Here is a 108,889-nt window from a genome sequence, read left to right on the forward strand (position 1 = left end):
TATTTCAAGTGTTTTACTGTAATCTTATAATAAGTAATACTATAGAAAATAGACTATATTCAAGATATATTTAATTGCCAAGATGTCATTTTTTTGCAGCGTCCCAGACCAGATTTTCTTTAGTAGAATTGTTCGAGACGCTTTAAAGGGACAAAACGATGATTCAGTCTCATATTTATGCATTTAATATTGGGCTCCGATGCCATTCCATAGTTTTCAGAGTGCATTTACAGCCCAAAACATACATTTCCGTTTACATGCTGTACATGCGCTGGACTTAATACTGCTCCTTTCTCAGGCTGATATTACACAAGAAATGCTCACTATGCTTGATTACAGTAACTCAAGTGTGAATACATGATGTTTCTGTCGCTGATGTTTTTTTTAAAATCATGGCTAAATAGCCTGTGAATCACATGAGAGAGAGGACAAACTACATCTGATAAATATAGTACGTTTATTTGACCGGATACCTCAACAAATTTCCGACATCAGAAAATTAAATCGGATGTTTAGTGTGAGCAATCAATAGTTACAGTGCAATATGCACATTAGACACCCGTTTGTGATCATTGCTGTCATCAGTGTGGCAAACTAAGCAAACTGAGTGCTGTCTGCTTGTCAGCATTTTCAGACTGAAGTGACTAGCGGCATCATTAGCCCTGAACTTTGGATGGTTGTGCACTTTGAGCATCTGCAGCATGAGGTATCGTACAGTGGGAGCACTTTGTAAAGCAATTTATGCTGTTATGTCAAAAGATCGAGTCATGTTGTGTGAGCAGTAGACAGATTAGTGTTCCCTTTTGAGTCTGGTTCCTCTCAAGGTTTCTTCATGTCATCTCAGGGAGTTTTTCCTTGACACTGTCGCCTCTGGCTTGCACGTTAGTGATCTAAACATAAATCTACAGATGTACGGATTTCTCAAAAGCTGCTTTGTGACACTTGTATCTAGTGTTAAAGGTGCTATACAAATAAAATTGAATTGAATTGAATCTACCTCTCTTGTAGAGAGCTTAACTCCTGTTTCGCACTGTAACGATTGAAGCTTTCTACAATAGCTGAGACTCTATGCTCTAATAGTCTGTTTCTATTACAGAGACTGTGTTCACGTTCATTTAAAGTTGAGATGAATGAGGGCAAATAAAAGTGTTCATAGATATTGTCTTTGTAGAGGAGCTGGGATGTGGCGAGGTGGAAAACCACTTTGGACACACCTCAAGCCACAAGTTACTGATGTCAATATGAAACCCCTTCAGAACCACCCTTAGGAAATGAGCAGTGACTTTGGTACCTATGTGTCCATCAAGATTATTGATTTTGATCAGCGCTGAGATAAAGAGAAGACAGATTGGGGAGTTTAAATATTAAAATCAATTGACTTGCAATAAAATCTAAAGAGGTGCCTTTAGCAACGGACCATGGGACAGAACTCTACTAAGTAGTGCACACTACAGGACGGGTAAATGAACGGTGCCTGCTATGTTGTCGGTGTGAATGGAGCTGAACTGAGGCTGAGGCTGTGGCGAATGTGTAGAGTTGTTGGGTATTTGGATAATTTGCATCCTTACATAAGCTACACAGTCATAGCAGCCATGATCTGTTTTGCATCCAGTTCACTCAGGAGCAACCAACAGCTTGCACTCACACACATACACACACCACAAAGCACAATTATACAGTATTGTGTCTGTGTGTGTGTGTGTGTGTGTGTGTGCGTGTGTGTTTTGATCCAACAAGACAAAGAGAGAGACACAGAGAGAGAAAAATAGCGAGAGAGAGACAGGGAGAGACGAAAAGAGGGAGACCTGCTGTCCTCCTGTCACAAATCCCCTCAGCATATGGCGGGTTTCCCAGCACAACATGCACTGTTCATTCTTTTATTGTGACGTGTTTTTGTTTTGGCTTCGTTTCTGTCTTCAGCCCTGTCTTACCATTGGTTTATTTCCTGATTGGGTTCTCTGTTTAGATCCTGAATAGTTTGGCTATTTATCCTCTCCTAACCTCTGTCTCGTTGCGAAGTCTTGTCGATTGTATCGCACGATTTTAAGCCTTGTTTTCTTTTCCTTATATGTATCTGATTATGGATTATCCTGTAACGAAGTTGCCTTCTTGTTTGTGATTATGATGATGATTATTGGTCTCACCCTCAATAAAGAAGCCACAGAGTTTACCCGCTTGTATCCTGCCTCTAATCAACGCATGTTACAACCTCATGGGAAAGATGTCCTAGTTCTGCATGGAGCATGGAGTTTAAGTTAAAGTTGATCAGTCACACATGTGACAATCATGTGACATCACCATTAGCCTTTCAGTCACAGGATGTGGAGTTTTGCATGAGATAGTAGTTTACATATTGGCTTATCAGCATTAGTTAAACTGGCCAGCTACCTGAACACAGTGCTGTGCAAATTGTTATCTTAGCTTATATAACCAATAGCTTTCTCATGTCATGTTGCTAGCCAAGTTTTCAATCAAGCTAGCTAAAGTGAGGCTGACTGCTAAACTGTATGTTATGCATGTCAAGGTTACTCCCTTTTACATTGCAGTTCTCATAGTGATGACTGTCCAGCGCTTTTGTTTGTTTTGCTATGTGGCTTTGTTTTGGTTTTGGTCCTGTCTCTGCCTCTGTCATGTTATTGGTCTGTTACCCATTGTGTTCACCTGTTTTACACTAGCCCCTGGTTAGATTGTCTATTTATATACCCTGTTGTGTCTTTGTTCCTTGTGAAGTCTCATCATGTATACATGTATTTAAGTCTACGCCATAATTCCCTAGTGCTTTATTTCTAGTTCTTTGTTTCTTGCTTCTGACCCTCTTTTGTTATTCCGAGCACACTGAGCACTGTGACTGATAGAACACTGATCATGGTGACTGACAGACCACTGAGCACTGTGACTGACAGACCACTGAGCACAGTGACTGACAGAATGCTGAGCACTGTGACTGACAGACCACTGAGCACAGTGACTGACAGAATGCTGAGCACTGTGACTGACAGACCACTGAGCACAGTGACTGACAGAATGCTGAGCACTGTGACTGACAGACCACTGAGCACAGTGACTGACAGAATACTGAGCACTGTGACTGATAGACCACTGAGCACAGTGACTCATAGAACACTAAGCATGGTGACTGACTATTTTTCAAGTCATCCAGGCAGGATATTGGGTAAAGTTTCCAACCAGCAATGATCATGCCTCAGACTAACTGACAATATTGCCTCTCCGATAGAACACTGAGCACTGTGAATGACTGGACACTGAGCACTGTGACTGACTGGACACTGAGCACTGTGACGGACAGACCACTGAGCACAGTGACAGATAGAATGCATAACACTGTGATGGATAGACCACTGAGCACAGTGACAGATAGAATGCATAGCACTGTGATGGATAGACCACTGAGCACAGTGACAGATAGAATGCATAGCACTGTGATGGATAGACCACTGAGCACTGTGACTGATAGAACACTGATCATGATGACTGATAGACCACTGAGCACTGTGACTGATAGAACACTGATCACGGTGACTGATAGACCACTGAGCACTGTGACTGATAGAACACTGATCATGATGACTGATAGACCACTGAGCACTGTGACTGATAGAACACTGATCATGATGACTGATAGACCACTGAGCACTGTGACTGATAGAACACTGATCATGATGACTGATAGACCACTGAGCACAGTGACTGACAGAATGCTGTTCATGATGACTGATAGACCACTGAGCACAGTGACAGACTGGACACCGAGCACCATGACTCATAGTCAAGTTATCCAGGCAGGATATTGGGTAAAGTTTCCAACCATCAATGATCGCGCCTCGGACTAACCGACGAAATTGCCTCTGCGCTAGAACACTGAGCACTGTGACTGACAGAACACTACGCATGATGAGTGAAACCACTGCCACTATTGAAACCACTATTGCAACTAACAAAACCGTGAGCATGGTGAATGAGAACACATTGAGCACGGTGATGATACTCTGAGAATCAGAGAGTGAGACGGGTGTAATGTGCGAGATGTGATGTTGAGAGTCATTTGTTCTCAGAGAGCGAGAGAGAATAGAAAAATGAGTGCTGTTTGATTTTGCCCTTTAATGCCGGTGGTAATGGTCGTTATGCAAGTAAGGAGAGGCTGCCTACGCAGTGCGAATAAATATAGCAGAATACGCACTGAGCAGAGAGAGGGGTCAGAGAGTCAGCGCCAATACACAGCTGTTCTGAATTCACACCCATGCATGCACATACACTCACACATACACTCATACACTGTGCTTTAGCAGTGCCTACAGCTAAGCACACTTCAGGTGTCCTACGCTTGCACGCTGTACACTAACATGAACTTTATATACTTCATCAGCTAACTGTGTGAGACATTAGACACAAACGGAATATTCTATTTATGTAATCGATGATCTGATAAGTGAAAGATCCCTTTAAAGCGGTTCATCTAAAAAGTGTCAGCTCTGAGAAGTCGGAGGCCACGCCCTCTTTACTGGAAATGACCGGCACAGAGACCATGTCGTTTTCGTCAACACTGAGACCAGTACACTGATTCCAATTGATAAAATAATCTCAAAAATGTGGCGATCAAAGACACTAATATAACAGACCTGAAAAAGAAACACATTCTTATCTTTTGATCATAGTATATATAAGGAATAAAAACATGACAGGATGTGCTGTTGTAAGGAAATACTCAACAACGTGGTGGTGTGATGCATTATCACCTTGAAGTGGATTATTTTCCTATAACAGCATGTCCCCGAGTGTTTTATTCCTCTTATACCACAGCAATTTACCAGCAAGTACAATTTTAATATATTAATAAACGACGTCATGCATTTTTATAGTTTCATTTAATGGTGTGAAACGTCCACAAGACAAATTAGCTCCTGTTATCACCAACAGCTATAAACAGTCATTCGGCTCTCGTTCTTGTCTTTCTTGAATTTTAATAAGACAAAATACGCAGATGGTGGCATTACATAGAAACCACAAAGAACTCTTACTGAACATTACAAAGCGTTGACACTGGAGACTCCTTCCATAAATGTGAAATAAAAATCTCCATACTGAAAATATCACAATTATACAACACATTTTATACATCAGTTCATAATTAGCATTATGTAGATCTTTCACCATCCAAGTTCCTGTGAATGATTTGTTACTATAGAAACAATAATGTATTACAACAAGGGCATTTATCTACCGTTTATCTACCATATATCTATCATATGAATCTATCACTAGCAACACCTTCTGACCAATCAGAATCAAGAATTCAACAGTGACATGGTATAAAGTTCATTATTTGTACTATTTTTGTGTTCTTGTTTGTACTCGTCATTTTCAGCATACAATATTTATTTGTCTTCATACATATACAGTATATGCGCATTATGCATCTCTCCATCTTGTCCCTGTCTCTCTGTTTTCCTCTCTCTTTCTATTCCTGCCTGTCTTTCATCTCTCTTTCTGTCTGGGTCTGTCTCTTTATATGCACTGTATAAATTATGTACGGTGAATGTCAGAGTTGCAGTCTGTATGGAAACGACCAGAAACACTGATGCCGTAGGTGAAATTCTCCTATGTGTGTATGTGTGTGTGTGAGTGTGTGAGTGTGTGTGTGTAGCAGCTCTACAGCAGCGAGAAGATGAAGCTTTTTCTCTCCAAGACCTTTGGCCATACCTGACCACCCACACACACTCACACACATACACACATAAGCACATACATACACACAAATATAAAAACACACAAAAACACACACAAACACACACACACACACACACACACACACATAGTGCAGGACTAAGGAAGGTGTGAAAGAGCAGAGAAAGGAAAAGTGAGAGAAAGAGACAGAAAATGGAACAGTGAACAAGACTAAGTGACAAAAATAGAAAATAAATATGGCAAATAAAATAAGTGCAGACGGAAGAGAGAGAGAGAAAGAGACAGAATTGGACACACAGAAGAATACATTTCACTGGACTTCCTCTTTCTGTCTGTGTTTGTCTCTCTCTCTCTCTCTCTTTCCTTGCCTTTTCTTTCTATCTGTTTCTGGTAATGTTATAGTCACTAATGAACACTGGTGTGTATACTGAGTTTTTATATTGTAAAAACCTATTTTAAATAATAATAAAATCAACTAATACACTTTTCTACTGTCTTTATTAAAAGTCTGAGATTTTCTCTCTTTCTCTCGCTCTCTCTCTCTCTCTCTCTTTCTGTCTGTATGTGTGTGTGTGTGTGTGTGTGTCCCTGTCCTGAGGGTAGAAGCCAAATCCAGAACAGTGATCACAATGCACACTGAAACAGAGAGAGCGCCGTCTCACTTCAAAAGAGAGAGAGAAACAAAAAGACGACAGACAGACAGACAGGGACAGAGCCAGACGAACAGAGAGAAAGACAGAGAGAGAGAGATACAGAGAGAGATACAGACAGACAGGCAGACTGAGACAAATACAGCAAGAGAGAGTGATTATGAAGGAGAGAGATAGGGAGACTGTGCTGATGAACGCGTGGGTGTGTTTGAGACAGAGAAAGCAAGATTAATAGAAATAGAGAGAGACAGACAGAGAGAGAGAGAGAGTGAGTGCAAGAGTGAAAGTGCCCATCACTCCATCTATCTTGTTACCTAGCAACTGAAGCAGCCAGGTGCATTATGAGTTAAATACAGTGCACACCTTGACTGACACAACCACACCTTCATTAGGACATACACACCTTCACCAACACACACACACACCTTCATCAACACAGCTACACCTACACCTTCACCAATACACCCACACCTTCAACACAGCTACACCTACACCTTCACCAACACACACACACCTTCAACACAGCTACACCTACACCTTCACCAATACACCCACACCTTCAACACAGCTACACCTACACCTTCACCAACACACACACACCTTCAACACAGCTACACCTACACCTTCACCAACACACACACACCTTCAACACAGCTACACCTACACCTTCACCAATACACCCACACCTTCAACACAGCTACACCTACACCTTCACTAATACACCCACACCTTCAACACAGCTACACCTACACCTTCACCAATACACCCACACCTTCAACACAGCTACACCTACACCTTCACCAACACACACACACCTTCAACACAGCTACACCTACACCTTCACCAACACACACACACCTTCAACACAGCTACACCTACACCAATACACCCACACCTTCAACACAGCTACACCTACACCTTCACCAATACACCCACACCTTCAACACAGCTACACCTACACCTTCACCAATACACCCACACCTTCAACACAGCTACACCTACACCTTCACCAATACACCCACACCTTCAACACAGCTACACCTACACCTTCACCAATACACCCACACCTTCAACACAGCTACACCTACACCTTCACCAATACACCCACACCTTCAACACAGCTACACCTACACCTTCACCAATACACCCACACCTTCAACACAGATACACCAACACCTTCACCAACACACACACACCTTCACCACAGCTACACCTACACCTTCACCAATACACCCACACCTTCAACACAGCTACACCTACACCTTCACCAACACACACACACCTTCAACACAGCTACACCTACACCTTCACCAATACACCCACACCTTCAACACAGCTACACCTACACCTTCACCAACACACACACACCTTCAACACAGCTACACCTACACCTTCACCAATACACACACACCTTCAACACAGCTACACCTACACCTTCACCAATACACCCACACCTTCAACACAGCTACACCTACACCTTCACTAATACACCCACACCTTCAACACAGCTACACCTACACCTTCACCAACACACACACACCTTCAACACAGCTACACCTACACCTTCACCAACACACACACACCTTCACCACAGCTACACCTACACCTTCACCAATACACCCACACCTTCAACACAGCTACACCTACACCTTCACCAATACACCCACACCTTCAACACAGCTACACCAACACCTTCACCAACACACACACACCTTCAACACAGCTACACCTACACCTTCACCAATACACCCACACCTTCAACACAGCTACACCTTCACCTTCACCAATACACCCACACCTTCAACACAGCTACACCTACACCTTCACCAATACACCCACACCTTCAACACAGCTACACCAACACCTTCACCAACACACACACACCTTCAACACAGCTACACCTACACCTTCACCAACACACACACACCTTCAACACAGCTACACCTACACCTTCACCAATACACCCACACCTTCAACACAGCTACACCTACACCATCACCAATACACCCACATCTTCGTCAACACAGCTACACCTACACCTTCACCAATACACCCACACCTTCATCAACACAGCTACACCTACACCTTCACTAATACAGCCACACCTTCATCAACACAGCTACACCTACACCTTCACTAATACAGCCACACCTTCAACACAGCTACAGCTACACCTTCACTAATACAGCTACACCTTCCTCAACACAGCTACACCTACACCTTCACTAATACAGCTACACCTTCCTCAACACAGCTACACCTACACCTTCACCAATACACCCACACCTTCAACACAGCTACACCTACACCTTCACCAATACACACACACCTTCACCAACACACACACACCTTCATCAACACAGCTACACCTACACCTTCACTAATACACACACACTTTCATCAACACAGCGACACCTTCAGCAATACACCCACACCTTCAACACAGCTACAGCTACACCTTCACCAATACACCCACACCTTCCTCAACACAGCTACACCTACAGCTTCACTAATACACCCACACCTTCATCAACACAGCTACACCTACACCTTCACTAATACACTCACACTGTCATCAACACACCTACACCTTCACCAATACATCCACACCTTCCTCAACACAGATACACCTACACCTTCACTACTACACTCACACTGTCATCAACACACCTACACCTTCACCAATACATCCACACCTTCCTCAACACAGATACACCTACACCTTCACCGATACACCCATACCTTCATCAACACAGCTACACCTACACCTTCACTAATACTCCCACACCTTCATCACAACTACATCTACACTTTTCACCGATACACCCATACCTCCATCAACACAGCTACACCTACACCTTAATACACCCACACCTTCATTAACATGTCACACCTTCACCAGCACACCCACACCTTCACCAGCACACACACACCTTCACCAGCACACCCACACCTTCACCAACACCCACACCTCAATCAACACACCCACACAGGTTTATCTGTAATATAGATAACTACAGTCCTCGTAACCCTTTCTGCAAAAGTATATCAAGTTCATATCACGGAAAAAATACTCTTCCATTTTAACCAGCATTTAAATTCACACTAATGTGATAGAGACTTTGGAAGTCTGTTAAAATTTAACTGATGAGAAAAAAATGTACGGTAGCTCATTAGAAGGAAAAAGAAATGAAAAAAAAAAAAATCCCACAGGCTACTCAAACTGATCATTATAATGACAGCTACAGCTGGGATAAAGCCTCACTTTATGTTTACATATGCCACAATATCATGAACCAATAATGCCATATACCCAGGAGGGGTACAAATATCTGGGTTTGAAGAAAAACAAGTTTATTTTTAGTCATCATGATATGAGAGTTTATAGTTTCCTAGAAGTCCCACAAATAAGTGATATTTTAAAGTGTTTGGATCAGTTTCTGCCATGGGCTTTTATTGAAAAAATTTATTAAAAAAAACCGTTAAAGAGCTACTTTTTAAAAAGTGGTGGGGACATTTTCTCACTAGTCCCATCATTAGTTACACTCATGAATTTACAGTACTAGCTTATTTTATGGAACTACAAGCTAGCTGTACAGTATATAGGTGAGTAACATACTCCAGTGATAGGCTCTTGTTGTAACTAGAGAGCTAATTTATAAGAGTTTTCACAGAGTTTTCTTCAATGTACCATACTGGACCTGAAAGGGAACCTGCTGCAAATGACCTCAGAGCTTTTGGTGCTCACAATATACAGTAAGTGGAATCAAAAGGGGACTTTCTGGATATTTTTCCATTCACGAGACCACTTGTCTGATCTACTAGACCTACAGCAAATTATATATAATGTAATTCAAGGTGCTCGCTTTATATGATGCTATCATTTTGGATGGGAGAACGCAAAAAGAATTGAAATGCCAGAAGGTTCTTGGAAAAAAAAGCAATGAAGAGAGGGAATTTTGTTGAAGAAGCATCAAATTCAAGTCATGCTCCATGCCATAGGCCTACATGTGACTCTCATGTATACAGGCATATGTATTAAAGAATTAATATATAGTAAGACTGCTTACTTTGTCCTGGGACCACGCGACCCCTTGGGCGGCCATTAGGCTATTTTTGTTTTACTTCGATATTATCTGAAACTATGTATGGACAGCAAGTATCAAGCTACAAAGCAAAACGTGACATAGTCCACTATGTTTTCACAAGACGTATGTAAAGTAGACCACAAAATGTCTAGAGGTGGACCGAGTATGGATTGCTTGTGACTCGTTTTGGTTCATTTGGGATTTCAAAAGCTGATTCATCAATCTGAGACCATTTCAAATGCTACAATGGACCACGTATGAAAATGGACCAAGTTATCATTTCTATAATCATTAAAAATATAATTCCAGCTAACTTTAGTCTGCCGCATAAGCATGATAACCATGCGATAGCGTGTGACCTATGTGTAAAGCAGCGTAGGTAACCATGTGGGTGGTTTTGGCAAATAGAACAGTATCTATGATGTCAGTAAGAAGCATTTTGGCAGGTATTTTTCTTTTTAGAATCAGTTTATCTAATCTACATATAATCTGTTATGACCCAAGTCTTTACATCGCTTCTTTCATGAGAAACATGTAACCTGGTCCAGTGTCAATCTGGTCCATACTGTGCGGAGACGTGGGAGACGCTGAGAGCCGTCCTATTTTATTAAAGTGAACTAAGTGAGTGAAGGAAAATCCCCATAGGAAAACGCAGACCGGCTGCGTCCCAATTCTCCTGCCCTCCTAACCTTCTTTTAATCCTCCGGCCTCCTGTCGCGCCCCGCATCAAATGCAGCAGATCAAACAGAGTGCACTAGATCGGCCACAGGTTTTTAAGGTCACTATTAATTCTAACGTGCTCACTTACAGCAGTGTTGCACAAATCAATTTAATACAAGATTCATCACTTAGACAAGTTACTACATATACATGCTTTTTTAGTTTTTTAAATAAACACACACACACACACACACACAAAATCATATGTAGTATTCCAAATAAAGCCGTCAGTGAATGTGTCTTTATACAGTTGTTGTAGTATATATACATATATAGTATTTTTCCAATCATCAGCTGTCCAGTTTTCCCTACTGTAGCCCACGATTCCTGTTCACGGCTGACAGAAGTGGAACCCAAAGTGGTCCCTACCGTTGTAGTCCATTCACCTCCATTTGCTGTGCATTCTGAAATGCTTTTCTGTTCACCACAGTTGCAACGAGTGTTTATTTGAGTTCGACTTCCTGTCAGCTCAGACCAGTCTGGCCACTATATATACTTGTATTAGTACTTGAGGACTTGTTAGGTTAGATATTGGACCTGAACAATTAAGACAGCGTAAAATAGTTTGAGCATCGTATGTTTCAGCAAATGAAGGTGCTCAAAGTAACAGATGGATGAAAAAAAGAATGAAGGAGGGAAGGAGAGACATTTGGACACACAGAAAGTGCTGACTTTTGGTGCAGTCATTTGTGAGTCCTTGGGGGTCCTTGTGTTTTGGGCATTTGGGACACATTGACCTCATTGATCTCATGGGACACATTGAGCTTATTGATCGCTTGAACTCGATGTGTCATTACCTACTCAAATGCTGATTTCCAGTGACACTTTTTTCATCAAGGTCACTTGTGTTGGATACTCTGGGCTCCTACTGATGAGATAAATTGCAGGAAACTTAGAAAATCAGGAAATTATGTATGATTTTAAACATGTTTGTCCATGTTTGTCCAAGAAACTAGGCCAAGCACATGAAGATTCATCATTAGAAACAATAATTTTTAGCATCACTCTATTTTTAGTCAAAATTTAAACTAGGTCTTTTTGACCTGAAAAGTACATGGGCTCATCACACACTCACACAGTTATTTAAACACACATAACCCAGAGCATAGTACATGCGATGGTCATGGGTACAAGTGACATGCCTCAACAACCATTAATGAACTTTCTCTGTGGGTGTTCAAAGAAACCACTAAAAATAATTAACCAAAGGAAGAAACACCATATGTGTCTGAGGACAAGAGAAAGCACATAGATACTACAGGTAGTCAGATTACGTTGTAGTGTATTAGCAAAGTGTAGCGGAATCTGTCCTGTAGGATGTAGTGTATGGTGTGTAGTGTTGTCTTGTGTTGTCGTGTTGGGTATAACCTACTATAGTATTAATCAAGTAACATTTTATTTTGCTCTTTTTTTCATAGTGGTCGTGAAAAATGTGTGAGTTCCTGCAGTTGGCTCGTGGTTTGTAACATGAGCTAGCTGAATTTTAAAAGTGTTTCTGTACAGCTGTAAACAAAATACGTTTTTGTTTTCATTGCATTGGAATCAGTCGCTGTCAATGACCTGTGGCTGATTATCAAAAACAACATACTGTGTAACAGCTGTTATTTTCACTCACCTAGCATTGTCTGTAGACATTTGTTTTTGCCTAGCCAGTGTTTATTGCAGAGTTTGTCGCTGCTACGTAAACTCCTCTTGCTAAGTTTTATATTAACAATGTTTTATCAGGTTACTTGTATTGTAGGAATAGGCTGTAGAGCACAGTGTGCAGTCTGCTTTGCTTTGCTGATAGTGGCATTATTAATCGCGAAATACATCCAGATCACTTTCATTTCATGCCATCTGTTTACTAGCGTGACAACGTACACTGGCCTTATATCACATAGTATCACATGAGCATGGTATCGGACGATACCCTATACTAGTATTTGTATCGATACATCCCTAGCCTATTAAGACCCATTCCACAGGTTCTGGATATTCAGATTTTACTTATTTATCTGGTTACAGAAACAACTGGACCAAATCCCAATTAATGCTTCATTAGTCTCATCTACACTCTCATCTCATATCCCATGTGTTAGGAACAAATGTCTTTTCCAATATGATTCTGCTTCCACCACCTAAAGTTATGTAGAAAGCGAAACAGCCACATGGGTTTCAAATACTGAACAGTTTTTTTATATAGGTCACACATGTCATGTCTAGTTTTAACCTGGCTTGATCCTAATAGCACAGTTTTATGGAGGCATACAGATGAGAATCTATTAATCTATTACTATTCCCATCTGGACTATTCCCGGTTGTTGGTCAATGACTTGTCCAGGTCGCAGTGGATTCAGAGCCTATCCCAGGAACTCTATGCACAAGGTGGGAATACACCCTGGATGGGATGCCAGTTCATCTCAGGGCACCATTCCTACACTCAGTCACAATTAAGGGCAATGTAGAGTTGTGAATTCACCTACTGGCATATTTTGGGGGGGTGGAAGCAAACCGGAGAACATGGAGGAAACCCACACAGACACGGAGAGAACAGAAAGCTCTGCACAGACAGTAACCCAAGCTCAGAATCAAACCACGGACCTGCTGTGAGGTGAAAATGCTACCCACTGTGTACACCAAAGTGTGACCTTGTATTTTAAATTATTATTTGATACTTTTTAAAATATAGACAAGACAAATGGATCCTATAACCCTCTAGTCACTGTTTTGTATTCACTATCCTCTGAAGCAACTATGATAAAAATGCATACAGGAAAACTGAGTTATGGCATGGCACAATGATGCATATCTGGATAAATAAAGAGCTATCTGCTTCAAATTGTACTCTACTGAAGGTTAAGTGCAGACACAGCAGGCACAATAAAATTAGTGCAGGGATGCTTACTGTGTCTGTGAATGCTAATGTGTAACCTCATGCTGTTTTTTCGGTTATTAAAATACATTCTGTAATAAACGCAATGCAAAGTATGATGTTATTTTGTTAACTGAAAAGTAGAATGAGATTTCATTAAACAGTTTAAATAATAAATGGCCAAAGACTGATAACTTTGGCCGGATTTTAAACATCTACCAATTGTGGTGCCTTGTAAGTGGTAATTTGCAAGTTGTAATAACGTTATTTCCCACCTCGGGACGTGGTGAACTTCAAAATTAATGCCAATTTTTGGACTGAAATTGCAGTACAGCAACAACAGCGGACAATAGCGAGTACATTAGTGAGAAGCTAGCCAGCTGACAATAACAAGCAGCTTAGCAACAACCTAGCTAGCAGACAATAGCAAGTAGCAGAGGCATCAAGCCGGTTAAAGTTAGTGATAACTCTGATGTTACTTTCTCAAAACAGTGATTAGTATGGTCAATATTATAGATTTAACCAATTACTATGCCTGTATGTTAACTGATCTAAAGCCAATCCTGTTATGAACTAATTTAAATCTAAAAAGTGGTACTTTACACTGTTCACAGTGTGTACAGCCATGTTGATTTGACGTCTCTGTGGAACGGGGAAGGAACTGGTAGTTGAGAAGACTACCCCAAGTTGACATTTCAAGTTCAGGGGATGTTTTCCATGGTTTTTACTAGTCAGGTAGGCAGTAAAAAAATCATGGAAAGGGAATTATAAGTTGCAACTTCACCGTGAACGCAGCATTACTGGTGAACCACGGAAAGGGAATTACAAGTTGCAAGATCACCTTGAACGCAGCATTATTGGTGAACCAATTGCTTCAACTTATTGAAAAGAGACAGTATTTCTATTACTACTTTAGAGTATTTGCTACATTCAGTACACCACCCAACACAGGAGGGTGCCTTAATGTCTTTTATACCATGTGTAGAGGAAGAAAAATCCAAACATGGTATATGCATTTTTTTAACCTCCTCACAAAAGCCCCTTAATCATTTCCTCAGTAGATTGCAAAAAAGTCCACATTTAGTCAGATATATTGGAAGACAATGGTAGATTGATAGAGAATGGTAGCCTCTCAAGATGCTTGGGATCCAAAATTGATTCTCTAATTTCAAATATGTGGCTGGCCCCTGGTGCTGTCCAGCAGGCTTGAAATCAGGTTGCTGTTTGGGATAATATGAATATTACCCTTGGGGTTTCCCTGAACACCAAGAAAGCCTCATCTAACTTATCCTTTCCACAAACTGTGGCTCATTTGCATGCATATATTAAACTTGTCCTGGTGCTGACAGATTTTGGAGTTTGATGTAGTCATCTTAGTCTGCCTTGTTTAAAAAAAAGACAGAATGATATTCTAACTGCAGCAAAGAAAACGTTTACTGTGCACTCCACACCCTCTCATTCAGTTGTCAGAATCCTTCCTTGATATAATACTAATGGAAATGTTAACTAAACAACATAATTTTTATTTAACTACGTCGCTGCTTCTTGCTTCTAAAGGGTGGGCTGGCAGAGAAATGTTTACTGGGGGGATGAGATGTAGCTTCATAAAAAAAGATAACGATCAGATTATAAGCGTTCATCTAAACACAGTCAGTGTTTCAGAAGTGTATACAGGGAGCCATGCTGGGCCAGTGAAGACTCATTCCCTACCTTGACACTGAAATCCTTGTTTCCCGAAACCCCTGAAACAAAGAGAAACAGTCCATACTCAGAACACTGCACTGTACTTTCATTCATACTTCAGAAGAATGCACACTTAAAATCCTGAACCGTACTTTTATAACATTTCAAAATGTGTGCACTTTCTTTCTTTCTTTTGTTTCCTTTTTTAGTGCACATTAAAAGTACTGTATTTCGTTTTACCTATAAACTTATAAAAATGATACACACTCCAAATAGTACATGTACTTTTAACATAGCACATACAGTAAATTACATTATTCATACTTTAGAAATGGTGCATTCTCAATATACTACATGCACTTTTATTCATACTTTAGAAACTGCACTTATACTTACTATTTTACACTCAGCTGCTACATAATTATTATTATTATTATTTAACTTTAGATATGGTGTACACTCAAAATTTATCCGTATTTAAGCGCATACTCAAAATACGAGCCTACACTGACTTTATCGTACTTTAGAAACAGTGCATGTTCAAAATGCTACATGTCCTTATATTATAGAAATGGCATGTGCCCAGATTTGAATCAGAACTTATGTTCATGCTCAATCAATTTCATGTGCTTTTATTCATACCTAAGAAATGCTGCTAACCTTTACAGTATATTTATACTTTAGAGATGGAGCATCCTCATAATTTCACCTAGGTGCATTTATTCTTACTTATTATACTTCTTCTTCTTATTATTATTATTCATACTTCAGATACAGTACATAGTCAAACTATCTGTGCATTTATTCACACTTAATATGTCATGCACATTTGAAGTTACATACTTTTGGGTTTATATATATATACTTCCGATAACCTAAAAGTATGTAACTTCATATATATATATATATATATATATATATATATTTTTTTTTCTTTAAATATGCTGAATGAAAGTATTGCATTATTGCATTTACATTTATTTAAAATCCATCCATCCATTCTCTGTACCACTTATCCTACACAGGGTCACAGTGCCTGGAGCTTATCCCAGGGAACTCAGGGCACAAGGCAGGGGACACACTGGACGGGATGCCAGTCCATCGCAGGGCACAATCGCACACACTCACATACTACAGACAATTTGGAAATGCCAGTCAGCCTACAACGCATGTCTTTGGACTGGAGGAGGAAACCGGACTACCCGGAGGAAACCCCCTGAAGCACAGGAAGAGCATGCACACAGGGCGGAGGCGAGATTCGAACCCCATCTGCAGAGGTGCAAGGCAACACTCTGACCACTAAACCACCATGCCCCCCTTGTTTATTTAAAAATGATTAATTCATTAATTGATTAATTAATGAAATGACTTCATGGTGCCCTGTGACAGACTGAAGTTGCATCCAGGGTGTATTCCAGCCTCGCACCCAGTTTTCCCGGCATCCACCGCGACCCTGACCAAGATACTGAACATGAATGAATGAAAAATGTATTATTTCTGTGTTTAGTACCTATTTAGGCTATTGATTTTTTTTTTTTTTTTTATGTTCTTTCTCACCAGATGAAGTCGGTGCAGTGGCTGCAGAAGGTGGGCTGCTTGAAGAAACGCGGGATGAATTTGTGGTTCTTCACCTCGTGCACGTTCTTCTGGCGGAGCGCGCCCTGACGCGCGAACCCCCGGAGGCGCGCGCCCTTCTCCTCGCCGTCACTGCCACTGCCGCACGGAGCGCCGTCCGCCATGACCACCGCCGAACCGTTAACCGGGGAAAACTACAGCGAACACACTACCGACTTCCGATAAACGAGAGAGAGACAGAGAGAGTGAGAGAGAGAGAGAGAGAGAGAGAGTAATACAGGGCCCGAGCCGACACTAACGGAGTGTGAACGCGCACAGCTTCAGTTTCCGCTCCGCACGAGCCGCTTTCTCACCCAAACTGCCAGTACACTTTTGCGCCCAAACTCCTCCCTCATCACTCACTTTCTCTCACTCTCTCGCTTTCTCTCTCTCTCTCTCTTTCTCACTCTTTGCTCTCCCTCCCCTTTTCCTTCACTCAATCTATCGCTCCGCATCTCCCTCTCTCTCTTTCTCTCCTTATCTCTCTGTCAGTCATCCTTTTTTTTCTTTCATTATGACTCACTCAACCTGTCTTTCTCTGTCTATCCCGCTGTCATTTATCTATCTCCATACATACGTCCCCCTTTTGTCACTCTCTCTCTATCTATCTATCTATCTATCTATCTATCTATCTATCCCTTTACATACACACACACACTCACTTTCTGTCTCTCTCTCTTTCTGTTTTTATCTTTTTCCTGTATGATTTTTTATTACTCCCTCATCCCCATTTCTTTCTCTTTCTCTGCCTTTCTTATGTTGTGTCTTTCACTCTTTTTTTTCCCTAACCGTGGCTCTACATTTCTTTGTGTTGCACTTACTTGATTGTTATGTAATATCTCAGATGTCTGGTACATAATACATTCATTTAAATCTCTCTCTCTCTCTCTCTCTCTCTCTCTCTCTCTCTCACACACACACACACACACACACACACATGCACAACAGGACCACTAATGCATTGTCTCAAATGTTATATAAAGAAAGAATATGTAAAGATATGAAAACCTTGGAACTCTCTCTCTCTCTCTCTCTCTCTCTCACACACACACACACACACACACACACACACACTATACAGGAATGAGTAACTGCTGAATATGAGTCACTCCTTTAGCTCCTCCACTTTCTCCTTTAGGTCAGAACTAATCACCATGGCACAATTGATGGATTGATCAGTTTTTTGACTGCACACACTGCCACCTGCAGGACACACTGAATACTGTGAATACTATGAAACCTCCAGGTGACCTCCAGGGATAGTGTGAAGGTACGTTCACACATACAGTGACTCGCAAAGTTGAGAAAACTTGGTGCAGCGATTACCAATGGGAGTGAAGACTGTAGAGCACATGTGATCCATGGCTTTAAACGCGCTAAGCCATAAGTTAAGCTAAGCTAACTGGCGCTTGTGCTTTCGCCACAGATAGATGGCCACAATGGCGAAGCGCGCACACTGCTTCTCCTTCATCTCGTGTGATATGATGCATATATACACTGGTGAATTTTATATACAAATGCTGTTCCTGTGGTTTGTTGTCAAAACTGGAATGCTAGTTTGTGCCACCTACTGATAAATGTTACCATGGCAACCAGTAGTAGGCATGCCTACTGGCAGCTTCATAGTACAGCAACTGGCGACTTGCAGCGATAAAATCGCTGTATGTGTGAACGTGTTGTACCTTGAGACACCTGGATACCTCATGATGCATGATGCATGTGCACGCATGATGAGGCATTCCAACAAAGTCATGTAGTGACACATGATGTAGTGTTTTGAGATCATGTAGAGATCTTGGCCTGAAACCTTCTCACAAAGCTGGCACCTGTTCCAAATGACACGGAACCCTGACGATTATCCGAGGTTCAGGACTTACTTTAGGACTACCATTAAATGTGCTCAGAGATGACAAAATTAACTTTGAAGAATCTGGAAAAAAGTATATATTGACACCCAGATAGTAGCAGCACAGACTTCCTGAAGTGGCACAACTCTAAATAATATGTGGCATATCACAGTAGGGGTTGGATGTCCAGCGAGTCTATATGCTGTAGGTGATGTACACCACCCAGTGAGCCAGTCTGTGTTTAGACAATGGGGCCTGTGTCTTTGCCACATGGCAGATAAACTGTTGGTCTGAGGACTGGATGGTTGCAGTCTGATCTAAACAAATAAATAAATAGGGCACAGCTAATGTCTAGCAACTCCTGAAGAAATGTTTGTATCTTGGAAAGTCAGACAAAGCACCAGGTCCAGCCAGTAAGGTGAACACCATTCATGGAACTGATTCCACTTAAGGTCTTTCCAACCACAAGCAAGTCCCTGTGCCTTACTTGCAGAATTCTGTGCAATGGTGGACAAATTAATGGTAGACAAGGAAAAGCGTATAATAGCTGGTGAGGCCAAACCTGTTCCAGCATGACAATGCCCCTGTGCACAAAGCGAGATCCATAAACACATGCCTTTCCAAGGCTGATGTGGAAACATTGGAGTGGCTTGGACAGGGCTCTGATCTCAGCCCTACTGAACCCTGTGGAGATGATTTAGAAGTAGATGTCCACATACTTTGGCCATATAGTGTATCTTTCTAGCCAGCTATCTACCATTCTGCCTTCTATGAACAACCACATGACTTGAACACCAACACTGGGCGAGTAAATTTATAACAGATGGATAGAGAATATACTGAATATAGAGTGCATTGACTGTCAACAGGAATGTAACATGAACTGTATGAGCAAAGACACAAATGAAGCCTTTACTGCATTCTGAAACAGTGAAAGAAGTGACAGTTCATATGAAACCTGATCCAGGAAAAAAATTTGTTTGGCAAACAATTGAAGCATCATTGATGAGGATCATGTTCCATGTAGGTCTTTAATCTTCAGCGTTTCCTTAATGTTACGGTGTGGAGGGATTTTGCCCTTTATGAGGACCAGCTATTCATGTGATCCTTTCCAGTTGGGTAATGAGGTTGAGGTTGGCTACAATAATTTGTATTTCAGTTGAAGAATCCAACAAAGATAGCAGTACCAGTGGTGGGTGATGGTATAACTCCTGTATTTAGTTACAACATTGTTTTTCATGCCCTGTGTGTGCTGAGCATGGTGTGTTGGTGGTCAGAGGACATGTTTCCTCTGGTTCACACTTGAATGTGTGTGTGCATGGAGGAAGTAACAGTCAGGTCATGCTTCACACTGCACAATTACAAAGCAGCAGCCTCTCTATCTGTATTGTGTCTAGTGTGTGGAAGCAGCTTGTAGCAGCATTCACAAGACTGCAAGATGTTTTATAAGTGTGTGAAAGAGAGACATACAGAGACACAGCTTGCCAAAGAGTCAGAGACAATGAAAGATGGAAAGAGATAAAGGCAGAAACAAAAGTGAGAAAGTCGGGGGTGAGAGATGGAAGGAAAAGAAAGACTAAGATATACAGAGCCAGACAGAAAGAGATACAGACGAGTGCAAAAGTTTGCTTCCTCCATGGATTCTGGATAAATGTGGATGTATTTTGTAATCGGACAATAATCCAACGCATGGGGCAAATTTAACAAAAAAAATTTAAATTTTGGTGTGACGTTGAGTTTCCAAACCTGATCGCAAGTGCACAAATTAACCTCACACTCCCAGACACACACACACACACAGACCATGTGATTACAGTGGGAACCAGTGTAGTTCACCCCTGTTGATGCACCGCCAGCTGCTGGAGAACGTCAGGAAGCACTGCTCTGCACTCTCAATGAGACACACACTGTCACAGTTACAGAGATACAGTAGGTTGCAATCCTAATACTAGCATTTGGATTGCCATGATTAGTCCCATTGGGCTACAGCATTAGTCACACGGGTCCTACGTTACTCATTTGTACTTTTCTTTGTGGTTCCGTGCATTCTATGCTATTAGAGCCAGCTCTTTTTATAGCAAGTGTTTGATCTGGACTTTGTTGTGTGGTTTGTGTAATACCCTGGTGTGGGCTTAGTTATTGGTTATTATTCTGCAAGGAAATTTGTGTTCCTTTGTGGAGGTTTACTCAGTTAACTCAGTATGGAGATAGACTGGGATTATGAATATCACCTAATTTGGCTAACTCATTGAAACTGGGCAGTTAAAGATTGGAAAAGTTCAGGCGACATTTTTCCAATCTTCAGTTGTCTAGTGTCTGTGCCCACTGTAGCCTCAGTTTCTTGTTCTTGGCTGAGAGGAGTGGAACCCGGTATAGTCTCCTGCTGTTTCGTTTCACTGTGTACTAACTAGCTGTATATGGTTGAAATGACAATAAAACCACTTGACTTGTACACCATCCCCCTCTAGGTTGGATATGTTATGTGTTCGGAGATGCTTTTCTGTTCACCACAGTTGTAAAGAGTGGTTATTTGATTTACCATAGCCTTTCTGTCAGCTTGAACCAGTATGGCCATTCTGCTCTGACCTCTCTCACTAACAAAGCATATATATCTGCACTTGATTTTTGCCCTGCACCATTCCGTTTAAACTCTACAAACTGCTGCTCCTGAAAATCCAAAGAAATCAGCAGTTTCTGAAATACTCAAAGCAGGCTGTCTGTCACCAGCAAACCTCTTTATGGACTTTATGGACTATGGGAACCAGATATTTCATATGAGACTGCAGGAGACCATGATTTTTAGTGCTCCATGGAAGAACGCCTTTGGGAATTGAGGGTGTTTGAGATTTGGCAATTTGGAAATGACTATGATAGGAAAACATTACTACATTTCATATCTGCATTTACCCCAAGATAGTAATGCCTGAAACAGGAAGTTAAGACATATAAATCACTTTATTGGGTAATACATTGTAACAGTACAAAACGTTTGCATTTAATGAGAATATGTAGGCTAACAACCTAATGAGATTGGTGACGGTTTCACCTGCTCTTTATGGCAATATCCTGCCAAGATATGTAATCAGCTCAGTGAAAGAATATTAGGAAAATAAAAGAGGGAAGAAATTAGGCTACATAAACAGTCTACAGCTATAATTAAGGTTTCAAATTGAGAGAAAAACTCTGAATTTTAAGAGATGTGAGCATAGAGGGAGCAAAATTGAACTTTTTTCTTGACTTCACAAAGCCTGGCACTGGTTAAAATGGGAGATTTACTGTTCCTTAATGAAGTGAAGTTCTAATAATAAAACCAAGGTACTATTAGCTTGGGTCACACGTTCCTTTTGAATTATATATTACCTTTTAACTTGCGGTGCTAAAGGTCATACATAATTCAAGTTCTGTAGGCCTAATGCGGAAATGTGTGAGGAAGAATGTCTACATATCATCCGTTTTATTAAAGCAAATCTTAGAGAGGCGGTTTTAATTAGCCCCAAAGAAATCAATGAATGTTTTACAATTGGGTCGGGGGTATTACTATAGGACGAAGGGGTAAATAAAAAAATAAAAAAAAGAAAAGAAAAAAAGAAAAAGAAAAGTGGTGGTGTCCTCTAAGGGCTTTTGATTTCACTGTACGTCAAGGTTCAGAGGGTGTACACGCGCAGGAGTGTGGGGTTTGCTCAGTTACTGTGGGGCGGCAGGGGCTCTCTCTTCCGGTGCGGAGTCAGAGGGTGCGGACTCTGTGCTGTTTTCTCTCTCTAGAGGAGGATTACTGTCGCTTGCCCCCTCCTCTAACCCACTCTCTGCTTGCTCTGACTTCTCCACTGTGCGCTCCTCACACTCCTGCTGGCCCTCAGACACATCAGCACGAGCCTCATCTGCAGGACACATTCACATGTTACAGAGGAGCATGAATGCGATTGGCTGTGTTAGGCGTAGGTTAGGCGTAGGTGGAAAAAAGGGGCTACACTTGTATTTGGTATTTTGTACTCTGTCCTCACCTGTCTCCATTGGACTGGGTTTGTCCTGCTCTTTGCTGTCAGTGCTGGCGTTCTGCTCGCTGCTGTTTGGTCCGCTCGCTCCCTGCTGCTCTTCCTCCGTCGCTCTCTCCGTCTTCTCTGCCTCCGTCTCTCGCTCTTTCTCTCGCTCTCTCTCCTTCTCTCTCTCCCTTTCCCTCTCCTCCGCCCTCCGTTTCGCGGCTTCTTCCGCCGCCGCCATCTCCGCTGCCAGCTTCTCCATGTCCACCTCCACCTTCAGACTGCACAGCTACACATACGCACACGGTGATCAACTCAGGGACTAATCTCAACTAATCTAACATATCAAGCTCCCTTTTGTGAGTATTCTGAATTCTAATGCTGTATCCAAAAAAAGCACATTACTCTCCATTTCCTACACTCTTCAATCATTCGCTTTTTAATATATTAGTCCACTGGACAGAATGAGTGATGCTCACTAAAAGATTTAGATCACTACAGTTTATTCATCATTCTTTCACAAATATCACTATATATATATATATATATATATATATATATATATATATATATATATATATATATTCACTGAACTGGACAGTCTGCATTATGTACACGTTGCTAAGAGAGCAGCCTATTGCTCATCATGAAGTCCAAGAGCAGTGCATTGCTCTCAATAATCAATAATGTGTATAAAATATCTTCCCACACCGCTGTTAAACACCCAAATGACTGAAGAAAGTTTGTCTTACCCGTTTGAGCTCGTTGTTGAAGGAATCGGTGGACTCAAGGAACCGTCTCTTCTTCTCCTGATGCCTGTCCTCAATCTGCAGCAGCTCCGCTTCAAGTTTTCTCTGAATAAAACACATTTCTCACAATAAAACACATCCACATGACAAGACTGAAGAAATTCCCTTACTTCTTAAATGGAGCTACTGGGACTATTTGCGAGTAAGAACTACTAGCATATCCTAGTGCACTGATCTGATCATACCACAAGAGACAGGAGCCCATTTGTGTTTGTGTACCTGGTGCACCATGAGAGACTGGACCTGGCGTTTCAGCACTTGCATGCGCGCCGTAGTGACCACTGAGCGCACGTCAGGCACCACCACCTCACTCAGGATATCACTGATCAGACGGTGGTTCCTGTGGAATCGAGCTGCTGCTGTGTGCTTCATAGAGAACCCGTCATCGTAATCTATCCATACACACACACACACACACACGGAGGGACACATGAACTATGCACAAGATCAACTGAAAAACAGTAGCAGTAAAATAAGCCTAAATGTTAGAGAGTAAACACTTGAATATCAAAGTAAGGTGTGTCGTGTAACGGTCACGGCATGAATAAAAATGAGACAAGGGGGAAACAATAATGGAGTCAGCTACCAAACAATGCTGCACTTATCTGTGAATAAAAGACAAAAATAAGAAAACTAGACGGAAAGAATCTGTTCTGCAACAGGACCTGGTCATTTTTAATAATGCAAATAACCAGGAAGCCATTTAACATTACAGCTGGTGTTATACACTCCTGCAAGGTGATTTATCAAAGATCATGTTTTTTTTTTTTTTTAAAGCACCGATCATTTTTCATTAACTGTTAAAAAAAAAAAAAAAAAAATTACAGCTTGGGGCCATTGTGTTGCTGAACTCCTCACACTTACCAGGCAGTTTATGGTCTGATTTTCTTCAACTAATCATGCCGTATTGTAAAAGATTTTCTAAGGTAACCTGAGATGATATTTTAAAAAAACTCCTACTTAGTTCTGTAGTATGTGCGGTTCTGGGTGGCAGTAATCAGTTGTCATTTCCCAAATGCCATTAATGTCATTAGAATTCTAAATACTGCGGCAGCTAACGCTTTTTGCTAGATAGAAATGTTCCTCAGGTGCCATACTATTTTGACATGCTATTTAGTACAGCAGAGTGCCAGATGTTGTGTGATTCTCACCATCGGGATCTTCAGCTGGCTGGATGCTCATGTAAGGCTCTCCTTTATCCAGACGAGACTGTCTCTGCCTGCTCTCCTCCTCCAGAGCCGCTTCGGCACGGTTCTTAGCATTCACGTATGCTAGGTACGCCGGGGAGTTGTGGTAGGCCTTCAGGGAGTCATTATATTCGATCTGAGGACAAATGGAGGGAGAGCGGGATCAGACACATGTTAAGCTAACAGGTGCTGCTACGGAGACTGTGCTGTCATCCCTGATGTCCTCCTCACACAGTAACTCACAGTGATGAGCTAGCTAGGTATTTATGTTAAGCTAGCATTCTCACATGACAGGCCTGCTTATTTAACACCACGCTCGTACACGCTGGCCAGCATCAGCAAGCATTATCCAGATTTTTTTTATGAATTTTCCGATTCAAGTGACTATACTTGCCACGTGACCTTCACTCACTAATAGATAAATATATATAATGTCAGCGAAGAGCATCACTCCATTCACACTTCCAGTTTGCAAAAAGTGTGGTGACTGACCTTCTCAGCTTCATACTCGTTTAAGTAATCCTGCTTTTCCTCATCAGTGAGGTCCCTCCACATGCCCCCGATGATCTTCCCAATCTCCCATAGCTTCAGATCGGGGTTGGAGGCTTTCACCTGGTCCCAAACCTGTACAAGAGGACAAGCAGTTAATGCAAGTACCACAAAACACAGGTGTCCCGTTCAGAGCCCTTAGCTGGGTGAGCTTGCTCACCTTGTGCTTTGTTTGTAGAAATCATTTTATAGTGACCATCACTATAGAATGATTTCTAAAGTGACCATCACTCTGTCTACTAGACTTTGATAAATAAGGGCCATTGTATGCAGAGTGAGTGCAAGTTCAGTTTGTCATTAATCAATCTAATTAACAACTAGTCTAGTCTAGCCTTCATTACAAACAGAGAGAGAGAGAGAATTCATTTTTACAGCACTTCAGCGTCACACTTCCTGTTTGAGGTCTTCCAGGGAAGCAATGATGGACTGTACCATCTCCCGGTGGGAGGGGTGGTGAAAAATAAGCAGTAAAAGCAGACACCGTGGGTGTCTTACCTTCCTGCTTACCTTCCGGCTGTACCGCATGTAGGGCATCAGAGGCTTATCGGGAGGTTTGGGCGGCTTGGGAACCGTAATCCCAGAGGAATTCTGCCAGGAGGAAAAGGAAGAGAAAACATACGTCACGCAATCAGAAATCAGATATGAGATGCAACGGTATGATTGTGGGGGGCCACAGCAATGGAGCACTATGAGTAAGGAGAGCGAGTGCACGGCTGAAAATGGAGACGCGTTCTGAGAGGCAGCACAAACCAAAATGGTCATTTAAGTGCGCTTACTTAAACTGGCTATGTTCTGTAACACACCCATGCAGGGACAACAAAACAGCTATTGGGGTGCAGGTGACCTACAGGGTGTTTAGGTGGAGAGCGAGCGGCTAGACATGTGACGATTAGCAATATGTCACAAAAGCAATATTTAACACATATAATACTGTTAACATGAAGTAATCGCAGAGAAGCGTGCCTGAGTAGATCAATTCTCTCCTGTTCAGAAGGATATCCTACAATCCGTTTCTCCTGACGGTTAATTTACGTTACATAATCCGTGATCGAAATGTGATCATTTTATCGGCACATGCCTATAAGCGACCATTTGAAATGATTTAAACCTAGCCATCAGCACTCGCGACAAAATAAATGGCGTGATAAAATGACCAACATGAAAGAGGGTGGAGCACTTTTGAAAACCAATCTCTCAAACGAGAAGCCTGCAAGGCATGCTAGTAAAGAGAGACCGATTTCCAGAAGCATGAAAAACATGAAAGGATTTATGGAAGCAACTAGAACTATAGACAATCTACCCATAATTTTTTTTTTTTTTGAAAGCAAATCGACTGATTAAAAACAGATCCCGCCTCAGAGGCAAGATTAGCTGGTTTAGCTTTAACGTTAGCAGTATCCGGGGTTCTCTGTTTAGCATGGATCCTACCATTACCCTGTTGTTTCCGCCGGGGTTTCCTCCCAGCCTGTAGTTGTTGTAGGCCAGATGGCTGTATGGGTTGTACCCCACAAACCCAGGGGTGGTGGGCATTTGCTGATGGAGACAAATGAGACAAAACACGAATGAGAAATGACAACAAACAAGGGAGGAAGGGACCAAAAGAAAAAGAAAAATGAACAAATCTTGCTTTTTTTTTTTTTGGTTTGATTTTTTTTTTTTTTTGTTCATGATTTGCTTAAGACATGCAAAAAAAACAAAGCAGCAATCTCTGATAGCAGCACAAACTGGCATTTGTTCTACATCCATTTGTAGCAAAGCCACACACACTATGGGGGTGGAAGAGGCAAATTTGATGAGATGGTTTAAAAAAATGCTGCAAAAAAAAAAAAAAAAAAAAAACCCTCAGTTTGTAGTTTGCCTAACATGGAGATTGGATTTTTTTTTCCAAAATGATGTCTATAAGAGCATAAATTTCCTCGCCACCCCCATTGAAGGTGTCCATCACCGTCCCACAGTCGTGTCCACACACTCCTGAGTGCTTTAAGGTTGGGGTGATGGGGAGAGGGGGCGGGGCATTTGATTGGATGATTGGCATGTTGTGAAATACTTACTGTAGTGGGGGCTGGAGCAGGGGGCGGGGCGTAAGACGGCCGCTCTGTGTTGGGGGGGAAAGATTAATTGAATAACTGCTTTAATTATTCAACAGCACAAAAACCTACTTATCATATCTGCTTCAGATGAATCACTGTAAAGGTTTAATTACACGCATCCTCAAATAAATAACATTACTGCCATCATGTGTAATGTCACTCAACGCGAAACCATATGTCACAATTTAGTGACACTGTTGCTAGATTTGATGATTTAAGATATGTTTAGCTACTTTATTTAAAAAAAAAAAAAAAAAAAAAGAAGAAGAAGAGCCTAGCAACAAATCTAGCAAGTTTTTGAGCCAACATTAGAGACTATACTGAACTTGATATGGCTCTCCAGCTCACATCACAGCTGGATATATGAGGTTTTTTTTTTTTTAATCTGTTTTTAACTCTTGGTTATATTTCCAAGTAATAAATGCATGTTATTTCACCTGTAACCATTTCCTTTGTGCCTATTTCCCAGCTACTCACTACAGTTACTTCATTTTGTCTGTATTCTTGAGAGAAATTATAATAATGTCTAAATCTGATATGCCAATCAAGATGCAAATTAGTCTACGATGTCATCTGCAGACTTTTTTGAGCACACATGAACTACTTTCCCCTGAAAAGAGTTGGCAACACTGGCCACTACATAAAGACGGAACTAGTTTGATGAAATGAGTTCTTACTTGACATCTTGTTGGCAGGATTTGCCGATATCAGGCTAATTCCATCATTTGGTTCTGTAACAGGACAAATAAAATGCATGCTTTAAGTCAACACAATCCTTCACATCTGCAAGACTTCACCTTAGCTTTAGAAAAAGATTTAAATGTGAGTTAGGTAAGATTAATGGTTAAGTGCATGGGGTAGATGTTTGAATCCCCATTCCCACCCACGTTTAAGAAGCTTCATTACCAGGATCTACAGGGGCCCATAGTGTAGGCTCTATAAAATGATTGACAAGAGGGCCAACCAATCACAAACAAAGATTCCGGACCGGAAGTCAATTTTTCAAACGGGTTTTCTAAGCCACTCACTTGTACTGAGGCGATTACTTAAACCACTTTTTAAATATCCTACAATTTTATTGCACCTTTAATATAGCTAACAGTTAAATAAATAATTACAGAAAATATTTTATAAACGACGTGTAAATTCGCTCACACATGAAGCTAGTACAGCAAAATACACAATTATCCTTAGCTAAGCATTCGCGTGGGAACCAAATTAGCCAGCTAGCCAATTTCCCAAACTGAATAATTGTTTAAAAAAAAAACACACAACTAGTTGCTTTTTTCATTACTTACTTTTGTTTACAGAAAAAAAAGATATACCGCTTTAGTGTTGTATTGTGTACTTGCTGCACTCGAAGGACCCCACACAGGGCTGTCCTTTCCGCCTGAATTAAAATAATTAGCATTGTCCGTTCTGGCCATGACCATATTAATCCAAATACTTTAATTTCCTCATACCTTAAAAAAAAATCACACAGATGTTGCTGTTTCATAAGCATTGAACTATATATAAAGGAATAATTTAAATGGGATTTCGCTAAATGTGATTGAAACCCGGTTCGCTAGAAGTCAATGGAGGCGCAGTGACACGGCTAGCTAGCTAACGCTAGTGTCTACTTTCGTGTAAATTAGGATTTATAATCATATCTTATAATCTGTGGTGTTTTTTTGGATATTGCGCGCTAGAAAACATTCATCCTTAGTCATTACAAGTGAGAAATGTGAACTGTAAATAAGGTTTCATTGAAACATTATCCAGCAATTTACCTACAAAAAAGCTATCAAGTTAGCCTACAGCAGTGCGCGAAAACACGGGCTAATTTACTAACATTACTGAACAAAAACTACTATAATCGCGAGCTGATATTCTTAAAATACTATTTACAAATCAACTTAATGTTTATTTAAAAAATATTCATCATATTTAGGATTACAATACCACATTAACGATACTCACCCACACGCCTTTGTTCCCCTCCGTGTCTTTAACACGGCGCTCACTACTGCCCCCTAGTGTACAATCTGTTCACATTACACTCTCACTACTGCCCCCTAGTGTACAACCTGTTTACATTACACTCTCACTGCTTCCCCCTAGTGTACAACCTGTTTACATTACACTCTCACTACTGCCCCCTAGTGTACAATCTGTTCACATTACACTCTCACTACTGCCCCCTAGTGTACAACCTGTTTACATTACACTCTCACTGCTTCCCCCTAGTGTACAACCTGTTTACATTACACTCTCACTACTGCCCCCTAGTGTACAACCTGTTTACATTACACTCTCACTGCTTCCCCCTAGTGTACAACCTGTTTACATTACACTCTCACTACTGCCCCCTAGTGTACAATCTGTTCACATTACACTCTCACTACTGCCCCCTAGTGTACAACCTGTTTAAATTACACTCTCACTGCTGCCCCCTAGTGTACAATCTGTTCACATTACACTCTCACTACTGCCCCCTAGTGTACAACCTGTTTACATTACACTCTCACTACTGCCCCCTAGTGTACAACCTGTTTAAATTACACTCTCACTGCTGCCCCCTAGTGTACAACCTGTTTACATTACACTCTCACTACTGCCCCCTAGTGTACAACCTGTTCACATTACACTCTCACTACTGCCCCCTAGTGTACAACCTGTTCACATTACACTCTCACTGCTTCCCCCTAGTGTACAACCTGTTTACATTACACTCTCACTACTGCCCCCTAGTGTACAACCTGTTTACATTACACTCTCACTACTGCCCCCTAGTGTACAACCTGTTTACATTACACTCTCACTACTGCCCCCTAGTGTACAACCTGATTACATTACACTCTCACTGCTGCCCCCTAGTGTACAACCTAATCACATTACACTCTGTACAACCTAATAACACGTTACAGTCGTGTTACAGTTTGGGTGATCCTTTGCCCATGACAGCCTCAGATTCCCGTTCTTGGCTGGAAGGAGTGGAACCCAATGTGGTCTTCTGCTGTTGTAGCCCATCCACCTCAAGGCTTGATGTTTTGTGCATGCTGAGATGCTTTTCTGCTCACCACGGTTGTAAAGAGTGATTATTTGAGTTACTATATCCTTCCTGGCAGCTTGAACCAACCTGGCCATTTTCCCCTAACCTCTCATATCAACAAGGCTTTTCCACCCTACTGTTGTGTGTGAAAATCCCAGGAGATCAGCAGTTTCTGAAATATTCAAACCAGCCCATCTAGTACCAACAACCATGCCATGATTAAAGTCACTGAAATCACTTTTTTTCCCCCTATTCTGATGTTAACTGAAGCTCTTGACCTGTATCTGCATGATTTTATGCATTGCGCTGATGCCACATGACTGGTCTATTAGATAACTGCATGAATGTGCAGGTGTACAGGTGTCCTTAATAAAGTGGACGGTGTAGTGTAAATTATCATCACAACCATTTACATTTATGGCATTTATTTATGGCAGACGTCCTTATCCAGAGCTAATTACAGAAGTGCTTTAAAGTCTCCATCAATAAATACATCCTGATACTGGTTCACTAGGTCAGGGACTAAGAGTACTAAAAACCCTATTGGGGTATGGAAAGCACACACAAAGACAACATAAAGATTTAAAAAAAAAAAAAAATAGCAACATGCTAATATAAGTACTCTATTAAGATGTAAGTCTTTAGTCTTCATTTGAAGACAGCCATTGACTCAGCTGTTCAGACATCTAGGGGAAGTTCATTCCACCACCTAGGTACCAGAATAGAGAAGAGCTTTGATGCATGCCTTCCTTGTATCCTGAGAGATGGTAGGTCCAACCAAGCAGTGCTCGAGGTCTGGGAAGCATAGCTAGGGGGTCTATGATTTTTAAATTTGTCAAAGGAAATCACAATCCAGCATTTATGAAAGTTTTTTCTTTTTTAGTAACCAGTTTATCCTGATCATGGTTATGGTGGACCTGCAGCCTATCCCAGGAACACTGGGTACGAAGGGGGAATACACTCTGGATGGGATGCTATTCCATCACAAGGAACCATTTACACACATTCACACTTAGGAGGGATTTAGCTAGGGACTACTACAAGCCATTATATTTCCTTGACAACAGGTATTGCATCATCAACCATCATCAAGCATTTTGTTTGCCCAGCTGATAAAGATTTTTTGTCCAAAACATTTCATTTGTCTGGGAACTTTGTGTACTATGATTAAGTTTTACTATACAGTATAGTATACAGTTACATTACTGCACATCAGCACCATCCAGATACCTTGTGCACATTGAATACAACAGTCTACTAATTTAATTGGACAAGTGGCTTTCCAAGAGTGTTGATATTTAGTATTACAGCACTGTTACATTTCACTGTTTGTATCACTCTCCTTGTCTGTGTTTGGTACATAAAATTCCAGTTCTAGCAATAGTTCATTACATTGAAACCTTTGAAACTGTACTTACTACAGGCAGTTAATCAGTCTGTGCGTTGCATGACAACACGCACGGCTCCATCCAGCTGTAGCTTCTTTGGGGACTATTTTCATTGATGGAGCAAAAATAAACAAATTAACTGCAGACTTGTGCTTGTTGAACATCTCCTTCCAGATTTAGTCCCCCTTTGCTCTTTTAATAACCTTCACTCTTCTGGGGAGGCTTTCCACTAGATTTTGGAAAGTGGCTGTGGGGATTTGGCCATTCAGCCACAACAGGATTAGTGAGGTCAGGCACTGATGGCAGTTGAAGAGACCTGGGGTGCAGTTGGTGTTCCAGTTCATCCCAAAATTGTTCAATCGGGTTGAGGTCAGGGCTCTGTGAAGGACACTTGAGTTCTTCCACTCCAACCTTGGCAAACCATGTCCTTATAGATCTAGCTATCTGTGCACAGGAGCATTGTCACTGGCCCCTTAGTTTCAGTGAAAGGAAATCATAATGCCACAAAGTACAAAGACATCCTAGACAATTGTGTGCTTCCAACTTTGTGGCAATATTTTGGGGAAGGCTGATACATGGGTGTCATAGTCAGGTGTCCACATACTTTTGGCCATATAGTGTAGCTAGCCATAACCGTTTCCATTACCAGAGAACTGAGTGCCTAATATATATCCATATTACCTTCCCCTGAACAAGCGTAGAGACTGGGATGAATCCTAGAAGACACAGGAGTATGGTGTGACCACAACAAGCCAATGAAGAGTGTGAGATTGTAACATAAGTGCAATTGTATGTATGTCTTTAACTTTGCACATGCATACACAAATAAATTTTCTTCCTTGTTTTCATAGACAGCCATTCTATTTTTTATTATTATGTAAGCTCATTGTAATCAGCAGTGGTGGCTCAATGACTAAAGGCTTTGGGTGACTGATCAGAAGGTCAGGGGTTCAAGCACTGCCAAGCTGCCACTGTTGGGACCTTGAGCAGGTGTTTAACCCTATCTGCTCCAGTGATGAGGTATCATGGCTGACCCAATCTTTCTACCAAACTGGGGGGGAAAAAAAGAATTCCATTGTAATGTATGTGACAAATAATGGCTTTATGTCTTCTATGCATTGGGGAGTATAAGCCAGAACAGTGCACAGAATACCTTTATGCAGTGACAGTAAATGTCTATGTTAGTTTATTACCACAAATCCATTAAGCATAATAGGGCATGTCGTAAGAAGGCCTCACACTACATAATAGTGCACAATGATGCTGACTATATCTTGTGTCCTTTGTATAAAGTGGAGTTTATACACTGATTCAGACAGACACAGAGCATTCCCTCCCAAAGTGCCTTTATTTAATCATAATACACAGTAAAATAATATGTCTGTGTCTTTAGTCATCTCGCCTCTGTCTCTTTGCAGAAGACACACACACACCATTTTATCACAGGGGTTATTTCAGCAGCCACTCATTCACTGCAAAGAAAACACAAACAATTATAAAGATAGTGTTTAATGATATTAATATTGCAATGCGTACTGCAGTGGGTGTGTAACACATACCCCTGTAGTGTGTCCTGAGTGTATTAGCACACTGGTGTGTGTGAGTGTTGACGTTGATGTTGGTGTGTATGCAGCGCTGGTTTAGGCTCTGTTGTGGCCGATAGTTATCACTTAAACTGAGGAAGATCTGAGACACTGCATTTTGACTGAGGAGACGCAGAGACTGCAGCTACAAACATAGACACACATACACACATACACACACAAGTAAGAAGGCATACATAAGCATATTTAGAGAGCAGCAGTTGAAATGTCTTGGCAGTACATTATTATCAAATTCAAATGCAGGCTAGGATTGGAAAAGGTTTAAATCATGCAACAGGCTTGTGATAATGTCTGAAAATGTTAGGCCTTTTACATATTCTACACAAATGCACAAACGTGACTGCAAATGCACAAATTGATGCACTGCTAGAGTCAGAAACAGCTAACCTGCAAAGAGGCAGCAAAGTATAGGCAACTGCGGAAAAGAGATTTGAAATGGCTACTGTGGAGGAAAGTTAAATTTTGTACATTGCTTTGACTTTGCATATTTCCATGTTTGTATATAGCGACTCTATGGGCAAAGTGTGGAACAATGCGACACATTATTAAATAATGGACGCGTGCAAATTCTATGCGTGGCGCGTAGGTCAGGAACGCCGCTTGCATTGTTGCACATGTTGGTTTGTATAGTGTATGTAACAGGCCTTAGCCATTATGTCATCACTTTATGGTTCACCTCAATATGTGAAACATAGACAGGTTTATTCATCAGGATCCATGTGACCGTTTCAAGACATGGTGGCACCGTCAGCGAGCCTTCATATGTTATAAAGCGCCAAGTCTCAGGATACAATTCCTCCAGATCCAATCCCGCAAGTTCATATGCATCATCTGCAACGAGTTACAACAGCTTTTTAAAGACTCTGTTCTCATCATGTGGCTATTAACTGGTTTACTCTCACTCTTGCTCCACTACTCGGTCACTTTCCCCAATTATTTTTAACCTGATGGTAATTGGTCTCAGTGTAAACTGAATATTGCCAATGTATAAGCATATGTATTTGTCTGGGCTGTTTCTATGTGGAAGCATGGATGTGTTTAATAGTCCTCCTGTCCCAAGACTCAATCCCACCAAAACAACCATGGCTGATTTTAGCCCTTACTCCAGAATAGGTACTTTTTGCAAGACCACAAACAATGAGTTGTGGAACACTTCTAATCTACATAGTTCCTGGAGAAGTTTGTGGGTTTTTTTGGTTTCACTACACTGAAGGGACTGTGATCATTATGACAAAACAACTGAAGTTACCCAGCCTGCACAACATTAATTTCAGTATGCAACGAAAGCACAGTGACAGAGAGAACATCGAGGAAGCTTACTGTGTTGCCTTGTCACGCATAACATTGTTCAACCAGCTGCACATGACTAATACAATGTTTCTGACCTTTCAAGTGTTCTACTTTACTAGTTACTCGTTCTGCTTGTGATGTAAATTATGCTTTAGTAATCGCTCAATAGTTAATCATGTGTTTAAAAAAATAAGACAGTCAATCATTCTGTGATGCTTGCGTTTAGTCAGTGCCATTTAGTATGGCAAGTTCCACCCTAATGGGTTGAGGAGTGAAGTGTGCATCCACTGGATATATTTAATAATTAATGGAAATAAACAATAATCATGACCAGTTGGTGGAGCTATAGAAGGAGTCAACCAATCAGGAGCCAACCAGGGATGACTTCATAAAAAACATATCCAAGCAATCCAGAGTAAATAGAATATACTGTATATACATATACATATATATATATATATATATATATATATATATATATATATATATATATATATATATATATATATATATATATATATATATATACATACATAATAAAAATATTTTTATGTTTTTTTTGCACTCTTAGTGTGTTAAAGCTGCAGAAGTTTATGAACAAAATATTCTTACTTTTGTACGTTATTCTAGTGATAATTTCTCTGCTCAGCATCCGGAGGAGAAATGGATTAGTGGGCTCTGATATCTGAAAAAAACGAAACACAACCAGTTAGAACACTTTAATGCAGTGGCATCAAGTGTCATATTCATGTTAAATACATCAGTTTCAGAGAATTCGTTTTTCGTTATTAGTGCACTTCAGATGCAGTAGTGTAAGATTATGGTCACAGACTGAGAGCATAAGTACAGTCACTCTGTTTAAGGCAGACCATTTTAGACAATCCAGCATTCCGGCACTAAATAAAATAATGTTTCGATCGCTGACTCACGCCTGACTATGCCTTACTATATACCTTAACACGACTTAAAAATGTCATACATAATATTAGTCTAAATCATAGAAGCCAAAACATAAAATTGCATATACCATATGCAGTCCTGTGTATATATGAAGTAGGCTACCACATCAGCTGTTATATAACATGACAACTGGTATTTTAGACCAACTAATTCCATTGTCAGTCTCTTAAGAACAACACAAAAACTGTCGCTTTGACATCTGTACAGCACGAGACATTTTCTCTTGAGCGCTTGAAAAGGTGGACATGCTCGTACTTTTCAGAAAAGAATATTTAGTGTGACGGTTATATAGATATGTTATTCTTATTTAAAGCTGCAGTTTGTGTCTGGAGTGTCAGATTGGAAATAGTGGGAAATTTGTATGCATATGTCATTCACAAGCTCAGATATTTCAAATGTCATCACACCCAAAACATTAGGCACAAAACAAGTCTGGCTACACAATGACTGGCTGGAGCTGAAGACGATAAGGAGTATGAGGGAGTGAGAGTGTAAACATAAAGGAGTGAGAGGGTGAAAGAGTCCAGTACTACATTGTAAGAAGAAAAAGTTTTTTTTAGCTTTTTTTCCTCCTGAACAGGTAAGGCATTTATTTGTTCACTAATTTAGATGCTAATGAGTGATAGTCACCCGAATTATCCTCGTCAAAAAGTTACAGCAACAAGAGAAAATGTGAAATCTGTACCTAGTGTGCTGTCTACAGTTCATCCATGAATGTCAGAATGTCTCCCTATTGTTATACAGCATTTAATTCAATTCAATCTTATTTGTATAGTGCTTTTAACAATAGAAACTGTCACAAAGCAGCTGGATATAGACCCTAATGAGCAAGCTAGAGGTGACAGCGCAAGGAGAACCGCACTGACATGAAGACAACTTGAAGATGAAACCTTGAGAGGAACCAGACTCAAGAGGAAACCCATCCTCTTCTGGGTGACACATAACAAATCATAAGAGTATCCAGGTGTCGAATAGTAAAGTCTAAATCAGTACTAAATCTGTTGGAAGGATGTTCAGTATATGAGCAGTCTTTATGATTACAACAGCAGTTGTTAAACTATCTCCGTCGCACGAGAGATTCAGTTGTATAACCTCCTGTGATCAGCCCATTGACATGCAGCGCATGCATCTGAGTCACAGAAGAAACATTTAAATAACTCACTGTAATTGGCGCATGGTGAGCAATTAACACACAGCACAACAAAACAGGGTAATTCTCAAATTGTTTCTATAATCTTTCTGAGAAGAAAGCTACTCCTCTGTACAAAGTAACAGCTGGTAGTGCACTTTTTTTTTATTTTTACATACTATTTAGTATGCTAGTATGTGATTCAGGATGATACGCGTAGTTCAGAATAATGAGTCTGGAAAGGGGCCTGGGAAAAACAAGCCATTGATGCAAAGCGGAAAATAAATTCATTTATTCCTCCAATGCTAAACCTCCAATAACACCTGGATAAAGCTTGTATTTGGCATTTCCCTGACATTAATAAGAACAGCTCATTTCCATCAGGACAGCATTAAAACGCCTCAGTACGACTTTAGCTCTTGGTTTCATGACATTAATTAATGAATATTTATGCTTAGGTTTGGACAAAGCAACAGATTATAAATCTCATTTCAAAGAAGACATCTTCTTGTATTGACATGCAAAATTGGTTCTCCCTTTGTTTAGAAGGCTATTAGTAAGGTAATGAATATTAGGGAATGTTTTGCTTTACGAATATTAATGACTAGGATTAATGCTGGCAGGTCATCTTTGCTGTGCCACCACACTGATCCAGAATGCAGCTGCATGACTTGTTTTTATCTATTTATTTATTTTTAATCTTCCCAGGTTCTCCCTCATCACCCCATTGCTGCACTCTCACCACTAGCTCTCTGTAGCTGCACAAATCCAATTTAAAACACTGACTGCAAAGAGGAAAAAAAAAATGGTCCTGCCCAGAGCTACCAGAAGGCAGCTAACAAACGCCCAGCCGCATCATATTCCCTCCGAGCTACAAGCCAAGCTTGACCCTCAACATACAAGGAGAACTTGCATGAAGACTCTGTCCTGGTACCATGGTGGTATAACTTCCCCTGGCTGTTTAAACAGCTAAGAGCTTTGTCTTGCGTGTTGAAGTGCTTGACTGATTTACACAACAGCCAATTTCGTTCAGAATACAACACACCCCCGGGCAATCTGAACAAACCTGACAGTAGCTTAGCACATGGGTTAAATATGGAGAAGAGTGAACAGCTTTTTCAACTGTGGAGGATTTCTCCACGCCGCCTTTACCCACACCTGTCAACTTGACGAGACGGCGTGTGTTTTTGGAATTACATGTTAGAGCCAAAGTCGACTGTCGGTGGCACTTATGGTCACCGAGAGCCTCAGGGTCATCACTGGGAGGCATCTGATGCATTCGAATGCAGATTTATAGCAAAACAATTAGCATTATTTGTATATAGCTTTAACCATATTTTCCTCAACCAAGGGCTGGCTGGAAAAGGGAATAGTAAGTGGGAAGACAGAGCCAAAAACACACAGAGGAACCATGTTTGCTGCTAATGAGCTACTACTGCAGAGCGAAACCCACCCCTGCCATTATTAATGTTTGTGAAGGAGGGATATATACACTAGTATATTATAGAGGGCATTTAATTGGATCTACATGAGTACAGAATGAGTCATTAAAAATTTTAATCATTGTCCCAGAAGTGAGAACCTATTAAAAATTAAATGATCTTCAAAGCAATATTTTTGTATTTATTCTAGATATACTATCATATTTGTGTCTATAACACTAAGAGAGGTACAAAAAGCTCTAAAACACCTATTTCAACTTCAGGAGCAACTTAAGTAATAAATAATACATAAATAAATAAAATGCCTCAACTTGTAGGGTTAGTTTCATTGCTGTACAAATAGCTTTTAGCATCATTAGCACCTGATCTATGTTTTTTAAGTCACTCTGGATCAGGGAGTGTGTTAAATGCTGCAAATATAAATATAAATGTAAATGACTAGTGAGGAATGACAGGAAAAAAAACAGGTTTGTGCATCAGAAATTTCAGAAATGCATAACAATTTACTAAACATATATAGACATGATTGTCACTTGAGGTGTGTTTATGTTTAACAGACTTTGGAATATCACAGAAATGCCTAAAAATAATTCGATATAGGACTTGTAAATTATTACAGTATATAAATGAGTTATACTAGTGTGTTATGTAAATGCTGAACTGTGACCTTCATGAAGAGAGAGACAATGGCGACGCCATGCGGGCTCTTTTCTGCTTCGCTGTAGTTTAAATATAAATCCTGGTTATAGTGGATTAACTGCACCTGAGGAAACACACAGAACAACTTACGCTATATATGAGTGAAGATAGCATTACATGACAGTAATAATTATACCAGTAATAGTAATGGACTTAATAATGGGGTTAAAAAGCACAATGTGTTGTTTATTAATAAATTAAAAAAATTGTAATCATTGGGAAATTACTGTGGTCACTTGCTGCCCCCTGCTAGCATTATTATTATTATTATTATTTATAAGCAGCATCACATGCTGGATTGACAGCCTGACGTACATTAAAACTGAGAGTGTTAGATAATCCTTGCTTTAATTAAAGCCTAAAATAATGCTGATCTAATGCTGATGCAATGCGACTGTGTGTTGTCTTAATAAACATGCAGTGTTAAGAAGCTGAGTGTGAGTGCCTCCTCCGTGTTGTGGTTTGATGGATAGGTCTTGCTTACATTTGCGCGTGTAACTGCAGTGTAATCATTTCATAAACTCGGAGCAAATCCTCTTAATCCTGATCTCTTAAGCCTTATCGTCTCCTGCTGTTCTCAGTGTGTTCACTCTCCGCTTAAATTTTCAAGTTGTGTGCTGTGTATATTTTTATTTTTAAAAATAGAGACGCCACATATTTTCAGTAGCAGATGTGCTTTCACAGTGCATTATATGTAATACACATAGTCTCTCACACACTGAGCATGAAAAAAAAAATAATTACAATGATTTATCCCAGAAAAGATTCCATTCTCTGTGTTTTAAGACACATATCTAGTGCAGTTTCTGCCTCACCTCTCCAGGAAAGGCATTCCCGTTGATCAGGTGCTCTGAGCCGTGTGTGTCATCACTGCCGAAATGCAGTCTGATCTCCTGCAGTGTGTACGTGTAACTCAGGGGACCGCCAGACACACACACGCGCTTAGAGCCATCCACACGTAGAATCACATGACGCCCTGTATTATACAGCACACCACTGATCTGAGAAATAGAAAGATAGATAGATATACACAGCAGATATAAAAAGTTAAAACTGCTTTTGTTTTTTGTGATGTGAAAAATGAATCAGAGATAAATCACGTCAGGTATTTTTCCACCTTTAATGCGATATAGCAACCAAAAAAATTCAAGTGGAAAAACAAATAAGAACATTTTAGGGAAAAAAGAGCAAAAAACTTACAATAACCTGGTTGCACACTCCTTAAATATTACTTTGTTAAAGCATCTTTTGCTTAATACAGTCATTTTGGGTAAGCACAACTCAACATAGCACATCTTGATTTGGCAATTTTATTCCACTCTTCCTTGCAAAAATATTCCAGATCTATCAAATTGAGAGGGGATCAACCAGTGCACAGCCCTCTTCAAGCCTTTCCACAGGTTTTCGATAGGATTTAGATCTGGGTCCTTTCAAAACATTGATCTTCTTCTTCTTCTGAAGCCATCCCTTTATTGATTTGGATGTGTGCTTTAGGTTGTTATCATGCTGGAAGGTGAATTTTTTCTTCATCTGCAGTTGGCCTGCAGATTTTGTGCCAAAATAGACTGGTATTTAAAGCTATCTATGATTCCCTCAATCTAGCACTACTGTAGTAACCATTTCAAACTAGGAAGTGGAATTTTATTTGGCAAACGTAGTTAAGTGGAGTGAAATGTCTCAATGCAGTTATACTAAATATAAGCACTCGTGGCAGTGGACTTTAAATAACTGTTGTATAAAAATTGTCTTATAGATTTGAAGCATGCTGTAATATCCAGCCTGGACATTCCTCTTCTAGAGTGCCAGAGGGCACCCAACTCTGCATTTCGAATTTTTTTTTTTTTGTTGTCATTGTCATTGTCATTTTATGTGTAAGTTCTGTGCCTTGATTCTTTTGGACAGACTTTTGTGTACAACCCTTTTTTCCTTATCTCAATGCCTTTTTTTGCCTTTTGCCTAGCGCCTCTGGTTTGATGCTTTTTCTGATCCCTGAGCTGAAATTTCGACTTCTCTTTGGATCTTGTTTTTTTGGATTTCTCTGCCCTCTACTCTATCTAATTTTGATAATGACTCTGGACTGGATTTTTTTACTCAGGCTTTGCTTATTAAACATCTCTCATATGGATCCTTATTCTGTCCCAGAGAGCTCTTTGCTACAGAAGGCTTTGCTTGACAAAGTGGATCTAGCAGGACGCTGCAAACTTGAATCAGCTGTTCTATCTCAGGGTCAACTGTTGGGCAACCTTCTGCCTAGCGCCAGCCTCAATGCTAGTTCACGACAGAAACTTTATGGTGTATTCATGGTGAAACTCTCACAAGATCCATTCATGACCCTATAATCTCATGGAAACAAGGTGAACTCATCACCTGGAGTGAAGCTTGTTTTGATCATTGTTTGTCTCTGCCAAGTCTCTCTACCCATATAGGAAGTCCATCCCAGAACCCTACAAAGACCTTGCAGAGGTATTTAGCAAGTCACAAGCATCAATATTACCACCATCTCAACCTTGGGACTGTGCAATAGACCTCCTAGCAGGCACAATTCCTCCTAGTGGTCAGGCCTATTCCCTATCCCTTCCAGAAACCAAGGCCATGGAAGAATACATCTCTGAAGCCCTGGCGCAAGGCTACATAAATCCATCCACATCTCCTGCCACTGCAGACTTCTTTTTTGTGGAGAAGAATGATGGAGGACTCAGACCCTGTATTGATTACCAAAGCCTCAATGCTGTCACTGTCAAATATCGGAATCCATTGTCGTAGGTCCCATCTTCCATTGAGTAGGTAAGAGGGGCTAAGATTTACTAAGCTCGAACTATGGAATGCTTATAACCTGACATGTATCAGGGGAGGCGATGAGTGAATGTGAATTTCACAAACCCTCAGATGAGAATGTAGTGGAGATTCTCACAATCATTCTCACCATTATAGATCATTTCTCCAAAGCCTGTTGTCTCATTCCCCTTGCCAAGTGATCCACAGCAACGGAAACAGCCGAGGTATTATTTAAAGAGATGTTTAACTTGTATATTCTCCCCAAGGACATTGTTTCAGACTGTGGTGTTCAAATCTCTTCTTGTGTCTGGAAGCATTTTGCAAGAGGCTTACCATAAATGTCAGTCTGTCCTCAGGTACCACCCCAGTCAAATGGGCAAATGGAATGGCTCAACCAGGAGACTGGGAGGTTCCTCAGAGCATACTGCTTTAACAACCAGCAGGATTGGAGCAGGCAGAATATGCACAATATTTCTTGAGGCATTCATCCACCAACTTCACACCTTTCCTATGCATTCTGGGGTTCAAACCACCACTTGTCTTATTCACCCATGGTCTTATTCTGTCCCTGAGGGCTCTTTGTTACATACGCTTTCAGTGTATCTCAGGGAAGTTCAAATTCACATTTGTTTGTGCTGATTTGTGCTGTAAAAATGATTTGTGTGCAATTTTTAAAAACATGTAACATATATCAACATAAGTCAATGGGCAAGAGTGATGTCACAAAGAATTAAACTTGTCAAAGTATTTTTGTACAATACAAATCAGTCAACTTATCAGTTGTGGGGTGGCCACAGAGAATATCATTGGTCACTCTTTAACATCACACACAAGCTGCACTCGGAAGATGAATTACTTTTTGCTTAAACAGATTGGAAGGGAGTGACGTGCGCAACAAATCAATTTGTTTCTTTGTTTCTGTTATCTTTTTTTCGGAGCCATCAGAAATCTGGTGGGCCCCCAGGCTAAACCCACACACAAGAGGAAGCAATAAATTCAGCAAATTCACTTTGCATAATATTCTTTCGGTGGTAATCACTGTCACTTCGGATGAAATTGAATAAAGCTGCAGAGGGAACAGAACCCACTGCAGTGCTGATGTAATGAGTTGTGAGTTAATTCAGCTCTGAACTGACAGTGATTGTGATTTCACTTGACAGCAGAGAGAAACAACACTGACAGCCACGCTGGGATGAACTACACCAATGTTGATAAAATGGTGTCATAACTTTCATGCTGAAGATGAATATACACTTTATTTCCACTCACACACACAAATCTATCCACACACAACTGACTTACTGACATACTGGTGCTGGTAACTGTTCTTCACGCTGTACCGTGATATTCAACACACCATCAGAAAGGCTCTCATTGTGTTTCACTGGGCAGGAGGCAGCTTTGATAAACAAACGAGATACAATCTGTTCTAAAACAGTGTGCAGACCTTAAATCTACCAAGATCTGTTTAATCCATCATATTCCTTTGAGAGATTACAATAACGATGTTGATTAATACACAAAAGGGCTCCCAAGTGGCACAACAGAAAAGCGTTCGCCTTTTCATCAGCAGAAACAGGGTTTTGAAGGTGTTTGAATCCTGACAATTCCACAGTAATCTGGGATCCAAGGAAGCAAAATTGGCCATGCTCTCTGGGTGGGAGGGACGGCAAACTCTCTCCCCTGTCAATCACAGTGACTGTGTTACACTGCTGGCTGTGCCTGATGTGAAGTTGAGTATTTTCTTAAAACAGCACAAGTGACAGCATGAATTGTGCAACCTGAAATGTTTTCCTTCTTCCTTCTATACCACAGCTTTGGTCCAGCTATTAGAATTTTTTATTTATTAAAGCATGACATTTCATACTTTTTAGCAGTTTATAGTTACGTTTAACGTTGTGGAAATGTCCTCAAAAGCAGTTCCTGTGATAGTTTACATTATAGCAGCTGTAAACAGCTGTCCCCTCACCAGCCAGTCTTTTATCTTTATACTGACTAAGACAAAATAAATCCAGTTTCTCATGTTAACCAAATGAAAGCGCAAACTCCTCCGTCCTGAAGACTTTCCCGTGGTGGAAAACGTATTCACGTTTACAAAAGTGCTGACACTGGGGTCCCTGTGCATGAGCCGGAAGTGCTCACTAAAATGTAAGCGCATTAATATGAACCTATTGTTTACATTATTGTCAGATGCATCTGATTTAAGAAGTCAGTTAATTCTAATAAAAAGGTATTTTTTTTATTTTATAACAGAAGTATTTTTGAGATAATGAGAATAATTATTATTATCGATGCAAACTGGCTCTAACAGTAAAACAAACAAAAGGTTAATAGCTGAAGATGAGCAATGTGAATGTACTAAATAATTAACAACAACTACCATGACTAAGCAAAGAATTGTTTTAGTGGGTGTGTGCTGAGGTATCAGAAGTGTAAACAAAAGTTGTTTGTGTGTGTGTGTGTGTGTGTGTGGCTGGAGGGTGTACGTAGGTATGCTTATTTGCACTTGGGTTATGAATATGTATGACCATGTGGGCTATGTAGCTGCCTTTGCCGTAATATGAAAACAGATTTATATGATCCCACGCGACAATGATCAAGCGTTGAACAATGGGATAATTACTTGACTAACATTAATTGCAGCTTAGCATAATGGACATATTTTTGCTTAGGATATTAAATAGTGAATGGGCTGGTTGCTGCAAAAGACAAGAATATAATCACATATAAGCGAGACTCAGACAGATGCAGAAGAAATGCATAAGAAAGTCTTTTATCTGATCAGCTGAGCAACTTGAAGACGATGTCAATTTGTAGTCAAGTCAGGCAGACAGAAGTGCCGAAACTCACTTAAAAAAGATAAAACGTAGCCTCATCATCAATGCAGCTCATCATGAAGTCCGCTCAGATTGAGATGAAATCATTTGTTTTATTCGTGATATGTAGGATAACCACTCGTTATGCATTTCATGGGACAGTTCCAAAAATCAAAAGCTGGCCCAACATTTCACTGATCACAGAGATTAATCAGTAAAAACTTATTTTGTTAACTTTTATAATATGTCTTATACATATGCAATGTAAAATTATATAGAAAAATGTGTAGTTGCTATAGGTTTTGCTCCAGTGATCATACTTATTCTCTTATGCTCTTGGTGAAAAAAAATAGAAATAAATTGATCTAATGCATGGCTGTAAGTGTTGATGGAGTCTAATCATTCTAAGTGAAAGCTGAGAATATAAATAAAACCATTAAAGAGTGATTAAAGTTCCCCTCAGATATGTAATTAATTTAACATTTTTTCCACCCCAGAAGAAAGATTTCAAATACAACAAGAAGAATCTCGTGTGTTCAGCATGAAACTGCACACAGCTTGTTTATAGCCTATCATCATATTTTCAATCCGTCTCAATCCATTGGTTGATATTGCTCAAAGTCTTCAACACACATGTCTGATTGTAGCTGTACTAAGTAGGAATAAATAAATGCGTGTATAAAACTAACGAACACGTACGGAGCATTGTGGAAAGTCTTCTGATCACATGGTACTGACACCAGTTGCATTCCTATTCTATGCTGAAATCTATAAATCTATGAATCTGTAATTATTATAATCATTTTTAACCACAGCTTAATAGTGCCTCCTTGTGTATAATTGTCAGCTTGATAAACATGAGTGAGTTACTTACCAAGACACACACACACATTTGGTGGTCTTACTCTTTTACAGGATTACACACAGTTTGATGCATCGGACTTACCTTTCTTCCTCCTGTGATGCGTAGAGGGGTAAGGAAGGGGTCAAAAGTCAGACGGCGGGTCTCGATGTTCACCGGCGACTGTCTTTTCCCAACGGAGCAAAGCTTCCAAGCAGAGTTCACCAATCCCCAAAAAGAGGGAACTGTAACACACACACACACACACACACACAGTGTTTATATGTGGCCTGTATAGCACATAGCAGATTGTCTTTGAGATATGTCCACAGTGGATTGCTGATGATCAGGCATTTGTGATGATGTTTACGTGGCCTATGGTGTCCTGCCTCATCTAATTACATCATATGCGTTTATTAGATTCATTTTAATCAACTTTCATTTGCATATATAAACATGCTATTATATTTCATAATCACTGATTTAGATGCCAGTCATCAGTTTAGGAAAACACACTGTGCTGAAAGCAGAAATTTTTATTTTTTTTTAGGCTGTAGGTATTTTATTTCTTATATAGTACCATATGGTTCCATGGTTTCTTTGCTCGGCTGCTTTTCATGATTACTACATGCTTGCTTACATTTCCTGTTGCTGAATTTCTGAATATTGAATGAAAGATTTCTGCCCTCTTGCCACATATCATGCTTTAGTTTTTTAGTCTGCTAAAATTTGTGCCTTATAACAAAAAATAAAAAATAAATAAAAAATAGAAAATGGAACAAAAGTAGTAATTTAACAATTTCAAGGCACCAAAAAATGTATATCCTTGCTGCGAAAGCCTATTATTCATTCTTTCATTCATTCACCTCCAGTGTTTACCCAAAAGATCACAAAGCTGAAATTGTGTATATTCTGTGCTAAATTACTATTTTGTATCACACACTCAGTATCTCTTACAGATGTTTAAGCACATAAGTATGTGTTTGTGTTCAGTGACCTATATAAACTATGGCTTTCCCAGAATAGTGACAGTGCAGTGATTCCGCTTCTGTACATTTGAGATCCAATCACACAGATTAACACAGCGGATAACATTCCAGCATTGTTCGCTCTGTTTGATTTCACAACATCAAAGTCATGCAAACAGTAGTGCTGTATATAATCACTATCAAACCTTTACAATCCTTAACATTTCCTGTTTTCTCTAGCTACTTCTGACCAATATTTTTACTTTAGCCCAAAACTCTTATCATTATTCTGCTGTAGCCCTGTCCTAATCATTATTCTCACCTGTTCTGCGTCAGATCACTATTCTCACCTGTTCTGCCTCAGCCCTGACTCAGATCACTACTCTCACCTGTTCTGCCTCAGATCACTATTCTCACCTGTTCTGCCTCAGCCCTGACTCAGATCACTACTCTCACCTATTCTGCCTCAGATCACTATTCTCACCTTTTCTGCCTCAGATTACTATTCTCATCTGTTCTGCCTCAGATCTCTATTCTCACCTTTTCTGCCTCAGATTACTATTCTCACCTGTTCTGCCTCAGCCCTGTCTCAGATTACTACTCTCAACTGTTCTGCCTCAGCCCTGCCTCAGATCACTACTCTCAACTGTTCTGCCTCAGATCACTATTCTCACCTGTTCTGCCTCAGCCCTGCCTCAGATCACTATTCTCATGTTCTGCCTCAGATCACTATTCTCATGTTCTGCCTCAGATCACTATTCTCACCTGTTCTGCCTCAGCCCTGCCTCAGATCACTATTCTCATGTTCTGCCTCAGATTACTATTCTCAACTGTTCTGCCTCAGCCCTGCCTCAGATCACTACTCTCATCTGTTCTGCTTTTGCCACGCCCTAGGATTATTATTCTCACCTGATCTGCTTTAGCTCCACCCTAATCATAACTATCACCTCATCTGCTTTAGTCCCTCTCCAATCATTATCGTCACCTATTTTGCTTTAGCCCCACCCCCAATCATTATTCTCACCTGTTCTGTTTTAGCCCCACCCCCAATCATTATTCTCACCTGTTCTGTTTTAGCCCCACCCCCAATCATTATTCTCACCTGTTCTGTTTTAGCCCCACCCCCAATCACTATTCTCACCTGCTCTGCTTTAGCCCCACCCCCAATCATTATTCTCACCTGTTCTGGTTTAGCCCCATCTCCAATCATTATTCTCACCTGTTCTGCTTTAGCCCCACCCCCCATCATTATTCTCACCCGTTCCACTGTACACTTGCCCTGATCTTCAGGAGTGTGTATGTCACCTTTCAAGACCTATACTGCACATCTTAATGTAATAGATACATTGATGCTAAACTGGCATCTATAACATTTCTTTATATAAATTCTTAAATCTGCAAGAACCTAAAGAAGTATCCTACATTTTGTTTTGTTGACTAAATCAACTAAATTTGATACATGGATATTATGCAGACCAACAAGCCCGCATTTAATAGACCCAGTTCCTGAGTCTGGAGCCTTTTCACATAATGGACATTATGATAAAAAGTTATATAATATATATAATGCTTTTTGATGCTGCAACTGAACCGTAATTTAGATTTCTTATGTTCTTATGCTTTGGCGTGGATATTTACGCTGTGTTGGTTTTCTGTGGTTTTATGCTGTGTATGTCCTAGATTTATTAAACAGATTTCTGTGTCAGTGGGATTGACCTGTATAAACACAGTGTAAATGAAATAATCAGGTGTGTTTGTCATACATCACTGCATCTGCCATCTGCTCCAGATTGTGCTTTGAATCAGATGCTTTAACAAAAGCATCATGTTCTCTTAGGTGAGGCATGAGGTGTGAAACGGATAGTAACGGACAGATGATAAGAACACAGCTTAACACTGAATCGGGGTCCTATTACACACAGATTAAATTTCTAGATTAATTAAACAAAAATCTGTTTCTGAATAAAAGCGTGCAAAGCTGATTTATTCATCAGTATTCACTTATTCACACGATTTATATAACTGACGTCACAGCAAATCCATTCGAGCGCTGACCCAAATAAACACATGCTGTGTGAAAGCTCTTCTTTCTCCCTCTGTTTTGACACAGTTATATGGGTGAGAAGTCTAGTATTAGGCTTGTGTTCTTACCTGGAATAAAACTTCCTTCTATGACATCTTTATAAGCCCACCATCCATCATGAGGCATTGAGGATGCAGGCTGTGCTGCAAAAAAAAAAAAAAAAAAATGGAAAGAGTGGTGCAAATTCAAAGCATGATAACTGTTCAACCCGGGTATTACAGTTTATTTATTATGGGTGAGTGGCAGAAATCAGAAGCAGCTAGAAATGTCTATTTTCCAGTGATAAATAGCAGGAGATAGGAGGCAGCTTTCCCAACTGTCCCAGACGACTGCTATAGACAACTGTAAGAGACGAACACAACAGATGAGCTGTTATGCTTGTCTATAGCGCTTGTCTGTTATGTTCGTGTGGAGCATTCATCTGTGATGCTTGTCAGTAGCACTTCGTCTATAGCAATCATCTGTGACACATGTCCGTAGATTGCTTTAAGTCTACGCGGGAAGCCCGGCCTCCCTTAAAATTTCATTCAGTGGCAATGAAATGTTTCTATAGTAAATGGAGAAATGTGTCTATATTATTCATCCCGCTTGGTGAACTTTGTTATTTTAGCAAATAAAATCATCAAATATCTCACTTCAATATCGGGCTTGTTCGAATGTAACGCAAAGTGTTTTCGGTAGACATTGCAGCCTGCATGAAAATCTTCTTTGAAGCCCCGGAAACAGCGCCGACAGAAACCCAGTGAAGCATGGCTTCTATGGGCTTCTATAGGAGAATGAAGTACGCTATGTTTTAATGGGAGAAAAGATTAACGCCCAGTGGACGACTGAGACAATTCAATTCAATTCTACTTACATAGCACTTTTAACAATGGAAATTGTCACAAAGCAGCTTTACATACATCCAGATATGGATTTAGATTTAGATCCCAAATCTAAAGCCAGAGGCGACAATGGCAAGGAAAAACTCCCTGAGACGACATGAGGGAAAAAACCTTGCGAGGAACCAGAAGGGAATCCATATTCTTCTGGGTGACACTGGACACTGGGTACCTCACGGGCACACGGCTTCATTGTTTAGCATAGAAAAAAATTCTCTCAATGTTTATTGGACAGTGCGCTCATCGCTTGTCCTGCCCGGATGCACGGCTTCTCCATAAGATGTTTGAGAGAGGCACTCAGCTCTCTCAAAGGCGCTGAACCTCGTAACCAACTGTCAATCACTGAATCTGTAATGAACATGACTGACATCTCAAATATTAAACTTATCATCACTAGTCAGGCTCACAGCGTGCCTGGAAATGCAGCAGCCGCTTAGTAACCGAATCCATAACAGTTTTACACAACTAGCATAGCTTGTTTTTTTATCACTTTATTGTAATTGATGAATATTGATATGTTTGATTATTTGCATTAGTTTTTTTTATTTTTAAACTATTATTTGTGTCGACCTGATTTTGGTAGTCTTTTCATGCTCGTACTTATGAGGAAAGCTTGAGAATTAAACAGGAGGCCAAGCCAATAGACAAAACCAGATAAAACAGAATACACAATGATATGTACTTCAGTAAGAGACAGCTGTGCTTCCCTTATTCTAACCAAACCAATTTTACCAAAAACCACCAGCTGCCACTGGTCTGTAGCCCTCATCTGTTACATGTCTGTATTCTGTATTGCCAGTCTGTTACGCTTGTCTGTAGCGTTTGTCTGGAGGAATTACGTAGCACTGGTCTGGAATATTTTGTAGCCACAGCCTTCTCTGCTCATCTTCTATGATGTTTACTGGAACGTTCGTTTGTAATGATCACATATCTGTCTGTAACAGTTCTGTAATAACTCTAACTAGTCTGTAATAGTCTGTAATCAGGCCCAGTGTCACCTTTCTGCCTAGGGACTAAATCATTGTGCACTTAGCTGTCGTGGAATGTTTGGCAGGGGTCAGTTCTACAGTACTTAAAGCACAGGGTTCAAATGAGCAGCTGCTGAAGAGCAGACACTGTAACTCTGTCTAGCGGGATGAATGAACACCATCATCAACAACAACAACATCAATAATAATAATAATAATAATAATAATAATGATAATAATAATAATTTAAAAAATAAACAAATAAATAAATAAAAACATCACTAATAATAATAATAATAATAATAATAATTTAAAAAAAATAGATGAATAAATAAATAAATAAAAACAACATCGCTAATAATAATAATAATAATAATAATGAACAAGAACAACAATAACAACAATAATAATAAAAATAACAACATCAATAATAATAATAAGAAGAATGAACAAGAACAACAATAACAACAACAACAATAATAATAAAAACAACAACATCAATAATAATAATAATAATAATAATAATAATGTGTGCTGGAAAATATTAAAATTACACATTATGACATATAAACAAACAATATGTGAACAGAAATCATCAGGGCAGTACAGGTTTGACAATCAGACAACACTTTAGTGAAATTAGTTCAATAATTTGATCATTAAGAGTTAATAGAAGGACTGCAGATTATTTATTTATTTAATTAATTATTTTATTAAATAACTCTTTTACAGTACTAGGCACCTCACACTGGTCCTGGGCTTCTACAGGCTTAAGAAGCTCAAACAATCAAATAGAATTACTCATGAATATTCATCCATCTTCTACAGAACACACTGAGTCATCAGAGCCCAGGAGCAAGCTTTAGGTAAGAAAGTGCATGAGAATAAAGAGTGCAGATCGATCACATTGAACAGTCCTACCTTCGGAAACGATGACATTAATGTGTAAAATAATAATGAATTCCCAAGCGTGCTGCATTCTGGGTTTAGTCCATATTCACAGCGCTGCTCAGCTGCGGATGTGAAGTAGTGTCAAAGGATTTAGCGTTTGAAAAAAACAAAAAATAAATAAAAAGGAAAGCAAAAGCTCAGAGTAGGGAACTCCGGAAGCGTCTTTAGGATCAATAAGACGCTGGTGTGGTTTAAAAGCTGCCGCTGAGAAACCGAGAAGCCGCCGTGCTTGTGGACGCCAGAGGGCGCAGCTAGGCTAGGACGCGAACTGTTACTGCGCATGCGCACTACGCTGCTCGGAGTATGGGAATGCTGCAGGGTCAGGCTGGAGAAAGCCGTGGGCGGGACTTTTATTGCTTTTTAACCAATTACCTAACCGCCGGCTGTCAGTCAAGTTGTGGATTGGAAAGTAAACATGTATTATTTGGAGTTATAGTGGAGAACACAAATAATGATTATATTGTAAACTGCATATTAATTCTAAAATCTTTATACATGAAGCCAGATTTATCAAGACTCAACCTCTTTTCAAAAATTTTTTTAAGTGAACTGGAGTTATTTGTTAGTTCATTAAGAGTTATGGAACATAACAATACCATTAAGTTGAGTTTATTTGAAATTGCAGGAATAACCTAATTTTTTGGAAAGATTTTTTGGAAATTTTTTGGAAATATTTATTTATTTATTTAAATTTTATTTTTATTTTATATTCATCTTCTTTTCTATTATTTGATGTATGGAAATGTGTGTGTATGTGTATGTGTATATGTACATGTGGGTATATACTACATGCGCATTTGAGATTTTGTTGTATCAGTCTTACAATTTCATTTGTTTATTCATGTATACTCATGGTATATAAGCTCTGCTCAGTTCTGATGTACAAGTTTGTATCTTGTTTTGCTTCATTTGTTGTACATTGATACATTTTGGAAAAAAAATTGCATTGGCCAATCACAGGTTAAAACTGGCTGTCAATCATTTTCTGTCCCTGCCAATTTTGGGTAATGTTTCTACCCTAAAGCATATGGAGGATTTTTGTGCGTAAAAAAAAAAAATTATATTACCATAAAGGTTGGTAGAAAAACACTTTTTCTACTGCTAAAATAGCAAGCCATGCTGTAATAATAGCAAATTGAAATGGCTAATTGAAATAAATAACAGGACACTGTAATAGAAATTATGTAAAAAAAATTCTACATATACATACAATGCTACAATATGGAAAGACAAGCTCCTGTTGTCTGTATATCAGTATAACTTGTAACAAGGGTTTTTTCTCCTATTTTCTCCCTAACTTGGTCACCTGCAAATTCCTAACCACCATCCAGCTCTCATTTAATGTAGGACAACTATCAAATAGGGAGGGTGAAGGCCAACACTTGCTTCTTTCAAGACACATGAAGCCATGCAACTATATATTTTCAAACTGCTCTTTCCATCCCATGGCATTGTAACACAGTCAGAGGAAAGCGCTATCCACCCTCTTCTGCATACATGAGCTCACAGACTCCCATGATTGGCTAGTGTTGCTGTGATTGACAGGGCAGAGAAAGTAATGCCGTTACACAGCCAATTTTGCTTCCTTCACTCCGGGCCATGGATGGATGTGGCATCGCTGAGATTCAATCGTGTGATCTCCTGATGATAGGGAAAAGCTTTTCTACTGCATCATTCGGGAGCAGGAGCTTTGATCGTTACTGGGAGCTCATTTTTAAGAATGCATGTGTTGCATTCATTCATGGATTCATCTTCATTAACCTTCAGTTATTTTGATCAGGACTGCAATGGAGACAGAGCTGGGCACAAGGCAGGAGAATTTACACTGGATTGGATGCTAGTCCACTGTAGGCCACCACACACACACATTGACACATTCATTTACACCTACAGGTAATTTAGAGTAGCAAATCCACCTACTGGCATGTTTTTGGATAGTGGGAGAAAACTGGAGAACCTGCTGAAAACCCACATGAACACAGGTTGAACATAAAAACTCCACTCAGACTCCCAAGCTTAGGATGAAACCAGAGACCCTGGAACTGTGAGGTGGCAACACTAGCAGCTGCGTCACCATGTGACCCACGAGATTATGTCTTATTTCCATACAGTAGCCTACTTTTTCCCCATCTGTTTGCCCATCTGGTGTATGAGGACAACTTTCTGCAGATTTTTAGGAGGTTCCTAGCATGCTCACACACTTCAACCAAATCTGTTTTTGGGACTTTTTTTTGCCTCTCAATCAGGTCTCTCAATTATTCAGAAACGTACTACAGATTGATCAATATGGTCACGTTTATATTTGTTATTCCCTGTATATCATATTTTTGAAATATTAATGACACAAAAATTGCAGGGGAACAGCCAAACATTGCATCAGGACTATCCCTGCTGGCAATGTTCATTTATCAGATGCAGTAGCCTTCAAGTCAAAAAATTCGCAAAAGAAGATTCACAAAAAATCCTTCTAAACAGGTTTAAAAATCTGCTAAAAACTCTTTCCTTATTTTCCATAAACAACATAGTGCTACACCATACTGACCCTGGATGACACTGGTGTAAAGGCAGTCAAGTGTTTAAATATTGTCTGTTAGAAATGTTTGAAACTACTTGGAATATGGTCACATTTGTTTCCCTGAGATAGTGGCTAAATGTACAGCCATTTATTGCTAATTTTCAAGTAAGCTAGCATGATATGTTTGGCATGTACAGAAAGCTTACAATCACTGGCTTTGTTTGGTACCTCATTTTCTCTAGACAAAAGTTCACTACAGTCCAAAACATTATTACCAGAAATATTTTTCTCTCAGAGTAATAAAATACAATTATTACATGTTTTCAAAAAACTACCTGGAAAAGGTGTCAGTTATGGCACATCACAGAGATTTTTTTGGGCTTGCTGCATAAAGGATAAAATCTGGGCCTCGTTCCAATTTTGTTTTGATTGTGCCCTTGCCCACCAGCTGCTTAACACTCTACTTAGCACTCCACTTATTAAGCTGGCTACCTAGTATGCTATTCACTTCATAAACCAGCTGCTAGATATTCAGCATACCAGACACTTTGTACTCTAGCCTATTGGCAAATCAGTTAATTAACATACTAACATGTTAGTTTACCTTGCTCTTGGTTTTAATGTGTCTGTCATTCTGACAGTGAATGTTTTAAAAATCTAAATTCAATTCAAGTCAGTAAACTCAACACAGAAAACTATCCAAGACAGCAGGTCTGGCCTGCCTTGAGTACTAATGTTGCTTAGTACTGGTAGTGTGCAGATTTCAAAATAATCAAACCAGAAGTTTGCTATTACTAGCTAGCTAACTCAGTTGTGCAGCCAGTTGATGTTTTAGCAATATTATTTTTCATTCTTGCAAAATAAAAAAAGAAGTTTGCTTGATTATAAATCCAGCAACTGTCAGATTACATAGTGAACTAAATATACATCTGCTAATAAACATCTGGTGTCTCATTGGATAAGAGGATCCAGTGTTGTTCTGGTGGATATGTAGTTCAGAGAATAAGGTCTACAAAAACAACTACACGTTTATATCTTCACATCTTTCATTTTTAAAACTGTAGAAATATTTGATGTATTCATTTATACTGTTACACACAACTAAACAACAATAATAACAACCACATCAACAACAACAACAATAATAATAATAATAATAATAATAATAATAAAAGCTGCAAGCAGCATTTTAGGGGGCCAAGCACCCAGATTCGGTGAGTCACACATTCACAGAAACGCTCTAATTGTTGCCTAAACAATCACAGGAAAGGAGAGCCATAACTTTAGGCAGTGGAATGTAGAACTGTGAATTTAGCACAAATTCTTAAAATTTAATTAGTAAAATTATGGAAGTTGTCACAGTTTTTGTCCACAGGTGGCGCAGTCATTAACATTTTTGGGAACGTTAGGGTGAGGTCCTGAAGATCAAATCTCATGACAATAAGCAAATGTCTTACTGAGATACAGCCTATCATCCTATCATCCGTTATGGGAGAACATTTTTGAATATCAAAGTTCCTTTGATAATTTTTGTTTAGACAGGTCTCAAGATTATGTGATCCAAATTTGGTGAAGATTGGACAAAATTTGGAGCAAAAAAGGCACTTAGATGTAATTTCTAAGAATTTTAAGCATGTTATTGTAACTTTTGACCAGTAGGTGGCACTGGCATGAAACTTCTTGCATAGCCTCTGGTCATGGTCCTGAAGATGCCTACCAAGTTTTGTGTCACTGCACAAAGTCACTGCAGAGATACAGTCTCACTTCCTGTTTGGCAGCTTTGCTGTCGTGAGGTGGCCCATTACAGGCAAACTGTTGGAGTATCAAATTTCTTTTGACCTTTTGTGAGGCTTACTCTGAAGATGATGTGTGCCAAATTTGGTGATGATTGAACAAAATTTTTGACAAAATCCAAGATGGCAGAAAATCAAAGGGATGTCTCAAGGATCAAAAGTTATGACCATAAACGTACTTCCAAATTAGGTCCAACTTTGACCCGATGGTGGCGCTACAGCATTGGCAGCACTTGGCCCAAATTTGGTCAGAATGTTCCTAAGACCCTCCCCAATCATTGTGCCAAATTTCACAACTTTTTACCAGATGGTTGTATGGGCTGCCATAGACAACCTAGCCAGAAGAAGAAGAAAAAGAAGAAGAAGAAAAGGTAGAATAAAAATAGGGTGCCTACACACCTTCGGTGCTTGGCCCCCTAATAATAATAATATAGATTAATTCACTTTTAGAAATTTGTACAATACTGGATTTTAATGTCAACTATTCACAAAAAAGTGAAAGTAGAAAGATATTCAAATTAAGGCAATCATTAAAACTTCAAAAATGCAAAAAAAATAAAACAAATGTTTAAACTTTACCTATGTCATTTACAAAAGATCTTAAATACAAAAATAAATCATAATACAAAACACAGATTTTTTGTACTAAAGTCAAATAGAAAAGTGATTTGTTGATATAGGGATATTTAACAACATAGATCATAAAGTCCATCTTCACTGAAAAAAGGTAGTAGTTACAACATGATCATTGTGTTTTGGCAGTGAATATAGCACACAGACTGTATGAAATATTGATTTGTTATGTGTAACCTAACATGTTAATGCAGTTAGCATATAAAACAAGGGGCAAAGACATTTTAGATAAGACAAGTAGAGACACTACTGCAAGGTAATCCTACTGCAAGATAAAGGGTTAAAAGTTTTAGAACAATAAACTACCTGGAATATGGCACATCACAGATGTTTTTGGTCTTACTGCATAAAAGATAAAATCTGGGCGGTGTTCCAATATTTGCTTTTATTCGCCTTTGTCCACCAGCTAATTAACGCTCTAGCGTTTTAGCAAGCAAGCCACTTAGGAAGCTGGCTACCTCGCATAAAATTCACTTCACACACCAGCTGTTTAGAATGCTAGACACTCAGTAATTTAGTTAGCATGATGATGCATTTGTTTGCCTGTCTGATGCCAACCCAACCCCTACATTCATTACACCTTGGACTATTATTTATGGTAATCATACTAAGTAGCATGCTAGAACGCTAGCAAGCTGATAGGACGCTAGCAAACTGATGCTACTGTAGGAAGTGTAGTTGGTGGTTCAGCTACATTGTTCTCACCGTTCTCACTGGAGTGTGTTACCGTTAAACAATCCTACATTCATCGTCTTATTGCGACCCATGACAGGACGTCGACAAGGACACTTTCACAGCATTACTGTAACATTGTAAAGATGTGGCTGACACACAATTCTCAAATAAAACTCAAATAGAACAACTGAGGTAAGACAAAAAAACAAAACCTTATCATTCAAGAAGATGAACATTATAAATGAGGACTATTTCACACTCAAAGATAAGGAGATGGCACTGCTGTTTTTAAACACACATATACACACAAAGAAACTATGCAAAATAATCGAATTACAAGTTTATTATGTGCCATTTGGCAAGTATGGGCCATGTTCAGAGCTGAGACGCTCACAGTGAGGATTTAGTAGTGAAACTGTGCACATTGGCAGACTTAAAGACAGACTTAAATGCTATTCCGAAGTTACACCAGGGTTACTCATGCGGGGGCGGAGTTACGCACAATTCTAAAGTTCAGCGCCATTGTCTGACAGTTTGCTGTAATAACAATATGTCATGCTGAAATATATGTTTTGGGTTGTAAATCCCCTAAAAAAAAAAACAATGGAATGTCATTTGAGGCCAATATTAAATATAAATATGATATGATCCTATAAATTCATTAATAGTATCGTGTCTTTAAAGTGCATGCAAAGTTTTTTGCATAGAGGACATCGGTGACGTTGCTTAATTTGAGGACAACATTTTTATAGATTAAATTATGAATGACACAGAAAATGAGCTGTAAGCATAAACGCATTATTGTATTAATTTGACAACCCAAAATATCAAATTAAAAGTGTGGTAAAATAGATTACATCACACACATTATGAATTCATGACCTCAATTAAGTTTTTCATGGATTTCACGTATTTCAAGTATTTACTTGTGCACACAAGTAACTTTTGGCACACAATAGAAAACTAAAATGCAAAATAATAAGATATACTGGATCAAGTGCTAATTTATAAGCTTACGCATAACAATGGTGGAAGCCATATTGTTAAATTAATCCCAATTTGCAGTGATTAATGTGATAATTACAATTATCGGATGATTCACGCAGAAAAATACCAGATTTACTGCATGTAAATGCATCTTGTCATTCATATTATATTATATTAGTCTATTTTATTTTTTATTTTTATATAATCTCTTGCTTTTAAAAAAGAATACTATTTCTTTTCTTAGTCCGCATTTTCTATCCCTGGTTAAAGGCAAGTGCTTGTCTCGGGCGTATCTACACAGGAAAAATCTGGCAACCTCAGAAGCGTGGACTGCACGCTTTTGCATTATCTGAACAAGGAATCCAGAAAACAGACTTAAGCAGCTGCGTAAGCGAACTCTGAATACGCATAACTTTCCCCGCTTAAATATTGATGTAACTTTCGGACTTAAGTCGTCAACTCTGAATAGGGCCCTATGCTAACATAGAGCTCATATTGTCCAACGTTATTTTTTTCTCACACACACACACACACACACACGTCAACACTCATACAGTAACGCAGAACTCACATCAGCTGGGGTGTGAATACACAACCTCCCGAGTCACTGCACATTTATTCATATTAGACGCACTGAAGCTACAAGGAGAGCTTATAGCCACCAGTTCAGCATTTTGCAAACTGCATTCCTAAATAATCACAATAACATTTGATTTGCACAAAATATAAAATATATATCAAAATATACAAATAAAACTGGAATTATATTGACATCCAAAAATTTTTTTTAACCAATTCTGCCCTCAAATCTCCAGGTGATACCTCCAACCTGAGTCTAATGCTCGTGTGGAGTGACACCAACGTATGTGCTGAGGAAAGAAGTGATTTGGCTTGAAGATGGCTGCCACTATTATTTTTAGCTATGCATTACCCTTTTGTACATTTTGACAAATTTTATAGATACCAGTGTGTCATACCCTTTAATAAATCACATCTAAATAGTTTGTGATTAAACTAAACCAATCAACAAAGCCGATAAAATGGAGTGTGTAACTAGGGAATGTGTAGCTAGTCACGCAGTTTGCACAATGATAATATAAATAACGTGTTGGAGTTGTGCGTGGTCATTGCGCCTCTCACTGGACCAAGTAATACTGTGTGGATACCTCACCTCAGCTGTGTGTGCATGTGTGTGTGTGTGTGTGTATGGAGTCATTGCGGTGTGTCGGTCCAGTTTGTAATCCAGTGCTTTTTTTTGCTAGCATTGTCAATTAGGAAGCGCTGCTCCTTACACATCTTCACTCCATGGTATTTGGGCATGGTCCGGAAATAAAGCGCCCGCCTGAAGAACCCACACTACACACACACACACACACACACACACACAAACAGAAAGAGTGTTGAGTGCTTTAGATTCTAACCAAAGTTCAGTACAATCTGAAGGACGCTGCATGATTTGGACTAATTTATTTAAAAAAAAATTTTGTTCTAGAGCTGAACAGTGAAGGTTTCTAGAGGTAATGTCATGTGAGATGACATAAAGAAAGTGATTATCAGTGATAATATTTCACCCCATGTTTACACCAGAAGTGCTTTGCTGAGAAAAAGAGGCAAGCCCAGATGTTGTTCATTTTTTACTGAGAGTTAGAGATATGGCCATGGGCAAGGTCAAGGTCAAGCAGTGCTAGGCAATGCAATAAAATAGAGTTAATCCTCATGCAAATAAGAAAGTAAACAATGTGGTGATGACCAATGTGAGTGAGGAACCATGGGACTCATTCATCCCCTCCTGTGAAACAAATTTGAAAAAGGAAACACTTACTATAACCTGGCTGTATAAGAGTGCACCTTTTTATAATGGGTCATCAGTGAAGTTATTCTGATTTACACCACATAAAGATCAGGTGTTTCTGTAGGATTTTGCTGGAGCCATGGTCCATAAAGAGCTTACAAAGCATGTACGGGATCTCACTGTCAAAAGATATCGATCAGGAGAAGGGTACAAAAATTTCCAAAACATTAGTTGTACTATGGAACACCGTGAAGGCCATCATCAACAAGTGGACACCACAGTTACATCACCAAGAACAGGATGTCCCTCCAAAATAAATAAAAGGACAAGGAGAAAACTTATCAGAGAGGCTGACAAAAGACCTTTGGAAACATTAGGAGCTGCTGGAATATCTGCCCAGTACTGGTCACTCCCTGCATGTGAAAATTATCTCATATTCTTCACATCTGGGCTATGGGGTAGGGTGGCTAGTTGGAAGCCCTTTCTCACAAGAAAAAAAAACAATCAAGCCCACCTAAATCACCCCAAACCACATGGCAAAATGTGTTAAGGTCGGATGAGACCAAGGTAGAACATTTTGGGCATAATTCTAAAACAAATGTTTGGTGGAAAAACAAGATAGCTTATCACCCAATTGACCACCATAACCACAGTAAAGCATGGTGGTGGCAGCATCATGGTATAGCATTGCTTCTCTTCACCTGCGACTGGGGATCTTTTCAAGATAGAGGGAATCATTTATAGCTCCAAATACCAATCTATTTTGGCACAAAACCTGCAGACCTGTGCTAGACAGCTAAAGAGGAAGAAAAATTTCACCTTCCAGCATGCTAACAACCCAAAACACAAACCCAAGTCAACAAAGAAATGGCTTCAGAAGAAGACGTTTTGGCCAGATATAAATCCTATCGAAAACCTGTGGAATGACTTGAAGAAGACTGTGATAGATCTGGAGCATTTTTGCATGGAAGAGTGGAATAAAATTGCCAAATCAAGTTGGTAGACTCTTATCTGAAAGGACCAAGTGTTGTATTACAAGCAAAAGGTGCTTTTAACGAAGTATTATTTAAGGGGTGCACACTTACGCAACCAGGTTACTATAAGGGTTTTTCCCATCATGACATTTCTATTTGTTTTTCACCTGAATTTTGTTGGTTGTTATATTACATTAAAGGTGGAAAAGCGTCTGACATGATTAATCGTGACATGATATAAACTTAGATTTTTTTTTACATCACAAAAACCTGGAATTTTAACAGGGGTGTATAGACTTTTTCTATCCACTGTACCTTTATGACAGTTCCATTGAAAATGTTCCACTGAAAATGAATAAAATAAGATTCTAGTCTTAGTGGGAGATGATATTTTACCTTTTCAAACTAGATCTACACTTTTTTCTCCTTCTGAACTAGACCTCCGGTACTTCATCAGGTGTCCCCTAGGCTCAGAGTGTAGCTAGCTAGAAAATACACGATCCTGATTGGTTAATCACATTTATCACTATACCAGCTGATATCCAATTTAAAAAATGGTTAAAAAAAAGTAAGGGAAGTGTACGTTTGACATTTGGGATGGTTAAATATATAAGAATCGTAATGATAACCTTTTGGGAACATCTTTATAGCGTAATTATTGCGCAAAACAATGATATTTGAGACATATCTAATCACCTGTCCTGTATATGTGTTATGTTAACGACCTAAGAATAAATATTTAGAACTGTCATAAAATATTCAGGGTGGTCCAAATCCGAAATCCACCCAACTAGCTACATATACTGTAGCTTGATAGAATGTAAAATAAACATTGCTTGGAGAAACATTTCTCAGACTGCAGGGATTCTGACTGAGTGTAATTATGACATTAACAGCTTGCAGCCTGTTACAGACAGAAAAGGCTAGTTTGCACATCGCTGCCAAGTGCCTGTTCATTATAATTAAACCATTTTAATTTTTCCTAATGAATATTCACTGTGTTGACTGCATAAGGTTTCAAAATTGCTAAGCCAGTGTTAATTCTAACAGCTAATTTGAATTTAGTTTTAGTGGTAGTCATGTGACGAAAATACATTGTACATTAAGTCATATTTTAGTCATTTGTTGGCCTTGCTCATTCTTCTTAAATGTGCTATGGCTAAATATAAGTTCTACAGTATTGAAATTATTACACGACCAAGACAGAATCTCTAACATCTATAAGTGGATGTATTTAATAACATTGGTCTAATGAGCACATTTATTACACTGCATGCAGTAACTAAATTAATTTCAGTGACTTTTGTGGTGTCATCAGGTATTCTAGTTCCTATAACTATAACTATAACTATAACTGTTAACTAGTAATTATATTAACATTGAACATAATTATTACCAAAAAAAACCACAAAATAACCTCCTGTAGTTTAAGTACGTTATAACAGCTACTAAACACTATGCTACTGAACACATTAGGAATATGACTGCATCTTTCTCCAATCACAAAGCTTTACCATTAGCATACAAACGCGGAACAGAGATGGAAGGTCCAGAGGACGTTTAATATAATCTTCCCTTGTATAATCCACAAAGATGAGTGGGCTGGTTCTGACATATTTATCTGCCTTGTTTTCATTCCTTGAGTAAATTGGCATTACATTTCGTTATAATCAGTATTCTGAGTAAAACATTTAGCACTGTGTAACACGATAAGCACTGTGTAAAATGTTTCTAAGTATACATATGCCACACCAATTTGCCCAGAAAGACTGATTTTTTTTCAAAATTGCTTATCTCCTCAGCCCAGGACTCTATAAGATAAAACACTATGTACATAAAACTACAACAAATACAATAAGTAAACAACACTAAAATTTCAAAAGCACTAAAGCTGGAGGAAATCATTGCTGCCTGATGGAAAAACACATACTGTATCTCTGCTGTCTTTTCACAGTTTATTCATAGCAGGTGATATTATAATGACCAAATGATGCTGAAAAGCTGATAAATTTAACTACCACAAGTGTCAAAACTGTGTATTATCACCACTCCTCACTGTGTTCTCTGAGGACAAAACAAAGAGAGTCTATATATATATATATATATATATATATATATATATATATATGTATATATAGCCAAAAGTTTTGGGACACCCCTCCAAATCACTGAATTCAGGTGTTCCAATCACTTCCATGGCCACAGGTGTATAAAGTCAAGCACCTAGGCATGCAGACTGCTTCTACAAACATTTGTGAAAGACTGGGTCACTCTCAGGAGCTCAGTGAATTCAAGCGTGGTACCGTGATAGGTTGCCATCTGTGCAATAAGTCCATTCATGAAATTTCCTCACTACTAAATATTCCACGGTCAACTGTTAGTGGTATTATAACAAAGTGGAAGCAATTGGGAACAACAGCAACTCAGCCACAAAGTGGTGGACCACATAAAATCACAGAGCTGAGGAGCACAGTGCGCAGAAGTCGCCAACTTTCTGCAGAGTCAATAGCTATAGACCTCCAAACTTCGTGTGGCCTTCAGATTAGCTCAAGAACAATGTGTAGAGAGCTTCATGGAATGGGTTTCCAAGCCTTACATCACCAAGTGCAATGCAAAGCGTCGGATGCAGTGGTGGACCGCCACTGGACTCTAGAGCAGTGGAGACGTGTTCTCTGGAGTGACGAATCACGCTCCTCTGTCTGGCAATCCGATAGACGAGTCTGGGTTTGGCGGTTGCCAGGAGAACGGTACTTGCCTGACTGCATTGTGCCAAGTGTAAAGTTTGGTGGAGGGGGATTATGGTGTGGGGTTGTTTTTCAGGGGTTGGGCTTGGCCCCTTAGTTCCAGTGAAAGGAATACCAGCATACCAAGACATTTTGGACAATTTCATGCTCCCAACTTTGTGGGAACAGTTTGGGGATAGCCCCTTCCTGTTCCAACATGACTGCGCACCAGTGCACAAAGCAAGGTCCATAAAGACATGGATGAGCGAGTTTGGTGTGGAGGAACTTCACTGGCCTGCACAGAGCCCTGACCTCAACCCGACAGAACACCTTTGGGATGAATTAGAGCGGAGACTGAGAGCCAGGCCTTCTCATCCAACATCAGTGCCTGACCTCACAAATGCACTTCTAGAAGAATGGTCAACAATTCCCATAAACACACTCCTAAACCTTGTGGAAAGCCTTCCCAGAAGAGTTGAAGCCGTTATAGCTGCAAAGGGTGGGCCAACTCCATATTAAACCCTACGGGTTAAGAATGGGATGTCATTAAAGTTCATTAAATGTGCATGTAAAGGCAGATGTCCCAAAACTTTTGGCAATATAGTGTGTATATACATATATGTATATATATATATATATATATATATATATATATATATATATATATATATATATATATATATATCCTCATTATTGCTTCTGGGGAAGCACATCTCTTTACTTATACAGCTCAGGTTTGTTTGCATAAATGTGTCTTGGTTATCGAAGATGTTCATCACTAATGTGCTGTGCAAGTTCATTATTTGTACAGCCAGTGTTCTGACAAATTGTCCTGCCTCTAGAGATGTCCTACGAAAGCTCCTTGCACACACATACTTTGCTTCGGCATTCCATAAATTCATGCTTCTTTATATATGTTAATGCTGAAGGCTTTTTCTGATAAGGTCACAATAATAAAGTAGGCAAAGTAGCACAAAATAACTTGCTGTACTGTTTCACAAAATCTGACGTGACCAAACTTGGCAAAGTAGCAAACTACAATACAAATATTTCAGAGAAATTATGTTTACTCACAGGTATGTGACTTCCAGTTAAACGAAACCTACAGAGGAGGCGTCCACTCGCACGTTTCCATATGTCAATTAGGACAGTACAGCGATATCAATTTCAATATTTAAATACTTTTTTTTAATAGAAAAAAATAGCAATATTCTCTAGAAAATGGATTCATAATGGTTATGTTAACTGTGACTCATAGAAAACTGGTTATGCACATATTAGCTGCGTACAAACCATGTAAGCCCATTTCAAATCTGAAAATATACATTCCATACCTTATTTTTTAATTTCTAAGCTGAAATGTGTGTAAATTCTGTTATTTATGTTGTACTATACTCCCCCTGAAAAGGTTTTTTTTTTTCATTTTCCTGAAAAATGTTATTTTTGGAGATACATATTTTTTGAGTGTGCGATCTATGCAAATAGACAGAAGAAGAGTGAATGAAAAACTCTTTCCTCACATTATTCACAATACTTCATGGTATTAGTAGTTCATAGATATTAAGTGCATATTAAGTGCATATTCTTATTTGCCTGTTCTATTTTGAAACTTATAATTGTTATAATATCATTTTATTTATCATCAGCTGTTTGGTTCTGTTTAAAGCTCTATGTAAGATTTATCTATGGAGTTGAAGAGGGGGAGAGAGAGAGAGAGAGAGACTTCCAGAACTAAGGCCAGTGAAAAATAGGGAGGCGGTCACTGTTCAGCTCCACAACACATTCTCAGGATGGGCTAAAAGCTCATTTGCTTGTTGTACATTACATTCATTTCCATATTGATCACTTATTCCAGGATGATTACAATGTTTATGGACTGGTTCTTGGTTATTCGAAACATGCACAGAGAAAAAGCATGATATGTTAATTAGGAAAACAGATTCACTTATTAGGCAGTATGTAGAGGCAGCGTACAGAAGCAGTGAGTGATTTAGATTTAGATGACCAAGCGAGAGTCCTGGTGCAGCTTGAAAGTGACAAAAGGACAGACTGAAAACTGCAGTGAAGAGACAATGAAGTAAGCATAATTCACAACAGTGAATTATGAGACACACAGCTGTTATGACAGCATATGTAAGAAGTGGTGGGAGGTGGGGGGGGGGGGGGGGGGGGGGGGTTAGTTAGTAATTATTGTAACTTATGATGTCACAACAGCCATGAATGAGGTTGCTTTCCAAAACACACAATTCTGTTTGAAATGTATGATAATTAACAGTATTTACTACAGAAGTGAGATGTTTGGGACACAGTGTAAATGAAGGCATAGAGAAGTAAGGATGGCAGCACAGAGTTTGGAGTTGTAATGGTAACTAATAAATCTTCATTTTGGGCTGTATTCAGAGCTGAGTAGTGAATGGGTAAAACTGAAATTGTGCATTCATACCTCAGACATAACTAGAGGCTACTCAGAATTTGCATAAGAGTTATACACATGAGATGGAGTTTGCCTTAAACAGAGGTATGGCTCAGTTATGAATGATTATGGTCCTGGACTTAAGCCTATTTTCCTTGTGCGATATCAGCTCCTGCGAGAAGCACTATTAAGCACACTATTAATGTCTTAGTGCTCAGTCAGCTTATCCTTCACACCATGGGCATGTTTTCTTTACAGGAAAGCACACTGAGTTAACAAAAACACTGGTATTATTTTATCAATTTAACAACTCAAAATAGCAAATCAAAAGCATGACACATGGCCACATTAAGTCATGTGCACAGTTGCCTGTTGGTGCACAATGTTAAAAAAAAAATACAATGAAAAAATGTGCGATGTGCTGGATCAAGTGCTATTTTCTAAGCTGCTGAATAATCAAAGTGGAAGCCATATTGTTCAATTAAACCAAATTTGCCACATTTGTGGTTTGTGATTATATGTAGAACTATTCATGCTGCAATGTATTGTCAATATACTCGATTTTATTTAGCTTTTTGTTTGAATGCTTGGCATCTTGTCATTCGTATATCATCATAGTCTTTTTCATTTATAAACTGTTTCTTGCTTTTATGGTACATTGTATTGCATTTGACATGTAATAAAAAATCTCCTTCTTTAGTCTGTGTTTTCTATTCCTGATTGTTTTCAGGCTTAAAGGCAAGTGCTTGTGTTTAAAGGTGGTGCTTTGGACACTACTGAAAAACCCAGTCAAGGATGTTTCTAGTCAAGAAAAATCTGGCAACCATGGAGGACTGAACTACACACAACTTTTTGGATCATCTGAATGGATTGTCCAGAAAATTGACCAAAGAAGCTGTGCAACCTGACTGAATACAAGTAACTTTTCCTACATAACATTTGGACTGAGGCATAACAGCTGTGTTGTGCATAAAGGGGGAGGGAAAAAGCATGTGTGGAATAAATGATGATGCTGTGAGTCAATCTGTCTTGTGGTTGTGCCCAAAGGCTAGTAACTATTACGTTCAATAGACCAGTAATATGGTGGTTTGACTCACAGCAACAGGCAGTGGCCAGTTGTTATGGTAACTAGGAAAGATGTACCACTTGCACTATTTTTTAAAATAGCATACTATTTAGCATAGTAGTATGGCCATTTGGGATGCAATCAATGCCTATGTGTCTTTGGCTGGAGCTCTTTTGATGTAATCTAGAAACACATTCATGGAAATTTAGAGGGAAATCCGATCAGGAGAGGCACGTCCTATGCTGCTGCATCCAAAGGAAAAAAAGAGTGTGAGAACTGAAAGAAAGCAGAAGGTTAGAGAAGTGTGCTTTATTCTGCAGGAGGAGGTCTTATTTTTTTACCCAGTAATACAGTAATCTAGTCTGCATGATCATCATTCCTCCTCTGTTAGTCTGTCTTTCTCAGACGGCTGTGTCCTCATCTCAGCCTTATGTGACTTCGCCTCATAAATCTCTCTAGTGTTCGCTCTCCGGAAAAACCCGCACTGAGGAAAGAAAGGGGTTAAATAACGTCAACAACAATCAAACACAGCTCCACAAAGTCAACACGATCATGAAGGGAACAGCATTAAGGAAGAAAGTTCAGCTTTCATCTGTCATAGTCTGGAAGGCTCTAGAATCTTCTGAGGAACTAAAGAGTTGCAGGACTCCAACTCCAGAGTTCGTGGGCAACAGGACATCAGGGCTGCGCTGCACAACAGTGATATCACTTTCAGGTGTGATAAAAGCAAAGAGTAAGGAGGCAATCAGTGACACTGAAGGTGTATTCTTCTTTACTGTGTTGCTTTCGGAATATTATGTTAATATTATTGACACTGTTTAGATTCGATTTCTGGCAAGTGCAATTTTATACTTTGAATCTTTTTTTGCCACAAGCCACAAGAAAAGTGTGCACTAGGGATGTAACCAAATATACATACATTATTCATATTAAACAGACAATGTGTTCTAAACTGTAGTGTGTTCAGGACTGGGATCCAATGGGAAGTGAGCAGGAGGTTTGCAGTGGTTTAAATTAGACTACCGGTTTGTTTATATTTTGGGAAATCTATCTATTTTGGGAAATCTATCTATCTATCTAGCTAGCTAGCACCAAAGATTGCAGACAGGTACAAACAAAAATAATAATTCAGTAAGCTAGATTTAAAAAATAGTCCAGCACACATCTCTAGTTGAAACCAATTATGAACTCGAGTGATGTAGCTGAGGTTGAGGAACTGTTTCATTATGCTGACATTGCTGCCATTTCTACCTGTTTTTTTCCCCCAGTGTTTCCATGGACATAGTGATAGGGTTCATATTTACTATAATAACAATAATAAAAACCCTTCTGGTTTAGGCCATAGCCACTTCAGGTTAAAATCCAAATATGTGTACAGATATGGATATTTGGAGCACAAAATACAGATACAAATAGTGTCACTGTGTTACATCCCTAGTGTGCACATACTCTCTGCATATTTCTCCCTCTCCACTCATATAAAAACAAAGGCAAAGGCATGAAGAAAATGTTCGCTGTTGTCAGTTATGCCAGGCCAATAAAACCACTAGGTCCCAGAAAAGTACCCACGCTGGAGCAGTAACTCAAATCAGCCCTGACTGCTCTGCTGAAAATGTGGCTAAAGTTCTTGAATTCCTAAAAACCTCCTGTAATGGAAATGCAAAAAAAACAATATGGTGTTGTAATTGCTGTTTATTAACTCCTAATAAGGCAGATTTGATTCTGGTCCCTCCAATTAATATTCAACTTCTCTTCAATAAACAGCAACCAGTAATCAAGTGTCACTATGAGGATTTTTTTAATATTTTCTGATTAGTGTACATACCTTCCACAGGAGCACGATGATGAGGGTGAGCAGAAGCACTCCGGATAGCACAGAGACAATAATGATCCACAGGGGAACTTTATACTCCACCTCATCCTGATCCGCAGGAGTCACCTCCACAGAGAACTGGACACATAAAGTGGGTAGGGTTTCAATTACACAACTGCTCGTATCAGTGTTACGGTCCACATGTCACTTATTTTCAGCGCTTAAATGAAAAAGAAGAGTTTTAAAAGGACACACCATCACGTTATTGGTTTTATTGTCCAGACGGATGGTTGTTCTATCTGTATTCAGTTTAAGTGTTGCCTCTCCACTAATGAAAATCGCTGAAGATTTCTTATAATCCTGCACACACACACACACACACACACACACACACAAAACACAGCTTAATTAATCATCAGTCAATGATTAATAGTAATGTAAGGTGTCAATATTTCCATCATGCCCTAAAACTCTTTATAAATAGTATAATATAGTATAGTATAATATAAAGAAGCATATTATAAACTAGCGTATGGCCTAATAAGCATTTCAGAGTATAACAGACTATTATACTGTAATAGAAGATTACAGAGAATCTTATGATACACCATAGTGTATTATAATTGTAGAGCGTAATGGAATATTATGGGGCTTCATCTAAAGTAGAGTTTATAATCGTATAATTTTAGAGTATTACAATATATAATATAGTATATTAAAAGTATCATAGTGAATAATAGTGTGTAAAATACAGTAAAATACTATAGCATAAAAAGTATTTGAGAGTGTTATGGAGTATAGTACAGTGAAGCAGTATGATAGAATACAGCAAAGAATTCTATAGATAGATGTACTATAAAAAAGTACATCAAGTAAACTAGATTATAATACAGCATTTCATTGTATAATAGAGTACAGTATAACATAATATAGGTGGTATTAGTACAGTATATTACAGTATGATAGAGTATAATCAAGTGAGTGTATATATATGTGTGTGTGTGGGTGTGTGTTTGAGAGAGAAAGACCTCCAACATGGTGCTGTTCCACAGTCGTGCCCGCACCGTCACCGTCGCCGTATTCGTCATGTTGTATAAGAAGCAGCTGAAGGATTTACATTTTGCAGTGCCTGACGTACAATTCTGCAGGGGGGACAAATAAAAACCACATCACACTCACATCAGCATCAGTCTCACATCACCATCAGATTTACATCACTCTTATATAGCCACCTCTCTCACACCATTATTCTCTCTTTCTGTATTTGTCATGGCTGCTGTTACGGTAATACAGAAAATGACATAAGCCCTCATAATGTTGCCTAGTAACTGCCCAATACAGGTGTTAGTTCTATGTGTGTGTGTGTGTGTGTGTGTGTGTGTGTGTGTGTGTGTTCTGACCAGATGGTCAGTTTTCCTTCGGGCACTCTTTGGATTCAGAGCAGACAGAGCTTCTATGTGAGCGACAGATTGTTCATCTCTCTTCCTCCGACTGCTCTTTCGCTCCAGCACCTAGCACACAATCACAACGAAGGACAGGAGATGATACTCAGTTATATGAAAACAAACAAAGAGACAGAGTGCCAAGAAAAATAAGAGATAAGAAAAATGTGTCATGCAAAATAAATACAAACTATTTCGAAAGTTTAATGACCTTTTGATTGTCTTGCCTCAAATTTAAAAGTAGTTTAGGGGTTAAAGGTCAAATCAATGTTTGCAACATAAAATATATTAATATTAATTAGCACAGATATTGGAAGAGTCTACAGCTCCTGGTTTCACTGTGCACAGGCCAGAGATAAAATTCCTGTCATGAAACAACGCATTATATTGTGGTGATATGTCCGGAATGCTTAGCAATCAAGAATGTGGCAAATGCAACAAACATGCAGTAGAGTTCCAGCACACAAAGTTGCGTAAGCACAACCAAAAAAATGCATAGTACTGCAAAAAGACGATGCATGCAGGGCAGAATTTGACCAATACTCATTAATCATACACACAACAAAAGGCAATCAAATTCTAGAAGCATCTACAGAACAAACCATTCAAAGAATCAAATCTATCTGTCATTGCAGTATGTGTCTATCATTACAGTTGTGGGTTGTGCTGTGTCCTTCTCTACTGCGTAGACTAATTTCACAGTCACGCGTTCCAAGTAACAGAGATTCAAAGAGAATTCAAGGCTGTGAGACGGAAAAACTCATGCAGTCATACCAAGAAAACTCAAAACACCACATTACACTATTCTTATCTCTTTAGCTAAAACAACATCACAACTGGGCAGTGATACAAATTCCACAATAAGGCTAAGTCAGATGACTAGCATTCACTAGCTTCCCCAACAAAATACTGAACTAATACATGCATTACCTGTTCAATGACAAAAAAAATACAATTCAATCACACCTGAATCGATCCTGATCATTCCTGATTGGCTGCTGGTTCTTGCCTGTCACTGCATAGTCAGACTTCTTTCATGCCTATAGTTGTTATAGTTGGGCTGTAATTATGTTTATTTTATCTGAGCTAGCATATGACGTACAAATTTCCTACCAATCCTGGCTTGAGACTTAAGTAAACAACTGAAATTGTCATGCCAAGAGAGGAACAATAACTGACCTGAATTGGATTGAAAGAGAGGTAAAAAAAGAAAAAAATGAAGAATGTAAAGCCCATTATGACATTATCGGCTGGCAGGTGGAATTCAAAGTGACTAAAATTCCATGAATGTATTTTGATGGGAAAATTGTTGATGTAAATGGAAATACTTTAACAAGTATAAAGTTCATAAAAAAAAATCTGTAGCACAGTTTAAATGGAGACTCCACATTAAGTTCTTTTAATCTGTGTACATTACAGAAAGGTGCCTCTTTCAGTATCAGGCATAATTTATATTCCATTTCTCACCTGGAAGTTTCGTGGGTTGACGATATCTCCTGGTGGAGTACACAAAGACCTCGAAGTTCCTGTCATTGTAATTTCCTCCACGTACAGGAGCCACTTTCCATTTGCCACCTCCATCGGCCAATTAAATTCCACGTAGAATACACTGGGACTCACGAGTGGCTTGTCTACAGACACCTGCACACAAAGGCAGACATTACCAAAAGGCAGAGTAAGACAGACCTTCTTACAAGTCTGATGTCCCACTTCCAAACTCACTTCCTTCCCTTAACAGCCAGTCACTTACTTGATTGGACGCACAATACGTATAATCTATTGAAAAAACAGAGCAGGATAACAGAGAGGTTCTGTCTTTCTCAGAGTCACGTAAATGTCCTGGCAGAGAATCCGAAATAACTTTGTGCCAGTCTGTCTATCCTGGTGTTCAAGGGATATGTGTTGTACAATGGGGTTGATTCCAGAGCCACAGGACCATGTATAGAATAAGTACTCATCATCTACTGTATAGCAGGGCTTCTTAAACATTTTGCAGCCAGACATGCCTTTAAATGTAAAATAAATTTCACAGATCCTCTCCAAACATAATCCATATATAATGGGATTGGGAGAATTGTGTCATTGATCTATTTCCTGTGGAACAGCATTTCCACACAGTTGTACTCCGTGAACACACAAGAGTAAAAAGTGCTAAAAGGTTACATGCAACCTTTCACATCTCCAGGGTTTTTCTTTAAGATGGGGGAAAAAGATAGACGCTTCCATTCTTACATCAATTACCATAGCTTTAAATCCAGTAACAGTTAAACACCATTACTCTTTGCTACTAATACCTGAAGGTTTCGAGCGCGTAAGGAGGAAGAAAATCTTCTTGAGTTGCATAGTACGCATAACTAAATTTGGATGTCAGACAAGGATAAACGGAAGGCAGCTTTCATAGCTACCTCAGGCTACGATGAATATCAGGTTATGCCCTATGGTCTGTTCAACGCCCCCTCTCTCTTCCAGTTGTTCGCAAATGAGGTCCTTAGAGATGTACCTAACCATAGGCCATTGTTTATATGCATAATATTTTGATTTATTCAGCCTCCCTAGCAGATTTGATTCAATTTTTGTATGGTCATTGTACAAAACTCTTACTGTATATATTATAGAGATTTGTGTGGTTTTTTTTTTTTTTAAACCAATTAAAATAAAGTCTACTTCCAGGGGCACAGCCGAACAACTAGAAGGGAAGGGATTGGTCTTTTCCCCCCAAACAGCTGACATTTTGAAGATCATGAATAAGAAAATTGTAGTAAGCTGTATAAGCTACATAAGTTGCAGGAAAGGCTGGTATAATTGGGCTAGCAGGGCTAAGTCTCCCTGCCTTTCACAGATAAAAAGACATCAACGTAAGGCTTCATTTTTGAGAAGATCAGAATGTGAGCTGTTAAGATGGATTATTTTGGACTCTTGTGGAACCAAGCGCAACAGCACCACCAATGGTCGAAAGAAAAATACATCAAATGGTACGAAGAAGTGAGGCTGAGACTTCATTTACGTTGATAAAATATTCACATTTTATTCACAAAAGGATAATGAATGCAAACAATGTGGATTATTACTTTGGATGATGAGATTATTTATATATTTGGATGAGAGTTTCATTGTCAAGCTATTGACAGATATTAGATTTTAGATATTGCTAGATATTACATTTTAGCCCTCCCATTTAATATCATGACCAGCTGTAACAGATAAACTGTATTAAAATCCCATTGAATCACAGGGATTATGGATTAAGGAAGTGTGTAACTCACCATAAATTTGAACTCCACTGGACTCCCGATTTCACTGGTGCTTTTTATAGCAGACTCACCAATAATATCGCCACTGAACTCCGTCTGTACTCGGACAGGAATACTGCATACACACACACACATACACACACACACAATATGTTTCACTACACAGTCAATCACTGGACTCAGCCTCAAGCCAGGACATGTTTGGTATCTGAAACTTCTTTATTTTATTTTTTTACTTTTCTTTTCTGTAAATGTTCAATAGACCCAAATCTTCATAGACATGTTTCCAGCTCCACTGTTAGGATCCATAATCACATTTTTTAAAACAAAACTCCTTGTACAAATTTAAGTTCAAAGTGGAAATGTACACTCACTGGCCACTTTATTAGGAACATCATACTAATAATGGGTAGAACCTCCCTCTGCTCTCAGAAGAACCTCAATTCTTCATGGTATGGATTCAACAAAGGTGTTAGAAATATTCCTTGCTCTGGTCCATGTCGACATGATTACATCACATAATTGCGGCAGATTTGTCAGCTGTACATTCCTACACGAATCTTCTACTCTACTACATCCCAAAAGTGCTTTATGGATTCAGATCTTCAATCATCAGCTGTCCAGTTTCAGTGAGCCTGTGCCCAATATAGCTTCAGATTCATGTTCTTGGCTGATAGGAGTGGAATATGATCTTCTCCTGGATGTTGTCTTCTGCTGTTGTAGCCTATCCACCTCAAGGTTTTGACGTGTTGTGCATTCTGAGATGCTTTTTTGCTCAGCACAGTTGTAAAGAGTGGCTATTCGAGTTATCTCCAGACCTCTCTCATCTGCAAAGAGTTTCTGCTCACAGAGCTACCGCTCAGTGCATGATTTTGTTTTTATCACCATTCTGCTTAATCCCAAGAGACTGCTGTACATGCAAACTCCAAGGGATCAGCAGTCAAAGTCAATGAGTTCACATTTTTCACCCACGCTAATGTTTGATGTGAACATTACCTGAAGCTCTTGACCTGTGCCTGCATGATTTTATGCATTGCGCTCTTGCTACGATATTTGGCTAATTGAATAATTGCTTGAATGAGCATGTGTGCAGATGCATGTGTGTTCTTTATAAAGTGACCGGTGAGTGTATTTGAGAGTTTATTTGAGAAAATATTTTAGCTGATATAGACTTTCACTACTTCCAATAACTGCATTAACCTTTAGTGCAAAGGCAAAGAAGCAAACACTCAACATCAAACATGTCACGGCTGATCATAGGATAATATGATTAAAAATTTTTTATACATATTACCCCTATATGGTGTATTTAAGTTTGTGGACACCTGACAATCACACGTGTATGTGCTTTTTGAACAGCCCATTCCACATTTAGTCCCATCTTTGCAGTTATAATAACCTCCACTCTTCTGGGAAGGCTTTCCACTAGATTTTGGAGTGTAGCTGTGGGGATTTGCCCATTTAGCCACTACAGCATTAGTGATGTCAGGTGCATATGTCAGGTGAGGAGGCCAGGGACACAGTCATAGTTCATCCGAATATGTTCAGTGGGGTTGAGGTCATGGCTCTGTGTAGGCCACTCGAGTTCTTCCACTCCAACCTCACCAAACCATGTCTTCATGGACGTCGCTTTGTGCACAGGGGCATTGTCATGAATGATGTCATACAACATTGATATATCGATTATTGATTGGCACATTATTTTCTCGATGAGACATTGATGGTTTAAAATTTCATTTAAATAGATAATTTGTATTTGCTAACTGTTTGACATTGAAGTCTATTTGACTACCATTTGATATTGCCTGGTGTAATAGCTTTGGGAGAACAGGGTGGGGAGATATAACAGATCCTGAAGATATAATTGATCTCCATTACTCCTCTGACTCATAATACCTTCATGCTCCATCTAGTGGGTCATCCTGATTTGACACTGTCTGGAGGTTTTTAGTAGTATACATGTAGACCTACACTATAGATTTAAGAATGCACTGCAGCAGGCAGTATTAATTTTTAAAAATTACCAATAAAAATCAATAATCATCAGGAAACTTTCTTGATTATAGATCGATCGATCCCAAGCCTAATTTTGGGCCCCTTAGTTCCAGTGGAGGGAAATTGTCATGCTACGGCATACAAAGTCATCCTATACAGTTGTGTGCTTTCAACTTTGTGGTAAAAGTTTCTGGAAGAACCACATATGGGTGTGATGGTCAGGTATCCACAACAAACATCTGGTCATATTGTGTATGATTTAGATCCGTACAAATATTAACGATTTTAGAAATTCACTACAAAACTAACATATGATGTACTGCTTCCAATCAGAGAGCCTACTCTTCTAAAAAATCAATAAATGTTATAAAAAGACATTATGGTATCAAGTGTACTGAGACATAATATATCACAATATTGATATTATACAGTATCATCATTCTGTGCAGCTGTAGCTGAGCAATTACATTTAGGGTAAGAGGGACATTGTGAACTTAAAATTTTTTGCTGAGTCTTCATTGCGTTAGTGGAAAGTACTGTTCGGAACTGTAACTTGACTTACACTTGAAATGAGGCCTTTAGTGTATAATCCACTAGCAGCACTCTGGTCAGCGGTATTAAGTCGTCCTGTTTGCTCAATCTGAACATGGGACAGTGACACAGTAAACAAACAGCACATCCAAATAACACAATACAATTACCAAATACCATACCATACTACATGTTCATCTGTTAAAGTGGAATTAGCTAGCATGTGTCTCTCACACACACACACACTCACGTAGAGAGCTGAAGTGTCGAAGTGATCTCTTGTGTGTCAAGCGTGATGAACGTCGTCTCGAAGATGATCGCAAAGATGGCCTGTCAGAGAGACAAGACTGATCATTACGCATCATCACTTAGCACCGAGACAGAGGACGGAGTTATTGAAGAGATTTAACTGAATTACACAGACTGTTAATTAAGGATAAATGTATGTGAGTGTGTGAGGTCAGACTGTACCATTTGATTAGCGGCTAACGGGTTTCCCAACTCACACAGGATGAAATTGCCTTCAGGAGCACAATTTACTGAACCAGTCTGTGAAAAAAGACAGTAAAATGGAGAGAGGGATGATGGGGGAGAAAGAGACAGACAGGCAGACACAGATATATACAGTGGACTTTAAAAGTCTACATAAGTCTACATAATTATTTTTAGGTTTTTGTGATGTAAAAATTAAAACCAAGATAAATCTTGCCAGGTCTTTGACATGTGTGCTAGTTTTATGCCAAAATAAATTGGTATTTGCAGCTATCCATTATTTCCCCCTTTCTTGATTAGAGCCCCAGTTCCAGCTGAAGAGAAGCAGCATAGCATGATGCTGCCACCACCATGCTTCACTGAGGGTATGGTGTTCTTTGGGTGAAAAGATATCGTGATTTTGCCACAAAATCTTTTGGAATTAGGCCCAAAAAGTCCTACCTGAGTCTCATCAGACCATAACACAATTTACCACATCGTTTGGGGTGACTATATATGTTTTGGCAAAATTTTGTGAAAAAGGGTTACCCAGATATGTGAAGAAAATACATTCTTGTTATCACATGCAGGGAGTGACCAGTAAAAGTTGTTAAAGTTCATTACAAAAAGGCACCTGATTTTAACCCTACATATAAAGTATATTTTATTACTACTATCGACACAGGAGATTACCCAGTTGTTTGGTTTTTCCCGCTAGCTAACTTTTGCAGCTAGCTCGTTACTACCTAACTCTTAATACTAATCCTACTCCTAATAACAAATCTATTTTTTTCTGGTTTTGCATAAAAGTTTAAAAAAACCTGCCAAAGTCCAACAGCAGGGGCCCTGTGCCTTAAACCCTAGGACCTTAGATCTTCACCTCGGATCTGACAGCGCTGTATCGGAGTGATGAGGAAATGGAGACATTCAGTTCAGTGTTATGAGCATCTTCAGCTAATCGACCTGGAGATGGAGTGTTCGTCACATTTACAAGCAGCATCAGTCTCTTAATGTCGGAGTCATACAGCAGGATCTGGTGACCATCCTGACTATATAAATATACACACACACACACACACACACACACAGAAAATTGTATAGTATATTTTGTTATATCTGAATAATTACTGTTCTATTATTAATCTTGTTATTAATGTAGTTATGTGTGGTTTTTATTGTTAATGAAGTGATTATGTGTTGATGTGATGATGGAGCTGTTACACAGGCAGGATCTCTTGCAGGCTTTTGGCAAATGTGGCGGTCATCTGCAGGTTACTCTCACACTTATTATCAGCTCCACACTCTTTCTGAAAATGAATCTGCATTGGGGGGTGGGGATCAAAGAGACAGATGGATAGACAGATAGACAGAATAAGGAGGAAATCCAGGAACTCAGGCCTAATGAATAATAATGTGTATGAAAGATGTGTATTATGAGCTTAGCTGAAGTGCACTTGGCTGGGTCACCTCTGCTTTGTCGGTGAGTGTTCGTCCCTGACTGAGCACAGGAAACAAGTTCAGGTTCTGGAGCTGCCGCTGAACACTGTCAACCTGAGGCTCAAAGATTGATGCGTTCAGGGAGAACACTACTGGGGTCACCTTATCACGCACGACATTCTATAATCATAGATATGAATCAGATGCACTTATGTTACTACTTCCAGGCTTCTGTCATCACTAATAATAATATTCATAATAAATAAATGCAAATATATATAAATTTAAATACAATCATCTTAATATAGTCAGGCTTTTTATACTACTACTACTACTAATAATAATAATAATAATAATAATAATAACCAAACCAAACTCAAAAGAGCTACTGATATCTCTTATCATTTTTATGACTCAGATTCTTTTCATTGTTTTTCGTCATTGTAGATCAAACATTAATGTTACTCAACGAATAAATAAAACAATGAAGAATGTGCTCCTTTTGCTTCTTCAGCCACAGCGAGGCTATAACGAGCAACAAGGGAGGTGTGTGTATCATAAATAGATCACTCAATTCTAATAGCTATATATATATATATCTATATAAATATTGTGATAAATATTTGTCCTGTGTAAGATCCTTAATCCTAGACATGCCATGTATACACCTATTCCTTCTCACGCTTGTGCTAGCTTTCTGAGCCTTTCACATTTATTTAAAAAAGTGTGTATAGACACACCACACGAGTCACATTCCCTCAACCAATGACCCACAATAAAAACACACCATGTAAAGTTAAAATGCTGTCCAGTGAGACAGCGAGCTTCTGCGGCTACTGTGTATTATGATGTAATATGTTGTGGTGTGTTGTGTGCTTTGTTCTTACTATCACTTTAAGTGTCTGTGTTTCACATTGCTGTGATGTCATCGATAATGACCCACTGTACACGTGTTTATCGTTGGTGATAAAGCGGACACGAGTTTTAGACGAGTGCTGCAGAACATCAGCCTCCACCGTGTACTTCATAACTGTAACACACACAAACACAATAAATACAGTCCATGAGTCTGCTGTATAACTGAAATTGTTCTGCTTCTCTGTACATGACTTAAATATAAAAACTAAACATTGATATATTTTATTTATATCTTATATGATGTATATTGACATATAGTTAATACGTTTGGAATTTTAGTGCCAAGATATCTAATATATTTTGAATATTAATAAAACATACAGTATATATATCTGTATATCTATATCTATATCTATCTATCTATCTATCTATATATATATATATATATATATACATAAAAAAAATCCTTTGAATGCTCCATAAACATTTCACTAAATAAAATTCTTAGATTCTGATTCACATCTAGATTTAGACTCCTGATTCAGATTCAAATTCCGAATCAGGTTCTGAATTAGATTCTGATTTAGATCAGATGAACTGATTCATATTCTCATACAAATTTTTATAGTAAATCTGAACTCCATTATGGTTTCCATTCAGCCAGAGATTCCAATAAAGACTGATATTTTGATTCATATTCTGATTCATTTTCTTACGACTCATATTCTCATATATTCATATTTATTTTGATGCATATTAGGATTCTTATGATAATTCAGATTCAGATTATTTCCACCAAAAAGAATTCACATTAGGTTCACTGCTCTGGTATACGACTCTTACAAGTTACACACTGTTAATGATCTTAATCTGGTCCTTTATATTGTTTGTATTTAGCTATTTCGACTTTTTTGTAATATTTGGGAAGAAATTGTACATTCATTGTTACTTTCAATAACTTTTAATGAACAGCGTAATAAAACAAGTTTACTCACTAATGTCTTCTTTAAAATTTGGCTCTCCTGTACTGAGTGTGTAAGAGAAACAGACCTCCACTTTAATGCTGCAACACACATGCATATTCATATACATTAAATAACTACACAATCAATGATATGTGTTAAGCAGATTGTACAGCAATGCAACTAATAAACTCAACAATCCCAACACCAGGAGACAGTGATGTGATATAATGCCAACTCAGATTCTATTTTAGATTCTGATTTTGATTCAGAATTAAATTCTGTGAAAAAAAAAGGATTTTTCACTGCATTTGGTGTCAGAGAAGAATTTAAATGATTACATTAATGTTTTCTGATTCCTACCAGTGCACATAGAGTGTATATATTTTAATATAATGTTATCCATTAATTTGGCATCTTTCTGACCACTGGACACTACAATGCTTTGTGGTCAGAAGTCGTAAACAGAAGTTAAACAGGATTTTCTCACATGTGACTGTGTGTGGAAAGCAGCATTAGAGTGATTTTGGAAATGCATACCAGGACTCGCAGTCCTTTGGGTCGACGATCGAGGGCGTCACAGTGAAAGTCTTTTTCACGTGAATGACAGGCCGAGCTCTGTAGGGACAGGTAGAACACACACACACACTCACACAGATAGAAACGTGCACTCTAAATAAAGTAACATGCAGTGTTTGGCTAGAGTGAGCACAGTAGGCATTTTTGGCAGATATAAAATCTGTCTCATTATGAAGGCAGCAGGAGGACAGCTGTGGATGACAAATAAGCAAAATAGCTTCAAGCATAAGCAAAAACAAATAAAAAACAAACATAAAGTGCAAAATACAGGGTGATGTCTATGCAAATAGATTAATTTAGCACCCATAACGTGATTTATTAAGCTAAAAGCTTGTTTTGGGAATGATTAACTGACTAATTACTACAAAAAAAGGGCAGGTATTAAATTTGCAGAAGCTCTGTTCTTTAATAGAAGACAACATTATACAATTTACTAGGATATAATAATGAGAAGATCTATCAAACTTACATCTTAGTGTACCAGATGACTCAAAATCATTTATTATTACCATAGTAATGCATTTATATTCATGAAGAACAGCACATAAGTGACAGCACATTAGCAACTCTTCACATCATCAAAACCACACTCATATCTACTGACTTTTATTTTGTATTGACATTAATTTTGGATGCATCTCATTGCCTTTATTCTCCGTTATACTTCACATGCAATTACATATCCGTGTGACAAGTTTCAGTTTCACTTAATAATCTTATTTAGGCATTGTTTCCTATCTACACTTTGTGTGTGTGACATTTATGCATTTCAGCTTTTTTTTCATTCATTATTCCTTATATAATTGATAGTATATAATTGAATTTACCATTCCATTGATTTATTTTTCCACATTTCATTTACACCTCTCTAAAATACAAGTTGTGGGCAATATTATAGTGTCCACACTTCAAAAATCTACCCGAAATTGTAGACCATCCGGATACCTTTGGGATACTCATTTCAATATACTACAATTTGGGCCACACAAATTCTAATCTCGGATACTACTTAGAACGCATAGTAGGCGAACTGAGACGCAGCACGTGAGAAATTTTAATTTCTGTAGAGAGCAGAATTAATCTGGCTTTGTGCAACGAAGTTAGCACACAATATTAACTGAAGAAGGAGATCTGAACATAACGTGACTATACTGACCTTAGTAAAGCCACTCGATCGTCCAGAGAGCCAACAACAATATCAGGATATTTATTATCGTCCACATCCAGACCACCGCTGATGGAGTAACCGAACGTCTTGAACCCACCGTTACTCACATCCCTCCCCTCAATCACCTGAACACACATTTGCATACATATGTTCACTTGAAAGTTTGATAGCTACATCCAGCTACATCATTTCATCAGGTAAATCTGTTGTAGGTCACTTTGCAGGTGTACAATTACTGACTGTAGTTCGTCTGTTGCTATGTGTGTCACGTCCCTTTGCTCTTAATTAATCAATGGAGCAGAGGTTTCGACTAGTGTAATACTGTTGCAGTGGCATTGGTACCCATGGGTGTAGCCAGTAAATGTATACAGTGCTTAAAATCCCAGCAACACTGCTGTTACACACACACCAACCAACAGTCCACCACCCAAATAATATCTAATCAGCAGTCACCTATTGCTGTATGACAGATTGTGTGGAGCAAGTGCACCTATAAAATGGCCAATGAGACAAGATACAATTTAAGTGTACTTATTAAAGTACTACCTGATTGTATATGTACATATATACACCAATTTACCCCCCTTTTACTCTAACTATCCTCAGACCATCATTAGTCCAATGTAAGTCCTGTTGAGGCTAAGATTCTGTAATTCTACACTGATGTTCAGTTTTAATGCTCTTACCTGATCTGGTTTGCTTGAAACTCCATCTTTTCCCCCCTTCCACACATACACCCTGCCTGATCCATGATACGGTGCTCCAACTGCAAAATCTAAACCAGGGACATACAGCACTATTAATACAACTCAATTACCACCAGGGGGCAATAAAACACAGCATGGAATGGCTGAGAGACTTCAGAAGCAGGAAAGAATTCAGATATTCTCTATGCTCATAATTAACACTGGACTTCAGCCTTTCACACTAATGTTAGCCTTACTACATTTGCACCATACTGTCCTAAAAATGCATTTCTCCCCATACAGTACCTTAGACTCAAGGGTACCAAAGGGTAAGTCTTTCCCACTAAAGCAGGTTGAAATTTTCACTTTATTTCCTCTTTTTAATAGAGAAAACTGCACACTTAAGAGTGCTCAGACATACAATTAATGTGTAAGATCATGCCATTATACAGTATATTTATTCTGTATATTCATGATCATTAGTGTAGGCTATAAAATGGCTCATTAAAAAAAAGAGGTGCGGCTAAAGTTAATTCATTACGAAAAGAGGTGCTTAGGCATGTTCCTGTAATATCCATTAAAATCATCTCCTCTCATTTCCATTCCTCATTAATAACTGTCTGAGCACAGTGGCATTTTCATAGTGACAAATGATTATACACTTCCCATTCACATTTTACTTTCAGAAAAAAAACCCAGCTTCGAAATAATGCACTTCTTTGTCAGTTATAGATTTTATATTAGTATTTTAGCAGTAGTGTCACATATTTGCAGACTTGTCACATATGAGTGCATTTATTTTAAAAGCCTACAATAAAAAAAACAGGCAAGGTGACAAAGATACTGGTATAAAGCTAAAACAGAGATCTGACGATATAAATGAAATAATTAGGCCAAAGATCTAGGACAAAGGTGAGAGAGTAAGGCTGAGGTATCATGACCAATCACGCTAACATTTCACTCTACAGCTACAGGCTGCACGATCATAGCATTGTTTTAGGTCGAGGTGTTAGATGTGTCATTGAGCAGGTAGGAATTTAAATGTTGGTTACAACAGAAGCTATATGACTTTAAAACACTTCAGATTTGGTTTTCTTAGTGAAATAAGTGTTGTGTGCAATTTCATTTGTTTTGTTAGACATTTTATTAATTATTTCTATGATGTTCTAATCATAATGATACACTGGCTGACTGACTCACAAATCCAGATTATAAGAAATGGGACGGGACTTTTAAGGCTGTGGTTGAATTTAAGAAAACGCTGTCTTGGCATTGCGTTTGGGGCGAGTCTCTTTAGTCTGTAACGGAAGTGCAAAGAAAGCAACCTTTGCATCAAGAGATTTCAAATGTCAAATCCCTGGGAGCACAGCTTCACCCACATCAGTGCAGGGGTGTTACTTTCTGACCACAAAGTAACAGCTGAGTGCAAAAAAAGAAAAAAATCTGCTTGCACACTAGCAAGGCGTAACACCAGTAAACACTTGTGCTTACTTGAAAATAGAGGTTTTATTGAATGGTGTGATTGGTGTCTGTTTCAAAATGAAAAAAGGTATTATTATAACGTGTTACCCTGGAAACCATCCTGGTTGACATCCCCGATGGAAGCCACGGCCATCCCGAAACCTGAGTCGCTTGGCCCTGTGAACATCAGATCCGTTTTGGGCTTGAATGAGCCGTTTTCATTCATGAACACATACACGGCCCCGCCCTCCTCTCTCCTGCGGTTAAAATAAAACGGCGCTCCAACAATCAGCTCCTTCCATCTGCACACATGAAAGAACATTCTGATATAAAGTGATATATGTTTAATCATCATTCAACCCTTTTCACAAAGAGAATCAAACAATGTACAAAAGAACAGTATAATATTACAAATTGTATAACATTACATCACATTGCTTTAAGGAATGTATAACATTAAACACTTTAATAACACTGCAGTGAAACCACAAAGGATCAGTAGTTGGTTAGGGAATCTGAGAACTGCTATTAACTATAACGTTAGAGCATAGAGCTAAAAAAATAATCTCAGATTACCATGATACACCATATTAAATTATATGCCATGAGGTTGACACTGAATGATTTTTAGAGTATGAGTACTAAAATAATTTAATTATATGCTATGGCCTTCTCAGTCACCAAATCTTAACCCAACTGAACACCTATGAGATTTCGGAGTGACATCATCAAAAATTTCCTTCATTACTGATGGAGTATTCCTGTTTGCTGTTATTGTTCTCCATTGAGGATAAGAATCACTCAAAATTCTGATACCCATGTGGGGTCACAGTCAGGTACTGATTTTCTTTTGCTAATCAGAATGAAAACAATCAAATGGGAACACCTCACTAGAAGGAAACCACCCTGGTGTTCTGGAAAAAAAAACGCAGATTGATGGAATATCTTTTGGAGGAACAGTGTTTCATCCCTCCAGTACACTTCCACAGACTTGTAGAATCTATTCCAATGTACACTGAAGGTGTTCTGGAGGCTTGTGGTGGCCCAACACCATAATCTAACCATACTCATCAAACCTTTCAGTGATCCTTTGGAATTGTCATCCTGCTGGAAGTGACCACTCCCATGATGACAGAAATGGAAATTTGTCATCCATCTGTATGTAGAAATACACTTTATGTCCAGAAGTACGTGGACACCTGATCATCACACATACAGTATATAAGCACAGAATGGTCTAGAATGTCTTTGTATGTTGTAGAATTATGATGCCCCTGTGCACAAAGCAAGCTCCATAAAGACAATGTTTGTTAAGGTTGTTGTGCAAGAACTTGAGTGGCCTGCACAGAACCCTGACCTACACCCCACTGATCACATTTGGGATGAACTGGAATGCCGACTGTATGCCAAGGCCTTCACGTGCCACATCAGTGACCAACCTCACTAATGCTCTTGTGGCTGAATGGGCAACAATCCCTACAGCTGCAGTCCAAAATCTAGTGCAAAGCCCTCCCAGAAGATCGGAGGCTGTTACAGGTGCAAAAAGAGGACCAACTCCGTAGTAATGTCCATAGTTTTGGAATGGCATGTTCAACAAGCACATGATGTGATGGTCAGGTGTTAAAAAGAGACTGAGCATGAACAAGTGATCACGTCTGGTCTTACCCATCGTTATTTATGTCGACGATAGCGATGCTGTTTCCAAAGTACGAGCCGACTTGTTCACCCTGCAGTGTTAAATTCAAGTCCTTCAGCTCTCTATTGCCACCGTCAGTCATGATGACCTTCATTAGCATCATAGCGCCCTTACTGTTGTATCTTGGTGCTCCAGCCACAACTGTGTCCTCATCTTTGCTCAATATTCCTTTGTCTTTCCCAACTGAGTAACCTGAATGTCAAAATACACAATGTTTAAAATACAGCCATTACATACATACAAAACAGTGGTAGACAAAACAACTGCAAAGTTATTGCCCTATCTTTGGGAGGTTGTTCGCAAAAAGGTCTTCTCTGCATGGTAAAGATGATAGCCCCCTATTCCCTAGGCATGGATGGACAGCTGGTTAGCAAGATAAGAAGAGAGAGAGAGAGAGAGAGACAGAGAAAGAGAGAGATCAAGCTAAACAAAGCTGAATAGTGAGCTGCAGAGAAGGATGGATAGATAGATGATAGCTGGATGGATAAATTTATAGATGGCTAGAACAACCATTGTGAGCAGCTCTATAGGACAGCAGGAGTTACAGTTCTCAGTCTGGAAGAACACACTGGGTTTACATTAGCAAGGAGTGATAGGATAAAAGCAGCCCTTAGGAGTGCACTCAGACCCCACAGAACAGGACACATTAGTCTATAATTGACCCTAATACACACTTCTTACCAATGTAGATGTTTCCAGTTTTCATGTCTTTAAGTTTGATGATCTGAGTATCAAATACGTCGTCTGGGTTCCTATAAACCACAAATGAATTACCTGCAGGACAAAAGGCTATTTTTATGAAGAGAATTAAAAATAATAAATCCCAGACCCTCCTGAAGTGTGCATGATTAGATTTTATAGCAATACAACAACACAACTAATTTTGTAACATCCCCAGTCTACCTTCAGTCCATACATTTTTATTACCAATTAAACCCTGAACTAAACTAGAAAGAGGGATGACTTTCACTTCTCCTTCACTCTATTGCTCTCTTCCTCCACCCATGACTCTCTTCTGCCCCTCCACCCTCCTCTCCTCTCTGTCCATCCGTCCATGTTTGTCCTGGGTGTTTTTATAAGTAGACTGTGAGCTGAATATCAATCAGATCTATCAAACACTACTCACCCAACAGAGAGAAACTAAGCAAACAATCATACTAAAAGAGAGGCAGTCTCTTTGAAATACAATGCTTGAAAGAGCACTTGAGTTTGCACTAAAGAAATATATAGTGAATGGATTAAGTGCCAGGGATGGTGGAATTCTGAGATTAAAGAGCTGACTCCTTTAATATAATTCATTTGGCCTTAAACTCCAAGTACTACAGCTGTGTGTTGGTATCAATGTCCAAACTTAAAGAGCAATTTCAGGTCACTGTGTAAATGGTTCTAACAGAAATTCTAACATATTATAACAACCACATTAAAAGTAATCTTCCAGCAAAACATTATAATCAATGAGAATCAAAATCACAGAATCATAATTTAGTAAGAAACGTTCTTACTGCTCCTATCCACTCAGACATTATCCCTATATAACAAATCTATTTTCCTATATGTTTGTGAATATTCACATTGGTGTCTGTTTGTCTATGTGTGTATTTGTGACCTTGCCAGTTGTAGCAGCCTGGAGCTCCAGCGATCACCTCAGTTTCTGTCATGGTGGCAGAGATGCCCATGTTACACATCCCCTCCATGATTTGGTCTCCACTAGGACTACACACCTCCTGGCGGTACTGCCATTGGTCATCGTTTTTGTCATCGTACTTGAGGTCGTTCCCCCGGATATAACACTTCCCAATCATACGCAGGTTCACGCCATTGTCCATGCTTCTGCTGTAGCGATGACCACAGGCCTAAACACGATTTAAAATACATCATAATCATGTCTGTGTGTAGGATTCATCTACAGTGCATGCATGGCACCTTGCAATGGATTGGAGACCCATCCGGGGTGTATTCCTGCCTTATGCCCAGTGTTCCCAGGTTAGGCACTGAATATACCGCAACCCTGATCACGTTAAAGCGGATACTGAAAGTGAGTGAATTTGTAACTCGGCTAACTAGAAAGGTAGATATATTGCTAGCAAATAACTTAAGGAGAGTGTAGCTAGTTAACCACCTTCAACTCTACAATCAGCAAATGTACAAAACTGCGAATATAGACCATGCAGTAATTATTTATGAAGATGTGATCTCCTCCAGCGGTTCCTGATTTTGACCAAACTGTGACTTTCCATTGTGCTCCAAGTTAGAAAAATCTGCTTAGTTGCAATTTATTTAGTCCGATATGTTCTGCACTGGTAGGCCAACATAAATACAGCGCTGTCCCTACTTTATATGTTATGAACTACAGTTGTGAGCATGTTTAAAGTTCCAGTTAAATTACTGATATTGTGTTTAATGGTATGGTTGAGACCAAATAGGGTATTCAAATAGATACTTTCTTCTTTTTCTGTAAAATGGTTGCATGTTTGAGGCCACGTAAACTGAATTGCTGATGCCTGCCATATTAATTGTAATTTTTTGAAATCTCTAAATGCATGCATTAGGTCAATCTTATTTGCAGTATTTGGTGCCAGGTAAGTACAAACTGAAACCTGATCATTATCTGTTCCTTACATTTTTAAAAACTGAAACTAATGTTACCATTAACAGAGTTTCCAAAAGTCGTACTTTATTGCAGTTTGCTAGATTGTAAGAAAGCATAGATGTGACTAGCGGTAAAATTGTAACATCTGAAACATTGCTTCAGAGGTATCTCATACTGTTAAAGAGTAGCAAAAGATTGAAGCGCTGGGACAGAAAACACACACACACACTAATTTCCATGCTCATAAGCATGAGTTGCAATTGATGCAGTGCTCATAAATATATTATTCTTAATTTTTTAAAATTATAGAATGATTTATGGTTAAACCATAGTAACCATATACCATACGGTAGTAAGAATGGTTACTATGATATAACAAAAAAAAAAAAACTAATGGTAAACAGACACATAAGCATAAATCTTGATTAGAGAATGAAGCTGCTTGGTAATACTCACCATCACTCTCCCTTTCTGTGAACCTTGACTGGCTACTGACACTCCGAGCCACATTCCCTCTATAAAATCCTCCGCGTCAACAGAGTCTACACACACACACACACACACACACACACACGAGAGATCATTCATCCACTTTTATTCTGAGAAAGTACTAAAGCCACCTCATTTCCTGCCCACTTGCTAAATGTTACTAGCAAAATGTATAATGAAAGCATTTGAACTTGTATGCTAGCTAGCATAACAAAGTAATTATTGGCTATCTATATCTTAGCCAAGATATCTTGAGCCAAGATTTAGCAACATCAATCTTACAACATTGGGATGAAATTTTAGATTTTCAGACTATTTTTTATGTAAACAATTGAGTTATTAAGACAACAAAAACTAGCTAATTAACAATTGGGAAGTGCTGGCTAGTTATCAAGTTTACCTAGTCAGCTAGCTATACAGTTAAATGAGGAGATGTCCTTGAAATGTTTATCTTATATATCTCATTGCTTAATGCGATTAACTTTCCCTCAGTAGTACTTGTGAGTATCCATTTAAACTAGCTAGCTATGCAGTTATTCAGCTATCAGTTGCTAGCTAGATGGGTTTGACTGAATGATAATTATAAATTCACAGGATTTGTGATCATTTTCGCCATTAAGTTTGCAGAAAATATAATACCTGCTTGTTGTCTTAGCTAGCATTTGGGTATGTTAGTATTCTTCCCAAATTATTTGTCGACACAGTAAATTAATTTCTGTAGCTTTTTATAAAATATCCAACACTAATACATATTTGATCTGCTTTTCTTCACTTACTTAGGAGCTTGAAACCAACTGAGATCAATATTATAAAACTAAAATGAGTGATCTGCTTGGCGGCAGAAAAAACCTTAGGGGAAAAAACGTTAGGCAGAATTAGCATGGTGATTAAGGTGCGCGTACATTACCTGAGCTGATCAGGTTTGCCCGTGTGCAGTCTTTAGGGTCTGTAGTGATTGGACAAGCATACATGTCTCCTGTCCGATTAGCCCGCAACTTAGGTTCCGCTTTCTCCTGTGGTGCACCAACCAGCAGTCTACAACAAATTAAAAATAAAGAAAGACCCATCAAATTCATAGGATGTAACAATCTTTTGATTTTTCTCAGTGGATTAAAATGAATGTAATGGAAGACTTGGGCGATAAAACAAATTCTATTAAACTACTACACCATGCTAAAACTATTTAAATACTACTGATATCAATTATTAGTTAGCATGGTTAATCGTAAAAGAATTCTGATGTACTGTTACTGAGGTGTGCCCAGAAACCACAAGAAAAAGAGAGCTGCAAGAGTTGGATGGCTCCTCAAATGGGTATTGGAACATTTCCCAATACAGACTTTTTTTTTTTAAATGACAATCACACTTTCAAACAATTCTAACATACACTAAAACTTCTAATCTTTTATCAGCTTGACCTCCTGTGCTCAGTTTGAAACAGAACATGACGTGTTTTACAGCATATGCGTTTCTGAGTTTGTCTGTGCGTGTGCAGACAAAACCACTTGTGAACACACACCATTCCCTCACACACACACACCACTCCCTCACACACCTCAGGCTAAAGACTCCACTGAACTCACAGACTGAATCGGTTTATGTACTCAAGCTCAGACATTTCATTCTCCATAGGCTTTTGTACACTTTTCTGGCCACAAGCTTCAGAATCCTAAAGATTGAATAACAAGGTCTTTCTGATTAGTAAACAAACTGCATGCAATGTTGTTCAGCTGTAAATTGTATAAATCGTGCCAGCGTTTGCAGTGTTGTTAATCTGTTAGCTAGTTAACACAAGCTTAGACATGTTTAATCTAACATTTGTGAAACATCTGGCGGGAGTGACCTATGGTGATGTGGTTGCTAAGAATTATAGCTGTGTGTGATTCAGTCTGATTCATATCAGCTGTAGTTAGTGACAAGTTACTGCTTCACACCATCATCACTCTGAGACAGTGATTCTGTGTCTGAACTCATGCATGCTGCTCTGATAGAATTATTCATGCCAAGTTTCAATTTAGGCATGTGCACATAATCAGATAAACAATTCAACTGCTGCTATGGCAACTTTTAAATCAGCTCACTTTCTCCGTCAAGAAGGACAGATCCATATTATAAAAAAAAACAAAGAATAAACGAGTATCAAACAGGAAAACACTGAACACAGGAAAACAAGGCTCAGACTTAATGCTTTATTAAAAGTTATGACAATACAACAGAGCAATATACCAATGACAGGACGGGGCAGACACAAGGCACAAAATTAAACCAAAAAAACACACATGACCAAAAAAAAAGAAAAAACACGACAGGAACTTGAAACGTGAAAACAGTACAGGTCATGCTCAGAACCGCACTGCAAGCTGAGAAAGGAAATGCGTGACATTAGTATTGTAATATCTCTGTGTCTGTCTCTCTGTCTGTTTATCTGTTCTGTCTGTCTGTCTTTCTGTCTCCTCGGTATCACTCTGACAAGTGCTTACTCTTATATTCCACTCTGATTGATATTCAGCTCACATTGTGATTACTTAGAGCTGATAATGACATAGAGGACAAACACAGAAGAGCAGACTTGTGGAGGGAGAGGAGAGAGAGAGACGTGTGGAGCAGGAGAGGACCAGAGTGAAGGAGAAGTAAAAGTCATCTTTCTTTCTGTCTGCTGTTGAGTTTGAGGTTTAATGTAATTCAGGGCATTCTATCTTCAATGTGTTCGGCTTCTGTCTGAGAAATGCAAATGAATGACAACAAGTTTTCCCTTCATCACTAATTAAGTCTATCTGTCACATCCCTGCCCACTTCTGCTCCTGACAAGTTTTTTTTTTTTTTTTTCAGCAATCCGCCTACCGACTACCGGCCCAGAGATTGGAGTGGGAAGTCAGCATAAAGCTAACGCTGTGCATTGTCATCAACTGAAAGAAGTGATGTGTGAAGTGTGGAAATATGAGCTGTTATTGGTCCAGTTAGCTTTGGTGGAATGAACATATGGGTTGGATGGTGCACAAAAAACATTTGTAATTCTCAGACACATCAGAGTATATCATGAATATATCAAGACAGCGAAAAGAGCCTGACTTGCTTGTGGACCCCCTCTTATCCACTGTTCTCCAATTTTATCATTTACTTTTCATGCTGCATTTAAATAAACCAGACCTGAAATGACATTGTTTTACATTGAATTCACTAGCATGAAATATTTTGACTTGGTTGGGCAAGACCCAAGTACATGGCTAAACAACATGGAGTATGGTTTGGTTGTATTTACTTTGCAGACAGGCAGCCATAACAAAACAAGCATGCAAGCCAGCAAACACAGCTAATGATCTGGCTGACTAGCATCCCAATCTCTGCATAGATAAGACATACATTAGACAGCTGTACACAGCTGGGCTTGCGTAATTCTCAAAGCAAACTCTAAATGAGGCTTCAAATGATCGTACGGGAAAACAACACAAGCATCAATACGGCGATTCACCTGAAAGTGTCCTACCTTCTTAACACATGCTTCGAAGCTCCAGTACCCAGTACTCCTGTATCTTAATATTGGATGTTCAATGACCAGTGTGTGTTTATTTAATTTAGGGCAAAGTATCATTTTGGTATCAAGAATTGTGATACTACACCTTGTATTGGTCAAAATTCAGGTATTGTGACAACTGTAATATTGAGGAGGTCATTCCTGAGAAGACCTAATTCTAATCACTGGCCCTAAGGTTCGCTGATTCTGTAGGTTCAGACAGAACAACATTGGGACACCCAGATACAGTATCATTCTCACATTTTCCATGAAAAGATTCCCACTTTTTCACTTCCAGTTGGTAAGTTTCTGTCCATACCTTCCAACCATGTTCCCAACTCACTATTGCATTTTTCTCTGTTTTACCACCTCACTAAATTCTCTAAATATTAACTAAATAAATGTTTCTCTAAAGATTCACAAAATTCTCTAAAGTATGACAATCAATGCCAAAGTGATTTTGATACCGCTTTCCAAGCTACTGATATTTTTTTTCAAAACCAAGTACACTGGTATCCTCAGAGTTATAATTATAGATCAGGGAACTAAATTCATGTTACATGTATGGAGACTTCATAGAGAAGCCAGGAGTCATGGTCAGCCTCAATCTAGGCAAACACAACCTCTAATGGACATGAACAAATCAGGAGCTCAGCAGATTCCTTAGAATTCCAACACCATCCCATTCAGACTATTGTTTCCATTCTAGTCCTGTCTCTGCACCTGTCATGTCATTGGATGATTACCCTCATATGTTCTCTTGTTCTGTGTCTCGCCTTGATTAGATTGGTTATCTCTTCCCTGTTATTTCTGTTTCTCCTTCTGAAGTCTTACCATCCATTTTTTCCTGTTAAGTCCAACTCTTATCCTTCCCTGGTCCCTGTTGTTTGTTTCTTGTTGTTCTTTCTGGTTTTGACCCTTGTCTGTTTTCTTTAGTTCTGACTATAGATTGTCCTGTTTTAAGCCTGGCTGTGTTTAGACCCATGCTATTAATACTGACTACAATTCTTAGAATTTCCCATAATAAAACACATGCTTAATCCATGCACTTACGTCCTGCCTTCACTCACTGCATGTTACAACCCACTGCTTGTCCTAGGTTTGCCCCAAACATGTGGCCTGTTCATCACTCCATGTTGGTCTGAGCTCTAATTTGTGTATTGATCTCAGACGATTATTAATAGCATTTTAAATTCATTTTTCTAAGTTCCATGCTGAAGGAGGCTGCCTAGATAGAGCAGATAAGCTCTGTCCCATTCAGAAGGAAACATGACGACAACTGTCTTCCCCTTTACTTTGGACAAATTTGAAGAAGATTTGGTGTGTGTCTTTCTCAGACAAGGTAATCCTATAATTCTGTTCACCTTGAGAAGAAGACACACGGTCAACAGAATGGCCAACACTGCATCAAAACTATTGAAGGACTCAACTATTGTGGAATTTATATGGACTCTCTTCGTCAACACAGAAACAATCATATTTGAGCCCAGCAACTGCTGAAATTACATATCTTCCAAACAACCCCAGGCATCAAGGTGGCACAACGGTAGCTTTTACCACTTCACAGCTCCAGGTTTGATCTTGAACTTGGGTTACTGTCTGTGTGGAGTACCACATTTTCTTCATGTGTCTGCCTGGGTTTCCTCTGTGTTCTCTGGTTTCCTCTCACGTAACAAAAACACGCTGAAAGGTGGATTGGCTATGCTAACTTGTCCTAGGCATAATGAGTGTGTCAATGTGCGTCCTATGGTTTCCCATCCAGGATGTATTCCCCCCCCTCATGCCCAGTGTTCCTGGGATAGGCTCCGGATCTACTGCAACCCTGACCACTATAAAGTGGTTACTGAAGATGAATGAATGAATGAATGAATGAACGAACCAGTTTGAAAAGAAAAAAGTAACACAAATTATAGGTACACTTAATGTTTATGTTCACTTAAGCTAATACAGTAATGGAATGATATTTATAATTGGTTTCTTCCTATCACCATCTCAGGGAGTTTTTCCTTGCCACCGTCGCCCTGCTTGCTCATCAGAGACGGCACACACACACACTTCACTTTACTTTTGTTTGTGTAAAGCTGCTTTGAGACAATGACCTTTGTAAAAATGCGCTATACAAATAAAAATGAATTGAAATTGAATTGAATAATGGCCAAAGGACTTAATTATCATGGCGAGTGTTGGCTACAGTATTGGAATGTATCGGAATACATTCATTAACCCAAAGCTGCACACTGACATTTCTTTTCAAATGGACGGATCATGAGTATGAGTGTAAAGGTATGTGTGTTCATATTTATTTGTGTGTCCTACATACTTCATGTGTGTATATTCATGTGTATGTGAGTCTGTGTTTGGGTGTACATCAGTGCTTTTCAGTTTAAGTCTCAGCACACAATAGAAGCCCTGCCCTTTCATTAAACATTGCTGAAGGCACAGAGAAAGCAGAAACACAAAAGAGTGATTTTAAGCAGATTAACCAGTCATGTTCAGGCAGGTTGAGCGAAATAAAACGCAGCATACACAGATTTGAGCAGATAACTCATATACATAACCAGCAGGAACACACACAGCCACATGGACACACACACACATCCTCAGACAATACGATCAGGATTCATACTGCAGTAATGTTCAACTGCTTTATACCACAGCGATGCTGACTTCTTGAATCTGATTGGTCAGAAGGTGTTGATTAATTTTCTATCACTGCAGCTTTCAGAGTAGTTCCAGCTCTAATGCAAATCATAGGTTTATATTAATGTGCTTGTTCTAATACTTCATTGTTTCTATAATAAAACTCCTTCACAAAGACTCCTATGGTGGATGGTTCACATAATCCAAGCCTAATAATTAATTTATCAAGACATTACCATTTATGGAAGAAGTCTGCAATGTCAGCATTTTGTAACAGTCAGTAAGTTTTCCGCTACAGGACTTTGCAAGTTCTGCTTTCTCTGTCACTGCAAATTTTGTACTATTCACTTCAAGAGACAGAAAAAAAGAAAGGAAGGTGAGGGAACAACTGTTTATAGCTGCTATAACATAAGTGATAAGAGGAACTAACTTGTCTTGTGGACATTCCACAACCATGAATGGTTAAAAGTACAATGTGCCATTCATTAATAAATAAAAAATTGTTGGCAAATTTCTAAGAAACACTTTGGAGCATTCTGTTATTAAAAAAAAAAAGTTTAATTCAGGGTAATAACAGTAACTGCACTTCACGTTGGGCCATATGACATCACCCTGTTGTTGATTATTTTCCTATAAGAGCATATCCCCAAGTGTTTTATTCCTTATGCAATCAAATCCCATACTAAAGAATTCCTGTGTTCCTTTGGAGAAACCTGCCTAGGTACGCAGGAAATGGACTGAGTTTGTGTGCTATGTGAGCTAAAGCTGAACTGATAGCCGAACTGTATTAGTAGGTGTCATTAGGTGCGAATGAGACTGTGACTGTGTGTTTGATGCCCTGCAATGGACTGGCATCCTATCCAGGGTGTATCCTCGCCCTGCACCCAGTGTTCCTAGGATCCAATGGACTCCGAGCAGGATAAAAGGTTACTGAAGATGAATGAAGGAATATTCACAAACAAACACCATATTTACATTATATGATTCATTTGCATGGCATTTTCATGGTCACCGTTGCTTGGCTCATGACTGAAAATGATGTCAGAGACATGATTTTCAGAGACTCATTGTATTAAAGAAAAGGGGAATACATATGGTGGCTTATTGGTTAGCACATTTGCCTCGCACCTCCAGGGTTGAGTGTTCGATTCCCACCTCCGCCCTGTGTGCATGGAGCTTGCATGTTCTCCCAGTGCTTAGGGGGTTTCCTCCAGGTACTCCAGCTTCCTCTCCCAGTCCAAAGACATGCATTGTAGGCTGTTGGCATCTCCAAATTGTCTGTAGTGAGTGAACGGGTGTGTGAATGTGTGTGTGATTGTGGGGGACAGGGTGTCCCCCACCTTGTGCCCAAAGTCCCCCTGGGATAAGCTCCCTTTGACCCTGAGTAGGATAAGCGGCACAGAAAATGGCCAGAATACATATGTGTGGACATGCTTTTTAATATCATGGTAGGGATATAAACATATTTGGCTGGCCCGCCCAAGGAAAACTGTTTTTTTTTTTTTGCAGCTTTTGTTTAAAAAAACTAAAAGAGCCAAAAGATTTCCTTTTAGATACCGAGTTTAAGGATAGTGTTAGGTTTAGGTGTAGATATAGCATTAATTAGATGTATTAATAATTATGTCAAAGGAGGTCATCACAAGAATAGTGAGACAAACGTGTGTGTGTGTGTGTGTGTGTGTGTGTGTGTGTTCAAAATCAAGGGGATTCACTCACTCACTGTCTTGCTTATCACCCCAACCCTCCTTTTTTCCCCTCATCACTCCTCCTGCTTCACACACTTTAATGTGCACATGAGGACAGACTGTTACTGACGATGCTGCATCTCTGTTACAGCTTAATAAATGAATATCTGAGGATCGTTCTGGACTCCAGACTGCTGCCCAAATTTTTCACATTTTTGCCAGTTGGCTCATAAGATGCATTTTTTTTCCAGACGGCCTGCCCGCCTGCCTGATCTTCATTCCTGAAATGCACGAGTGTAATAATACAGGTAAGGGGAAAATAATACGTCTCCCTCATTCCCATGTTCCCAAATGTTTTGCAGCAGGGTTCCATGGTGGTAAAGACTTCTTGAATTTCTCACTGGCGGACTCCGGTCCGGATAAACAAAACCTTGTTTACACAAAATTGTGATATCATAAATTAGATAATAATCATTTTATTAGTGTTTAATGGTCTTGTTGGCTTTCCTTTACTGATGCTGTCTGTCTGGGCGACTGTGTCCCAATTGAATTTTAACATCTCTGAATGTCTTTGCATACACACACAGACACACACACGGTCAGACGCAGGAAGTTCTGGCTGATATTTTAAAAAAAAACACACACCACATACAAACTCACGAAGACTGAGTCATTTCCTGTGCATGAGTTCACTCCAGGGCCAAAAAAAGAAAAAAACCCAACTGTCTCACACCTTGCACCTTGCACAGACTTGACTCGTTCAGTCCTGTAAAATATTTGCACATTTTGTGTGACCCAGCTTTCTCTCTCTCTCTCTCTCTCTCTCACACACACACACACACACACAGAGAGAGAGAGAGAGAGAGAGAGAGACAGAGAAAAAGACAGACAAAGACAGAGAGACAGAGAGAGAAATACACATTTCCTTATCAGGGTCTGGTTTCTCACTTATCGTTATTCCAGCACTGCATGTGTGATATTTGTATCAAAAACAGAGGAAGCAGCAGTTATATTAAATTCTATTATTATTATTATTATTATTATTATTATTATTATTATTATTATACTGTAATGGTATAATCATAATAAAGCTGAACTAAATAGAACTGAGTAAAAAGCCTGATTTTAGCTAAAAATTTGAAAACAGTTCTATATTTGAAAGCGTACACACACACACACACACACACACACACACACACACACACACTGTAACTGCAGAGGATTTTGACATTCGGTGTAGATGTGAACATTTCTGTACATTAATATTATGCCAGTGTTAAACCATTTACATTACCAAGCATTACTGCCTCCAGCTAGTTGAAAGATCATTAATTAATTAGTCTAAGATAATCTATGATAAGCTAATAATAATTAAATATATAATAAATAATAATAAAATAATTTAAAGACTTTAAAGATGGGGGGGAGAAAGCATATTGTGACATAGTTTATCATGATACTGATGTGTGTGTGTGTGTGTGTGTGTGTGTGGAGGCCTGGGAAATGCCTTCCCATGGAATAAGTTGACATTTTCTACTATCAGCTCTTAAAGCTACAGGCTTTCCTGAACTGAATTATGCATGAATCTCAATCAGAAGTAAATCAGAAGTAAAGTTCTAGCATGATCAAATCTAGCTAAAAAAACGGCTCTTATAGATTTCATCTGGACTCGACTGAAAGACGCTGCATCTACCTCTATATTTACTTCCGGAAACACAACATTACTGCCAATTAAAGAGTTAGAAGTTTACTATGGGAAATAAATTCTGACTTTGATTATCGGCATCATCCACATCAGCCTCTGTCTAATCACCTGAGCTAAAACGTCTTTTACTAGATCATTTAAACATTTTAAAACTGATTTACAGTCACCTGTAAACAGTCTCAGTTTTAGTGTCTAAGTGACGGCGCATGAGCCGTTATCTGATCATAAAACTGAATTTACTAGATTTTTTACTACAACACATAACTATTCAACGCCTTATAGTGGCTACGTGAGGAAATCACACTTAGCTAGCAATGTTTTAGACATCTAATGCTTAGTTAAATGTAACTATTCCCACCTATAAAGGCTTAGTAAGTTTAACTAAGCATATTTTTAAATAAGGTTTAATGTAATTCTGGCATCCAGAAGTGTTCTAGTTAAAAAATTAAGTAAATTTAACTAGCCATTTTCTTTTTTATTAGTAAATGTTACTCAAACTTGAATAAAATGGTTAACTATTGCACAAATAAAACAAGTAAATCAAACTTTTTTAATTTCTTTAAAGTAAATTTTATTTATTTAGTCCATACAAGTGAGCTTAAATTAAAGAAGTACGTAAATCTCAAAAAAAAAAAAAAAAAAAAAAAAAAAAAAAGAACACTACACATCATCATCATCATCATCATCATTTTGCAAATCCTTTCTTATCATTACTATGTCATGGCCACTAACACCTTAAATGGTTGCAATCAGAAGTAGAACTCCAACAGCTACATGCACTTACATCAGCCTACATAAAGAACGAACTGGGCCCATAACCCAACATGACTATTTAACTAATTTGTGCACACACACACACACACACACACACAAACTAAACACCAGACTGCGAAACACAAACCAAGGGTGAACCAAGAAAACTTTAAACACCGGTCTTGCAAAACATTTCATAATACAATAGCCTTAAAGCCAACACGAAGTACTGAAAACAACCCATCCATAACACTCAGAATTAATACTGCCTCCGCTGAGCTCATTTCAGCTCTGTGCGACTGTATGACTGTCACTTTCACGCAACTGATATAATCACGTTCCCACTAAACACCTGCAAAGGAAACAGAATGTACGCAGCGCTGAAGAAATCTCACGGTCTCGTCTGCATGTGTTGATTTGCATATGTGCAAAAGTTCAAGAATGAGTTCAAGCAAACATACAGTAACTTTACACATAGTAAAAAACTTTCTTTTCTAGTTTTGTGTGCACTGGGAAAATAATTGAAAGTAAATACAATATACACTTTGGATTTTAGAATTAGTTTAAAACAGATCTTAAAGCATTTAAGTAATTGTAATAATTCACTTTTATGTGTAAAAATCACAGAATTGTTTCCTTCATATTTACTGAACCACTGGATCTTTTTTTTTTTTTTTTGAGTATACTGTATATATGCATTTATGTAAATAGCCCATATTTGTCATACATTAGATTTTCGTGTAGTCTTGGATTGGATTCTGCCTCTGCTATGAATTATGGGACACTTTTTCTTCAGTAACAGAAACATAGGCAGTGAGTTTTCACATGTGGTATGAGGACGATTGAGTCCATAAAGAACTCAGAGCAACAGATAATTAACATTAAAATGTGCGTGTGTGTGTATGTGTGTGTGTGTGTGTGTGTGTGTGTGTGTGTGTGTGTGTGTGTACCATTAGGTAATAAATTTGTGCAGTCTCTGTTCATTCCGTTTCCATTCATAGTAACAGGCGAACAGGAAATGGCAGATTAGCTCAGTTACTCGCTAATACATGACCAGAAGCACAAACGCAGAAACATGGTTCAATCATTAATGTAATACTGAGATTTCAAGACATGAAAAGAACATGCTTACACTCCAGCTTCCTTCCCTAAACACGGTCACAGGCTCCACTGCAAAACACCAAACTTCCACATTAGATAAGTTGTCTAATTGCAGACCTGCATTTTTTTTGCACCATTCTATCTAATCTAGACATTCTTTTGTGTGATTAACTGATCGGATAATTGTAAGAACAAGCAGGGGTACAGTCAATCCTTGGTGTACTTGCCTAATGTTAGCTAAGTCAAATATTTTATTTCACATTATACCACAGCATTGCTGAATTCTCATATCTGATTGGCTAGAAGTGTAGCTTGGACATTAGCGTAGCTGCAAATCACAAGTTAAGTTACCGTTTCTATATTAATTCACAGGGACTTGTATAGAAGTCACGCCACATAATCTAAGGATTACTACCAACAGATTTGTCAAATAAAATGTGTTATGTAAGAAAGATTTCTAATCGTTGCGATGGAGACATTTATGGAAGGCGTCTCCAGTATCACTGAGTCATAATGGTAAGTTTCCTGCCGTGGAGTTTGCGCTTTCCAGTTTCTCAGTACGCTGACAAGCTCCGTTTTTTTTTTTTATTTATTAACTTTAAAAGTGAGAAAATAAGTAATATAAGTGATAACAAGAAAACGTTGATGAATAATGCATGCACTTAATATACTCAAAAGACTATAAATGAACCTTGACAGAAAGCGAGACCGCCATGTCGGTGCATCTTTCAAGCGGGAAAATCGATTACTATCGTGAGATGGGGAAGGGGGCGGGGCTTCCCGTGGTGTCAGTACACAGTTTATCAAGGAGTTCAAAACACTGACACAGCTGTCAATCATTGAATCATGAGATCCACATGTCAATTGGCTCATCTGTGATATTTATTGGAGAAAATAAAAATCTTTTTTTTTGAGTGAAAACTCATACCAGTGTACACTGATATGGAAATGCAGAGCTCCTAGACGAAATGCGTAAAGGTTGGCACGCCTGCCTTAGGTGACAGAATGTTGTGGAACACTACATGACGGTATGTGCAAACTGAGATGCATCCACAGGCACAGGACAGCAGTCTTGGGAAACCAATATTGTGGCTGCTAAGCACTTCAAATAGTTAGCTCAGCTCGACTAGCTAGCACTGCAAAGAACATACCACGAGGATTTGGGACGAGGCCATGTCTAAACGACTAAAACACACACTCGTCAAGCAAACACTATTATGGGATTTGTCCCAAATTGCATACTACTACACTGTATATCAAAAGGATATGCCATTATAAGGTACTGTAGGTTTTATACAAATTGGACAGACTGTTTGGTAAAGAATTGTGTGATTTGGGACACAGCCTGTATAAAGACTGGTGCACATGCTTCTCTGGTGTATTCAATCAAAGCTGGATTGTGTCTTATCCTGAGTCATATCCTTGAATGATATGAGACAGTGAGAGACAGTGTGTGTGTATGTGTGTGTGTGTGTGTCTTGTGAAACCACTGAGATTTTCAAAGCCTGAGGATTTCTGGAAAGAAAAGCATTAAGGCATACAGAGATATCAGTTTGCTTGTACCATCATGTTCTTGTAGCTGCAGGGCTAAACATGCACACACACACACATACACACACACTCACACACACACCTGGTACATGTCTAACGAATAGTATAAATGTTACTACATTAGTAGTGTGTGCAGAAATAAAGTGAATTTAGTGTGTAGCTTGTCATTAAAGCTTCTGGACAGTGAATACACACACTCCTAATAAAGTTCTTAAGTCGATATGCAAATTGATATTAAATATTTACATCATTACATTGCATTACTTGTAAACCCTCTCTCTCTCTCTCTCTCTCTCACACACACACACACACACACACACTCACACTAGTTTAAGTATTTTTCTGTATGTACAATACACCACATTAATATTATGGATGCAAATACCTTCATTCCCTCTATGTTCTACTTAGAAGGAGGCTGCCTAGTTAGGGCAGATAAAGTCTGTTCCATTAAAAAGGCAGTATAAGGACAGCAGACTTCTAAGTGCCCTTATTTTGGACACAGCTGAAGCAATCCCATAATTCAGTTCACTATGAGAGTGAGCATTATGTGAACATGGGAGAAACATGGCATGGAATATAGAACTGTTCATAATCTCTAAATACAACTTTGTCCTCTTATCATATCTGGTAAAGCAATTGCCGTGGCTATGATGTCACTTCCTGTGTACCACAAAGAGCCTTCATCTTCTAATAACCATGGTGACTGGAGAGGTTATTGACGGCTGTGTTCATTATGACTGTCTCAGATGAATGATTAATAAAACACACACCCTGCAGTTCAGCTTAATCATTCACAAAACACACCTTAGAACAACACAGACACACAGCGAGAGAGAGAGAGAGAGAGAGAGAGAGAGAGAGTGAGAGAAAGAGTGAGAGAAAGAGAGAGAGAGCGAGAGAGAGAAATCTCCACACGCTTGTTTCTATTGAAAACATTCTCCTGCTAACCGCTACCCGTATCAGTCCGCTGACCATCTGAGATAAGTTGCTCCCCCCACCACCACCACCACACACACACAGCTAATCGCTAACGTTAGAAAAGACGACTGTGTGACCTGGTTCTGGTGCTAGTATTTGGACCTCGACTATGTATTTAGACTGCAACAGCGCTGGTTCAGATGAATGTGGACCACCTTTTACCATTACACCAACAAAACCACACAGGAAGGAAATACAAACAACTAAGACAAAACAGTTACACTGCCTTCAGTGTTACTAGCTGAGTTAGCGTATACACTAACTGGATAGAAAAAGTTTACACACCGCTGTTAAAATTGCTGGCTTTTGTGCGAGATCGTGTTCCACCTTTAATGTGATATAGCAACCAACGAAATTCAAGTGAAAAACAAACAGAAAAGTTTTAGGGGGGTAAAAGAAACAGGAAAAAACTTACAATAACCTGGTTGCACAAGTGATAATGGGACATGTGACTTATGTTCAAAAGTAATTATTATACAGCGTGCATCAATGACGTGTTTCTCATAAAACCCCCCCCCAAAAAAAAATCTTTTCTGTAGGAATTTCTTGACATTTTCTTAGTTTCATCCAACTGCTGAAGTGGTTTTATAGGCGCCCATTGTTGAAAGGTTTTGATCAGGAGAGAAGTACAAACAAATTTCCAAAACATTTGATGTACCATGCCAGATGAAGATGAAGGCCATCATCAACAAGTGGAGAAAATGGGGCATCACAGAGACATTACCATGAACACAACATCCCTCAAAAAGACACAAGCTGAAAACTTATCAAGATGCCAAGAGACCTACAGCAACGTTAAAGGAGCTGCAGAAATATCTGGCAAGGACTGGTCACTCCAGCATGTGACAACCACATACATACTTTGCCAAAACATATATACATATATATCACCTCAAACCATGTGGCCAAGGTAGAACTTTTTGGGCATGATGTTTGGTGAAAAAGCAAGACAGCTTGTCACCCAAAGAACACCATACCTACAGTGAAGCATGGTGGTGGCAGCATCATGCTCTGGTCCTGCTTCTCTTCAGCTGGAACTGGAGTTCTACTCAAGATAGATAAAATCATGGATCGCTCCAAATTCCAATCTGTTGTGGTACAAAACCTGCAGGCCTCTGTTAGACAGCTGAAGAAAAATTTCACCTACCAGCACAATAACAACCCAAAGCACAAATCCAAACAAAGGAACGCTTCAGAAGATGAAGATCAACACTTTGGAATGGCTCAATCAGAGCCCAGATCTAAATCCTATAAAAACCTGTGGAATGACTTAAAGAGGGCTGTGCATAGGAGATGCCCTCAGAGCATTTCTGCAAGGAAGAGAGGAATATGTGCTGTAATACAAGCAAAATATGCACTTATGCAACCAGATTATTATTAAGTTTTTTCTTATTCTTTTTTTGTTTCTTAAAACGTTTCTATTTGTTTTTCACTTGAATTTTTTGATCTCTATATCACATTCAATGTGCAAAAAGATCTGACATGAAATAAAACATAAAACATAAAATATGGTGCTACATAAAATTACAAAAAAAACATGAAAGTTTAGGCTAAAGGCTAGGCTATGACACTAAATTTTATGCTAAAATGCTGTTTTGAACTTTCGATTTCAACTCACAACTACTACGAAGGTAAGCAGACAGCAACAGCCAACGTATGTCTCAGCATTCATAGTAAACATTAGCTTTACCAGATTGCAAAGCAGTATTATGCAAAGCAGAATGCAAAGCAGTCATATGCAAAGCAGTCATCCGAAAGTAAAGTGTGGAAGCTGAGGAGGACCACAATGTACGTCTATAGTCAGCTTGATTAACTGCTTTATCCTAGTCAGGGTCATGCTAAATACATACCCTATCCTGGAAACACTAGGCATGAGGCAGGAATACCATCACAGGGCATCATGCACACACATTTACACACTGCTTCACAGCCAGGGTCAATTTAGAGTAGCCAGTCCACCTACTGACATGTTTCTGGGAGGTGACAGAGAAACTAGAGAACACAGAGGAACCCCATGTGGGCATGTGCAAAACTCCACACAGACAGTAACCCAAACACAGGTTCAAACTGGAGATCCTGGAGCGGTCAGGTAGGAAAGCTACTCACTGTGCCACCCCCACTTAGATCATTTCGATTATTCCTATTGATGAGGTACATATTAGCAACTACTATAAGAAATGTAACCCTAACCACAACCCTAATCCAGCCACATCACAACAACTTTAAAAAAGCATGCATTTTGGTGAGCAAAAACACCGTTTCGCTGTGGACTGAACGGAGAAAATTCTTATTTTTAAACATATCTATTAGTCCCTATCATTGATGGAACACCAGGTCCCATCGATGCAGAAGCCCAGCAAGCCAAGGAAGCAAAATTGGCCGTGCTCTCTGAGTGGGTGGGGCGGTATTCTCTCTCTCCTATGTCAATCACTGAGACACTAGCCAATCCTGGACATCTGTGAGGTCATGTGTGCAGAAGAGGGCAGATAGCGCTTTCCTCCAAAAGCCTGTGTTAGCCTTCACTCTCCCTGGTATGATGGGGAGAGCTGGCTGGTGGGTGGGATTTAACAGGTGACCAAATTACGGAGAAAAGAACATATCTAATAGTGTGGACAAGGCCTCAGACCAGGGCCGGATTTATGCGGGTGCTGGGATAGGCTAGGATGCCCCCCACCCCCCACCCCCCAGGATTCTCCCTACACCCCCGAACACTTGCCTCAAGATTCTTCCCCATTATCAAGTGCATTCATTAAATGGCGTGTTAAATTCAAATACAGCCCGCTGCCTTGTTTCATTCGTCCTGCATGAACCTGAAAATAATTATGTTGAAGTAGCCCTCAGTATCTACCAGTCTCAACGTTCACACTATCTAGAATTCTCATAGTAGTGTAGTGAGTGCCACTGTACAGCGCACCAGAGCTCACATCTGACAGTGCTGAAACACTGCTTAAAATCAATGGCCTGTCTGCTGTGTTTGATGTAAGTCACACTCACGTCTTAAAAACCGGCTCAGAAACACGTCGAGTGCAGGCAGTGACGTAAACAGGAATTACTTTAGCTACAAAGATACAATCTACCGTCACACAACCTCGCCATATTAATAACGTTGCCATACAATTATCATTATGTCAGTTCTACTAAAAATAAAAATAAAAAACCACTATCCCACTGTCCTCATCGATGACTGTGCAGAACTGAAAAGTAAAATTACATTTAAACAAAACATATGGCAGGGAGCTTGCAGTTCTTCATTATGATACAAATATATTTCCCTGGAAAGCAAGACTATAGAAGATATTTTAACTGCACCCCAATCGAGATAGACTGAATCTGGCCCTACCCACGGATAACTGTGGCACCGTCAGAATGTAGTTATATTTACAGCATTTAGCAGACGGCCTTTTTGCAGAGTGACTTACAGAAGAGCTTTGTAGGCTGTATCAAACACACATCCTCATGTTAGTTGACTACCATCAGACTAATTCCCTACTGGGGAGGTGAGTACAGTACAGTATGGATAAAGAGGATTCGAACTCATAACTGTGAGTCAGGGTGAGTGACTAGGTCAGGGACTAAGAGTACCATCAGACAGTATGGATAAAGAGGATTGGAGCTCATAACCTCCTGTGCTGGATGTGAGATGTTGCAGATTTAGAGAGGATGCCACATGAATGCCATGTATCTGACATGTCCAGCATCCAGATGTGGCCAGATGTGATCCTGAGAAAGGTACACTAACACTAACTCCTTATTCAGCACATACAACACACTAAGAGTTGCTTTACTGTGTAGGTGTGGGCACTCGGGTTAGTGCGTTAGTGCGTGCGTGCGCGCGCGCGTGCGTGAGTGCGTACTTACAGGTAACGCTCGTGCCCCACGGTTTGCCGGTGCATCGCTACTGAAAGTCCGAACAGGCTTCCGGGTGTGCCTCCCTCCTTCACCACCGCAAAGCGCGAGTCCAGGTTAAAACCCGCACACACACCAGAACACATAAGCACGAACAGCCCAGTCTGGACCGTCCGAAGTTGTGACGTCATTGTGCTGACCTTCTCCAAATAAGCCCAAGCTCCTGGCAAGCCTTGTTCTAGTCGTGCTCTTAACACGCACGAGCCGGTTAATGTCCAAGTCCAAGTACAGTAAAGAGGAGGAGGAGGAGAAAGAGCGTGCACACACACACATACACACATACACACACACACACGCGCGCGCGCGCGCAGCCCCTCCCACGTGTGGTTGCTAGAGGAGGAGCTCAGAAGGATCTCTCGGGAAGCGAAAGCTACGACTCTAAGCGCATACTAATGGAGGAAATCAGTGGGAGGGGAGCTGGGGGCTGCAGGTGCTCGAGCACCTGCCCTTTTGCCCCTTGATGTCCATAATGCCCCTCTTAAAAAGCACCCCCCCACACACAAACTTCTACAGTATCACAATACTGGAACACGTGCTAGGAGAAATTCCCCTTGCGCCCTTAAAAAAAAAAAAAAAAAAAAAATTAACCCTGCAAAAAAAAAAAAAAAGAAGATCACTTTCGCACCCGTGTAAAACATGCGCGCGCGCGCGTGCGGGTGTGTGGGTGTGCATACCATGTTTCCATCTATGTTTTCAATGGTGCATTTTTTGACATTAATAAAAATAAATGAAACAAGTAACAAACAAACAAGTTCGGGGGGAAAAAAAAGAAGCAAATGGAAAATAAATGAATTCAAGCAAAAGCATTATACAACAAAGCAGATAAATAATTACTGCTGACATGATGCACAAAACGAGACAAAAACAGGACTCCATTTACTACTCCATTTACTCCATTTGTGAATGAAGACCTTATCCATCCAGTAACTGCATTTTGTCATTTAGACTTTAAACCATTTTGTGTCCTCAAATTGAACTGCAGGTGGGTTGAGAGAAAAAAAAAAAAAAACCCAACAATGTAGAAAAAAGTCAGGAGCAGCAGAGAGGGTAGAACTGTGGTTTTGGGTGTTGATCAGAAACCATATATGAAAGAGCCAGCAAAACCTACCTATGTATTTCCACATGCTATGTTCAAAATAGCACACCACCAAACTACTCTCAACATTTCTGCCATATATAGTAAGCTATTTTGAACACAGCATTAGTGCACCAATTGCTAATGCACTGATAATGGACTGATGAAACATAAATGCCACATCAACAAAAGCATATTGTTCTAATTAGAGTTCTAATAAGATTCTGAAAATCAAATAAGGTCCTACAGGACAAACTGAAATTCCAATGGGATTTTTTTTTGACAAGGGATGTTTGTAGTAGCTGCAGTCAATCTGTAGGGTGAATTCAGGTAAATCAGGACAAAAAAAAATTAGCAGCAATTATGGCCTGAAAAGTGAAAGCCCAAACTTATGTAAATAAGCCCTTGCAGAGGAAAAGCTTAAAAATGTCATGGGACAGCAGATAAGCGGATTTAGTCAGCATCAGACAGGAAGAGCTTGACGTTTTGGGTTTTTTTTTTTCTACACCTACTTGCATGATGTACTATATATACAGTATGCATAAGGTGAGTACTATTAAAAATGTGTGAATTTAGTTCAAATAATCTGCATATGTTTATAACTGAATCATTTCCTAAGATGTGCATGGTTTGGTAATTTGAGACGGCATGGATCAGGTTAGTTGAGACACTCTTAAAATACAATAAGTGGAAAGATGAAAAGTGAAGGGATATACAGTAATGGATGCATGAAACGCTCATCAACTGTGTTTAAATCTGCATTAAATTGTGTTTTTATGAAGCATCTGAATAAACAGGAGAATAAAGTAGACGGAGAAATATAGAATGTTGCTTAGACCAACTACTGAGATTTTTACTTAGTGTACTGTGTTCATATAATTTTTGAGATTCATGTTAAAAAACCATGTAATGTGCTGCCACTGAAACAAATAAATTATGAAATGTTACTGAACTTTCACTAGTGGTCTTCTACCTTGATTACTAATTTGTTCATACTGAATTTGAGAAAAGATTGGTTATAAATTTGGAAAATACCAATTTCCTAAATCCTATTATTGTTGTTATTGCACTAAGAAATGACTCATAGAATGTTACTTAATATTATCAACATCTTAATATGTAGTAAACTGTACTTAGGCTACTATATTTATAGAATATTAGAGTATGTCGATGATGAAGTTTTAATAGCAAGAAAGCTTAGACTGTCCCAATATTTCTGAATTCACCATATTACAAGAACTATTATCCAGGGATATGGTTCTATAATAGAGAACCCGGGTTGAGGATCGACCTGGAAACCCTGGAGCTGTGAGACATCACTACCTGCTGCACCGCAAGACACAATAATAACTGAATTTACACAAATGAACCAGTTCAAAAG

At 39.1% G+C, this 108,889-nt stretch overlaps 4 protein-coding genes across 13 annotated transcripts in view; all 4 read right to left on the reverse strand.

Annotated features, from left to right (window-relative positions):
- Nucleotides 1-17,701, reverse strand: part of prkcbb (protein kinase C, beta b) — a 106,842-nt gene extending 89,141 nt beyond the window's left edge. Inside the window, exons 1-2 of one of the 2 annotated variants that reach the window (XM_026916503.3) lie at nucleotides 17,256-17,701; nucleotides 15,726-15,757 (exon numbers count right to left, since the gene is read on the reverse strand). In XM_026916503.3, the coding sequence (XP_026772304.1) occupies nucleotides 15,726-15,757; nucleotides 17,256-17,437 (214 nt within the window). In that variant the 5' untranslated portion in view covers nucleotides 17,438-17,701. The remainder of the gene's footprint in view (nucleotides 1-15,725; nucleotides 15,758-17,255) is intronic. The other variant, XM_026916501.3, reaches the window with a different exon arrangement.
- A 4,394-nt stretch (nucleotides 17,702-22,095) lies between these two features.
- Nucleotides 22,096-29,835, reverse strand: smarce1 (SWI/SNF related, matrix associated, actin dependent regulator of chromatin, subfamily e, member 1). 8 transcript variants are annotated; one of them, XM_053239410.1, is made up of 11 exons: nucleotides 29,734-29,835; nucleotides 28,449-28,502; nucleotides 27,733-27,776; nucleotides 27,110-27,214; nucleotides 26,189-26,269; nucleotides 25,625-25,756; nucleotides 25,097-25,268; nucleotides 24,165-24,337; nucleotides 23,889-23,990; nucleotides 23,161-23,425; nucleotides 22,096-23,037 (listed from the first exon to the last, which is right to left on the reverse strand). In XM_053239410.1, the coding sequence occupies exons 2-11, from the start codon at nucleotides 28,453-28,455 to the stop codon at nucleotides 22,844-22,846; spliced, it is 1,275 nt and encodes a 424-aa protein (XP_053095385.1). In that variant the 5' UTR covers nucleotides 28,456-28,502; nucleotides 29,734-29,835; the 3' UTR covers nucleotides 22,096-22,843. The 8 variants fall into 8 exon arrangements, with proteins under 8 accessions (XP_053095385.1, XP_053095382.1, XP_053095386.1 ...); XM_053239407.1 differs by having other exon boundaries at nucleotides 26,177-26,269; XM_053239411.1 differs by having other exon boundaries at nucleotides 27,116-27,214; nucleotides 29,734-29,834.
- A 3,687-nt stretch (nucleotides 29,836-33,522) lies between these two features.
- On the reverse strand, nucleotides 33,523-51,880 carry ca10b (carbonic anhydrase Xb). The gene is made up of 9 exons (XM_026916904.3): nucleotides 51,571-51,880; nucleotides 48,869-48,943; nucleotides 45,855-45,994; nucleotides 40,133-40,318; nucleotides 39,286-39,381; nucleotides 35,700-35,772; nucleotides 34,474-34,628; nucleotides 33,753-33,921; nucleotides 33,523-33,665 (listed from the first exon to the last, which is right to left on the reverse strand). Exons 1-9 carry the CDS (start codon nucleotides 51,626-51,628, stop codon nucleotides 33,643-33,645), a joined length of 975 nt encoding a protein of 324 aa, XP_026772705.3. The 5' UTR covers nucleotides 51,629-51,880; the 3' UTR covers nucleotides 33,523-33,642.
- Nucleotides 51,881-58,547: 6,667 nt separating this feature from the next.
- itga3a (integrin, alpha 3a) lies at nucleotides 58,548-106,716 on the reverse strand. Of its 2 annotated transcripts, XM_026916671.3 has the most exons (26): nucleotides 106,386-106,716; nucleotides 89,508-89,635; nucleotides 88,568-88,653; nucleotides 87,128-87,374; nucleotides 86,203-86,295; nucleotides 85,491-85,713; nucleotides 83,934-84,127; nucleotides 82,365-82,453; nucleotides 81,667-81,803; nucleotides 80,472-80,549; nucleotides 79,965-80,032; nucleotides 78,999-79,141; nucleotides 78,142-78,291; nucleotides 77,896-77,993; nucleotides 77,555-77,723; nucleotides 76,675-76,752; nucleotides 76,454-76,533; nucleotides 76,235-76,312; nucleotides 73,690-73,792; nucleotides 71,894-72,067; nucleotides 70,385-70,495; nucleotides 70,013-70,126; nucleotides 69,240-69,344; nucleotides 68,997-69,122; nucleotides 67,513-67,655; nucleotides 58,548-59,559 (listed from the first exon to the last, which is right to left on the reverse strand). In XM_026916671.3, exons 1-25 carry the CDS (start codon nucleotides 106,712-106,714, stop codon nucleotides 67,545-67,547), a joined length of 3,312 nt encoding a protein of 1,103 aa, XP_026772472.3. In that variant the 5' UTR covers nucleotides 106,715-106,716; the 3' UTR covers nucleotides 58,548-59,559; nucleotides 67,513-67,544. The 2 variants fall into 2 exon arrangements, with proteins under 2 accessions (XP_026772472.3, XP_053095311.1); XM_053239336.1 differs by lacking the exon at nucleotides 86,203-86,295.
- Nucleotides 106,717-108,889: the final 2,173 nt, after the last annotated feature.

Source organism: Pangasianodon hypophthalmus, chromosome 13 (genome assembly GCF_027358585.1).
Source record: "Pangasianodon hypophthalmus isolate fPanHyp1 chromosome 13, fPanHyp1.pri, whole genome shotgun sequence".
Classification (NCBI taxonomy): Eukaryota; Metazoa; Chordata; class Actinopteri; order Siluriformes; family Pangasiidae; genus Pangasianodon; species Pangasianodon hypophthalmus.

Bases quoted from the DNA above. Each gene is read 5' to 3' on its own strand.
- smarce1 (XM_053239407.1), bottom strand. The intron at 25,757-26,176 runs GTAAGACACCCA...CCTCTTGTACAG, and splicing joins GCCGGAAGGTAAGCAGGAAG to GTTTGGGACCAGGTGAAAGC. The intron at 23,991-24,164 runs GTACACAAACAC...TGTTTTATTCAG, and splicing joins AGTCTCTCATGGTGCACCAG to AGAAAACTTGAAGCGGAGCT.
- ca10b (XM_026916904.3), bottom strand. From the start codon at position 51,628: ATGCAGCACGCTTGGGAATTCATTATTATTTTACACATTAATGTCATC. The intron at 35,773-39,285 runs GTCACAGTTCAG...CGTTTTTTTCAG, and splicing joins TTGTCTCTCTCTTCATGAAG to ATATCAGAGCCCACTAATCC. The intron at 34,629-35,699 runs GTAAGAATATTT...AACTCGTTGCAG, and splicing joins CACTAGAATAACGTACAAAA to ATGATGCATATGAACTTGCG.
- itga3a (XM_026916671.3), bottom strand. From the start codon at position 106,714: ATGTGTGTATGTGTGTGTGTGCACGCTCTTTCTCCTCCTCCTCCTCTT. The intron at 88,654-89,507 runs GTAATGTACGCG...GTGTGTGTGTAG, and splicing joins GGCAAACCTGATCAGCTCAG to ACTCTGTTGACGCGGAGGAT. The intron at 70,127-70,384 runs GTCAGAACACAC...TCCCCCCTGCAG, and splicing joins GAAGGAAAACTGACCATCTG to AATTGTACGTCAGGCACTGC.